This window comes from Bufo gargarizans, unplaced genomic scaffold, assembly GCF_014858855.1.
Source record: "Bufo gargarizans isolate SCDJY-AF-19 unplaced genomic scaffold, ASM1485885v1 original_scaffold_2172_pilon, whole genome shotgun sequence".
In the NCBI taxonomy this organism is placed as follows: domain Eukaryota; kingdom Metazoa; phylum Chordata; class Amphibia; order Anura; family Bufonidae; genus Bufo; species Bufo gargarizans.
Window position 1 is genome coordinate 116956 of NW_025334673.1, and position 122436 is coordinate 239391.

General features: G+C 47.1%; 2 pseudogenes; one reads left to right on the forward strand and one right to left on the reverse strand.

Moving 5' to 3' along the window:
- Positions 1 to 9795: 9795 nt before the first annotated feature.
- LOC122924047 lies at positions 9796 to 71242 on the reverse strand (annotated as a pseudogene).
- Positions 65058 to 119486, forward strand: LOC122924049 (annotated as a pseudogene).
- Positions 119487 to 122436: the final 2950 nt, after the last annotated feature.

Here is a 122436-nt window from a genome sequence, read left to right on the forward strand (position 1 = left end):
CAGGACAGCCACACGTTACTGTACACTGAGCTCACTTATCACATGTAACGGACCGTTTCAGCAGACGAGGGGTTAAAATCCGTTTAGGCGATATGCCCCTTTCCGAGAGACAGGCACAGCTACTGCAGAACACCAACCTCCCGAACTGGATACAAAATAGCACTCCAAACTGGAACCTCACAAATAGCTGTCAGCAGACGAACAGGAAAAGGATCCAATCAGCTTACACTCCTGGCAATCAGTCTCTAACAGCATACAGGGAATTCCCCCAATAACGAGACAAGGCTCTGTCTTGAGGGTCAGCAGTGATCTGACTGTACTTCAAGTACAGCCTCTTTTATTGATAAAAACCAAACATAGTACTGCCCACAGGGTTTTGAAATCCAACCAATCAGTAATTCACAACACACACAATGTAAATACAGCAACCAATCGTTCCCGCCCCCTAGAGGACCAGAAGGGAGACTGCGACACAGGACAGATACAACATATCCCCACAATGCATCATGGTTTCCTCCTCTCTACCTGGGAGACGACCGAAGACAATCCAATTATCTCTCAGGACAAAGGGGAGATCACCAATACACATGTGGAGACAACAGGACAGATACACCATTTAAACACACAATGGGACAATGGGACAATAGAACCACACCCAGCATATTCCTCCCAAGCTGACAAGTTACACTTATTATAAGTTGTTACAACTTTGTGAGGTTACATTGTCCATACATATAACTTACATCAATTTAAACAGTATAACTTGGGGGACAAACCTATCCAAAATTCCTTGGAATAGGTTCAGGGGTTTAAAAGTTACTATGGGCCATAATCCTGAGGCAAGAGGCTAGCAACCAGCCCCCTCCAAAACACCGTGGCGAGGTTGGTTTCGTCACATCACAGCTCTCTGATTCCCCAGCAGCGGGAGGGGCCTCACAGACACTGCAGGACAGCCACATATTCCTGTACACTGAGCTCACTTATCACAGCTCTGTGATTCCCCAGCAGGGGGAGGGGCCTCACACACACTGCAAGCCAGCCACATGTTCCTGTACACTGAGCTCACTTATCACAGCTCTCTGATGATTCCCCAGCAGGGGGAGGGGCCTCACACACACTGCAGGACAGCCACATGTTCCTGTACACTGAGCTCACTTATCACAGCTCTCTGATGATTCCCCAGCAGGGGGAAGGGCCTCACAGACACTGCAGGAAAGTCATATGTTACTGTACACTGAGCTCACTTCTCACAGCTCTCTGATACCCCAGCAGGGGGAGGGGCCTCACACACACTACAGGACAACCACATGCTCCTGTGCACTGAGCTCACTCATCACAGCTCTCTGATAATTCTCCAGCAGGGGGAGGGGCCTCACAGAAACTGCAGGACAGCCACATGTTCCTGTACACTAGGCTCACTTATCACGGCTCTATGATGATTACCCAGCAGGGGGAGGGGCCTCACAGACACTGCAGGGAAGCCACATTTTCCTATATACTGAGCTCACTAATCATAGCTCTCTGATGATTCCCCAGCAGTGGGAGGTGCCTCACAGAAACTGCAGGACAGCCACATGTTCCTGTACACTGAGCTCACTTATCACCGCTCTCTAAAGAGTCCCCAGCAGGGGGAGGCGCCTCACAGACACTGCAGGACAGCCATATGTTACTGTACACTGAGCTCATTTGTCATAGCTCTCTGATTCCCCAGCATGGGGGGGGGGGGGAGGGGCCTCACAGACACAGCAGGACAGCCACATGTTCCTGTACACTGAGCTCACTTATCACAGCTCTCTGATTCCCCAGCAGCGGGAGGGGCCCTACAGACACTACAGGACAGCCAAATGTTCCTGTACACTGAGCTCACTTATCACAGCTCTCTGATGATTTCCCAGCAGGATGAGGGGCCTCATACACACTGCAGGACAGCCACATGTTCCTGTTCACTTATCACAGCTCTCTGATTCCCCAGCAGGGGGGGGGCCTCAGAGACACTTCATGACAGCCACGTGTTCCTGTACACTGAGCTCACTTATCACAGCTCTCAGATTCCCCAGCAGGGGGAGGGGCCTCACAGACAGTGCAGGACAGCCACATGTTCCTGTACACTGAGCTCAATTATCACAGCTCTCTGATTCCCCAGCAGGGGGAGGGGCCTCACAGACACTGTATGACAGCCACATGTTCCTGTACACTGAGCTCACTTATCACAGCTTTCTGATGATTCCCCAGCAGGGGGAGGGGCCTCGCGCACACTGCAGGACAACCACATGTTCCTGTACACTAGGCTCACTTATCACAGCTCTATGATGATTACCCAGCAGTGGGAGGGGCCTCACAGACACTGCAGGGAAGCCACATTTTCCTATATACTGAGCTCACTAATCACAGCTCTCTAAAGAGTCCCCAGCAGGGGGAGGCGCTTCACAGACACTGCAGGACAGCCATATGTTACTGTACACTGAGCTCATTTGTCATAGCTCTCTGATTCCCCAGCAGGGGGAGGAGCCTCACACACACTGCAAGACAGCCACATGTTCCTGTACACTGAGCTCACTTATCACCGTTTTCTGATGATTCCCCAGCAGGGGAGGGGCCTCACAGACACTGCAGGACAGCCACATGTTCCTGTACACTGAGCTCACTTATCACAGCTCTCTGATGAGTCCCCAGCAGGGAGAGGGGTCTCACAGACACTGCAGGACAGCCACATGTTCCTGTACACTGAGCTCACTTATAACAGCTCTCTGATTGCCCAGCAGGGGGAGGGGTCTCACAGAAACTGCAGGACAGCCACATGTTCCTGTACACTGAGCTCAATTATCACAGCTCTCTGATTCCCCAGCAGGGGGAGGGGCCTAACAGAAACTACAGGACAGTCACATGTTCCTGTACACTAAGCTCACTTATCACAGCTCTCTGATTCCCCAGCAGGGGGAGGGGCCTCATAGACACTGCAGCACAGCCACATGTTCCTGTACACTGAGCTCACTTATCACAGCTCTCTAAAGAGTCCCCAGCAGGGGGAGGGGCCTCACACACACTGCAGGACAGCCACATGTTCCTGTACACTGAGCTCACTTATCACAGCTCTCTGATTCCCCAGCAGGGGGAGGGGTCTCACAGAAACTGCAGGACAGCCACATGTTCCTGTACACTGAGCTCAATTATCACAGCTCTCTGATTCCCCAGCAGGGGGAGGGGCCTAACAGAAACTACAGGACAGTCACATGTTCCTGTACACTAAGCTCACTTATCACAGCTCTCTGATTCCCCAGCAGGGGGAGGGGCCTCATAGACACTGCAGCACAGCCACATGTTCCTGTACACTGAGCTCACTGATCACAGCTCTCTAAAGAGTCCCCAGCAGGGGGAGGGGCCTCACACACACTGCAGGACAGCCACATGTTCCTGTACACTGAGCTCACTTATCACCGCTCTCTAAAGAGTCCCCAGCAGGGGGAGGCGCCTCACAGACACTGCAGGACAGCCATATGTTACTGTACACTGAGCTCATTTGTCATAGCTCTCTGATTCCCCAGCATGGGGGGGGGGGAGGGGCCTCACAGACACAGCAGGACAGCCACATGTTCCTGTACACTGAGCTCACTTATCACAGCTCTCTGATTCCCCAGCAGCGGGAGGGGCCCTACAGACACTACAGGACAGCCAAATGTTCCTGTACACTGAGCTCACTTATCACAGCTCTCTGATGATTTCCCAGCAGGATGAGGGGCCTCATACACACTGCAGGACAGCCACATGTTCCTGTTCACTAAGTTCACTTATCACAGCTCTCTGATTCCCCAGCAGGGGGGGGGCCTCAGAGACACTTCATGACAGCCACGTGTTCCTGTACACTGAGCTCACTTATCACAGCTCTCAGATTCCCCAGCAGGGGGAGGGGCCTCACAGACAGTGCAGGACAGCCACATGTTCCTGTACACTGAGCTCAATTATCACAGCTCTCTGATTCCCCAGCAGGGGGAGGGGCCTCACAGACACTGTATGACAGCCACATGTTCCTGTACACTGAGCTCACTTATCACAGCTTTCTGATAATTCCCCAGCAGGGGGAGGGGCCTCGCGCACACTGCAGGACAACCACATGTTCCTGTACACTAGGCTCACTTATCACAGCTCTATGATGATTACCCAGCAGTGGGAGGGGCCTCACAGACACTGCAGGGAAGCCACATTTTCCTATATACTGAGCTCACTAATCACAGCTCTCTAAAGAGTCCCCAGCAGGGGGAGGCGCTTCACAGACACTGCAGGACAGCCATATGTTACTGTACACTGAGCTCATTTGTCATAGCTCTCTGATTCCCCAGCAGGGGGAGGAGCCTCACACACACTGCAAGACAGCCACATGTTCCTGTACACTGAGCTCACTTATCACCGTTTTCTGATGATTCCCCAGCAGGGGAGGGGCCTCACAGACACTGCAGGACAGCCACATGTTCCTGTACACTGAGCTCACTTATCACAGCTCTCTGATGAGTCCCCAGCAGGGAGAGGGGTCTCACAGACACTGCAGGACAGCCACATGTTCCTGTACACTGAGCTCACTTATAACAGCTCTCTGATTGCCCAGCAGGGGGAGGGGTCTCACAGAAACTGCAGGACAGCCACATGTTCCTGTACACTGAGCTCAATTATCACAGCTCTCTGATTCCCCAGCAGGGGGAGGGGCCTAACAGAAACTACAGGACAGTCACATGTTCCTGTACACTAAGCTCACTTATCACAGCTCTCTGATTCCCCAGCAGGGGGAGGGGCCTCATAGACACTGCAGCACAGCCACATGTTCCTGTACACTGAGCTCACTTATCACAGCTCTCTAAAGAGTCCCCAGCAGGGGGAGGGGCCTCACACACACTGCAGGACAGCCACATGTTCCTGTACACTGAGCTCACTTATCACAGCTCTCTGATTCCCCAGCAGGGGGAGGGGTCTCACAGAAACTGCAGGACAGCCACATGTTCCTGTACACTGAGCTCAATTATCACAGCTCTCTGATTCCCCAGCAGGGGGAGGGGCCTAACAGAAACTACAGGACAGTCACATGTTCCTGTACACTAAGCTCACTTATCACAGCTCTCTGATTCCCCAGCAGGGGGAGGGGCCTCATAGACACTGCAGCACAGCCACATGTTCCTGTACACTGAGCTCACTGATCACAGCTCTCTAAAGAGTCCCCAGCAGGGGGAGGGGCCTCACACACACTGCAGGACAGCCACATGTTCCTGTACACTGAGCTCACTTATCACAGCTCTCTGATGATTCCCCAGCAGGGGGAGGGGCCTCACAGACACTGCAGGACAGCCATATGTTACTGTACACTGAGCTCATTTGTCATAGCTCTCTGATTCCCCAGCAGGGGGAGGAGCCTCACACACACTGCAAGACAGCCACATGTTCCTGTACACTGAGCTCACTTATCACAGCTCTCTGATGATTCCCCAGCAGGGGGAGGAGCCTCACACACACTGCAGGACAGCCACATGTTCATGTCCACTGAGCTCACTTATCACAGCTCTCTGATGATTCCCCAGCAGGGGGAGGGTCCTCATAGACACTGCAGGACAGCCAAATGTTACTGTACACTGAGCTCACTTATCACAGCTCTCTGATGAATCCCCAGCAGGAGGAGGGTCCTCACAGACACTGCAGGACAGCCAAATGTTACTGTACACTGAGCTCACTTATCACAGCTCTCTGATGAATCCCCAGCAGGGGGAGGGGCCTCACAGACACTACAGGACAGCCAAATGTTACTGTACACTGAGCTCACTTATCACAGCTCTCTGATGATTCCCCAGCAGGAAGGGGGACTCACAGACACTGTAGGACAGCCAGATGTTCCTGTACACTGAGCTCACTTATCATAGCTCTCTGATTCCCCAGCAGGGGGAGGGGCTTCACAGACACTGCAGGACAGCCACATGTTCCTATACACTGAGCTCACTTATCACAGCTCTCTGATTCCCCAGCAGGGGGAGGGGCCTCACACACACTGCAGGACAGCCACATGTTCCTGTACACTGAGCTCACTTATCACAGCTCTCTGATTCCCCAGCAGGGGGAGGGGCCTCACACACACTGCAGGACAGCCACATGTTCCTGTACACTGAGCTCACTTATCACAGCTCTCTGATGATTCCCCAGCAGGGGGAGGGGCCTCACACACACTGCAGGACAGCCACATGTTCATGTCCACTGAGCTCACTTGTTACCTCTCTCTGATTCCCCAGCAGGGAAAGGGGCCTCATAGACACTACCGGACAGCCACATATTCCTGTACATTGAGCTCTGGTGAAATCAGGCGCAGTGAGGAAGCTGGCAGCCTTCAAGCGTCTTTCCCTCACCACGCCTGCGCCAAATGCTGAACGGCGCCAAATTTCACCAGAGCACAGGGCTGGCAGACAGATTTGAGCGCTGCCTGGCCCTGTCAATCATGACTTGGTGGTAGGCAACAAAGATGGTAGAACGGAGCCTCTAGGAGCAGGAACAACGCCCCCCCTGCTCCTAGAGGCATATTATAAAAGTTAGATTTCTGGGGTAACGGGAGCACTGATAAAAGTAGGAATAGGCTAGTTAGGTTTAGCTGACATTAGCACACCGCTAATGTCAGCTAGCTTAATGGGGTTAAATCTGGTGACAGAAACCCTTTAAGTTTGTGTGAATGGGGCCTAAGCAGGGGCATAGCTATAGGGGGTGCAGAGGTAGCAGTCACTACCGGGCCTAGGAGCCTAAGGGGGCCCAAAGACCCTTGTGCCACATAAGACACTGGCATTACAGATGGTGAATACTGGTCAATTTACACCATTGGCTGGAGGGAAGGGGTTAGGTTAAGAATTTGGCATGAGGGGGTGCCCTTTCAATGTTTGCCTCAGGCAGCAGAAAGGCTACGTGCTCCCCTGCCAACAAGCACTGAGGGACGGGGCCCAAGCTAAACTCTTGCACCAGGGCCCATGAGATTTTAGCTACGCCCCTGGGCCTAAGCCTTTAGCAGCATGCTGTGAGTGGAGGAAGGCATCCATGCACAGCAATGCTCAAGTTATGCAGGCCATTGCACCTACAGATGACTTGGAGGGAATGCATCTTTTCCACTATAAGGCCACGGAAAGAAACCAAAACGCATTTGTTTAAACAGTTTTATTTAAGAATCCATTGACATCCAAACACAGAAGACATGACTGCAGCAAACACCTTCTGGTTATTACCTACAAACCTAAACAGTCCCAACACTATGAACAGGAGCATTTGTCATTTCACTCCAGAGCGTTTACCACCCGCCGCCACCAGCATCATATGCCGTTCACAAGGACTCATTGGCGTTAAACAGAAAAGAACCAGATGTTTGTCCCTATAGGGCCCTCAGGAGATTGTAACAAAAATCAAACCATGGTCGCCTGACCAAAACTCCTTTTAGGAGTCCTATCTATATGTTAAAACTTTAATCTTTATTATTTACTTTTAAAACTAAAATACTCGGAGAAACCAATACTATAAGGTAATTAAAAAATATCAGGTAGCAGTTTCGGGCTAAGTCAGTTAATTTATGTCTTTTTTGGGGGCGCTGTCATAGATACTCTGTGGCCATGTATCACCGCAGGTTACCAGGTGTGTTTTCAATGGTGAATTATTTGGTGTCCCTATAGGTCCTAAGTATAGGAGCTTCTATTGTACACATGTCACATGTCAATCACAGCAACACAACTCGATTGGTGGAACCCATAGATTGGGAGGGGATAGATAGTTTAGGCAGGCGAAACAGAGCGTGTCACGCTATTACCCCAACTCACCTGATGACAGGTTGCAGTATAGGGCAAGATCTACAACCAGTAGGGTCGCAATCATTGTCCAGCTCCATAAATATTGGGCAAATGTCTGGAGGCAAACTGCCTGATCTCCCAGCGTGTGAGATGTGTGAATGAATGGTGGATGGCTGTCGTATAGGGATATAGGAATACATCTCATCTATTTACAATAGAAACTCCTATACCTAGGACCTATAAGGACACCAAATAATTCACCATTGAAAACACACCTGGTAACCTGCGGTGATACATGGCCACAGAGTATCCATGAGGTAAACCACCTCTTACCTAGAATGTAGAGCGAGCGACAGCGCCCCCAAAGAAGACATAAACTAACTGATTAGCCCGAAACTGCTACCTGATATTTCTAAATGACCTTGTAGTATTGGTTTCTCCGAGTATTTTAGTTTAAAGTCAATAACAAAGGTTAAAGTTTTAACATATCGATAGGACCTCTAAAAGGAGTTTTTGGTCAGGACACAGAAAAGAACGCACACCTCATACAGCATTCACAGCAGTAGACATTTCAAGGAGAGGAAAAGTTATTATATTTGTACAGAAACGCATTTCAAACAGTTATATCTTTTAGGCGGGCAATGAAATAAGCTCCAGTCTTCCAAATGTAGAAGAACATTGGTGCGTTACTTGCTCCCACTGCTCTCTGCACGCGCTCACTATGGCCACTGGCTCGAGAGACACATCTCCAACGTTTAGAAAGAAAAAATCCCAAAATGCACCCCCAGGTCACTGCTCGCTCTCTGGATCTCACTCATACCCCAAGCCTCTCATGCCTTGGTACCAACAATCCCACAGTTCAAACAGCCTTCCGGTTCCAACTCACAGCCGTGCGTACTCAGGGTTTATTCACACATCCGTTTGTGTTTTGCGGATCCACTAAACATGGACACAGGCAATGTGCGTTTCGTATTTTGCGGACCGCACATTGCCAGCACTTAATAGAAAATGCCTATTCTTGTCCGCAATTGCAGACAAGAATAGGACATGTTCTATTTTATTTGGGATTGAAATTGCGGACCCGGAAGTGTGGGTCTGCATTTCCGGATCCGGGTCGCACATCGTGCGGCCCCATAGAAATGAATGGGTCTGCAATTCCGTTCCACAAAATCCGGAACGCAATTGCGGACGTGTGTATGAAGCCTCAAAGTGCTGGTACGACTTCCACGAATGAAAGTAGTGGCCAAAAATTGGATCACCCACCGTCTTCAGAACGGCTGTGTACAGCAGAAGATTTCTTGATGGGGATTATCAGGAATAGATTCCAGGGCAGGACATAAAACAGAAGTGGGCGCCAGGTCCCAGAGAGACAAATGTGCGGAGCAGAGATCAGTAGTTGAAGCAGTGAACACAATTTAGGAAGACTGTTCTACACAAGATGTGATTCTCATTTACATCAAAGAGAAAAACCATGAACTATGTCTATATATTTTCTAAGTTAGTCACCGGCCTATGCCAAACAAAATCAAGTCGTTTTCTTCAACGGGCAGGTAGGGTTCATGAGCTACTTAATCATGGGATCACACCATAAGGCTCCATTCACACGTCCGCAATGCCGTTCCGCATTTCTATGGGGCCACACAATGTGCAGCCCGAATCCGGAAATGCGGACCCAGGTCCACAATTCCGATCCCGAAAAAAATAGAACATGTCCTATTCTTGTCTGCAATTGCGGACAAGAATAGGCATTTTCTATTAAGTGCCGGCGATGTGCGGTCCGCAAAATGCGTAACGCACATTGCCTGTGTCCGTGTTTTGCGGATCCGCGGATCTGAAAAACATACACAGATGTGTGAATGGACCCTAATTCCTTCATAGAAGATATGCAGCTGAACCACCAGCAAGCTTGAAGAAAACCTCTAGAGAAAAAGTCTGCAAATTACACTTTACACTTGTAATTACTATAAAATTAGGAAATGTTGCCTTACCCACCCCCCTCACTAAGCCATACTATCTACATACCCCAACCAGAGGACGTGGACTCGAGCTAAAGCCCCCAATGAACCCAGTAGCCAGCATTAGGAGAACCCCAGCCTATAGCAGAGTTCGAGCCATGAGAATTACTACCTGAGCCAAAACTCTGTGGCCGGTCTCTTGGCTGATTCCCTTGCCACTGATTGATACCCTGTGGACCAGGCTGATTCTGCTGACTAGCAAGCATACCCATCATCCCCCAGCTGCTCTGTACGGCTGCCGGAGCAGCAGCCATCATTGTAGGGTAAATGCTGAATGGCCCAAAGTTCATGCCACCACCATCCCCCATGTCATTAGGCTGGTTGTGCGCAAGGCCTCCATTGTTTGGCCTGTTATTAGGATATCCCCAATTCCCAAAGATGGGTCCTGGGAATCTGCCACCGCTCTCCAAAGGGCTCTTTCTTTTGTGTTTAGCTGCCGATACGTGAACACTGAATCCTTTGATAATCACATCTTCTCCACACAAAGACTCGGCAACCTTGGGAAAAAAATAAAGACATTTACTCACCGAGGTGACATCTACAAATCCAATTCTAGCCCCAATGACTGGGAAAAACATTGGAATTACCGGGCTTCTAAACAACGGCACATTGGTTAACCCTTTCAGCACCGGGCCACTTTCCACCTTAAATCCCAGGCTGATTTTTGCAAATCTGACATGTGTCACTTTGTGTGGTAATAACTTTAGAACACTATTACTTATACAAGCCATTCAGAGAACGTTTTCTCGTGACACATTGTACTTCATGACTGGTAAATTTCAGTCAATATATTTCACCTTTATTTATAAAATAATCCCAAATTTTCCAAACATTTGGAAAATTCACTATTTTCTAAATTAGAATTTCTCTACTTTTAAGACATCTAGTAATGCCTCATAAAATGGTTACCAACCAACATTCCCCATATGTCGGCTTTGTGTTGGCATCATTTTGTAAATGTTCCTTTTATTTTTAGGACATTAGAAGACTTTCAACAAAGTTTCCAAAACCATTTTTTAAGCACCAATTCAGTTATAAAGTGATTTTTAGGGGCTTACGTAATGGAAACCCCCCATAAATGACCCCATTTTAGAAACTACACCCCTCAAATTATTCAAAACTGATGTTACAAACTTTGTTATCCCTTGAGGTGTTCCACAAGAATTAAAGGAAAATGGAAGTGAAATTTCTAAATTTCTCTTTTTTGGTAAATTTTTTATATTAATCGATTTTTGCTTGCACACAGCAAGGGTTAACAGCAAAATAAACATTTTGGAGGCAGATTTCACAAGATTGGTTATTAGGCACCATTTTGTATTTGAAGAGACCCTGACATACCCCTACAGTGGAAACCCTCAAACAGTGACCCCATTTTGGAAACTACACTCCTTAAAGATTATGTTACGGATGGTATTGAGCACTTTGACCCCCTAAGCCTTTTACGGAATTTGGAAACGCTTCGCTGTAAAAATGAAGTTTTGTTTCTTCCAATAAAATGTTGCTTTAGCCCCAAATTTTTATTTTTCAGAAGGGGTAACAGGAGAAAAAGCATCAACTAATTTGTTACCCATTTTCTCCTGAATCGGTAACACCCCATGTGTGGTGATAAACTGCTGTGGGGGCTCATGGCAGGACTCAGAACAGAAGGAGCGCCATATGGCTTTTGCAGCGCAGATTTTGATGGATTGGTTTACGGGTGCCATTGGTTTTTATTGTCTTACGTGGGGGCTCATTTTTTGCGGGATGAGGTGACGGTTTGATTGGTACCATTTTGGTCGCTTGGTATTAAACTTTGTGAGGCAAGGTGAAAAAACATGGCTGTTTTGGCATAGTTTGGCCACGCCGCAGGATACAACGGTCAGCGCTGACCGAGGCAGTGCAAGGGTTCATGCGCTGGCATCAGCGTTTTCACCGATGCTGGCTCATAAAGCAGGGGTCCGACTATCAGTTACTGCCGGACCACTGCGGCTGATCGGACGGGAGCAGCTCCTGCGCCCGCACAGAGCACCGTAGCCGTATGGTGCTGGGTTTTGTGACCCTGATACCAGTGCCGTCCATGTACGGTGCTGGTGTCCTACGGGTTAAAGGGCTTGTCCAGGTTCAGGGCTGTAGCCGGATATAAGCTCCCCTTCACTCCATTACCATGTAGGAGTGCAGCATTTCCTTGCTCCGATGCTCCACTTGTGCAGGGCACGATCTGTTTTACTGCCGGTGACAGATCAGGCTTCACATCAGTATGCTAGGCAGAGACTTCCACCTAGCAGTGAGCCTGGTGACGTCACCAACACAAATGGGTAGTGTATAGCAGTGTTCTGGGCATCAGTGGTACTGTCCTCTAAAACCCCCCAGAACAGCTATCTACACGGCCCATTTGTGCCAGTGACATCACCGGGTTCCCTGCTAGGCACAAGTCTCTGCCTAGCATACTGATGTGAAGCTCGGCACGTCACCAGCTGACAACAAGCTACACGATGCAAGGAAAGGGGAGCTTCTATCAGGTTCAGCTTTGGACGCAGCCACTCCTTTAATGACTTGTATTAGGAATGTAAGTGAGTGCTCTCATCTGGGGATTAAGGGCATAAACTCTTGGGCCCACTACTATCTTGAGAACGGGGCCCTACCTTACCCTGATAGGAGGCTGTGCACGCATGGATCTCCATTCACTTCTATGGAAGTTTCAAAAATAGCCAAGCATGGGTCCCCTTTTCAAGATTGTTGTGCTGGTCCCACTTCTGAGACCTGCCTCCATCAGACATTTAGGACATACCAGTGGATGTGCCACAAGTATAGATGGGACAACCCCTTTAAATCCAGACAGCCACATGGCAAAAAGGGGAAAGCTAAGAAAACTGGTGGTCCGTCATATCCACAATTGTCAGTGTGAGCACTTTTCAGAACCTACCCAATGCTCAGGCAAGAACTGGATCCATTAGTATTTTCTCCATAGATGTGCTATGGAAGGTCTGATCTGTGGAAGCCAGAGCTATATTGCCCACATACAGGGGGATATGTTTATGTGCTTATATAATAGGAAATGATACAATCCTCTAATATGCATGTATATAAAATTCTACATACATACCGCTCATATCAGACAGCTGACCCTATATGAAGAAGAATGGTACAGCCCATGTATCAGTCCTGTGTAATGTATCCATGGCCGTCATGCCACACCCTTCACCGTACAATGTATGACATTACTGACGCCATGTTTAGTCCTAACCAGCCCTCCTACGGATGCATTTTACAGGACTACAATGGACTGTGACAAAGGCACGGATATAAAAAGGTCCATGAACAGAATTTTAAATAGATGTACAGGTCCTTCTAAAAATATTAGCATATTGTGATAAAGTTCATTATTTTCTGTAATTACTGATAAACATTAGACTTTCATATATTTTAGATTCATTACACATAACTGAAGTAGTTCAAGCCTTTTATTGTTGTAATATTGATGATTTTGGCCACAGCTCATGAAAACACAAAATTCCTATCTAAAAAAATTTGCATATCATGAACAGGTTCTGTAAACGAGCTATTAACCTAATCATCTGAATCAGCTAATTACCTCTAAACACCTGCAAAAGATTCCTGAGGCTTTTAAAAACTCCCAGCCTTGTTCATTACTCAAAACCGCAATCATGGGTAAGACTGCCGACCTGACTGCTGTCCAGAAGGCCATCATTGACCCCCTCAAGCAAGAGGGTAAGACACAGAAAGACATGTCTGAAGGAATAGGCTGTTCCCAGAGCGCTGTACCAAGGCCCCTTAGTGGGAAGTCTGTGGGAAGGAAAAAGTGTGGCAGAAAACGCTGCACAACGAGAAGAGGTGACCGGACCCTGAGGAAGATTGTGGAGAAGGACCGATTCCAGACCTTGGGGGACCTGCGGAAGCAGTGGACTGAGCCTGGAGTAGAAACATCCAGAGCCCCCGTGTACAGGCGTGTGCAGGAAATGGGCTACAGGTGCCGCATTCCCCAGAAACAGCGGCAGAAGCGCCTGACCTGGGCTACAGAGAAGCAGCACTGGACTGTTGCAGGTCATTCGGAAATCAAGGTGCCAGAGTCTGGAGGAAGACTGGGGAGCGGGAAATGCCAAAATGCCTGAAGTCCAGTGTCCAGTCCCCACAGTCAGTGATGGTCTGGGGGCCATGTCAGCTGCTGGTGTTGGTCCACTGTGTTTTATCAAGGGCAGGGTCAATGCAGCCGCTATCAGGAGATTGTGGAGCACTTCATGCTTCCATCTGCTGAAAAGCTTTATGGAGATGAAGATGTCATTTTTCAGCACGACCTGGCACCTGCTCACAGCGCCAACACCACTGGTAAATGCTTTACTGACCATGGGATTACTGGGCTCAACTGGCCTGCCAACTCTCCTGACCTGAACCCCATAGAGAATCTGTGGGATATTGGGAAGAGAAAGTTGAGAGACGCAAGACCCAACACTCTGGATGAGCTTAAGGCCGCTATCGAAGCATCCTGGGCCTCCATAACACCTCAGCAGTGCCACAGGCTGATTGCCTCCATGCCACGCCGCATTGAAGCATCCTGGGCCTCCATAACACCTCAGCAGTGCCACAGGCTGATTGCCTCCATGCCACGCCACATTGAAGCATCCTGGGCCTCCATAACACCTCAGCAGTGCCACAGGCTGATTGCCTCCATGCCACGCCGCATTGAAGCATCCTGGGCCTCCATAACACCTCAGCAGTGCCACAGGCTGATTGCCTCCATGCCACGCCGCAGTGAAGCATCCTGGGCCTCCATAACACCTCAGCAGTGCCACAGGCTGATGGCCTCCATGCCACGCCGCATTGCAGCCTCCTGGGCCTCCATAACACCTCAGCAGTGCCACAGGCTGATGGCCTCCATGCCACGCCGCACTGAAGCCTCCTGGGCCTCCATAAAACCTCAGCAGTGCCACAGGCTGATTGCCTCCATGCCACGCCGCATTGAAGCCTCCTGGGCCTCCATAACACCTCAGCAGTGCCACAGGCTGATTGCCTCCATGCCACGCCGCATTGAAGCCTCCTGGGCCTCCATAACACCTCAGCAGTGCCACAGGCTGATTGCCTCCATGCCACGCCGCATTGAAGCATCCTGGGCCTCCATAACACCTCAGCAGTGCCACAGGCTGATGGCCTCCATGCCACGCCGCATTGAAGCATCCTGGGCCTCCATAACACCTCAGCAGTGCCACAGGCTGATTGCCTCCATGCCACGCCGCATTGCAGCCTCCTGGGCCTCCATAACACCTCAGCAGTGCCACAGGCTGATTGCCTCCATGCCATGCCGCACTGAAGCATCCTGGGCCTCCATAACACCTCAGCAGTGCCACAGGCTGATCGCCTCCATGCCACGCCGCATTGAAGCCTCCTGGGCCTCCATAACACCTCAGCAGTGCCACAGGCTGATTGCCTCCATGCCACGCCGCATTGCAGCCTCCTGGGCCTCCATAACACCTCAGCAGTGCCACAGGCTGATCGCCTCCATGCCACGCCGCATTGAAGCAGTCATTTCTGCAAAAGGATTCCCGACCAAGTATTGAGTGCAGAACTGAACATGATTATTTGAAGGTTGACTTTTTTTGTATTAAAAACACTTTTCTTTTATTGGTCGGATGAAATATGCTAATTTTTTTAGATAGGAAATTTGGGTTTTCATGAGCTGTGGCCAAAATCATCAATATTAAAACAATAAAAGGCTTGAACTACTTCAGTTGTGTGTAATGAATCTAAAATATATGAAAGTCTAATGTTTATCAGCACATTACAGAAAATAATGGACTTCATCACAATATGCTAATTTTTTTAGAAGGACCTGTATATTAGTAAATTGCTCCATAAAAAGGGAATACCTGGTTAAGAGAAAGTGAGCGCTTGCACTCAGCCTCCCAGACATCACTGCTTAGTTCTGCAGAAGATTTTATCTACTTAACCCCCTCAGCCCCGCTAGCTGAAACCCCCTTCATGACCAGGCCACTTTTTACACTTCTGCACTACACTACTTTCACCGTTTATCGCTCGGTCATGCAACTTACCACCCAAATGAATTTTACCTCCTTTTCTTCTCACTAATGGAGCTTTCGTTTGGTGGTATTTTATTGCTGCTGACATTTTTACTTTTTTTTGTTATTAATCAAAATGTAACGATTTTTTAGCAAAAAAATGACATTTTTCACTTTCAGCTGTAAAATTTTGCAAAAAAAACAACATCCATATATACATTTTTCACTAAATTTATAGTTCTACATGTCTTTGATAAAAAAAAAATGTTTGGGCAAAAAAAAAATGGTTTGGGTAAAAGTTATAGCGTTTACAAACTATGGTACAAAAATGTGAATTTCCGCTTTTTGAAGCAGCTCTGACTTTCTGAGCACCCGTCATGTTTCCTGAGGTTCTACAATGCCCAGACAGTAGAAACACCCCACAAATGACCCCATTTCGGAAAGTAGACACCCTAAGGTATTCGCTGATGGGCATAGTAAGTTCATAGAACTTTTTATTTTTTGTCACAAGTTAGCGGAAAATGATGATGCTTTTATTTTTTTATTTTTTTCTTACAAAGTCTCATATTCCACTAACTTGCGACAAAAAATAAAAAATTCTAGGAACACACCATGCCCCTCACAGAATACCTTGGGGTGTCTTCTTTCCAAAATGGGGTCACTTGTGGCGTAGTTATACTGCCCTGGCAATTTAGGGGCCCAAATGTGTGAGAAGTAGTTTGCAATCAAAATGTGTAAAAAATGGCCTGCGAAATCCGAAAGGTGCACTTTGGAATATGTGCCCCTTTGCCCACCTTGGCATCAAAAAAGTGTCACACATATGGTATCGCCGTACTCAGGAGAAGTTGGGCAATGTGTTTTGGGGTGTCATTTTACATATACCCATGCTGGGTGAGAGAAATATCTTGGCAAAAGACAACTTTTCCCATTTTTTTATACAAAGTTGGCATTTGACCAAGATATTTCTCTCACCCAGCATGGGTATATGTAAAATGACACCCCAAAACACATTCCCCAACTTCTCCTGAGTACGGCGATACCACATGTGTGACACTTTATTGCAGCCAAGGTGGGCAAAGGGGCACATATTCCAAAGTGCACCTTTCGGATTTTGCAGGCCATTTTTTACACATTTTGATTGCAAACTACTTCTCACACATTTGGGCCCCTAAATTGCCAGGGCAGTATAACTACCCCACAAGTGACCCCATTTTGGAAAGAAGACACCCCAAGGTATTCCGTGAGGGGCACTGCGAGTTCCTAGAATTTTTTTTTTTTTTGTCACAAGTTAGCGGAAAATGATGATTTTTTTTCTTTCTCTTTTTTCCTTACAAAGTTTCATATTCCACTAACTTGCGACAACACCATGGGTATATGTAAAATGGCACCCCAAAACACATTCCCCAACTTCTCCTGAGTACGGCGATACCACATGTGTGACACTTTTTTGCAGCCTAGATGCGCAAAGGGGCCCAAATTCCTTTTAGGAGGGCATTTTTAGACATTTGGATCCCAGACTTCTTCTCACACTTTAGGGCCCCTAAAAAGCCAGGGCAGTATAAATACCCCACATGTGACCCCATTTTGGAAAGAAGACACCCCAAGGTATCCAATGAGGGGCCTGGCAAGTTCATAGAAATATATTTTTTTCGCAAAAGTTAGCGGAAATTGATTTTTTTTTGTTTTTTCTCACAAAGTCTCACTTTCCGCTAACTTAGGACAAAAATTTCAATCATTCATGGACTCAATATGCCCCTCACCAAATACCTTGGGGTCAGTTGTGGGGTGTTTGTACTGCCCTGGCATTTGAGGGTCTCCGCAATCATTACATGTATGGCCAGCATTAGGAGTTTCTGCTATTCTCCTTATATTGAGCATACAGGTAATGAGATTTTTTTCTCCGTTCAGCCTCTGGGCTGAAAGAAAAAAATGAGCGGCACAGATTTCTTCATTCGCATCGATCAATGTGGATGAAAAAATCTCTGCCAAAAAAAAAAAATGGAGGGGAAAGGCATCTGCCAGGACATAGGAGCTCTGCCCAACATCCATACCCACTTAGCTCGTATGCCCTGGCAAACCCGATTTCTCCATTCACATCAATCGATGTGGATGAATAAATCACTGCCGGGATTTTTTATTTTTTTTATTTATATAGAAAGTGTTTGCCAAAGCATAGGAACGCCGCCTCCTCCTCAGCTCGTATGCCTCGGCAAACGTATCTGTCACTGCAGAGGAGAAAATCCCGTCTTGCAGCGCCGCATACACCGACTTGCGTGTAATCTGACAGCAGCGCAATGCTTCTGTCAGAATGCACATCGGTGCTGCAGCTAGTAGATCGGTTGGTCCACCTGGAAGGTAAAAAGACAAAAAAAAAAAAAAAGAAAAAACCAGGCCACAACGCAATAATTTTATTAACTTTGGAACAGAACATGTAACTTTAACTTTTTGAACTAAACATTAACGTGTTTGCTTACTGGTGTTTTTTTTTTTTGTTTTTTTACCTTTATAGAACAAACCTCTCCTTCCCCATGGGTCAATGTGCAAAGCGCAAATCGCCCAAAGATGTGGCGAAGTGCGTTATGCACTTTGTCCCAGGTGAAAGGAGAGGTTTGCAGCAGCTGTATGTGAATGGGCCCTAATAGCCCTGTGTGCCTATCCTGGTGAGATGATCCCTATGCTAGGTGTACCTGTGTACTTTCGGAAACACTCCCCTAAGCATAGGGCAGGGTGGTCAGGACAGTCAGGACAGAAATAGCGGGTGTCACGCCTTATTCCACTCCTGCTACAGACACGACATCTTTTTCGGGGTGACGGGTGGGTTGAGGTACCAGCAACGACATTGGGGAAATGTCGCTCGTGTAGACGGCTAACTACACTGGTGGATGGGGCCACGGAACCTCCTGGATACAGGAGGTTCTCGATGATCTCTTCCTGAAATTTGAGGAAGGATCCAGTTCTCCCAGCCTTACTGTAGAGAACAAAACTATTGTACAGAGCCAATTGAATTAAATATACAGACACCTTCTTATACCAGCGTCTGGTTCTGCGGGAAACTAAATACGGAGACAACATCTGGTCATTGAAGTCCACCCCTCCCATGTGGAGGTTATAGTCGTGGACTGAGAGGGGCTTTTCAATGACACGGGTTGCTCGCTCAATTTGTATTGTCGTGTCTGCGTGAATGGAGGAGAGCATGTAAACGTCACACTTGTCTCTCCATTTCACCGCGAGCAGTTCTTCGTTACACAGTGCGGCCCTCTGCCCCCTTGCAAGACAGGTGCTAACGAGCCGTTGGGGGAAGCCCGCGCGACTAGTTCGCGCGGTGCCACAGCAGCCAATCCGTTCTAGAAACAAATGCCTAAAGAGGGCCACACTTGTGTAAAAATTGTCCACATAAAGATGGTACCCCTTGCCGAATAAGGGTGACACCAAGTCCCAGACTGTCTTCCCACTGCTCCCCAGGTAGTCAGGGCAACCGACCGGCTCCAGGGTCTGATCTTTTCCCTCATAGACACGAAATTTGTGTGTATAGCCTGTGGCCCTTTCACAGAGCTTATACAATTTGACCCCATACCGGGCGCGCTTGCTTGGGATGTATTGTTTGAAGCCAAGGCGCCCGGTAAAATGTATAAGGGACTCGTCTACGCAGATGTTTTGCTCTGGGGTATAAATATCTGCAAATTTCAGGTTGAAATGGTCTATGAGGGGCCGATTTTTGTGGAGCCGGTCAAAAGCAGGGTGGCCTCTGGGACGGGAGGTGCTGTTATCACTAAAGTGCAGGAAACGCAGGATGGCCTCAAATCGTGTCCTGGACATAGCAGCAGAGAACATGGGCATGTGATGAATCGGGTTCGTGGACCAATATGACCGCAATTCATGCTTTTTTGTCAGGCCCATGTTGAGGAGGAGGCCCAGAAAAGTTTTAATTTCGGAAACTTGGACTGGTTTCCACCGGAAAGGCTGGGCATAAAAGCTTTCTGGGTTAGCGGTTATAAATTGTGTGGCATACCGGTTTGTCTCTGCCACAACTAAGTCTAAGAGCTCCGCAGTCAAGAACAGCTCAAACAATCCCAGGGCCGAACCGATCTGAGCTGTCTCAACCCGAACTCCAGACTGGGCGGTGAAAGGGGGAACTACAGGTGCGGCTGAAGTTGGGGACTGCCAATCAGGGTTTGCCAGCACCTCTGGGATTCTAGGGGCTCTACGGGCACGTCTTTGCGGTGGCTGCGATGGGGTCACTACTGCACGTGCCACCGTACCAGCTTCAACTGCCCTTCTGGTGCTCGCTACTTCACCATGTTCTACGGCAGTGCTGGTACTAGGTCCAGGATGGGCTGCTGGTGTATGCCTCACCACGTAATCCGACAGCACCAGCCCCTCTGCTGCTCTTGAAGCGGATCCTGCGCAACCTGCGGTCTAGCGACACGGGGCCGGGTACACCTGCTGCTATCAGGGACCTCAGCCTCCTCGTCCGAACTTTGGGTCAGAGAGCCACTGCTTTCTACAGGTTCGTATTCTGACCCGCTGGATTCATCAGATGAGGGTTCCCACTCCTCATCCTACTGGGTCAGAAGCCTGTAGGCCTCTTCAGAGGAATACCCCCTGTTAGACATGTGGGCAACTAAATTTAGGGGTATTCCCTGAGACTACCCAAGAAAAAAAAAGCAAGCCTGTCTTACAAATGGGAGGCTAGCGAAGTACCGGAGGCCGCTGCGGTTGATAAAAAATATCAAAACTGATTTTTTTATCGCCGCAGTGCGTGTAAAGTGAATGTGCAGCGATCAAAAAAAAATTTTTTTTTGTCACTGCGGTGGGGCGGGCGTGGGCGAACGCACGTGTGGGCGACCGATCAGGCCTGATCGGGCAAACACTGCGTTTTGGGTGGAGGGAGAACTAAAGTGACACTAGTACTATTATAGATCTGACCGTGATCAGTTTTGATCACTTCCAGATACTATAAAAGTACAAATGCTGATTAGCGATACGCTAATCAGCGAATAACGGACTGCGGTGCGGTGGGCTGGGCACTAACCGATCCCTAAACTACCTAACCAAGGGGCCTAAACTATACTCAAACCTAACGGTCAATACCAGTGAAAAAAAAAAGTGACAGTTTGCACTGATCACTTTTTTCCTTTCACTAGTGATTGACAGGGGCGATCAAAGGGGTGATCAAAGGGTTAATTGGGGTGATCTGGGGCTAGTATGTGGTGTAGTGGGTACTCACAGTGATGTGTGCTCCTCTTCTCCTCTGCTGGAACCAACCGACCAAAAGAAGGAGCAGAGGAGCACAGCAGCCATATAACCCCATCATATTTACTAATATGTGGGGTTAAATGGCTGCTGATTGGATTTTTTAAAAATCAGCAACCTGCCAGCCAATGATCGTGGCCGGCAGGCTGCTGACGAATTACTTGGCTACGAAATGCCGGCCCGCGATGCGCATGCGCGGGCCGGCTGTGACGTAATCTCGCGTCTCGCGGGATGACGCGCCGATGCGTCCAGGAGGAACAAATCAACCACCTCCCGGACGCATCGGTGCGTTAGGCGGTCGGGAGGTGGTTAAAGGGAGTGCCCCAAGTCTTCCACAGCCCTGACTCTGCATTCACTCTCCATGGGAGCCTCTGAAAACTTAAAGGGAGTGCCCCAGGTCTTCCACAGCTCTGACTCTGCATTCACTCTCCATGGGAGCCTCTGAAGACTTAAAGGGAGTGCCCCAAGTCCTCCACAGCCCTGACTCTGCATTCACTCTCCATGGGAGCCTCTGAAGACTTAAAGGGAGTGCCCCAAGTCTTCCACAGCCCTGACTCTGCATTCACTCTCCATGGGAGCCTCAGAAGACTTGAAGGGAGTGCCCCAAGTTTTCCACAGGCCTGACTCTGCATTCACTCTCCATGGGAGCCTCTAAAGACTTAAAGGGAGTGCCCCAAGTCTTCCACAGCCCTGACTCTGCATTCACTCTCCATGGGAGCCTCTGAAGACTTAAAGGGAGTGCCCCAAGTCTTCCACAGTCCTGACTCTGCATTCACTCTCCATGGGAGCCTCTGAAGACTTAAAGGGAGTGCCCCAAGTCTTCCACAGCCCTGACTCTGCATTCACTCTCCATGGGAGCCTCTGAAGACTTAAAGGGAGTGCCCGAAGTCTTCCACAGCCCTGACTCTGCTTTCACTCTCCATGGGAGCATCTGAAGACTTAAAGGGAGTGCCCCAAGTCTTCCACAACCCTGACTCTGCCTTCACTCTCCATGGGAGCCTCTGAAGACTTAAAGGGAGTGCCCCAAGTCTTCCACAACCATGACTATGTATTTACTCTCCATGGGAGCCTCTGAAGACTTAAAGGGAGTGCCCCAAGTCTTCCACAGCCCTGACTCTGCATTCACTCTCCATGGGAGCCTCTGAAGACTTAAAGGGAGTGCCCCAAGTCTTCCACAGCCCTGACTCTGCATTCACTCTCCATGGGAGACTCTGAAGACTTAGAGGGAGTGCCCCAAGTCTTCCACAGCCCTGACTCTGCATTCACTCTCCATGGGAGCCTCTGAAGACTTAAAGGGAGTGCCCCAAGTCTTCCACAGCCCTGACTCTGCATTCACTCTCCATGGAGGCCTCTGAAGACTTAAAGGGAGTGCCCCAAGTCTTCCACAGCCCTGACTCTGCATTCACTCTCTATGGGAGCCTCTGAAGACTTAAAGGGAGTGCCCCAAGTCTTCCACAGCCCTGACTCTGCATTCACTCTCCATGGGAGCCTCTGAAGACTTAAAGGGAGTGCCCCAAGTCTTCCACAGCCCTGACTCTGCATTCACTCTCTATGGGAGCCTCTGAAGACTTAAAGGCAGTGCTCCAGACTAAAAAAAATATCAAGGAGCCATTGGCTCCTAACCTGAAAAATTTAGTCGCCAAATGAAATTTTTAGTCGCCAAATTTAAAATACATATAATATAGCTGGGATGCTTAGGAGCATGGGGTTTTCTAAGCTACAGCCCATGCAGTTTAAGGAGTTGTACACTCATTTCCATGACCTGTCAGACTAGCCAGATTCATGTTGGTAATCCCTAGGTGCTGGGTCCCGGCTCATTCGCTTCCCGGCCTCCGCTTCTTGTCTTGGGTTTCCCCATGAAAACGTTTGACTGCAGTGGCATCAAGACGATCTCTGGCCACGGTGGAGATCTGCTCCCCTTGCATCACATGACCATTTAACATAATACACGGGAAGCAGTGGTCAGTCATTGGCTGTAACGCCGTCAAATAGGAGGTTTTCATGAAGGGACTCAAGACAAGCAACAAAGGCTGGGGAGCAGATGAGCCGGGACCCCGCACTGGGCATCAGGCAAGTATGGTCACCAACAAAGGTCCTGCCAGTCTCAGAGGTCCAGAAATTAGTGTATCCAAAGCTTTTAAGGAGTAATTTTTATATTTTTCTTTAAGGGGTTTTAAACCAGTATTTTTCTATATGTGACACAGAATGGGTTCAAATAAACTATCCCCACTGCACTCCTTAAAAGGCCAATCACTTGAGAGTCGCCACTGCAACCAGTGACCACATCAGTGGGCATCACGTGTTGACGGGACCAGTATGACGGTGGGGGAAGGGCAGCTTTTTTTTTTTTTTACATTAAGAAAAAATATAACAGATAAAAATATAATACTTCACGAGCTTTACTCTTTATTCTCAACCCCTCTGCTTGCCGGTCAGTGAATGAAAACCTCTTGTTTGCTGTTTCTTGAGGAAAGATTGCCATATTCTAGTGCTGCTCACTGTGTAACTGTGGCTGGACATGGACATTCAGTCTGTGAATGTCAACCTTAAAGGTTTCCATTCACTGCCAGCAAGGAGAGATGTAGGAAAGCTAGGGGACCTCCTCTGGCAGCTGAACTAGCCTGCGTTTAACCCCTTATAGGCTGCTTCAGTGCCATTTTCCCTCCTTTGGCACAGAAAGGAGCAGTTAAGGGCTCTCTGCCCATCACCCCCGTGTCAGTAAGGAGCCGTGCACGGACATCGCCGTCCTTTTCTAGAACGTGCGCAGTATAGGCGGGAATCTCTCCTTGTCAATCTGTGTGCCTTGGGACTGCTGAGCGAACCCCTAGGCCTGGGGAGTCCCACCGTTTTATCATTCTGCCAGCAGTAACACGGACTGACGGGAAGGTTGACATCCGATTGCTATTCCCTATGTGGAAGTGAATACTGGTCTTGTGAAATAAGGGGAATAGATTATATGATTTATGATCAGAAATGGTTACTAGTCTGTGCATTGATAGGATTGCGCTGGTTTCACACCGGAGTCTGTCTGCAGGAGCTCTGTACTGCCGGGGTCGCATAGCATCATAAATCAATATAATGCTATGTAACCCTTACAGTTCTGGAATGTATTGGATAACACTGACCGCATTAGGTCAGTGTTATCCAGTACATTCCAGACCTCTAAGGGTTACATAGCATCATAAATCAATATAATGCTATGCAACCCCGGCAGTGCTATGCAGACCAGGACAGCGAGTGTTAAAGCAGCACAGCCGGTGCTTATACTTGTTCTTACGGATCTCTGCCTTCTCCTTGTGACCCCATAAGGACCCAGTCCTATAAAACACACTAATAAATCTGCATACGGGTGACTCGCCTCGTGTTATCAGCCGTGGACTGTGCGGCCCTAGTTGAAATGTCTCCAGCAGCTCAGCGTCACAGCACAGACTCAACTCCAAAACTTGCCGGACTGCTGGAAGCGGGAGCACAAGCCACGCCCACCCTCTATGCCGGGTAATCTGAGGGGCGGAGCTTCACCCAGCAGACGTCTGCAGCGTGCGTCTGTCTGCTGGATGAAAGCCTTTTTTTTCTTAGAGGCAGAGCAGCGAGCGGAGGGTCTAGGCGCAAATGGCGACAAGACTACAAAGTCTTGTCGCCATTTAGCAGTTCTAAGTCGCATTGGCGACCATTTTGGTCGCCATCTGGAGCCCTGAAAGGGAGTGCCCCAAGTCTTCCACAGCCCTGACTCTGCATTCACTCTCCATGGGAGCCTCTGAAGACTTAAAGGGAGTGCCCCAAGTCTTCCACAGCCCTGATTCTGCAGTCACTCTCCATGGGAGCCTCATAAGACTACAGCAGGATGGGCAGGGTGTACGTGGGGAACTGGACCCCCATCAATCAGGTACTTCGTTATCCCTTATCCTGTGGGCAGGGGATAGCTTGAAAACTTGGCACAACCCCTTTAAAATTTATGAATGAACACGTTAAAAACCATTTACTCATGCAGAACAGATCACAGATACAATATATAACTTAGCTGCCTCTTACCTGGTCATCGGCAAAGGTCACAAAGGCAAAGGCTCTAAATGGCTTTGGGACAAACACATCCACAACCTCCCCGTACTGCGTGAAGAAATGGCGAAGCTCCTCCGCTGTCATATCCTCAGTGCACCGGCCAACATATACCTTATGGCTGCACACAGGTTCATCCAGGCTTTGCTGTAGAGAAGCCACAATGAGTGAGAGGCCTAGAAGTATGCATCCCAACGTCGTGACGAATAGTAATAAAGTAACATGGCAGCGTCACGTAAATGGGCACAGCAGAGCTTTTTTTCATTTCCAGAGAACCCTCATCATACAGCTAATAAGAGAATGCGTAAAAAAAATGTAAAATCAGGTTTTTAGATTTAACTTTTTTGGTGGCATATAATCTATTAAAAAAAATATTGGATTACACTTACCGGTAATCGTTTTTCTTTGCACCTATGACAGCCCCATTGGAGAGAACGCCTCCTCCTCTGGACAGGAAACAGGAACCAGAACTCCTTTAAAAAAAAATTTTTTGTGTAAATACTTCCCCCTTTTTTTCGGGGGGGCGGGGGAACTAACCGGGTGCTGTCTTAGGCTCAAAGAAAAACGATTACCGGTAAGTGTAATCCAATATTTCTCTTTTGCCTATGACAGCACCCTTGGAGAATAGGCAAGAATCCTATCTAGGGCAGGACTACAGCCTGCAGCACCTTACGGCCAAAGGAAAGACCTTCATTAGAGGGTAGCTGTAGTCTATAATGCTCTACAAATTTGCTCAATTGAAGCTGAAGCTCTCTCTGCCCATGATGTGGAGACTGATCTTGTAGAGTGAGCTCCAAATCCAGAGGCCAGAACTAGTCCCTTAGAAGAATAAGCTAAGACAATGGCCTGTCTGATCAACCTAGCAATGGTCTGAGAAGAGGCAGCAGATCCCTTCTTAGCTCCCCGAAACAAAAGCAGCAGACGAGAGGAGCCTCTCCAAGGCTGAGTAACATTCAGATATTGTAAAATACACCTCCTAACGTCTAGGCAATGGAACTCTGATTCCTTCTCATTCTTAGGGGAGGCACAGAAGGAAGGTAGCACTATCTCCTGAGAGCGGTGAAAAAGGAAGGAGACTTTTGGTAAAAAATAAGGATCAGGAGAAATTACTACCCAATCCTCCAAGATAACCAAATAGGGGGGGTCAGCAGAGAGTGCACTGATCGCACTAACCCTTCTAGCCGAGGTAATGGCAAGCAATAAGGCAAGCTTTAGAGAGAGCATCTTAGAGGAGATACTATCAAATCGGCTCAAAAGGGTCAGAAGAGAGGGCAGAGAGGACTAAGTTTAAATCCCAAGGAGGGGTCTTAACCTTAGAGACTGGTGATAACTTAGACACAGCTGTAACAAACATCTTGTTCCAGGGATGAACTGCTAGTCTAAACTCAAACAATCAAGAGCCAGGCAGTCAGATGTAGATTTTTTGCTTCTGGGTGAAGGACTGGACCCTGATACAGAAGCTCCTGACTGTCCGTCAGCACCCACGGGGTTGCTATTGACATCCTACGGTTCCAGGAGAACCAAACTCTTCTCGGCCAGAAGGGGGCTATAACTATTACAGTGGCCTCCTCCTCCCTGATCTTTTTGAGAACCCTTGGTAACATTTTTAGGGGGGGGGGGGGAAAGGCACAGAGAAGACCCTGTCTCCAAGATTGAGACAATGCATCCACCTCTTTGGGATGTGCTCCCGGAGATAGGGAATAGAAAACTTCTACCTTTCTGTTTGATCTGGTGGCAAAAAGATCTATCTCCGGAATCCCCCATAATGCTGAGACCTAATTGAAAACCCTCTGATCTAGGGACCACTCTCCCTGGCTCAGGTGGTGATGACTGAGGAAGTCTGCTTTTACATTGTCCAAGCCCCTGAGATGCACCACAGAAAGAGAAGATAGAGAAGCCTCTGCCAGCCTGAATATCTGATGGGTAAGCGACATGAGGCCCTGAGCTTTTGTACCTCCTTGCCGATTGATATATGCTACGGCAGTTGTGTTGTTCGAGTAGATCTTTACATTTCTGCCCACATCTATTAGAGAGAGAACCTCTGTAATGATAGCCAACTGCTTTGCTGGATCTGACCGGTAATCTGTGACCACAAACCTTCCCTCTGGAATGCTTGGAAAATTTAACCTTAGGCCTTCCCTTATCACTGAGTTTATCAGAAATTTCCTGCTACCGATCTGCAAACAGAGACAGACGACCTCCGATAGGGGGCCTGGCGTGCTTGGGACTGTTTCTTAGAGGCATCAGAGCCGGAAAAAAGAAACCCCTTATTCTTTCTAGTGACACCAGAAAACTGCTTACCTCTTTTCTTCCCTTTAAACCTTCTTTATTAAATCTAGGACGGAAAGATTTCTTAGGGGTTTGACTAGCGGAGGGAAACCCTTTTTTCCTGTCGGAAGCCTTTTAAAAAAAGTCATCAAGGACTGGGCCAAACAAAAACTCACCCTGACATGGGAGAACACAAAGCTTAGCCTTAAAGGAAGAATCCACATTCCACCCCTTTAACTAAATAGCTCTACGGGCAGAGTTAGATAAGGCCAAAGCTCTGGCGGAGAATCTTAAGGAATCTGCAGAGGCATCAGACAAGAAATCTAGGGCATTGTTTATAATGGGGAAGGAGTTAAGCAACTGCTCCCTAGGGGTAACCCGTTTAATGTGGGACTCTAACTCTCCCATCCACACCTTAAGGGACCCAGCGACAGAGGTAGCAGCAATAGCAGGTTTAAAGCTGCTGCAGAGGCCTCCCAATTTTTCTTTAAGTAAACCTCTGCCCTTCTGTCCATTGGGTCCTTAAGGAAAACCATATCCTCAAAGGGTAGAGATTTTTTTCTGGACATCTTAGGTACGGGTGCAGTACGCAGCCCTGCAGGGTGAGGCGAATGGTGAGGTCACAGGGATAGTTACTAACCGAGGGTGTTTTTGGTACTCACAGTTTTTATATACCCTGGGCAGGCATACAGCAGTGATGGAGAGGCTGGCACAGGAATCCTCTGGGGCACTCTCTATGTATAGGGACCAGGCCAGGTGGTAGGTGAGGTGCCCTGGGTGTTGCAGGTTTATTTTGCCGGTGGCAAGATCCCTTTAAGTTCGTGATGCCAGTGCCGGTAACTGTGGCACACCGATTTATTGTAGTAATAATTGAGGAACACAAGTTGCAGTAAACCAGAACTTCCTTTTACTGAAACTTCAACTATTTACAGTCTTTAGTTGGTTCCATATGTCAAAAGGTTGAATACAGGCAGGATTGATTTAAAACGGCAGGCAAAGTCTTTGCAAGATACTCAGAGGGCATAAACACTTACAGATCAGGCTGCACTTTTCCTCAGATCCTGTCTGGCTTACTCCAAGGCCCGTATGCCCTATTGCTGGCTTTATCCTTGGGTAAGGAAACCTTCCTCTGGTATATGTCTCCTTGCTGGAGTATATACTTCTGCCCTTCAGCTCTCTGTTTGGCTGGAAATAAACTTGGCTCTGCACTGCACCTTTAAAGGAACTTGGTTTCTCAGGAGGCAAACTCTTCTCCTGGTGGCAAGCTAGGAGCCTGGGCTGTCTAGCTGCATGTCAGAAGCTCCACTTCAGCTGCTGCCTAGCTAAAGTCCACACTCACTTCTGACTACACACCCCTCCCCTGATCTGGACCTGACTATATATACTAGGGGTTCCCTAGCTCCCTCTACTGTCTAGGAGAAGGAACTACGCCCCTAACAGGCCTGGTACAGGTGAAAACAGGAGAAATACACATAAAAGCATCATATAAAATACAATGACCCTGTCCCACAGGAGGAGGGGAACAATGTGGCCCAATTGACCCTTGTGTAGTGCCCACATTTACCTAGTGGGACACTACACGGGAGCATCCAGCTTTGGGGCCCTATCCCAGGGGACTGCCACGATTTTTCAAACACCCTCGGAGCCTGAACATAGAGTCCTGCACCGATTGCTGAGGTCATTGATCATCCAAACCGATAGTAGCTCTGACCCCTTTAACTAGGGAGTTAGTGTTCTCAGTATGAAAAACGAAATTTTTGTATAACTTACCAGTAAAATCTCTTTCTTGCTCTTCCTTGGGGGACACGGGAAACCTTGGGTATAGCTCAGCTCCTTAGGAGGCGTGACACTAAGTGAAAAACTGTTAAGCCCCTCCTCCAGCAGCTATACCCTCAGCCTGGAGAGAGAGACTACCAGTTGCGTGCCCAAGTAGTGAAACAAAGGCAAAACCAAAACAATGGGTGGGTGCTGTGTCCCCCAAAGAAGAGCGAGAAAGAGATTTTACTGGTAAGTTCTCCAAAAATCTATTTTTTGCCCAATTCCTTGGGGGACACAGGAAACCTTGGGACGTTCAAAAGCAGTCCAAGAGGGGAGGGACTACAGCCCAAGATGAAAAAAACACCGGAGGCATCAAGAAACCACCGCCTGCAAGACCAAGCGGCCCAAAGCAGCATCCGCCGATGCATAAGTGTTCACCCTGTAGAACTTGGTGAAAGTGTGCAAGGAAGACCAGGTGGCCGCCTTACACAATTGTTCTGCCGAAGCTCGATTCCTCTGAGCCCAAGAGGCACCGACCGCTCTGGTAGAATGAGCGGTAATACCAAAGGATGTCTCTTTACCCTTGGCGCGGTAAGCTTGAGCAATAGCCATCTTGATGAAGCGGGCAATAACCACCCTGGACGCCGCCAACCCCTTGCGCGGACCCTCCGGAACCACAAATAGAGAGTCCGTGCGGCGAAAGGGTCCGTGACTTCCAGGTAAATCCTCAGCTCCCTAACAACATCCAGGCGGTGAAGCTCCCGTTCCTGAGGATGAGAAGGGGACGGAAAAAGGGAAGGGAGGACGATGTCCTTATTGAGGTGAAAAGCGGATACCACCTTCGGAAGGAAGTCAGGAACCAGACGGAGAACCACCTTATCCTGGTGGAAGACCAAAAGGGGTTCCGTGCAAGAAAGTGCCGCCAACTCAGACACCCGCTGAAGGGACGTGATGGCTACAAGGAAAAAGACCTTGCAGGACAAAAGGCAAAGAGAAACCTTCTGCAGGGGCTCGAAGGGGGAAGACTGGAGAGCCGCAAGCACAACATTAAGGTTCCAAGGTGGAATGGGAGAGCGATACGGGGGAACAGAGTGAGCGACTCCCTGGAGAAAAGTCTTGACAGGACCGAGAGGAGCCAGAGGACGCTGGTAGAGGATGGAAAGCGCCGAGATCTGACCCTTTAACGTACTGAGACCCAGACCCAGGTCCAGACCAGACTGCAAGAAGGACAAGACCGTGGGGAGGGAAAAACGAAGAGGATGACCATCCAGGGCCTCGCAAAAACCCAGGTAGGCCGCCAGGTTCGGTAATAAATCCTGGACGAGGCCGGTTTTCACGCGCGGATCATGGTCAGAACTACATTTGCAGAAACCCCCCGGCGTGTTAAAACTGCGGTCTCAATAGCAATGCCGTTAAACGTAGTGATCCTAAATGCTGGTGGAAGATCGGCCCTTGAGAGAGGAGGTCTTCTCTTAGAGGCAGCGGCCAAGGCTCGTCTGCCAGAAGCAGCATCAGGTCGGCGTACCAAGGCCGGCGAGGCCAATCCGGGGCTATCGGAATCGCAGGTGTGCCCTCCGCCGCGATTTTCCGGAGAACCCGTGGCGAAAGAAGCGAACTGGGGGGGGGCAAAAACTCGAGTTCGTACCCGGAAGATACAACTTCGAGGGCCCAGGCGTCGGAGACGTGCACCCGCCAGATGTCCCTGAACAGGAGGAGTCGTCCCCCCACCCGGGTGGGTGGGGGCGTACCTTCAGGCAGGGTTCTGCTTGGCCGAGGGAGGGCGAGCAGGCTGGGACTTACGCCAGGAGGGCTGGGTCCGAAAAAAAGGCTTTTTATGCCTATCCTGGGTAGAATTAGAAGACGGACCGGACGCGGATCAAAGGGTGGAAGCCCTGCGGGAGGACCTAAAGCGAGAGAAACCAGGACGGCCCCGAGTGGCGCTCTTGGTCCTGGACTGGGGAAGATGGGTACTTTTCCCCCCCGTGGCTTCAATATGATTTCATCCAGGCGGGTCCCGAATAAGCGAGAGCCCGCGAAGGGAAGGCCAGTAAGTGACCGTTTGGAAGTGGAATCCATCATCCAAACCTTTAGCCTAAGTTCTCTTCTAGTCGAAACGGCCAGGGCAGATGAACGGGCCATGAGGGCACCCGCATCAAGGGATGCCTCACAAATGAATTTTCCTGCCTGAACAATGAGTTGGGCTAAAGCACGGAGGTCCTGAATGGAGACGTCTGACTTAAGTTCTTGATCCAGCTGAGAAGCCCATTCCGAAACCACTTTTCCGTCCCAGGCGGAAGCGAAGACCGGCCTGAGGGCGGAACCGGCAAATATGCCCTTAGTAATGGATTCCATGCGCCGGTCCTCAGCGGTTTGAAGAGAGGAGCCGTCCGCCACAGGAATGGCCGTGCTTTTAGACGAGCAGGCCACAGAAGGGTCAACCTTAGGCGGCGACGCCCAAGTGGAAATGCAGTCCGCCGGGAAGGGATAACAGATATCCAACTTCTTAGGGGGAGTAAAACGTGCATCAGGGCGAGACCAGGCCTTAGAGACTACCGACGAGAAGTCGGCATGGAGGGGAAATACTGCGGACGCCTGCTTGGGGCGGAGAAACAACACACCGGCCTTGTCAGAGCTGGGAGGATCATCGTGAATTTTAAAGGTGTCACGAACGTTGGTAATAAGATGGCCCACAGCTGAGGCCAGCTTGGACGGTAAGGCCGAATCCATATCCCAATCCAAATCCACTAATTCTCCCTCTGAGGGCATATCCTGTGAGGAGGAGGGGCCCGACTGGGAGCGTACCCTTGGGGGTGACAGCGAAGCATCCGAAGATGACACGCACTCCGGCCTGGACCGCTTCTGGGGGTGCCGGGCCCTGGAGGCGTTGCTGGGAGCAAGGGACTCAGACGGGTCGGCCGGGGTAGCGGACCCAGAGGGTACAGCAGGGGGGCGCATCCAGCTGCGTGGTAGGCAGTGCATCCGCAAGGCGGCTCACAACATTAGTGAGGCTGTCCACGGCCTGGGAAAGGGATTTAGCCCATTCAGGAGGATCCAAGAGGCAAGCAAGTGGCGGACCCTGCATTGGGACCTGGCATGCAGGGCAATGCAGGTCTGACTGCCCCCGTGGAAAAGGTGCATTACAGGCGGTACAGGCATGGTACCAGGGTGCAGAGGCCCCTGAGGGATCGGACATGTTGGCTAGAAGGTATGGTAGAGTGAATGGGAGGCGGGACAAGAGAGAGCGGGAAACGAAGCTCCGCCCCCACCAGTATTCCGATTCAAATATGTACGATCGTACGATCCAGAGAGAGGTAAGGGCGCCAGAGGAAGTAAGCCAGTCCGTAGTGAAATGGGGGTTAACGGCAGTAGCGCAAGAACCGACCGCACTTCACAAGCGCGTCTTCGCAATCTCTAAGCGGCTGACCCCGGGAGAAACAGAGAGGTCCAGGCGTCTCTGTTGTCCCTGTGAGAACAGAAAAAATAAAATAACAGAAAAACTAAAAGCAAAGACAGCTCTGCAGAGCAGAGAGTGTCTTGCCTCCTTGACACTAAGCAAAAAACTGGTAGTCTCTCTCTCCAGGCTGAGGGTATAGCTGTGGAGGAGGGGCTTAACAGTTTTCACTTAGTGTCACGCCTCCTAAGGAGCTGAGCTATCCCCAAGGTTTCCTGTGTCCCCCAAGGAATTGGGCGAGAAAAGAGGTTTCCCAGAGGCCTCGTCCTCCTTCCTCCAACCCAGATAGAATATCGCTGTCACTGGAGGGGGAATCTTTAGACGCAGCATCAGAAGTACAGGGGCGACATTTAATCAATCCGCTTACTGACTCTCTGATCTCATCCCTGATCATCTGCTTAATACTGCTCATCAGGATGGAGCTTCCTCCTCCATTAACTTGCTGACATATTCTTGACAAAGGAGTTTAAACCTGTGCAGAGGTTATCTTCTTTTTACAAACCACACCCCCCCTCTCTTTAGCTCTGGAAGACTCCTTAGACACCTCGGCACAAACATAACCCCATAAGCAATACTAAATTAAAATGTGCTGGGGAATGACCCCTCTTCCCCCACCGTGGTTCCGATGTATCATTGGTGGTGTCAGTGGTCTCAGCGCGCTGAACCTACTGCAGTCTTAACACAGCAACTCAGCCAGAATGGGAAACTGATGGCTCTTCAGTCCGCATGGCAGTGAGCTGGCTGGGCATTTTGTCCTCGGCACGTGCTGCCAGCTCCCTCCCCTTCCGGTCCACAGCGTCGACTTTCCCCCACTGCCGCACCCGGGAGTGCAACCACACGTGGGCCAGCGGCCGAACATGCAAACACGGCCGCAGAGGTTCGTAGAAGACCCAGAAGGTACAAACCTACCCAGGTCCAGGTAAGGAGAGGGACAGACTCTGTAGCCCAGACTTAGCAGCGGCTCCCCATGGAGACTTACGCAGCTGGAGGTAACCCTCCTCACCGCATTCATTGCCGGGGCCCCCGCAGCTCTATAGTATATAGGCGATCCGATTCCGTCCTGCCTCTTAGGACAGAAAACAGAACTGGAAGGGGAGGGGAGGGGAGGACCCCTCTTTTGAAAGGCGCTCTGGTTCCTGGTTCCTGTCCAGAGGAGGAGGCGGTCTCTCAAAGGGTGCTGTCATAGGCGAAAGAGAAAAATACATCTAAAATACTGCAGTTCCCACACTAGCCACTAAGGCCAACAACAGGTGCCACCTTGTGGGCTGTACAGATCACTTCAGTAATCATACCACTATCCTCACAGGCAGGATTACAATGACGTATCTACTCCTTGTGTGCCTATAAAATCCTCCCATAGAAGCCAAGGACTCCCCTACGGTTAACAGCACCTATGGCCTATACTGGCGGCTTGAAAAAGTTTAATTGCTGTCAGACCGCTCAGGCAAGATGGCTGCCTCCACAGTCCGGGTCGGAATATAGAAGGAAAAAGTCTACCATGAAACTAGATTAGAACCAAAGGACTTGTGTGTCACTGTCTGGTTTTAACGGGCAGTAAAGACTTCAGTGACATATCCCTTTAAAGAGGACCTTTCCTGGGTGTGTAGTAATTGAGATAAATATCTGTACCTGCGGGGTACCCCCCACTGATGCTGCCACCCTTTGGCCAACGTTCTGGCCCCCCACAAATTCTGCGCTCAGTATGCTAATACACAGCAATGAGGAGGAGACGGAGTCTCTCTGTGAGCGTCTCCTTCTCCCTGGCGGTAGCGCTGTCCAATCGCAGCGCAGAGCGTCACAGCCAGGGAGGAGGAGACGCCCACAGAGAAAGACTCCGCCTCCTCCTCATTGCTCTGCATTACCATACTGAGCGAGGAATTTGTGGGGGCCATAATGGGGCGCAGGAGCTCTATTTTAAAAAACCAGACAGGGTGGCAGCATCAGGTACAGATATTTATCTCAGTTACTACAAACCCAGGAAAGGTCCTCGTTAAAAGATAGCCGCTTTCTACAGATCAGATCCAAAGCCATTTACATCAATCTTCCCATAAGAACCGCTACAGCCATCAAATGCATAATGCCATACACGTCCCGCATTATGTTCCAGGGATTGTATAGAGTGGGCTGCAGTGCCGAGCCCACCCCATATGCAGACGTGACGGCTATATAATAAAGCAGGCACCTGGCCACATTGAGCCCCACGGTACAGCTGTAGTTCTCAAGGAGCCCCACAGGTGGCAGCGCTCCATAACAAATATAGCAAATCTCCCGAACCCTGCAGAGCGAGGAACAGGCGATCTGAAGATCACAGAGTATTTTACACTAAAGTTATCCCTCTTTCCCCATAATGAATTCGCCTTTCACATTCACGTTTTGGCTTCTGTCTGCGAGATCCGTTCAGGGCTCAGCGTCCAAAACGGATCAGTTTGCATTCTAATGTATTCTGAATGGAAAAGGATCCGCTGAGAATGCACCAGTTCAGTCTCCGTTCCGCTCTGGAGGCCGCAGCGTCTTGTGTCCGTCTGATGGACTGAGCCAAACGTCCTGGCACACAATGTAAGTCAATGGGGACGGATCCGTTTTCACTGACACAATCTGGCACAATAGAAAACGGATCCGTCCTCCATTGACTTACATTGTGTGCCAGGACGGATCCGTTTTCACTGACACAGTCTGGCACAATAGAAAACGGATCCGTCCTCCATTGACTTACATTGTGTGCCAGGACGGATCTGTTTTCACTGACACAATCGGGCACAATAGAAAACGGATCCGTCCTCCATTGACTTACATTGTGTGCCAGGACGGATCCGTTTTCACTGACACAATCGGGCACAATAGGAAACGGATCCGTCCTCCATTGACAAAAGAGAAATCCCAGACAGCCGATTTGCCGTTTTTCCTCAGTCCACCTTGCACAAACACGGCCTGGTCGGTGACTAGCGGTGTGACTGACAGCTGCAGGTCGTGCATCCCAAACTCACAGCAGCCTAGGATCACTATGATGCTGCGAGTTCAGCTCACATGACCTGTAGTCAGGAAAGGCCATGGTCACAGGACACACGCAGCCACGTGGCGTGTTACCGCGGGGCAGCATTGCACTTTTTACACTGCAGGTTGTGTTAGTTTTTGGGGCATATATAATGTCCTAGTGGAGAAGGGTCTTCACTACTGACCACTTCATCATAACAGATGTGAACACATACACCAAAGTCTGAACATGGCTTTACCGTGGAATTAGCCAGCCTACAACGGCACCATCTTCTATCTATCTTGTGACGCAGGGACATCACCTTCACTTGGGTTTCATATTCCGTAAACCTTATGAAGCCAAAACCTCTGGAACTGCCGGTGTGGGCATCTTTTTTAATCTGGCAAAACATTGAGAAAAAGCGTTAAGTGGCAAGAACCATGAAACCACAGCAGGCACTGGGGGACTTTAGCAACATCAATACCTGGGCCTTAATGAGTTCCCCGTAGGTGCTGAAGTAGTCCTTTAGATCCTGCTCTGTTGTTTTCCATGATAAGTTAAGCACAATGAGATCAGAGGTTTTTGGCGCAGCTCGCTTGGTTTTTACAGCAGAAGATGCATCAGTTTCTGCAACATAAAAACTAAAATGTAAAATGAATTAGAAACCTTCCTTAAAACTAGAGGGAGCGGCGGCTGCTGCAGAGCCCAACCAGGAGACTGCTAGGACTGCCTCTCACCGCACAGGGCAGGGGGTCGGGAAGTCTCCAGGTTAGAATCCAACTCAGGACTAAATGTCCTCCCCACAATTGCATAGGTTTCCTCCCACAGTCCAAAGACTCTCTAATAAGGAACTTATACTAGGAATCGTTTTACAAAGCACAACATCCTTGTAAGTAGAGGTAATGTCCCCCCATGCCCCTCTGCTTCCTCTCACACGTCCACCTGGTCAATACACATCAGACAGCCCCTGTAATAGGACAGCACGTAAGGGGTATGCTGCACAGTGGCATTTTCAGGTCAGCTGTAAAGTCGTACGGGCTTCTGTTGGAACACCTCACAAGAAATGTTGAAGTTCACAACATAACCTCTGTCAGAGCATCCTATGGAGGGATGGCACACTGCTCGGACATGGTTCAGGGGCCAAGCAATATGCCATCACTCCATGGGACGGGTGCTTTAACCCCCTCAGCCCCGCTAGCGGAAACCCCCTTAATGACCAGGCCACTTTTTACACTTCTGCACTGCACTACTTTCACCGTTTATCGCTCGGTCATGCAACTTACCACCCAAATGAATGTTACCTCCTTTTCTTCTCACTAATAGAGCTTTCATTTGGTGGTATTTCATTGCTGCTGACATTTTTACTTTTTTTTATATTAATCGAAAATTACAGAAATTTTTGCAAAAAAACAATTTTTCACTTTCGGTTGTAAAATGTTTCAATTAACCCCTTAAGGACACAGACTTTTTACACCTTAGGACCAGGCCATTTTTTGCAAATCTGACCAGTGTCACTTTAAGTGCTGATAACTTTAAAACACTTTGACTTATCCATGCCGTTCTGACATTGTTTTTTCGTCACATATTGTACTTCATGACACTAGTAAAATGAAGTCAAAAAAATATTTTTTTTTGCACCAAAAAATACCAAATTTATCAAAAATTTTGAAAAATTAGCAAATTTCAAAGTTTCAGTTTCTCTACTTCTGTAATACATAGTAATACCCCCAAAAATTGTGATGACTTTACATTCCCCATATGTCTACTTCATGTGTGAATTATTTTGGGAATGATATTTTATTTTTTGGGGATGTTATAAGGCTTAGAAGTTTAGGAGCAAATCTTGAAATTTTTCAGAAATTTACAAAAACTAAATTTTTAGGGACCATTTCAGGTCTGAAGTCGCTTTGCGAGGCTTACATAATAGAAAGCACCCAAAAATGACCCCATCTAAGAAACTACACCCCTCAAGGTATTCAAAAGTGATTTTACATATGTTGTTAACCCTTTAGGTGTTGCACAAGAGTTATTGGCAAATGGGGATGAAATTTGAGAATTTCATTTTTCTGTCTAATATTTCATTTTAACCCATTTTTTCCACTAACAAAGCAAGGGTTAACAGCCAAACAAGACTGTGTCTTTATTGCCCTGACTCTGCCGTTTACAGAAACACCCAATATATGGCGGTACACTACTGTACGGCCACACAGCGGGGTGTAGAGTGAAAGGTGCGCCGTATGGTTTTTGGAGGGCTGATTTTTATGGACCGGTTTATTTACACCATGTCCCATTTGAAGCCCCCTGATGCACCCCTGGAGTAGAAACTCCCTAAAAGTGACCCCATCTAAGAAACTACACCCCTCAAGGTATTCAAAACTGGTTTTACATACGTCGTTAACCCTTTAGGTGTTGCACAAGAGTTATTGGCAAATGGGGATGAAATTAGAAAATTTCTTTTTTTGCCTTATTTTCCATTTTAACCCATTTCTTCCACTAACAAAGCAAGGGTTAACAGCCAAACAAGACTGTGTCTTTATTGCCCTGACTCAGCCGTTTACAGAAACACCCAATATATGGCGGTACACTACTGTACGGCCACACAGCGGGGTGTAGAGTGAAAGGTGCGCCGTATGGTTTTTGGAGGGCTGATTTTTATGGACCGGTTTATTTACACCGTGTCCTGTTTCAACCCCCCTGATGCACCCCTGGAGTCGAAACTCCCTAAAAGTGACCCCATTTTGGAAACTACGGGATAAGGTGGCATTTTTTGGGGGAGTATTTTTAGGGCAAATATAATTTTTGGTTGCTCTATATTACATTTTTGTGAGGCAAGGTTACCAAAAATTGAAATTCTGATATTTCATCTCCATTTGCCATTAACTGTTGAGGAACACCTAAAGGGTTAATAAAGTTTGTATAATCATTTTTGAATACCTTGAGGGGTGTAGTTTCTTAGATGGGGTCAATTTTAGGTAGTTTTTACTCTAGGGGGGCATCAGGGGGGGCTTCAAAAGGGATATGGTGTCAATAAAAAAGGCCATCAAAATCGGCCTTCCAGAAACCATGTCGGGCCTTTCCTTTTGCGGCCTCCCTTTTACGGATACAGCAGTTTACGACCACAAATGTGGCGTTTCTGTAAACTGCAGTATCAGGGTAATAAATTTTAACTTTTGTTTGGTTGTTAACCCTTGTTTTGTTACCGGAAAAAACGGACTGAAATGGAAAAGTGCCAAAAATAGCGGTTTTGGCACCGTTTTTTTTTTTTTTTTTTTAACCGTGTTAATCTGGGTAGTTAGGTCATGGGATATTGTTATAGAGGAGATTCTTACGGACGCGGCAATATCTAATAAGTCTACTTTTTTTTAAGAATTATTTAGGTTTTTGACTATATTATCTTTTTTGATACAACATTTTTTTTGGGTATCTCTAAAGTCTAAGTGTCATTTTTTTATTTTCTTTTAGCCAATTATCTTATGTGGGGGCTCATTTTTTGCGGGATGAGCGGACGGTTTTATTGGCACTATTTTGGGGGCTATATGACTTTTTGATCGCTTGCTATTAAACTTTTTGTTATGTAAGGTGACAAAAAAAATATTTTTTTGCACCTTTTTTTTTTTTTTTTTTTTTACTGTGTTAATCTGGGGGGTTGGGTCATGGGGTATTTTTATAGAGGAGATTCTTACGGACGCGGCGATACCTAATAAGTCAACTTTTTTTTTTACAATTATTTATGTTTTAGACTATATTATCCTTTTTGATACCCTAAAAAAAATTTTGTATCTCTAAAGTCTAAGAGTCATTTTCTATATTTTTTTTTATCCAATTATCTTATGTGGGGGCTCATTTTTTGCGGGATGAGATGACGGTTTTATTGGCACTAATTTGGGGGCTATATGACTTTTTGATCGCTTGCTATTAAACTTTTTATTATGTAAGGTGACAAAAAAAACTTTTTTTGCACCTTTTTTTTTTTTTTTCTGTACCGTGTTAATCGGGGGGGTTAGGTCATGAGGTCGTTTTATAGAGGAGATTATTACCGACGCGGCGATACCTAATATGTCTACTTATAATAAATTATTTTAGTTTTTTTGGGTGTCTCAAGTCTGAGAAACATTTTTTTTTTATCCGATGTCAGTGCTTAATTGGGATATAAATTTAGTACTCCATGGAAGTGTGGTACTCCCTGAAGCAACCAATAATGCAGAGGCCCGGATGATCGGGGCACGTGTCACACTGAGTAGTGGTGTCCTTCCGTATCCCCCTCCTGCGACACACTCTGAACCTTTTTGGGGTTTGTCCCTTCTTTCCAGTATGGGGGACCACACCTGGAAAGTGTTGGCCAGGGACGATCCGGGCGCCTACAGTTCCCGGTCTGAAAAGATCAGGTCCTTGAGGACTGCCTCATAGAACTGAAGGAATGTCCCTGTGTTGCCAGCGCTCCGGGACAGCACAAAAGAGTTGTACAAGGCAACCTGCACCAACTAGACAATGCAACTTTTTTGTACCATGCCCGGGTTTTGCGCATGGCGTTATATGGCTTGAGGACTTGATCCGAGAGATCCACTCCTCCCATATACCGATTGTAGTCGACGATACAATCGGGCTTGAGGACCGTTGCCGCGGTACCTTGCACAGGGACAGGGGTGATGCCGTTACCATGAATTGTGGACAGCATAAGGACATCCCTCTTGTCCTTATACCTGACCAGCAACAGGTTTCCAGTGGTAAGGGCACGGGTCTCACCCCTGGGGATAGGTACCTGGAGGGGGTGGGCAGGGAGGCCGCGTTGATTTTTCCGCACGGTCCCACAAGCGGACGTGGATCTGGCGGCAAGGGACTGGAACAAGGGGATACTGGTATAAAAGTTATCCACGTACAAGTGGTAACCCTTATCCAGCAGTGGGTGCATAAGGTCCCACACAAGTTTCCCGGTAACACCCAGAGTGGGGGGACATTCTGGGGGTTGAATCCGGGAATCTCGCCCCTCGTATACACGAAATTTGTAAGTGTACCCTGAGGTACTCTCACAAATTTTGTATAGCTTCACGCCATACCTCGCCCGCTTGGAAGGCACATACTGGCGGAAAATGAGTCTCCCCTTGAACGCAATGAGAGACTCATCAACCGCGACCTCTCTTCCAGGTACATTGGCCTCCATGAATTTGGCCCCAAAGTGATCGATGACCGGCCGTATCTTATACAGACGGTCATGGGCAGGATCACCTTGGGGTGGACATGCTGCATTATCGGAATAATGCAGACATTTCCGGATGGCCTCAAACCGGGAGCGTGTCATAACCGTACTGTAAAGTGGGGTCTGATATAGGACGTCCCCACTCCAGTACAGCCTGGCACTGGGTTTCTTGACCAGGCCCATATGCAGCACGAGGCCCCAAAATGTCCTCATTTCGGCTGCACTGACCGGCGTCCAGCCACCGGGCCTGGCCAAAAAGGAGCCCGGGTGTTGAGCAACGAACTGTTGGGCGTACAGATTCGTCTGCTCCACCATCAGATTTACCAGTGGGTCACTGAAAAAATGACAAAAAAAGTCATATTCAGTGTAGCCCACTGTGGAAATCTGGATTCCTGATTGGCCTACGAAATCGGGAATCACGGGCTCGTATCGCTCTGGGCTACACCAGACAAGTTCACCGGCAGGGTGCTCCGGTGGATTTAACTGGTGGGCCGGGAAACCAGTACGAGCCCCAGAGCTGCTCGTACTAGTGTGGGCCACAGGGTCCCTAACATGGCGGTCCCCTTGCTCCGCCTGGCGGCGTCTCCGCCGCCTTGGGGGCTCATCATCATCGCTAGATGATGAGGAGGATGCGGATGACAACAGGAATGTGGGATCATCCTCATCCTCACTGGGACTCTCGGACTCGGAGGCAAGCTGGGCGTATGCCTCCTCGGCCGAGAACGTCCGGCGGGCCATAGGGGAGTGTGTGTCTGCGTGTATATGTGCGTGTGTGTAACTCTTTATTTGGTGTGCGTGTGTGAGGGGGCACGGGTGTTCACGAACTCACCCTAAAACGAACAGAAAAAAAATAAAATAAACTAACTAAAAAAAGGGCAAAAAATGTGGGGGAAAAAATTCAAAACCGCTGATCAACCGTCCGAAGTTGATCAGCGGTGGGGTGTGCGATGCGCTAACAGTGGCAGGGGGAGGGGGGCAAGTGGCAGCACCCCTGGGGGGTCTAGGGTCACACAGCTGTGCTGTGGACCCCAGACACCCTAACTGGGGTGATGCAATAAAAGTTCAAAAAAACTACCTTTCCCTTTTTTTTTCCCTGCCTAAACCAAACTTTCCCTAGCTGTCCCTATGTACCCGATGGGGTGCTGGGGGCAGAGATCGGGTCCTGGGGGGGCACAGATCGGGTGCAGGCAGCGGTGGCAGCAGACACGTGCAGGCAGCTCCTCTCTCCTCCGGCTCCGGAACACAAAAGGAGGAGGAGAGGAGCGCCTGCCTCTTTTGAATCTGCCGCCGGACCGCCCACAGACCAATCAGAAAGCGATCCTGAGTGGTGATGTCACCATCACCACTCAGGATCGCTGGATGGTGATTGGTGGAGTGAAATCACACCACCATCACCATCCTGTTCCGGGTTATCGGGTCTTCAGAGACCCAAATAACCCGGAAACGCAGAAAACCGCAGGTCTGAATTGACCTGCGGTTTTCTGCGATCGCATACATGGGGGGGTCACCGGACCCCCCGACGCATTTGCCCCAAGTGCCTGCTCAATGATTTGAGCAGGCACGGGGTTCCGATCGCCGCCGGCCGCGCGGCGGTGATTGAAAATGCACAGGGCGTACATGTACGCCCTGTGTCCTTAAGTACCAGGGCACAAGGGCGTACCTGTACGCCCTGTGTCCTTAAGGGGTTAAAACTACATTTCTATATACATTTCTATATACATTTTTCTCTAAATTTATTGTTCTACATGTCTTTGTTTAAAAAAATGCAATAAGTGTATATTTATTGGTTTGGGTAAAAGTTATAGCGTTTACAAACTATGGTGCAAAAATGTGAATTTCCGCTTTTTGAAGTAGCTCTGACTTTCTGAGCACCTGTCATGTTTCCTGAGGTTCTACAATGCCCAGACAGTAGAAACACCCCACAAATGACCCCATTTCGGAAAGTAGACACCCTAAGGTATTCGCTGATGGGCATAGTGAGTTCATAGAAGTTTTTATTTTTTGTCACAAGTTAGCGGAAAATTATTATTATTATTTTTTTTTTACAAAGTCTCATATTCCACTAACTTGTGACAAAAAATAAAATTTAACATGAATTAAACATACCCCTCATGGAATACCTTGGGGTGTCTTCTTTCCAAAATGGGGTCACATGTGGGGTATTTATACTTCCCTGGCACTTTAGGGTCCCTAAAGCGTAAGAAGTCAATGGGTCTGTGAAGTCAATGTCAATGGGTCTGTGAAAGAACACGGATGCACACAAGATTGGCATCCGTGTCCGTGATCCGTGGCCGTAGGTTACTTTCATACAGACGGATCCGAAGATCCGTCTGCATAAAAGCTTTTTCAGAGGTGAGTTTTCACTTCTGAAAACTCAGATCCGACAGTATAATCTAACACAGAGGCGTTCCCATGGTGATGGGGACGCTTCAGGTTAGAATATACTGAAAAACTGTGTACATGACTGCCCCCTGCTGCCTGGCAGACCCCCCCCCCCCCCCCCGTTTTTAACTCATTGGTGGCCAGTGCGGCCGCCCTCCCCTGTAGTTAACTCATTGGTGTCCAGTGGGCCCCCCCCCTCCCTCCCCTGTAGTTAACTCATTGGTGTCCAGTGATCCCCCCCTCCCTCCCCTGTAGTTAACTCATTGGTGTCCCGGTTGCCATGGTTACCGATTGGAGCCCCAGCGATTACACTGGGACTCCGATCGGTACTCTCCACTGCCACCAATGATAGGGGGGGCGATTTTAATTAGGAGGGGGAGGGAGGGGAGAGGGCCCACTGGCCACCAATGAGTTATCTACAGCGGAGGGAGGGGGGCCCACTGGACACCAATGAGTTAACTACAGGGGAGGGAGGGGGGCCCACTGGCCACCAATGAGTTAAAAACAGGGGGGAGGGGGGGTCTGCCCCCTGCTGCCTGGCAGCACCTGTCAGGCAGCAGGGGGCAGTCATGTACACAGTTTTTCAGTATATTCTAACCTGAAGCGTCCCCATCACCATGGGAACGCCTCTGTGTTAGAATATACTGTTGGATCTGAGTTTCACGATCTAGCTCATATCCGACAGTATATTCTAACATAGAGGCGTTCCCATGGTGATGGGGACGCTTCAAGTTAAAATATACCATCGGATTGGAGAAAACTCCAATCCGATGGTATAAAAGAACTCCAGACTTTACATTGAAAGTCAATGGGGACGGATCCGTTTGAAATGGCACCATATTGTGTCAACGTCAAACGGATCCGTCCCCATTGACTTGCATTGTAATTCAGGACGGATCCGTTTGGCTCCGCACGGCCAGGCGGACACCAAAACAACTTTTTTTTCATGTCCGTGGATCCTCCAAAAATCAAGGAAGACCCACGGACGAAAAAACGGTCACGGATCACGGACCTACGGACCCCGTTTTTGCGGACCATGAAAAAAAACTGCCGTGTGCATGAGGCCTAAGAGGGCATTTTTAGGCATTTGGATTCTCACGCTTTAGGGCCCCTAAAATGCCAGGGTAGTATAAATACCCCACAAGTGACCCCATTTTGGAAAGAAGACACCCCAAGGTATTCCGTGAGGGACATGGCGAGTTCCTAGATAAAAATATTTTTTTATTTTTTTTTGGGCACAAGTTAATGGAAAATGATTTTGTAAGAGAAAAAAACAAAAAAATTATTCTATGAACTCGCCATGCCCCTCAAAAGTGATCTTTTTATAGCGCCACAGCGATTTTACGGTGTTTTTGCAGTGATCAGAATAAAAAAATTCAGTCACTGCGGTGGGGCTGAACTGAAAAATTTAGGAGCCAAATCAAATTTTTAGTCACCGAATCAAAATGTTGGTATCGTGACAATGCTACGCCGATCAGATCGGCATAGGGTTGTTTTGATACCAAAATTTTGATTCGCTTTCGTCACCATAAAAAAAGTATTGTGATACTCAAGACCGCGCAAAAAAAAACAACACCAAAAAAAGCCGCGTGCATTTCGCATTTTATAAAACATTCGGCCCATAATAGAACAGTCCTATCCTATTTTTTGGGGTGACAAGGTGACTAAAAAATGGCGATTGCTCACCGCATAGGAGATATTTTTTAATAATTTAATAGTTTGGACTTTTCGGATGCAGCGCTATGTAATATGTTTATTTATTGTTTATATATTTTATATGTAAAATTGGGAAAGGGGGGATTTAACCTTAATATTTTAGGGTACTTTCACACTAGTGTTTTTCTTTTCCGGCATAGAGTTCCGTCCTAGGGGCTCAATATCAGAAAAGAACTGATCAGGCATATCCCCATGGATTCTGACTGGAGAGCGATCCGTTCAGGATGCATCAGGACGTCTTCAGTTCAGTCATTAGGACTGTTCAGGTAAAATATAAAAACGCAGTATGCTACGGTTTTATCTCCGGTGGAAAAAAACCTGAAGATTTGCCTGAATGCCGGAACCAGCATTTTTTCCCATAGGAATGTATTAGTGCCGGATCTGGCATTCAAAATACCGGAATGCACCCGCACTGAATCCGGACCCATTCACTTCTATGAGGCTGTGCACATGAGCGGTGATTTTCACACATCACTTGTGCGTTGCGTGAAAATCGCAGCATGCTCTATGTTGTGCGTTTTTCACGCAATGCAGGCCCCATAGAAGCTAATGGGGCTGCGTGAAAATCGCAAGCAAGTGCGGATGCGGTACGATTTTCACTCATGGTTGCTAGGAGACAGTCTATTCACTGTGTTATTTTCCCTTATAACAGGGTTATGAATACAGACTGCAAAGTAGAAGGTCAATATAATAAACATTGGCGCAGTGCGCCCCCCAACACCCCAGTATGATAACCATTGGTGGCGCAGTGTGCTCCCCCAATATAATTAACATTGGCGCAGTGCGCCCCCCCATCACCCCAGTATGATAAGCATTGGTGGCGCAGTGTGCCCCCCTCAATATAATAAACATTGGTGGCGCAGTGTGCCCCCTCAATATAATAAACATTGGTGGCGCAGTGTGCCCCCCTCAATATAATAAACATTGGTGGCGCAGTGTGCCCCCCTCAATATAATAAACATTGGTGGCACAGTGTGCCCCCCTCAATATAATAAACATTGGTGGCGCAGTGTGCCCCCTCAATATAATAAACATTGGTGGCGCAGTGTGCCCCCTCAATATAATAAACATTGGTGGCGCAGTGTGCCCCCTCAATATAATAACATTGGTGGCGCAGTGTGCCCCCCTCAATATAATAAACATTGGTGGCGCAGTGTGCCCCCCTCAATATAATAAACATTGGTGGCGCAATGCGCCCCCCCCTCAATATAATGAACATTTGTGGCGTAGTGGGCAGTGCCAATGAGGGTTAAAAAAAATAATAATAATTAACTCACCTCCTCCAATTGATCGTCTCCTGTTCTTTCTTCGGGACCTGTCAAAGGACCTGTGGTGACATCACTGTGCTCATCACATGATTCATCACCATGGTAATGGACCATGTGATGAGCTCAGTGACATCACCACAGGTCCTGAAGAAAGAACAGGAGACCGGCAGCTACGCAATCAACTGGAGGAGGTGAGTTAATTTAAAAAAAAATATGTAACCCTCATTGGCACTTCCCACTGAGCCACCAATGTTTCTTATACTGGGGGGGGGGCACACTGTGCCACCAATGTTTCTTATACTGGGGTGTGGGGGGCACACTGTGCCACCAATGTTTCTTATACTGGGGTGTGGGGGGCACACTGTGCCACCAATGTTTCTTATACTGGGGTGTGGGGGGCACACTGTGCTACCAATGTTTCTTATACTGGGGTGTTGGGGAGCACGCTGTGCCACCAATGTTTCTTATACTGGGGGGGCACACTGTGCCACCAATGTTTCTTATACTGGGGTGTGGGGGGCACACTGTGCCACCAATGTTTCTTATACTGGGGTGTGGGGGGCACACTGTGCTACCAATGTTTCTTATACTGGGGTGTTGGGGAGCACGCTGTGCCACCAATGTTTCTTATACTGGGGGGGGGCACACTGTGCCACCAATGTTTCTTATACTGGGGTGTGGGGGGCACACTGTGCCACCAATGTTTCTTATACTGGGGTGTTGGGGAGCACGCTGTGCCACCAATGTTTCTTATACTGGGGGGGGCACACTGTGCCACCAATGTTTCTTATACTGGGGTGTGGGGGGCACACTGTGCCACCAATGTTTCTTATACTGGGGTGTGGGGGGCACACTGTGCCACCAATGTTTCTTATACTGGGGTGTGGGGGGCACACTGTGCCACCAATGTTTCTTATACTGGGGTGTTGGGGGGCACACTGTGCCACCAATGTTTCTTATACTGGGGTGTTGGGGGGGGGGGCAGCACTGCGCCACCAATGTTTCTTATACTGGGGTGTTGGGGGGGGGGCACACTGTACAGGGAGTCTAAGAAAGAATCGAATGAGTCACTAACTAAGTCGGATCTTTAGATTCTTTTCACCTGCGACTCATTCGATTCTTTCATCCTGTACTTGTCAGTGACTCAGAGCTGCTAGTGTTTGCCTTGCCTCAGCTCTGATTGGTTGGTGGGGCGGGAAGGGGAGGGGCTGGCAGCAGCAGCTTCCACTCTAGGATCAGATTACACTCCTCCCGAGCCCCTCCCCTCCCTGCTGCCAGCGGCTCTGCTATTGTGTGCTGTGACTCACTGCCTCAGCTCTGATTGGTTGGTGGGCGGGGAGGGGAGGGGCTGGCAGCAGCAGCTTCCACTCTAAGAACATCGGCGGCGGCAGAGAACTATCAGCTCCTGTGCCCGTCGCTGTTCTACTGCAGAGCTGCCGCGGAGGGTCTAGTCGCAAATGGCGACAAGACTAAAAAGTCTTGTCGCCATTTGTGAATTCTAAGTCGCATTGGCGACCATTTTGGTCGCCATCTGGAGCCCTGAAGTGTGCGCACAAGATCAGGCCTGATCGGGTGAACACTGCGTTTTTTGTAGAGCCTATAGAACATGTCCTATTCTTCTCCGCAATTGCGGACAAGAAAAGGCATTTTCTATATAGTTCTGGCAATGTGCGGATCCGCAAAATGCAGAAAGCACATTGCTGGTGTCCGTGTTTTGTGGATCCGCAAAACACATACAGACGTCTGAATGGAGCCTGACAGGGGGGTGATCAGGAGTTAATTAGTGACGGGGGGTGTAGGGTGGCGCTTGGTGCTACTTACTGAGCTGCCTGTGTCCTCTGGTGGTCGATCCAAACAAAAGGGACACCAGATGACCAGGTAGCGGAATATCAGACGCGGTTATCAAAACAGCATCTGATATACCTTTCAAGGGTTAAAAAATAAATAAATCGCATCTACAGCCTGCCAGCACGTGATCGCCGCTGGCAGGCTGTAGACGCACTCGTTTACCTGACGTTTTCTGTGAACGCGCGCTCCTGCGTTCACAGGAAATCTCGCATCTCGCGCCGAAGATAAACAAACCGGCCGACTCCGGACCGCAATCCTGCGTTAGGCGGTTAACCAGTAATAGTCCAGCTTTCTGTCGCACCACCATCTTCCTGGGGGATTTCACGTGGTTGTAACTGGGGATGAGCACATTTCATATTTTGACATTCGTTTTTCGGTTCGGGTTGTGGTATTTACTGAATTGCGTTATGGATTCCGGTACCACGCACCCTAATGCAATCCCATAACGGAAAGCCTTTAGAGGCATTCCGTTATTCATTCCGTCATAATAGAAGTCTATGGCCTGTATAGCGGATCCGTCCGGTTTACGTTACGCTGGAGTCCTCTCCTGCATAAGGGCACTTTCACACTGGCGTTTTTCTTTTCCGGCGCTGAGTTCCGTCCTTGGGGCTCTATACCGGAAAAGAACTGATCAGTTTCATCCCCAGGCATTCTGAATGGAGAGCGATACGCTCAGGAAGCATCAGGACGTCTTCAGTTCAGCGCGCTACGGTTTTCTCTCCGGCGAAAAAAACTGAAGACTTGCCTGAACGCCAGATCCGGCATTTTTTCCCATAGGAATGTATTAGCGCCGGATCTGGCATTCAGAATACCGGAATGCCGGATCCGTTGTTCCGGCATGCACATGCGCAGATCAGTAAAAATGAGAAAAAATGTACAAGACGGATCTGTCGGTCCGCATGACAAGCGGAGAGACGGATCCGTCCTTGCAATGCATTTGTGAGACGGATCCGGATCCGTCTCACAAATGCTTTCAGTCAGCGGCAGATCGGCGGATCCGGTGGCCAGTTCCGACGACGGAACTGCCCGCCAGATCACACTGCCGCTAGTGTGAAAGTAGCCTAACATAAACCGGACGGATCCGTTATGCAGGCCATAGACTTTTATTATGACGGAATGAATAACGGAATGCCTCTAAAGGCTTTCCGCTATGGGATTGTATTAGGGCGCGTGGTACCGGAATCCATAACGCAATTCACATTATACCACAACCCGAAAACAAATGTCCAAATATGGAATTCGCTCATCCCTAGTTGTATCTGCAATGTCTCCCCCCGATCACTGCTTCCTCATAGACCTTGGTGGTGCAGTGGCATCATACTGATGACCTACTACCCTCAGGACAGGTTAATATCCTGCGACGGATCTCAATAGCGGAAAGGGAAAGCGCAGGTGTGAGACTAGCCTAAGCCAGTTTTCCTCCACACCAGTTTGGATTAATCTCCCCAGGGCCGTCTTTGCCGCAGGGCAAAAGGGGCAGCTGCCCTGGGCCCAGTTGCTCCTGGGGGCCCTCGCGACTCCCATCCACTGACTCTGACTGTCTATGCAGCAGTCTTCTTCACTAGAACAACTTGAACTTACAAGCGAAGCACTTCGGCGCCCGTCACGTGATAGAAGGGGGTGTCCCTCACCTCAGCCTGGTGAGTGGTGCCACGGCTGAGCAGCTAGCAGCAGGACTAAGTCCCCGCCTCCGGTCCGGAGCTAAAGGGGTTGGGTGGCGGTGGTGACCACTGCCAGAACCAGACCGGGGACTCACTCACATGATGTCACCGTCCTGACCTAATAGTAGTAGTACCAGTACCTTAAGGTAGTCAGCCAGCCAGACCTGCAGCCTGCCACTGCCGCGCCAGGAGGGGAGGACCGAGGTGAGGTAAAGCAACTGCTGCGCTTATATATATTGACTTTATTTGATATCTGAATGTGGTTTAATAATTAACCCCAGATCCGACCATTCATAAATTAGTGGGGGATAAGGGATTATTATAGAGACAGACGGCCCCAGGAGACATAAGGGGTTGTGTTGGGTAAGGGTTCTTCTCTCTGTCTGACTGTGGCCTGGGGCCACCACCGGCCACATTTACTAATCTTTACTCAGGGGGGGCCTGGGGGGCCCTCATGGTGTGGACTGGTCATTTTCACTAAGGAATATAGTTTAACCATTTATGTGCCAAAGAGAAATAAGAAGTCAGCTCCAATCAGATATCTGCACATAGACCAAGACGCTGGGTCCGTGCAGATGTCTGATGGAGCTGACTTAGTGACCAGTCCACACCATGAGGGCCCCCCTGAGTAAAGATTAGTAAATGTGGCCGGTGGTGGCCCCAGGCCACAGTTCAGCAGACAGAACCCAGCTCCTTTGTCTCCCGTCTCTAATAATCCCCCACTAATGGGGTTATTTAAATTACTGGGGGATTATTAGAGACGGGAGACAAAATAGTTGGGTTCTCTCTGTCTGCTGAACTGGGGCCTGGGGCCACCACCGGCCACATTTACTAATCTTTACTCAGGGGGGCCCTCATGGTGTGGACTGGACATTTTTTCTAAGGAATATAGTTTAACCATTTATGTGCAAAAGAGGAAGTCAGCTCCAATCAGATATCTGCACATAGACCAAGACGCTGGGTCTTGGAGATTGGAGCTGACTTAGTGACTTATTTTTTTCTCTTTTGCACATAAACGGTTAAACTATATTCCTTTGAAAAAATGACCAGTCCACACCATGAGGGCCCCCCCTGAGCAGCGGGTGACACCAGCCATAGCAACGCCGCTGCCTCTATCTGTTTTACAGCGCGTTCCCACCAATGCTTCCCTATGGGAATGGTTCTCACCTGAGCGTTTTACAGCGCGTTCCCACCAATGCTTCCCTATGGGAATGGTTCACACCTGAGCGTTTTACAGCGCGTTCCCACCAATGCTTCCCTATGGGAATGGTTCTCACCTGAGCGTTTTACAGCGCGTTCCCACCAATGCTTCCCTATGGGAATGGTTCTCACCTGAGCGTTTTACAGCGCGTTCCCACCAATGCTTCCCTATGGGAATGGTTCTCACCTGAGCGTTTTACAGCGCGTTCCCACCAATGCTTCCCTATGGGAATGGTTCTCACCTGAGCGTTTTACAGCGCGTTCCCACCAATGCTTCCCTATGGGAATGGTTCTCACCTGAGCGTTTTACAGCGCGTTCCCACCAATGCTTCCCTATGGGAATGGTTCTCACCTGAGCGTTTTACAGCGCGTTCCCACCAATGCTTCCCTATGGGAATGGTTCTCACCTGAGCGTTTTACAGCGCGTTCCCACCAATGCTTCCCTATGGGAATGGTTCTCACCTGAGCGTTTTACAGCGCGTTCCACCAATGCTTCCCTATGGGAATGGTTCTCACCTGAGCGTTTTACAGCGCGTTCCCACCAATGCTTCCCTATGGGAATGGTTCTCACCTGAGCGTTTTACAGCGCGTTCCCACCAATGCTTCCCTATGGGAATGGTTCTCACCTGAGCGTTTTACAGCGCGTTCCCACCAATGCTTCCCTATGGGAATGGTTCTCACCTGAGCGTTTTACAGCGCGTTCCCACCAATGCTTCCCTATGGGAATGGTTCTCACCTGAGCGTTTTACAGCGCGTTCCCACCAATGCTTCCCTATGGGAATGGTTCTCACCTGAGCGTTTTACAGCGCGTTCCCACCAATGCTTCCCTATGGGAATGGTTCTCACCTGAGCGTTTTACAGCGCGTTCCCACCAATGCTTCCCTATGGGAATGGTTCTCACCTGAGCGTTTTACAGCGCGTTCCCACCAATGCTTCCCTATGGGAATGGTTCTCACCTGAGCGTTTTACAGCGCGTTCCCACCAATGCTTCCCTATGGGAATGGTTCTCACCTGAGCGTTTTACAGCGCGTTCCCACCAATGCTTCCCTATGGGAATGGTTCTCACCTGAGCGTTTTACAGCGCGTTCCCACCAATGCTTCCCTATGGGAATGGTTCTCACCTGAGCGTTTTACAGCGCGTTCCCACCAATGCTTCCCTATGGGAATGGTTCTCACCTGAGCGTTTTACAGCGCGTTCCCACCAATGCTTCCCTATGGGAATGGTTCTCACCTGAGCGTTTTACAGCGCGTTCCCACCAATGCTTCCCTATGGGAATGGTTCTCACCTGAGCGTTTTACAGCGCGTTCCCACCAATGCTTCCCTATGGGAATGGTTCTCACCTGAGCGTTTTACAGCGCGTTCCCACCAATGCTTCCCTATGGGAATGGTTCTCACCTGAGCGTTTTACAGCGCGTTCCCACCAATGCTTCCCTATGGGAATGGTTCTCACCTGAGCGTTTTACAGCGCGTTCCCACCAATGCTTCCCTATGGGAATGGTTCTCACCTGAGCGTTTTACAGCGCGTTCCCACCAATGCTTCCCTATGGGAATGGTTCTCACCTGAGCGTTTTACAGCGCGTTCCCACCAATGCTTCCCTATGGGAATGGTTCTCACCTGAGCGTTTTACAGCGCGTTCCCACCAATGCTTCCCTATGGGAATGGTTCTCACCTGAGCGTTTTACAGCGCGTTCCCACCAATGCTTCCCTATGGGAATGGTTCTCACCTGAGCGTTTTACAGCGCGTTCCCACCAATGCTTCCCTATGGGAATGGTTCTCACCTGAGCGTTTTACAGCGCGTTCCCACCAATGCTTCCCTATGGGAATGGTTCTCACCTGAGCGTTTTACAGCGCGTTCCCACCAATGCTTCCCTATGGGAATGGTTCTCACCTGAGCGTTTTACAGCGCGTTCCCACCAATGCTTCCCTATGGGAATGGTTCTCACCTGAGCGTTTTACAGCGCGTTCCCACCAATGCTTCCCTATGGGAATGGTTCTCACCTGAGCGTTTTACAGCGCGTTCCCACCAATGCTTCCCTATGGGAATGGTTCTCACCTGAGCGTTTACAGCGCGTTCCCACCAATGCTTCCCTATGGGAATGGTTCTCACCTGAGCGTTTTACAGCGCGTTCCCACCAATGCTTCCCTATGGGAATGGTTCTCACCTGAGCGTTTTACAGCGCGTTCCCACCAATGCTTCCCTATGGGAATGGTTCTCACCTGAGCGTTTACAGCGCGTTCCCACCAATGCTTCCCTATGGGAATGGTTCTCACCTGAGCGTTTTACAGCGCGTTCCCACCAATGCTTCCCTATGGGAATGGTTCTCACCTGAGCGTTTTACAGCGCGTTCCCACCAATGCTTCCCTATGGGAATGGTTCTCACCTGAGCGTTTTACAGCGCGTTCCCACCAATGCTTCCCTATGGGAATGGTTCTCACCTGAGCGTTTTACAGCGCGTTCCCACCAATGCTTCCCTATGGGAATGGTTCTCACCTGAGCGTTTTACAGCGCGTTCCCACCAATGCTTCCCTATGGGAATGGTTCTCACCTGAGCGTTTTACAGCGCGTTCCCACCAATGCTTCCCTATGGGAATGGTTCTCACCTGAGCGTTTTACAGCGCGTTCCCACCAATGCTTCCCTATGGGAATGGTTCTCACCTGAGCGTTTTACAGCGCGTTCCCACCAATGCTTCCCTATGGGAATGGTTCTCACCTGAGCGTTTTACAGCGCGTTCCCACCAATGCTTCCCTATGGGAATGGTTCTCACCTGAGCGTTTTACAGCGCGTTCCCACCAATGCTTCCCTATGGGAATGGTTCTCACCTGAGCGTTTTACAGCGCGTTCCCACCAATGCTTCCCTATGGGAATGGTTCTCACCTGAGCGTTTTACAGCGCGTTCCCACCAATGCTTCCCTATGGGAATGGTTCTCACCTGAGCGTTTACAGCGCGTTCCCACCAATGCTTCCCTATGGGAATGGTTCTCACCTGAGCGTTTTACAGCGCGTTCCCACCAATGCTTCCCTATGGGAATGGTTCTCACCTGAGCGTTTTACAGCGCGTTCCCACCAATGCTTCCCTATGGGAATGGTTCTCACCTGAGCGTTTTACAGCGCGTTCCCACCAATGCTTCCCTATGGGAATGGTTCTCACCTGAGCGTTTTACAGCGCGTTCCCACCAATGCTTCCCTATGGGAATGGTTCTCACCTGAGCGTTTTACAGCGCGTTCCCACCAATGCTTCCCTATGGGAATGGTTCTCACCTGAGCGTTTTACAGCGCGTTCCCACCAATGCTTCCCTATGGGAATGGTTCTCACCTGAGCGTTTTACAGCGCGTTCCCACCAATGCTTCCCTATGGGAATGGTTCTCACCTGAGCGTTTTACAGCGCGTTCCCACCAATGCTTCCCTATGGGAATGGTTCTCACCTGAGCGTTTTACAGCGCGTTCCCACCAATGCTTCCCTATGGGAATGGTTCTCACCTGAGCGTTTTACAGCGCGTTCCCACCAATGCTTCCCTATGGGAATGGTTCTCACCTGAGCGTTTTACAGCGCGTTCCCACCAATGCTTCCTATGGGAATGGTTCACACCTGAGCGTTTTACAGCGCGTTCCCACCAATGCTTCCCTATGGGAATGGTTCTCACCTGAGCGTTTTACAGCGCGTTCCCACCAATGCTTCCCTATGGGAATGGTTTCACCTGAGCGTTTTACAGCGCGTTCCCACCAATGCTTCCCTATGGGAATGGTTCTCACCTGAGCGTTTTACAGCGCGTTCCCACCAATGCTTCCCTATGGGAATGGTTCTCACCTGAGCGTTTTACAGCGCGTTCCCACCAATGCTTCCCTATGGGAATGGTTCTCACCTGAGCGTTTTACAGCGCGTTCCCACCAATGCTTCCCTATGGGAATGGTTCTCACCTGAGCGTTTTACAGCGCGTTCCCACCAATGCTTCCCTATGGGAATGGTTCTCACCTGAGCGTTTTACAGCGCGTTCCCCCAATGCTTCCCTATGGGAATGGTTCTCACCTGAGCGTTTTACAGCGCGTTCCCACCAATGCTTCCCTATGGGAATGGTTCTCACCTGAGCGTTTTACAGCGCGTTCCCACCAATGCTTCCCTATGGGAATGGTTCTCACCTGAGCGTTTTACAGCGCGTTCCCACCAATGCTTCCCTATGGGAATGGTTCTCACCTGAGCGTTTTACAGCGCGTTCCCACCAATGCTTCCCTATGGGAATGGTTCTCACCTGAGCGTTTTACAGCGCGTTCCCACCAATGCTTCCCTATGGGAATGGTTCTCACCTGAGCGTTTTACAGCGCGTTCCCACCAATGCTTCCCTATGGGAATGGTTCTCACCTGAGCGTTTTACAGCGCGTTCCCACCAATGCTTCCCTATGGGAATGGTTCTCACCTGAGCGTTTTACAGCGCGTTCCCACCAATGCTTCCCTATGGGAATGGTTCTCACCTGAGCGTTTTACAGCGCGTTCCCACCAATGCTTCCCTATGGGAATGGTTCTCACCTGAGCGTTTTACAGCGCGTTCCCACCAATGCTTCCCTATGGGAATGGTTCTCACCTGAGCGTTTTACAGCGCGTTCCCACCAATGCTTCCCTATGGGAATGGTTCTCACCTGAGCGTTTTACAGCGCGTTCCCACCAATGCTTCCCTATGGGAATGGTTCTCACCTGAGCGTTTTACAGCGCGTTCCCACCAATGCTTCCCTATGGGAATGGTTCTCACCTGAGCGTTTTACAGCGCGTTCCCACCAATGCTTCCCTATGGGAATGGTTCTCACCTGAGCGTTTTACAGCGCGTTCCCACCAATGCTTCCCTATGGGAATGGTTCTCACCTGAGCGTTTTACAGCGCGTTCCCACCAATGCTTCCCTATGGGAATGGTTCTCACCTGAGCGTTTTACAGCGCGTTCCCACCAATGCTTCCCTATGGGAATGGTTCTCACCTGAGCGTTTTACAGCGCGTTCCCACCAATGCTTCCCTATGGGAATGGTTCTCACCTGAGCGTTTTACAGCGCGTTCCCACCAATGCTTCCCTATGGGAATGGTTCACACCTGAGCGTTTTACAGCGCGTTCCCACCAATGCTTCCCTATGGGAATGGTTCTCACCTGAGCGTTTTACAGCGCGTTCCCACCAATGCTTCCCTATGGGAATGGTTCACACCTGAGCGTTTTACAGCGCGTTCCCACCAATGCTTCCCTATGGGAATGGTTCACACCTGAGCATTTTACAGCGCGTTCCCACCAATGCTTCCCTATGGGAATGGTTCTCACCTGAGCGTTTTACAGCGCGTTCCCACCAATGCTTCCCTATGGGAATGGTTCTCACCTGAGCGTTTTACAGCGCGTTCCCACCAATGCTTCCCTATGGGAATGGTTCTCACCTGAGCGTTTTACAGCGCGTTCCCACCAATGCTTCCCTATGGGAATGGTTCTCACCTGAGCGTTTTACAGCGCGTTCCCACCAATGCTTCCCTATGGGAATGGTTCTCACCTGAGCGTTTTACAGCGCGTTCCCACCAATGCTTCCCTATGGGAATGGTTCTCACCTGAGCGTTTTACAGCGCGTTCCCACCAATGCTTCCCTATGGGAATGGTTCTCACCTGAGCGTTTTACAGCGCGTTCCCACCAATGCTTCCCTATGGGAATGGTTCACACCTGAGCGTTTTACAGCGCGTTCCCACCAATGCTTCCCTATGGGAATGGTTCACACCTGAGCGTTTTACAGCGCGTTCCCACCAATGCTTCCCTATGGGAATGGTTCTCACCTGAGCGTTTTACAGCGCGTTCCCACCAATGCTTCCCTATGGGAATGGTTCACACCTGAGCGTTTTACAGCGCGTTCCCACCAATGCTTCCCTATGGGAATGGTTCTCACCTGAGCGTTTACAGCGCGTTCCCACCAATGCTTCCCTATGGGAATGGTTCTCACCTGAGCGTTTTACAGCGCGTTCCCACCAATGCTTCCCTATGGGAATGGTTCTCACCTGAGCGTTTTACAGCGCGTTCCCACCAATGCTTCCCTATGGGAATGGTTCACACCTGAGCGTTTTACAGCGCGTTCCCACCAATGCTTCCCTATGGGAATGGTTCACACCTGAGCGTTTTACAGCGCGTTCCCACCAATGCTTCCCTATGGGAATGGTTCTCACCTGAGCGTTTTACAGCGCGTTCCCACCAATGCTTCCCTATGGGAATGGTTCTCACCTGAGCGTTTTACAGCGCGTTCCCACCAATGCTTCCCTATGGGAATGGTTCTCACCTGAGCGTTTTACAGCGCGTTCCCACCAATGCTTCCCTATGGGAATGGTTCTCACCTGAGCGTTTTACAGCGCGTTCCCACCAATGCTTCCCTATGGGAATGGTTCTCACCTGAGCGTTTTACAGCGCGTTCCCACCAATGCTTCCCTATGGGAATGGTTCTCACCTGAGCGTTTTACAGCGCGTTCCCACCAATGCTTCCCTATGGGAATGGTTCTCACCTGAGCGTTTTACAGCGCGTTCCCACCAATGCTTCCCTATGGGAATGGTTCTCACCTGAGCGTTTTACAGCGCGTTCCCACCAATGCTTCCCTATGGGAATGGTTCTCACCTGAGCGTTTTACAGCGCGTTCCCACCAATGCTTCCCTATGGGAATGGTTCTCACCTGAGCGTTTTACAGCGCGTTCCCACCAATGCTTCCCTATGGGAATGGTTCTCACCTGAGCGTTTTACAGCGCGTACGATCGCGCTGTAAAACGCCCGATGCCCCAAGAAGTACATGAGCTTCTTTGGGGCGTCTTGTCGCGCGTTCCCGTCCATAGACTTCAGCGGGAACACGCGACAATGGGCGTTCGCTTGTCTCTGTATGCGCGATTGCAAACGCCGGTACAATGGCACATACAGAGCGCTCCACCGCGAACGCTCAGGTCTGAACCCGCTGCAGTGCACGGCAGGCTCGCTTTTCTGAAGGAAGGTGAACTGTCTGAACTCTGAACGGCTGCTCAGTCAGTAGTGGCATGTGACACATGTGGCAATAATAGTGTGTCTGGTAAAGACCTGTGTCACGTCATGTGTGATGTGCATCCCAATGATGCCATACATACGTGTGCAGATACGGGTCCTGAACTCCTGTGAGGCTGCAGGGCAGGGGGTGGTGTGGACCACTCCTGAGACTGCATGTGCTTAGGACTCATTCACACGGCCGTTGTTTGGGTCCGCATCCGAGCCGATGTGGACCCATTCACTGTGTGTTGTGGTGGAGGCGTGATTGCATGCTAGGGTGTGTGAAGGCGGGATCCAGGGGGCCAGTGGCATAGGGATCGCCATAGCAACCATAGCAGTGGCTATGGGGCCCTACGCCACTGGGGGCCCACCCGTCCAGACCGCATCATTTTTATTTTATTTTTTATACATCACAGCACTCACAGGCAGCCAGGGCCGACCGCCCGCCCAGTGTAGTGGGCGGGGCGCGGGCGGTCCAACATGAGGTAGGCCGGCGGATGCGGTGGAGGGGGCCGGAACGGGGGCGTAGCGGAGGCGGAGCCAGGCTGGCACCGGCGCCGCCCGCAGTGCAGGAAAGGAATGAATTTCCCCGCCCCCTCCACCGCCTGAGTCCGCCTCCTGAGTCCTCCCACCCAGTCTCTCTAGTTAGTAGGAGGCGGACTCAGGCGGTGGAGGGGGCGGGGCCAGGCCGGGGGGGGGGGGGGGTTGTTACCTGTCCTGCTGTGGGGAGGAGGGACTGGGAGTGGGACTATGGAGGGAGACTGGTCCCGCCTAAAACCTACTACTGCTGTCACTGGATGGCACAGAGGGGTGATGGCACCTACTTCTCCAGGCTGCCTGTGAGGACCAGACATCAGCTGTCTACAGGAAAGGCAAGTGTCTGTCTGTAGAAATAGGTGTATAACTACTTGTAAGTTCATGTGTATGTAATGTGTGTGTGTGTGTATATATATATATACACAGTATATATGTCCATATATGTGGTGAGTGCGTATGTGAGTCTGTCCATGTATGTGGTGAGTGCCTGTATGAGTGAGTCCATGTATGTGGTGAGTGCGTGTATGAGTGCGTATGTGAGTCTGTCCATGTATGTGGTGAGTGCCTGTATGAGTGCATCCATGTATGTGGTGAATGCGTGTATGAGTGCGTCCATGTATGTGGTGAGTGTATGAGTGCGTCCATGTATGTGGTGTATGAGTGCGTCCATGTATATGGTGAGTGCGTGTATGAGTGAGTCCATGTATATGGTGAATGCGTGTATGAGTGAGTCCATGTATGTGGTGAGTGCCTGTATGAGTGAGTCCATGTATGTAGTGAGTGCCTGTATGAGTGCATCCATGTATGTGGTGAATGCGTGTATGAGTGCGTCCATGTATATGGTGAGTGTATGAGTGCATCCATGTATGTGGTGAATGCGTGTATGAGTGCGTCCATGTATATGGTGAATGCGTGTATGAGTGCGTCCATGTATGTGGTGAGTGCCTGTATGAGTGCGTCCATGTATGTGGTGAGTGCCTTTATGAGTGCGTCCATGTATGTGGTGAGTGCCTGTATGAGTGCATCCATGTATGTGGTGAATGCGTGTATGAGTGCGTCCATGTATATGGTGAATGCGTGTATGAGTGCGTCCATGTATGTGGTGAGTGCGTGTATGAGTGAGTCCATGTATATGGTGAATGCGTGTATGAGTGAGTCCATGTATGTGGTGAGTGCCTGTATGAGAGCGTCCATGTATGTAGTGAGTGCCTGTATGAGTGCATCCATGTATGTGGTGAATGCGTGTATGAGTGCGTCCATGTATATGGTGAGTGTATGAGTGCATCCATGTATGTGGTGAATGCGTGTATGAGTGCGTCCATGTATATGGTGAATGCGTGTATGAGTGCGTCCATGTATGTGGTGAGTGCGTGTATGAGTGAGTCCATGTATATGGTGAATGCGTGTATGAGTGAGTCCATGTATGTGGTGAGTGCCTGTATGAGAGCGTCCATGTATGTAGTGAGTGCGTGTATGAGTGCGTCCATGTATGTGGTGAGTGCGTGTATGAGTGAGTCCATGTATATGGTGAATGCGTGTATGAGTGAGTCCATGTATGTGGTGAGTGCCTGTATGAGAGCGTCCATGTATGTAGTGAGTGCGTGTATGAGTGCGTCCATGTATGTGGTGAGTGCCTGTATGAGTGCGTCCATGTATGTGGTGAATGCGTGTATGACTGCGTCCATGTATGTGGTGAGTGCGTATGTGAGTCTGTCCATGTATGTGGTGAGTGCGTGTATGAGTGAGTCCATGTATATGGTGAATGCGTGTATGAGTGAGTCCATGTATGTGGTGAGTGCCTGTATGAGAGCATCCATGTATGTAGTGAGTGCGTGTATGAGTGCGTCCATGTATGTGGTGAGTGCCTGTATGAGAGCATCCATGTATGTGGTGAGTGCCTGTATGAGTGAGTCCATGTATGTGGTGAGTGCCTGTATGAGTGCGTCCATGTATATGGTGAATGCGTGTATGAGTGAGTCCATGTATGTAGTGAGTGCCTGTATGAGAGCGTCCATGTATGTAGTGAATGCGTGTATGAGTGCGTCCATGTATATGGTGAGTGCCTGTATAAGAGCGTCCATATATGTGGTGAATGCGTGTATGAGTGCATCCATGTATATGGTGAATGCGTGTATGAGTGAGTCCATGTATGTGGTGAGTGCCTGTATGAGAGCGTCCATGTATGTAGTGAGTGCGTGTATGAGTGCGTCCATGTATGTGGTGAGTGCCTGTATACGTGCGTCCATGTATGTGGTGAGTGCCTGTATACGTGCGTCCATGTATGTGGTGAGTGCCTGTATGAGAGCGTCCATGTATGTGGTGAGTGCCTGTATACGTGCGTCCATGTATGTAGTGAGTGCCTGTATAAGAGCGTCCATATATGTGGTGAGTGCGTGTATGTGAGTCTGTCCATGTATGTGGTGAGTTCCTGTATGAGTGCATCCATGTATGTGGTGAGTGCGTGTATGAGTGAGTCCATGTATGTGGTGAGTGCCTGTATGAGTGCATCCATGTATGTGGTGAATGCGTGTATGAGTGCGTCCATGTATATGGTGAATGCGTGTATGAGTGAGTCCATGTATGTTGTGAGTGCCTTTATGAGTGCGTCCATGTATGTGGTGAGTGCCTGTATGAGTGCATCCATGTATGTGGTGAATGCGTGTATGAGTGCGTCCATGTATATGGTGAGTGTATGAGTGCGTCCATGTATGTGGTGTATGAGTGCGTCCATGTATATGGTGAATGCGTGTATGAGTGAGTCCATGTATGTGGTGAGTGCGTGTATGAGTGAGTCCATGTATGTGGTGAGTGCCTGTATGAGTGAGTCCATGTATGTAGTGAGTGCCTGTATGAGTGCATCCATGTATGTGGTGAATGCGTGTATGAGTGCGTCCATGTATATGGTGAGTGTATGAGTGCATCCATGTATGTGGTGAATGCGTGTATGAGTGCGTCCATGTATATGGTGAATGCGTGTATGAGTGCGTCCATGTATGTGGTGAGTGCGTGTATGAGTGAGTCCATGTATATGGTGAATGCGTGTATGAGTGAGTCCATGTATGTGGTGAGTGCCTGTATGAGAGCGTCCATGTATGTAGTGAGTGCCTGTATGAGTGCATCCATGTATGTGGTGAATGCGTGTATGAGTGCGTCCATGTATATGGTGAGTGTATGAGTGCATCCATGTATGTGGTGAATGCGTGTATGAGTGCGTCCATGTATATGGTGAATGCGTGTATGAGTGCGTCCATGTATGTGGTGAGTGCGTGTATGAGTGAGTCCATGTATATGGTGAATGCGTGTATGAGTGAGTCCATGTATGTGGTGAGTGCCTGTATGAGAGCGTCCATGTATGTAGTGAGTGCCTGTATAAGAGCGTCCATATATGTGGTGAGTGTGTATGTGAGTCTGTCCATGTATGTGGTGAGTGCCTGTATGAGTGCATCCATGTATGTGCCGAGTGCCTGTATGAGTGCGTCCATGTATGTGGTGAGTGTATGAGTGCGTCCATGTATGTGGTGAATGCGTGTATGAGTGCGTCCATGTATATGGTGAATGCGTGTATGAGTGCGTCCATGTATGTGGTGAGTGCCTGTATGAGTGCCTCCATGTATGTGGTGAATGCGTGTATGAGTGCGTCCATGTATATGGTGAATGCGTGTATGAGTGCGTCCATGTATATGGTGAATGCGTGTATGAGTGCGTCCATGTATGTGGTGAATGCGTGTATGAGTGCGTCCATGTATGTGGTGAGTGTATGAGTGCATCCATGTATGTGGTGAATGCGTGTATGAGTGCGTCCATGTATATGGTGAATGCGTGTATGAGTGAGTCCATGTATGTGGTGAGTGCGTGTATGAGTGAGTCCATGTATGTGGTGAGTACGTGTATGAGTGCGTCCATGTATGTGGTGCGTGTATGAGTGCCTCCATGTATGTGGTGCGTGTATGAGTGCCTCCATGTATGTGGTGCGTGTATGAGTGCCTCCATGTATGTGGTGCGTGTATGAGTGCCTCCATGTATGTGGTGCGTGTATGAGTGCCTCCATGTATGTGGTGAGTGTATGAGTGTGTCCATGTATGTAGTGAGTGCGTCCATGTATGTGGTGAATGCGTGTATGAGTGCATCCATGTATGTGGTGAGTGTATGAGTGTGTCCATGTATGTAGTGAGTGCGTCCATGTATGTGGTGAATGCGTGTATGAGTGCATCCATGTATGTGGTGAGTGCATCCATGTATGTGGTGAGTGCGTCCATGTATGTGGCGAGTGTGTGTATGAGTGCGTCCATGTATGTGGTGAGTGCGTCCATGTATGTGGCGAGTGTGTGTATGAGTGAGTCCATGTATGTAGTGAGTGCCTGTATGAGTGCATCCATGTATATGGTGAATGCGTGTATGAGTGCGTCCATGTATATGGTGAATGCGTGTATGAGTGCGTCCATGTATGTGGTGAATGCGTGTATGAGTGCGTCCATGTATGTGGTGAGTGTATGAGTGCATCCATGTATGTGGTGAATGCGTGTATGAGTGCGTCCATGTATATGGTGAATGCGTGTATGAGTGAGTCCATGTATGTGGTGAGTGCGTGTATGAGTGAGTCCATGTATGTGGTGAGTACGTGTATGAGTGCGTCCATGTATGTGGTGCGTGTATGAGTGCCTCCATGTATGTGGTGCGTGTATGAGTGCCTCCATGTATGTGGTGCGTGTATGAGTGCCTCCATGTATGTGGTGCGTGTATGAGTGCCTCCATGTATGTGGTGAGTGTATGAGTGTGTCCATGTATGTAGTGAGTGCGTCCATGTATGTGGTGAATGCGTGTATGAGTGCATCCATGTATGTGGTGAGTGTATGAGTGTGTCCATGTATGTAGTGAGTGCGTCCATGTATGTGGTGAATGCGTGTATGAGTGCATCCATGTATGTGGTGAGTGCCTGTATGAGTGCATCCATGTATGTGGTGAGTGCCTGTATGAGTGCATCCATGTATGTGGTGAGTGCCTGTATGAGTGCGTCCATGTATGTGGTGAGTGCATCCATGTATGTGGTGAGTGCGTCCATGTATGTGGCGAGTGTGTGTATGAGTGCGTCCATGTATGTGGTGAGTGCGTCCATGTATGTGGCGAGTGTGTGTATGAGTGCGTCCATGTATGTAGTGAGTGCCTGTATGAGTGCGTCCATGTATGTAGTGAGTGCGTGTATGAGTGCGTCCATGTATGTAGTGAGTGCGTGTATGAGTGCGTCCATGTATGTGGTGAGTGCGTCCATGTATGTGGTGAGTGCCTGTATGAGTGCGTCCATGTATGTGGTGAGTGCGTCCATGTATGTGGTGAGTGTATGAGTGCGTCCATGTATGTGGTGAGTGCCTGTATGAGTGCGTCCATGTATGTAGTGAGTGTGTGTATGAGTGCGTCCATGTATGTGGTGAGTGCGTCCATGTATGTGGCGAGTGTGTGTATGAGTGCGTCCATTAAGTTTGGGAGGGGCCCAGTACAAAAATTTGCTGTGGGGCCCAGTCAGTTCTAGCTACGCCCCTGCAGGGGGCCCAAGTAAATTCTTGCCTCCAATCAATATTAAAGACGGCCCTGAATCTCCCCCATTGTGTGCCCTAACAGCTTGTGCCCATCACTGGTGCCCCCCCCCCCCCATGAGCTCCGCAGCCAATTCCTACAGATGCCCCAGAGCGGGTGGTACAGTTAGTTTACCTCCTGCTTCCCATCGCTCCGCTCCAGGGCTGATCTTCCGGGGCAGGGTCTGTTCACCTCTGGTCACGTGGCCGCTGCACTGGCCTCCGCAGTGATGTCACCTAGCAGTGACATTGTCATTGGCTGCAGCAGTGCACATCAACCTGTCAGTTTGGAAGTTTACATGATGGAAAACCCCTTTAAGTTGGCCCTTCACGCTTTTGCAGAGCCTGCTGAGCGTCTAATGCGTTTGGGGGTTGTCAGGACTCCCCCTCGGTGGAGAAGAAGAATCAGGCGGTTGGAGTCCAACATGGTGATCTTACCTCAAGGACATAAACCAGCGCCTGAGATGACTGGCAGCGACTTACACCCGTCTCCCTTTAAGCTTGTGAGCCAAAAGCACCCCATTCAGGCACTGATTGTCCCCTTATAGGACATCCTTGTAGGAACCTTGGACTGGTGTGTCTTCCTGAGACGACCGCCCCTTTAACAGGAGGTCCCCCCATTAAAGGGGTCCATACAAATAACATGTTCAGGCAGCGCTCCCGCTCACACGGCTATAAAGTGCTGTTCTCACCCTGGACACCGGGATCTGGGCGGATCTAGGCCGCGGCGGATGGATCCGGAGGAGCGCAGAGCTACAGTGCTGGACGTCAGCAGCAGCGCGCTCAGCCAATGGGAGGAGCCGCCGCTACACACGTGACTGCTGACGTGATTGCCCAGCGCTCCGCACAGACGTGCCTGCCGGAGTGCACAGAGCTTCCGGAGAGCAGGTGGGGGCAACAGGGGCTCGTATGTGAGGGGGCAGCAGCTGGGGCACTCAGGGGCAGCAGGTGGGGCACTCAGGGGCAATAGTACAGATCCGGGACGCAGCAGGCAGTGTAATAGGAGCCGCCGACAGTGGACGCTAGCCCCGCCCCTCCCCTCCCCGCCCTCCAACCAATCACAGCACAGGGGGAGTCGCAGGGACTCAGAGACTCATTTGAGTCTTTGAGTTAAAAGAAGCGCGAGTCCCCGAGTCCCTGCCAGGCTCCATGTAAGTCCGTCCGGGGGGAGGGGGGCATTAATCTAGCATGTAGCAGAGCTGTGTGTGTACAGGCTGCATCATGCTACACTGCTACATGCACCCTGTACAACCCCCAGCATGTCCAGCTTATTATGTACTATCAGAGTTATAGTCCTCTCTATACCTCCTCTTATAATGTACTCTGATTATATAAGAACGGCTTGGACATGCTGGGAGTTGTAATCCCATCCTCTTACTTGTCCCCCTGTAATGTGTTCTGATGTTAAATATGCTGGGAGTTGTAGTCCTCTCCTGTTATGCCTCCTGCGGTAATGAGCTCTGCATTAAGGCCAGGATGATGGATAGGCGAGGGTAGTCATCCACCTAGGGCACCACTTGGCTACCCATAGAGGGAGGCGCAGATAACACTGTGGTCTGCATAGGGCTGAGCGATATACCGCTATCCACGATATACCGCCATAGTAAAACACGGCGATGTCACCGTTTCCGAATAACCGCGGTATGAAGATATGTAAATGTCATCTAGAACTGATCATGGAGGACACGGAACGTACAGACCAAAGGGTTGGACACCTTCTCATTCAAAGAGTTTCCTTCATCTTCATGACCGATGTAGATTCGCACTGAAGGCCTCAAAACTATGAATTATCACATGTGGAATTATCTACATCACAGAAAGTGTGAAACCACTGAAAATAGGTCATATTCTAGGGTCTCACAGGAGCCGCCTTCTGCTCTGATTACTGCTTTGCACACTCTTGGCATTCTCTTGATGAGCTTCGTAGTCACCTGAGATGGTCCTCACTTCACAGGTGTGCCCTGTCAGGTGTGATAAGTGGGATTTCTGGCCTTATAGATGGGGTTGGGACCATCAGTGGTGGAGAAGTCAGGTGGACGCACAGCTGATAGTCCTACTGAATAGACTGTTAGAATGTGTATTATGGCGAGAAAAAAGCAGCTAAGTAAAGACAAGCGAGCGGCCATCATTACTTTACCCACCTCCGGACCGCTGTACGCAGATCTGCGTCCGGGAGGTGGTTGCTTTACTCCTCCTGGACGCATATACGCGTCCTCCCGCGAGAGGCGAGATTTCCTGTGAACGCGCGCACACAGGAACGGAAGGTAAGCGAGTGGATCTCCAGCCTGCCAGCGGCGATCGTTCACGGCCAGCTGGAGATCCGAATTTATTAACCCCTAACAGGTATATTAGCTGCTGTTCTGATAACCGCGTCTGATATTCCGCTACCTGGTCCTCTGGTGTCCCTTTTGTTAGGATCAACCACCAGAGGACACAGGTAGGTCAGTAATAAGTAGCATCAAACACCACTACACTACACCCCCCCTGTCACTTATTAACCCCTTATGAACCCCTGATCACCCCATATAGACTCCCTGATCACCCCCTGTCATTGATCACCCCCCTGTAAGGCTCCATTCAGACGTCCGTATGTGTTTTGCGGATCCGATCCATGTATCCGTGGATCCGTAAAAATTATACGGACGTCTGAATGGAGCCTGACTGGGGGGTGATCAATGACAGGGGGGTGATCACCCCCCCCCCCCCCTGTAAGGCTCCATTTAGACATTTTTTTTGGCCCAAGTTAGCGGAAATTATTTGTTTTTGTTTTTGTTTTTTCTTACAAAGTCTCATATTCCACTAACTTGTGTCAAAAAATAAAATCTCACATGGATTCGCCGTACCCCTCACAGAATCCAAATGCGTAACATTTATTAGACATTTATATTCCAGACTTCTCACGCTTTAGGGCCCGTAAAAAGCCAGGGCAGTATAAATACCCCACATGTGACCCCATTTCGGAAAGAAGACCCCCCAAGGTATTCCGTGAGGGGCATATTGAGTCCATGAAAGATTGACATTTTTGTCCCAAGTTAGCGGAAAGTGAGACTTTGTGAGAAAAAAAAAAAATCAATTTCCGCTAACTTATGCAAAAAAAAATAAAAAATTTCTATGAACTCGCCAGGCCCCTCATGGAATACCTTGGGGTGTCTTCTTTCCAAAGTGGGGTCACATGTGGGGTATTTCTACTGCCCTGGCATTTTATGGGGCCCTAAAGTGTGAGAAGAAGTCTGGGATCCAAATGTCTAAAAATGCCCTCCTAAAAGGAATTTGGGCCCCTTTGCGCATCTAGGCTGCAAAAAAGTGTCACACATGTGGTATCGCCGTACTCAGGAGAAGTTGGGGAATGTGTTTTGGGGTGTCTTTTTACATATACCCATGCTGGGTGAGAAAAATATCTTGGTCAAATGCCAACTTTGTATAAAAAAATGGGAAAAGTTGTCTTTTGCCAAGATATTTCTCTCACCCAGCATGGGTATATGTAAAATGACCCCCCAAAACACATTCCCCAACTTCTCCTGAGTACGGCGATACCACATGTGTGACACTTTATTGCAGCCAAGGTGGGCAAAGGGGCACATATTCCAAAGTGCACCTTTCGGATTTCGCAGGCCATTTTTTACAGATTTTGATTGCAAAGTTCTTCTCACACATTTGGGCCCCTAGAATGCCAGGGCAGTATAACTACCCCACAAGTGACCCCATTTTGGAAAGAAGACACCCCAAGGTATTCCGTGAGGGGTACGGCGAGTTCCTAGAATTTTTTATTTTTTGTCGCAAGTTAGTGGAATATGAGACTTTGTAAGAAAAAAATAAATATAAAAAATCATCATCATTTTCCGCTAACTTGTGACAAAAAATAAGAAGTTCTATGAACTCACTATGCCCATCAGCGAATACCTTAGGGTGTCTACTTTCTGAAATGGGGTCATTTGTGGGGTGTTTCTACTGTCTGGGCATTGTAGAACCTCAGGAAACATGACAGGTGCTCAGAAAGTCAGAGCTGCTTCAAAAAGCGGAAATTCACATTTTTGTACCATAGTTTGTAAACGCTATGACTTTTACCCAAACCATTTTTTTTTTTTGCCCAAACATTTTTTTTTTATCAAAGACATGTAGAACTATAAATTTAGTGAAAAATGTATATATGGATGTCGTTTTTTTTTTTTTGCAAAATTTTACAGCTGAAAGTGAAAAATGTCATTTTTTTGCAAAAAAATCATTAAATTTCGATTAATAACAAAAAAGTAAAAATGCCAGCAGCAATGAAATACCACCAAATGAAAGCTCTATTAGTGAGAAGAAAAGGAGGTAAAATTCATTTGGGTGGTAAGTTGCATGACCGATTGATAAACGGTGAAAGTAGTGCAGTGCAGAAGTGTAAAAAGTGGCCGGGTCATTAAGGGGGTTTCAGCTAGCGGGGCTGAGGGGGTTAATACTGATGTGATCTAGAACTAATCATAGAGGACTTATACATATATTTATACTGATGTGATCTAGAACTCATCATGGAGGACATGTACATATCTTTATACTGATGTGATCTAGAACTGATCAGGGAGGACATGTACATATCTTTATACTGATGTGCTCTAGAACCGATCAGGGATGACATGTACATATATTTATACTGATGTGCTCTAGAACCCATCATGGAGGACATGTATATATCTTTATACTGATGTGATCTAGAACTGATCAGGGATGACATTTACATATCTTTATACTGATGTAATCTAGAACCAATCATGGAGGACATGTATATATCTTTATACTGATGTGCTCTAGAACTGATCAGGGATGACATGTATATATCTTTATACTGATTTGATCTAGAACCCATCATGGAGGACATGTATATATCTCTATACTGATGTGATCTAGAACTGATCAGGGATGACATTTACATATCTTTATACTGATGTGCTCTAGAACCCATCATGGAGGACATGTATATATCTTTATACTGATGTGATCTAGAACCCATCATGGAGGACATGTATATATCTTTATACTGATGTGATCTAGAACTGATCAGGGATGACATTTACATATCTTTATACTGATGTGCTCTAGAACCCATCATGGAGGACATGTATATATCTTTATACTGATGTGATCTAGAACTGATCAGGGATGACATTTACATATCTTTATACTGATGTGATCTAGAACTGATCAGGGATGACATTTACATATCTTTATACTGATGTGCTCTAGATCATGGAGGACATGTATATATCTTTATACTGATGTGATCTAGAACCCATCATGGAGGACATGTATATATCTCTATACTGATGTGATCTAGAACTGATCAGGGATGACATTTACATATCTTTATACTGATGTGCTCTAGATCATGGAGGACATGTATATATCTTTATACTGATGTGCTCTAGATCATGGAGGACATGTATATATCTTTATACTGATGTGATCTAGAACTGATCAGGGATGACATTTACATATCTTTATACTGATGTGCTCTAGATCAGGGATGACATGTACATATATTTATACTGATGTGCTCTAGAACCCATCATGGAGGACATGTATATATCTTTATACTGATGTGATCTAGAACCCATCATGGAGGACATGTATATATCTCTATACTGATGTGATCTAGAACTGATCAGGGATGACATTTACATATCTTTATACTGATGTGCTCTAGATCAGGGATGACATGTACATATATTTATACTGATGTGATCTAGAACTGATCAGGGATGACATTTACATATCTTTATACTGATATGATCTAGAACCCATCATGGAGGACATGTATATATCTTTATACTGATGTGATCTAGAACTGATCAGGGATGACATTTACATATCTTTATACTGATGTGATCTAGAACCCATCATGGAGGACATGTACATATCTTTATACTGATGTGCTCTAGAACCCATCATGGAGGACATGTATATATCTCTATACTGATGTGATCTAGAACTGATCAGGGATGACATGTACATATCTTTATACTGATGTGATCTAGAACCCATCATGGAGGACATGTATATATCTCTATACTGATGTGATCTAGAACTGATCAGGGATGACATTTACATATCTTTATACTGATGTGCTCTAGATCATGGAGGACATGTATATATCTTTATACCAGGGCTCGACAAATTTCCTTTGAATCTAGGAGCCAGCTAAAAAGGTTAGGAGCCAGGTTTTTTTTTAACCTCATAAGGCTGCATTCACACGTCCGTGGTGTGTTGCGGACCAGCGAATTGCAGGTCCGCAACACACCAGCCCGTCACCCCCATAGAAATGCCTATTCTTGTCCGCAAGCTACGGACAAGAATAGGACATGCTCTATCTTTTTGCGGAGTTGCAGACCGCAAATTCGGATGCGGACAGCACACTGTGTGCTGTCCGCATCCATTCCGTCCCCATAAAGAATGAATGGGTCTGCACCTGTTCCACAAAATTGCGGAACGGATGCGGACACATTTTGCGGACGTGTGAATGGAGCCTAAAGCTGTATGGGAGGGAAGGCGGCTATGGTGTCACACTATATAATAGGCAGCACAGCGGCAAGCACAGTTCATAAGGAGGTGCCACCATAGCCCCCCTTTATGAACTGTGCCAGTGCCACCTTAGCCCCTCCATACGGACTGTGCCTGCTGTCTGCCCCCAACTCTGAACTTTGGCATTTCAGTGCACACTGCTGCTAACTTACTGTGCACTTGCTGTCACTGTGTGGCATAGCGGCAGGCAGAGTAGATCTTCAAACAAACTGAATCCTGGAGGAGACGATAAGTCACTCTGTCTGCAGGATGACTGGTGTCTGGAGGGTGATGCTGGTTCGCAGTCAGGTCAGGTCACAGCAAGGCCAGCAGCAACAATAGTCCCGCAGCACAGCCGGCTCAAGTTCCTCTGCTGGGTGCACGGCTAGCTAGCAAATCAACCAGCACCCAGCGGACAGAAGCGCTCTAGGCTGCAAGCAGGGACTGTGACTGCCAGCGGAACATGGACTGTGTAAGGGGCCCATTAGAACACAGGGGAAGCGGTAAGGAAGGACCAGGACAGACTGTGCGAGTAGCGGTCCTCTTAACTGCAGTGAGCCTGAGGCAGTAGCGATCCTCTTTACTGTTGTCTGTGGCGGGAAGCGGGAGGGGCGGACCTACCAGACGCGGACTCGTGCGTGACACCGCGTCTACTGTGAACTTAGAGATACTGCGCCCGTCTGGCTGCTGGAGTGCTGGGCCTATTTTGCATTATATTTTCATGCCATGGCAAATACCCAAGGCGCCAGGACCAAATTCCTGGTCACCATGGCGACCTGGCGCCCGGGATTTGTCGAGCCCTGCTTTATACTGATGTGATCTAGAACCCATCATGGAGGACATGTATATATATTTATACTGATGTGATCTAGAACTGATCAGGGATGACATTTACATATATTTATACTGATGTGATCTAGAACCGATCATGGAGGACATGTATATATCTTTATACTGATGTAATCTAGAACCGATCATGGAGGACATGTAGATATATTTATACTGATGTGCTCTAGAACCCATCATGGAGGACATGTATATATCTCTATACTGATGTGATCAGGGATGACATTTACATATCTTTATACTGATGTGATATAGAACCCATCATGAAGGACATGTACATATATTTATACTAATGTGATCTAGAACTGATCATGGAGGACATGTATATATCTTTATACTAATGTGATCTAGAACCCATCATGGATGACATTTACATATCTTTATACTGATGTGATCTAGAACTAATCATAGAGGACTTATACATATCTTTATACTGATGTGATCTAGAACCCATCATGGAGGACATGTAGATATATTTATACTGATCTGATCGAGAACTGATCAGGGATGACATTTACATATCTCTATACTGATGTGATCTAGAACCCATCATGGAGGACATGTAGATATATTTATACTGATATGATCGAGAACTGATCAGGGATGACATTTACATATCTTTATACTGATGTGATATAGAACCCATCATGAAGGACATGTACATATATTTATACTAATGTGATCTAGAACTGATCATGGAGGACATGTATATATCTTTATACGGATGTGATCTAGAACCCATCATGGAGGACATGTATATATCTTTATACTGATGTGATCTAGAACCCATCATGGAGGACATGTATATATCTTTATACTGATGTGATCTAGAACCCATCATGGATGACATTTACATATCTTTATACTGATGTGATCTAGAACTAATCATAGAGGACTTATACATATCTTTATACTGATGTGATCTAGAACCCATCATGGAGGACATGTACATATCTTTATACTGATGTGATCTAGAACTGATCAGGGGTGACATGTACATATCTTTATACTGATGTGATCTAGAACTGATCAGGGATGACATGTACATATCTTTATACTGATGTGATCTAGAACCCATCATGGAGGACATGTATATATCTTTATACTGATGTGCTCTAGAACCCATCATGGAGGACATGTACATATCTTTATACTGATGTGATCTAGAAATGATCAGGGAGGACTTGTACATATCTTTATACTGATGTGATCTAGAACCCATCATGGAGGACATGTACATATCTTTATACTGATGTGATCTAGAACTGATCAGGGAGGACTTGTACATATATTTATACTGATGTGCTCTAGAACTCATCATGGAGGACATGTACATATCTTTATACTGATGTGATCTAGAACTGATCATGGAGGACTTGTACATATATTTATACTGATGTGATCTAGAATTGAACAGACATTAACCCTATTTTTTTCTGGGGGGGGGCTTTCCAGGCAAGCGTGATATATGGAGAGCTCCTCATCGCACACACATAGTTTGGCGCAGTCTTCCGTCATGACAACAGATGAAGTGACGCTGGTGAGTGACGTATCACATGGTTGATGTTATAATCTGAAATACTAAAAGCCCCTTTAGGTCTCCCGCACACATAACCTTTGGCGGTCCACAAACTGTAGATCCACAAAGTACAGATACCGGATATGCGCTATCCATCACTTTTTCGCTCCCTTCACTAGAACAAGCCTATTCTTGTCCACAAAACAGACAGGTATAGGACATATTCGATAATTTTCGGGACTGCCATATGGATGCTGACGGCACATTTTTGCAGACCCATAGAATTGAAATTGGTCGACGTGTCATCCGCAAAAAATGCGGATCAGACCCAGACCAAAACGACGGTGATGTGCGTGAGGCCTTCGGCACCTGGAGGTGACGCATCATTTCTATATTAGGTTATTATGTATAAAACTACTTCTAAATGTGATGGGAAAGGTGCGTCTCAATAATCCCGCTGCACCTCCTGCTGCTGCTAAGCAGAACTAGTCTGGCGGTATAAACTCTGCCATTTCTTTACCAAAACCTGAGAAGCTAAAGCCAAGTTATTTCTGACGTGTGTGCAGCCTGTCAGTCGGTATTCGTAGTCTTTTACAGTAACTTGGGTGTAAAACGGAGCCGTCATCACAAAATGCAGTGCAATCTGTATGCAGCAGGCTACAGAGCAGGAGGAGCTGGGCAGACGGATGCAGACTTCTGTGGACAAAGATTCAATACAACTTGTAATTTATAAATCTCTGCTTTCTCTTACTATAGCTGTACATGAGGGCTGTCTCATCAGTGATTGATAGTCATCTCTGTGTAAGTGTGTATACAGAGATAGCTGTCAGTCCCTGATATCTGTACACAGGGAGGTGTTATCAGTGATAGTATTCTCTGTGTAAGTGTGTATACAGAGATAGCTGTCAGTCCCTGATATCTGTACACAGGGGAGGTGTTATCAGTGATAGTAATCTCTGTGTAAGTGTGTATACAGAGATAGCTGTCAGTCCCTGATATCTGTACACAGGGGAGGTGTTATCAGTGATAGTAATCTCTGTGTAAGTGTGTATACATAAATAGCTGTCAACACCTCCCCTGTGTACAGATATCAGGGACTGACAGCTATTTATGTATACACACTTACACAGAGATTACTATCACTGATAACACCTCCCCTGTGTACAGATATCAGTGACTGACAGCTATCTCTGTATACACACTTACACAGAGAATACTATCACTGATAACACCTCCCCTGTGTACAGATACCAGGGACTATCAGTGATAGTATTCTCTGTGTAAGTGTGTATACAGAGATAGCTGTCAGTCACTGATATCTGTACACAGGGGAGGTGTTATCAGTGATAGTATTCTCTGTGTAAGTGTGTATACAGAGATAGCTGTCAGTCACTGATATCTGTACACAGGGGAGGTGTTATCAGTGATAGTAATCTCTGTGTAAGTGTGTATACAGAGATAGCTGTCAGTCACTGATATCTGTACACAGGGGAGGTGTTATCAGTGATAGTAATCTCTGTGTAAGTGTGTATACAGAGATAGCTGTCAGTCCCTGATATCTGTACATAGGGAGGTGTTATCAGTGATAGTATTCTCTGTGTAAGTGTGTATACAGAGATAGCTGTCGGTCCCTGATATCTGTACACAGGGGAGGTGTTATCAGTGATGGTATTCTCTGTGTAAGTGTGTATACAGAGATAGCTGTCAGTCACTGATAGCTGTACACAGGGGAGGTGTTATCAGTGATAGTATTCTCTGTGTAAGTGTGTATACAGAGATAGCTGTCAGTCCCTGATATCTGTACACAGGGGAGGTGTTATCAGTGATAGTAATCTCTGTGTAAGTGTGTATACAGAGATAGCTGTCAGTCCCTGATATCTGTACACAGGGGAGGTGTTATCAGTGATAGTATTCTCTGTGTAAGTGTGTATACAGAGATAGCTGTCAGTCACTGATATCTGTACACAGGGAGGTGTTATCAGTGATAGTATTCTCTGTGTAAGTGTGTATACAGAGATAGCTGTCAGTCACTGGTATCTGTACACAGGGAGGTGTTATCAGTGATAGTAATCTCTATGTAAGTGTGTATACAGAGATAGCTGTCAGTCCCTGATATCTGTACACAGGGAGGTGTTATCAGTGATAGTCATCTCTGTGTAAGTGTGTATACAGAGATAGCTGTCAGTCCCTGATATCTGTACACAGGGGAGGTGTTATCAGTGATAGTAATCTCTGTGTAAGTGTGTATACAGAGATAGCGGTCAGTCCCTGATATCTGTACACAGGGAGGTGTTATCAGTGATAGTCATCTCTGTGTAAGTGTGTATACAGAGATAGCTGTCAGTCCCTGATATCTGTACACAGGGGAGGTGTTATCAGTGATAGTAATCTCTGTGTAAGTGTGTATACAGAGATAGCTGTCAGTCCCTGATATCTGTACACAGGGAGGTGTTATCAGTGATAGTATTCTCTGTGTAAGTGTGTATACAGAGATAGCTGTCAGTCCCTGATATCTGTACACAGGGGAGGTGTTATCAGTGATATCATTCTCTGTGTAAGTGTGTATACAGAGATAGCTGTCAGTCACTGGTATCTGTACACAGGGGAGGTGTTATCAGTGATAGTAATCTCTGTGTAAGTGTTTATACAGAGATAGCTGTCAGTCACTGGTATCTGTACACAGGGAGGTGTTATCAGTGATAGTATTATCTGTGTAAGTGTGTATACAGAGATAGCTGTCAGTCACTGATATCTGTACATAGGGGAGGTGTTATCAGTGATAGTATTCTCTGTGTAAGTGTGTATACAGAGATACCTGTCAGTCACTGGTATCTGTACACAGGGGAGGATTTATCAGTGATAGTAATCTCTGTGTAAGTGTGTATACAGAGATACCTGTCAGTCACTGGTATCTGTACACAGGGGAGGTGTTATCAGTGATAGTAATCTCTGTGTAAGTGTGTATACAGAGACAGCTGTCAGTCACTGATATCTGTACACAGGGAGGTGTTATCAGTGATAGTAATCTCTGTGTAAGTGTGTATACAGAGATAGCTGTCAGTCACTGATATCTGTACACAGGGGAGGTGTTATCAGTGATAGTATTCTCTGTGTAAGTGTGTATACAGAGATAGCTGTCAGTCACTGGTATCTGTACACAGGGAGGTGTTATCAGTGATAGTAATCTCTGTGTAAGTGTGTATACAGAGATAGCTGTCAGTCCCTGATATCTGTACACAGGGAGGTGTTATCAGTGATAGTAATCTCTGTGTAAGTGTGTATACAGAGATAGCTGTCAGTCACTGATATCTGTACACAGGGAGGTGTTATCAGTGATAGTAATCTCTGTGTAAGTGTGTATACATAGATAGCTGTCAGTCCCTGATATCTGTACACAGGGAGGTGTTATCAGTGATAGTATTCTCTGTGTCAGTGTGTATACAGAGATAGCTGTCAGTCCCTGATATCTGTACACAGGGAGGTGTTATCAGTGATAGTAATCTCTGTGTAAGTGTGTATACAGAGATAGCTGTCAGTCCCTGATATCTGTACACAGGGAGGTGTTATCAGTGATAGTAATCTCTGTGTAAGTGTGTATACAGAGATAGCTGTCAGTCACTGATATCTGTACACAGGGAGGTGTTATCAGTGATAGTAATCTCTGTGTAAGTGTGTATACATAGATAGCTGTCAGTCCCTGATATCTGTACACAGGGAGGTGTTATCAGTGATAGTATTCTCTGTGTCAGTGTGTATACAGAGATAGCTGTCAGTCACTGATATCTGTACACAGGGGAGGTGTTATCAGTGATGGTATTCTCTGTGTAAGTGTGTATACAGAGATAGCTGTCAGTCCCTGATAGCTGTACACAGGGGAGGTGTTATCAGTGATAGTATTCTCTGTGTAAGTGTGTATACAGAGATAGCTGTCAGTCCCTGATAGCTGTACACAGGGAGGTGTTATCAGTGATAGCTATCTCTGTATACACACTTACACAGAGAATACTATCACTGATAACACCTCCCCTGTGTACAGATATCAGGGACTGACAGTATTCTCTGTGTAAGTGTGTATACAGAGATAGCTATCACTGATAACACCTCCCCTGTGTACAGATATCAGTGACTGACAGCTATCTCTGTATACACACTTACACAGAGATTACTGTCAGTCACTGATATCTGTACACAGGGGAGGTGTTATCAGTGATAGTATTCTCTGTGTAAGTGTGTATACAGAGATAGCTGTCAGTTCCTGATATCTGTACACAGGGAGGTGTTATCAGTGATAGTAATCTCTGTGTAAGTGTGTATACAGAGATAGTGTCATGGTCTTACCTTCCACTGTTCTCCTTCGTTTGACATGTGCTGGCGGCCATCTTGGTTTCTGGGTTTTTTGTAGCCTCCCACCCTGCGGCTTCTCCTTCCCACTGGGAGGAGCTGGATGCCTAGCTCATATATATAGGAGGTCTGTGGCTTCAGTTCCTTGCTTGGTCCTCCTGTGTTCACATGCTTCTAAGACTGCTGCTGCTTCTGGTTCCTGATCCTGGCCTCGTCTGACTACCCCGTTGGTTCCTGATCCTGGCTTCGTCTGACTACCCTGCTGGTTCCTGATCCTGGCTTCGTCTGACTACCCTGCTGGTTCCTGATCCAGGCTTCGTCTGACCACCCCCCTGGTTCCTGACCTCTGTCCACGCAAGACCCTGCTTCGGTTTAGCCATCCGTTTGGACTTTTGCTTACAGCTTGATTTTCAATAAAGCCTTCTTACTTCCACTTATCTCTTGTTGTACGTCTGGTTCATGGTTCCTTGACAGATAGCTGTCAGTCCCTGATATCTGTACACAGGGAGGTGTTATCAGTGATAGTATTCTCTGTGTAAGTGTGTATACAGAGATAGCTGTCAGTCACTGATATCTGTACACAGGGGAGGTGTTATCAGTGATATTAATCTCTGTGTAAGTGTGTATACAGAGATAGCTGTCAGTCCCTGATATCTGTACACAGGGAGGTGTTATCAGTGATGGTATGCTCTGTGTAAGTGTGTATACAGAGATAGCTGTCAGTCCCTGATATCTGTACACAGGGGAGGTGTTATCAGTGATAGTATTCTCTGTGTAAGTGTGTGTACAGAGATAGCTGTCAGTCACTGATATCTGTACACAGGGAGGTGTTATCAGTGATAGTATTCTCTGTGTAAGTGTGTATACAGAGATAGCTGTCAGTCCCTGATATCTGTACACAGGGAGGTGTTATCAGTGATAGCATTCTCTGTGTAAGTGTGTATACAGAGATAGCTGTCAGTCCCTGATATCTGTACACAGGGAGGTGTTATCAGTGATAGCATTCTCTGTGTAAGTGTGTATACAGAGATAGCTGTCAGTCACTGGTATCTGTACACAGGGGAGGTGTTATCAGTGATATTAATCTCTGTGTAAGTGTGTATACAGAGATAGCTGTCAGTCCCTGATATCTGTACACAGGGAGGTGTTATCAGTGATGGTATGCTCTGTGTAAGTGTGTATACAGAGATAGCTGTCAGTCCCTGATATCTGTACACAGGGAGGTGTTATCAGTGATAGCATTCTCTGTGTAAGTGTGTATACAGAGATAGCTGTCAGTCACTGATATCTGTACACAGGGGAGGTGTTATCAGTGATATTAATCTCTGTGTAAGTGTGTATACAGAGATAGCTGTCAGTCCCTGATATCTGTACACAGGGAGGTGTTATCAGTGATGGTATGCTCTGTGTAAGTGTGTATACAGAGATAGCTGTCAGTCCCTGATATCTGTACACAGGGGAGGTGTTATCAGTGATAGTATTTTCTGTGTAAGTGTGTGTACAGAGATAGCTGTCAGTCACTGATATCTGTACACAGGGAGGTGTTATCAGTGATAGTATTCTCTGTGTAAGTGTGTATACAGAGATAGCTGTCAGTTCCTGATATCTGTACACAGGGAGGTGTTATCAGTGATAGTAATCTCTGTGTAAGTGTGTATACAGAGATAGCTGTCAGTCACTGATATCTGTACACAGGGGAGGTGTTATCAGTGATAGTATTCTCTGTGTAAGTGTGTATACAGAGATAGCTGTCAGTCCCTGATATCTGTACACAGGGAGGTGTTATCAGTGATAGTAATCTCTGTGTAAGTGTGTATACAGAGATAGCGGTCAGTCCCTGATAGCTGTACACAGGGAGGTGTTATCAGTGAGTCATAGCATTCTCTGTGTAAGTGTGTATACAGAGATAGCTGTCAGTCCCTGATATCTGTACACAGGGAGGTGTTATCAGTGATAGTATTCTCTGTGTAAGTGTGTATACAGAGATAGCTGTCAGTCACTGATAGCTGTACACAGGGGAGGTGTTATCAGTGATAGTATTCTCTGTGTAAGTGTGTATACAGAGATAGCTGTCAGTCACTGATATCTGTACACAGGGGAGGTGTTATCAGTGATAGTAATCTCTGTGTAAGTGTGTATACAGAGATAGCTGTCAGTCACTGATATCTGTACACAGGGGAGGTGTTATCAGTGATGGTATTCTCTGTGTAAGTGTGTATACAGAGATAGCTGTCAGTCACTGATATCTGTACACAGGGAGGTGTTATCAGTGATAGTAATCTCTGTGTAAGTGTGTATACAGAGATAGCTGTCAGTCCCTGATAGCTGTACACAGGGAGGTGTTATCAGTGATAGTAATCTCTGTGTAAGTGTGTATACAGAGATAGCTGTCAGTCCCTGATATCTGTACACAGGGAGGTGTTATCAGTGATAGTATTCTCTGTGTAAGTGTGTATACAGAGATAGCGGCCAGTCCCTGATAGCTGTACACAGGGGAGGTGTTATCAGTGATAGTATTCTCTGTGTAAGTGTGTATACAGAGATAGCTGTCAGTCACTGATATCTGTACACAGGGAGGTGTTATCAGTGATAGCATTCTCTGTGTAAGTGTGTATACAGAGATAGCTGTCAGTCCCTGGTATCTGTACACAGGGAGGTGTTATCAGTGATGGTATTCTCTGTGTGAGTGTGTATACAGAGATATCTGTCAGTCCCTGATATCTGTACACAAGGAGGTGTTATCAGTGATAGTATTCTCTGTGTAAGTGTGTATACAGAGATAGCTGTCAGTCACTGATATCTGTACACAGGGAGGTGTTATCAGTGATAGCATTCTCTGTGTAAGTGTGTATACAGAGATAGCTGTCAGTCACTGATATCTGTACACAGGGAGGTGTTATCAGTGATAGCATTCTCTGTGTAAGTGTGTATACAGAGATAGCTGTCAGTCCCTGGTATCTGTACACAGGGAGGTGTTATCAGTGATGGTATTCTCTGTGTGAGTGTGTATACAGAGATAGCTGTCAGTCCCTGATATCTGTACACAGGGGAGGTGTTATCAGTGATAGTATTCTCTGTGTAAGTGTGTATACAGAGATAGCTGTCAGTCCCTGATATCTGTACACAGGGAGGTGTTATCAGTGATGGTATTCTCTGTGTAAGTGTGTATACAGAGATAGCTGTCAGTCCCTGATATCTGTACACAGGGGAGGTGTTATCAGTGATAGTAATCTCTGTGTAAGTGTGTATACAGAGATAGCTGTCAGTCACTGATATCTGTACACAGGGAGGTGTTATCAGTGATAGCATTCTCTGTGTAAGTGTGTATACAGAGATAGCTGTCAGTCCCTGGTATCTGTACACAGGGAGGTGTTATCAGTGATGGTATTCTCTGTGTGAGTGTGTATACAGAGATAGCTGTCAGTCCCTGATATCTGTACACAGGGGAGGTGTTATCAGTGATAGTATTCTCTGTGTAAGTGTGTATACAGAGATAGCTGTCAGTCCCTGATATCTGTACACAGGGGAGGTGTTATCAGTGATAGTAATCTCTGTGTAAGTGTGTATACAGAGATAGCTGTCAGTCACTGATATCTGTACACAGGGAGGTGTTATCAGTGATAGTATTCTCTGTGTAAGTGTGTATACAGAGATAGCTGTCAGTCACTGGTATCTGTACACAGGGAGGTGTTATCAGTGATAGTATTCTATGTGTAAGTGTGTATACAGAGATAGCTGTTAGTCCCTGATATCTGTACACAGGGAGGTGTTATCAGTGATAGTATTCTCTGTGTAAGTGTGTATACAGAGATAGCTGTCAGTCCCTGATATCTGTACACAGGGGAGGTGTTATCAGTGATGGTATTCTCTGTGTAAGTGTGTATACAGAGATAGCTGTCAGTCCCTGGTATCTGTACACAGGGGAGGTGTTATCAGTCATAGCATTCTCTGTGTAAGTGTGTATACAGAGATAGCTGTCAGTCACTGATATCTGTACACAGGGAGGTGTTATCAGTGATGGTATTCTCTGTGTAAGTGTGTATACAGAGATAGCTGTCAGTCACTGATATCTGTACACAGGGAGGTGTTATCAGTGATAGTATTCTCTGTGTAAGTGTGTATACAGAGATAGCTGTCAGTCACTGATATCTGTACACAGGGGAGGTGTTATCAGTGATAGTAATCTCTGTGTAAGTGTGTATACAGAGATAGCTGTCAGTCCCTGATAGCTGTACACAGGGAGGTGTTATCAGTGATAGTATTCTCTGTGTAAGTGTGTATACAGAGATAGCTGTCAGTCACTGATATCTGTACACAGGGGAGGTGTTATCAGTGATAGTATTCTCTGTGTAAGTGTGTATACAGAGATAGCTGTCAGTCACTGATATCTGTACACAGGGGAGGTGTTATCAGTGATAGTATTCTCTGTGTAAGTGTGTATACAGAGATAGCTGTCAGTCACTGATATCTGTACACAGGGAGGTGTTATCAGTGATAGTATTCTCTGTGTAAGTGTGTATACAGAGATAGCTGTCAGTCACTGATATCTGTACACAGGGGAGGTGTTATCAGTGATAGTATTCTCTGTGTAAGTGTGTATACAGAGATAGCTGTCAGTCACTGGTATCTGTACACAGGGAGGTGTTATCAGTGATAGTATTCTCTGTGTAAGTGTGTATACAGAGATATCTGTCAGTCCCTGATAGCTGTACACAGGGAGGTGTTATCAGTGATGGTATTCTCTGTGTAAGTGTGTATACAGAGATAGCTGTCAGTCACTGATAGCTGTACACAGGGAGGTGTTATCAGTGATAGTATTCTCTGTGTAAGTGTGTATACAGAGATAGCTGTCAGTCACTGATAGCTGTACACAGGGAGGTGTTATCAGTGATAGTAATCTCTGTGTAAGTGTGTATACAGAGATAGCTGTCAGTCACTGATAGCTGTACACAGGGAGGTGTTATCAGTGATAGTATTCTCTGTGTAAGTGTGTATACAGAGATAGCTGTCAGTCCCTGATATCTGTACACAGGGGAGGTGTTATCAGTGAGTCATAGCATTCTCTGTGTAAGTCTGTAAACCTACACTTCAGTCTTGGCATTATATGTTCATATGCAACATTTTCTTTATTTTTAAGGTAAGACCAAATGCTCTTCTGCTAAATCTGTTACAATCTGGTGGTGCCAAGAAGGAAACCTTTACAATGAAAGAGGTGGGTGCACAATCCCTGATGATGATGTATGATGCTGTGATATTCTGTATGCTGGTTATTGCTGTGTCTTTGTACTTGCTCTGTAGGTAATTCACCATCTTGGTCAGTACATTATGGCCAAGCAGTTGTATGACAAGAAGCAGCAGCACATTGTCCACTGCTCTAATGATCCTCTCGGAGAACTATTTGGGGTACAGAGCTTCTCTGTGAAAGAACCCAGGTAACTGATGGGCTTCTAACAATCAATGTTTGATGTCATTTTCCAGAAGGGATTTTTTCAGTCTGTAGAATAGAATTGACCCCAATATTATTTTGGGTGTCCCGTTATCTTCCTTTACCCCCTTCCACTTAAAGTGGTTATCCCAGGACAAATCTAAACATTGAAAACCAGACATCGTATAGGACATGACAACCTCTTTCTAACAAAGCCAGAGCCGGTCCTGGACCTCACATGGATCCAGAGATCTCCCCATTCATTGCTCTGCTAGATTTATCTCCAGCTGACAGCTCAAGGGCAGTGTCCTTTCTGCTGCAGCTCAGGGGGCGTGTCCGTGCTCTGCGTATCACAGCTCAGGAGGCAGAGGAAGGATGACACTGAGCATGTGCGACCTTCTCAGTGAGCAGGACAAAGAAATAAGAATAACAGCCGGTGGTGCTATACAAATGCATTGTATTGAGTAACTCGGGGCTATGCTACATTGTTTATTACCTGCAATTACAATAGTATTCAGATTAGGGCTGTTTCAGGTATCCAGATATGGATATTGACATGTGCTGATACTAGCAATATCGGATCAGTGGCGGTCCTGCACCTGGCACCCCCTCTGATGAGCTGTTTTGGGTGGCTGCGGCACTGGATTAAACTAAACAGTGTATGAATGTAGAATAAGACAGCTGTGCAGTGGGCATGCTGGGTACTGCAGTGCAGCTCCTATTCAAGTGCAGAGCTCCTGAAATACAGTGTGCAGACCCTTCTGCTTCCGCTCCGCTAATCGCTGGAGGTGCCGGACCCCACCCATCTGATACTGATGACTATCCTGAGGATACCTCATCAGTAGCCTGGACAACCCCTTTAAGTAATTGCACATCTATGTCATGATGTAATAGGTGGGCACTAGAGCTTAGTCATCCTCTTAGTACAGTACAAACAGCCTGAATAATGGGGGCCACCTGATTATTGGGGGCTCATTGGCCTTAGCTCGTATTTCGGCTGCTATATTGGGGTAAATGTACCCATGCACATTACACTAAAGTGGATAAAAATGGATGATTTCCACAAAACAATCCGGTGAGATTTAGGTTGTGGAGGTTTCCTGTAAATGATGGAATAAATCTGGAACGTGCGGTCGGTGTTTCCTATGTTTTCCGTGTATATATTCGGACAGAGGATGAAACGCTGCACAGGTATCTGGGGTGGGATGCACGGACATGTTTATGGTATTACTGCAAATGGAGCTCGGAACCCTGTCGGAAAGTCCATCTAGATGTAAATTATCATCTCTCTGTTTCAGGAGACTGTATGCAATGATTTTCAGAAATCTGCTAACTACTGATCCAGAAGGTAACATTTTGTAGAAATAACCGTTTTAGCGCCGTGTGGCCCCAATCTTATGGGATTTCTAATGTCTGACAAGTGAGGGATGCAGTGAGAGAGTAACACCTGAAATGATTGTCTGCGATGCCAGTGTTACTATCCCCTGCGATGCTGGTGGGTGCGCCTAATCTGGGACAAGGCTCAGGCCTCATCACACATGTGGTGCCTCCTCCGGCAGTCCATGTTCCTAAACAGAAATCTTACATCTCTGGCTTCACTGACGCCTGAAAACTGGTGTAAATGAAGATAAAACCGTTACGGTTACTGTCCATGCCCCGTCCCACCCTTACCAAGCCCCCCCTCCCTGCCTGAAAACTGGTGTAAATGAAGATAAAACCGTTACGGTTACTGTCCATGCCCCGTCCCACCCTTACCAAGCCCCCCCTCCCTTCCTGAAAAGTGGTGTAAATGAAGATAAAACCGTTACGGTTACTGTCCATGCCCCGTCCCACCCTTACCAAGACCCCCCTCCCTTCCTGGAAACTGGTGTAAATGAAGATAAAACCGTTACGGTTGCTGTCCATGCCCCGTCCCACCCTTGCCAAGCCCCCCCTCCCTTCCTGAAAAGTGGTGTAAATGAAGATAAAATCATTACGGTTGCTGTCCATGCCCCTTCCCACCCTTGCCAAGCCCCCCCTCCCTTTCTGGAAACTGGTGTAAATGAAGATAAAACCGTTACGGTTGCTGCCCATGCCCCGTCCCACCCTTGCCAAGCCCCCCCTCCCTTTCTGGAAAGTGGTGTAAATGAAGATAAAACCGTTACGGTTGCTGTCCATGCCCCGTCCCACCCTTACCAAGCCCCCCCTCCCTTCCTGAAAAGTGGTGTAAATGAAGATAAAACCGTTGCGGTTGCTGCCCATGCCCCGTCCCACCCTTACCAAGCCCCCCCTCCCTTCCTGGAAACTGGTGTAAATGAAGATAAAACCGTTACGGTTACTGTCCATGCCCCGTCCCACCCTTACCAAGCCCCCTCCCTTTCTGGAAACTGGTGTAAATGAAGATAAAACCGTTACGGTTGCTGCCCATGCCCCGTCCCACCCTTGCCAAGCCCCCCCCTCCCTTTCTGGAAACTGGTGTAAATGAAGATAAAACCGTTACGGTTGCTGCCCATGCCCCGTCCCACCCTTGCCAAGCCCCCCCTCCCTTCCTGAAAACTGGTGTAAATGAAGATAAAACCGTTACGGTTGCTGCCCATGCCCCGTCCCACCCTTACCAAGCCCCCCCCTCCCTTTCTGAAAACTGGTGTAAATGAAGATAAAACCGTTACGGTTACTGTCCATGCCCCTTCCCACCCTTGCCAAGCCCCCCCTCCCTTTCTGAAAACTGGTGTAAATGAAGATAAAACCGTTACGGTTGCTGCCCATGCCCCGTCCCACCCTTACCAAGCCCCCCCCTCCCTTTCTGAAAACTGGTGTAAATGAAGATAAAACCGTTACGGTTGCTGTCCATGCCCCGTCCCCCCCTTGCCAAGCCCCCCCCTCCCTTTCTGGAAACTGGTGTAAATGAAGATAAAACCGTTACGGTTGCTGTCCATGCCCCGTCCCACCCTTGCCAAGCCCCCCCTCCCTTCCTGAAAACTGGTGTAAATGAAGATAAAACCGTTACGGTTGCTGTCCATGCCCCGTCCCACCCTTGCCAAGCCCCCCCCTCCCTTTCTGGAAACTGGTGTAAATGAAGATAAAACCGTTACGGTTGCTGCCCATGCCCCGTCCCACCCTTGCCAAGCCCCCCCCTCCCTTTCTGGAAAGTGGTGTAAATGAAGATAAAACCGTTACGGTTGCTGTCCATGCCCCGTCCCACCCTTACCAAGCCCCCCCTCCCTTCCTGAAAACTGGTGTAAATGAAGATAAAACCGTTACGGTTGCTGCCCATGCCCCGTCCCACCCTTGCCAAGCCCCCCTCCCTTTCTGGAAAGTGGTGAGGGTGGCCTACAAAGTGAGAGATGTAACAATAAAAAAATAATGCAAACACATAAGAAGCCCCCATAAGAAGTACCCCCCCCCCCCCCCCAGAAGTGGGGGAAATGCCCCTGCGTCTTATGGGGTGAGTACTAATGAGCTCTTCCATTATGGAAGTCTAAAGCCTAACGCGGCAGTAAGAGCTCCCCGGACCCCGGTGTAGTATAAAGCGTCACTGCTATTACTATAGGTACTAAACCTGAATGTCAGCAGACGGGGGAAGGTACTGCTTATCTTTACAAACCAGATTACACTGAGCGTCCCCACTTCAGCAGGAGTTGGGGTACTAGACGGTGAGGAGGACGCGGGAGACGGCACTAACTGCCACCCTCTCACTAGGTATACAAGATACTTAGGGCTGCAACGATTAATCGATGTAATCGATTATATTCGATAACTGGATTCGTTGTCGACGAATCCAGTTATCGAATAATCGCCGATTCGTTGCTATGCGGGCGGGCGGTCGCTGCATCTTTATGTTACCTTTTTACAATGACGCTCCTGTAACAGCCAGGCAGAGCGGACGGCGGCGTAACGTCACTCACTCACGTGACGCACCTGCTCCGCCTCCTTCATTCATGAAGTGGGCGGGGCAGGCGCGTCACGTGATTGAGTGACGTTACGCCGCCGTCCGCTCTGCCTGGCTGTTACAGGAGCGTCATTGTAAAAAGGTAACATAAAGATGCAAGCATCGGGGCCGGGGCTGTTAGGGGGAAGGGGGAGGGGGGATCTGTCTATGGCACTGCTATGGGAAGGGGGGTCTGTGTATAGCACTGCTATGGGGAGGGGGAGGATCTGTCTATGGCACTGCTATGGGAAGGGGGGTCTGTGTATAGCACTGCTATGGGGAGGGGGGAGGATCTGTCTATGGCACTGCTATGGGGAGGGGGGAGGATCTGTCTATGGCACTGCTATGGGGAGGGGGGTCTGTGTATAGCACTGCTATGGGGAGGGGGGTCTGTGTATAGCACTGCTATGGGGAGGGGGGAGGATCTGTCTATGGCACTGCTATGGGGAGGGGGGTCTGTGTATAGCACTGCTATGGGGAGGAGGGGGGGGTCTGTGTATAGCACTGCTATGGGGAGGGGGGAGGATCTGTCTATGGCACTGCTATGGGGAGGGGGGGTCTGTCTATGGCACTGCTATGGGGAGGGGGGGTCTGTGTATGGCACTGCTATGGGGAGGGGGGTCTGTGTATATCACTGCTATGGGGAGGGGGGAGGATCTGTCTATGGCACTGCTATGGGGAGGGGGGTCTGTGTATAGCACTGCTATGGGGAGGAGGGGGGGGTCTGTGTATAGCACTGCTATGGGGAGGGGGGAGGATCTGTCTATGGCACTGCTATGGGGAGGGGGGGTCTGTGTATAGCACTGCTATGGGGAGGGGGGTCTGTGTATAGCACTGCTATGGGGAGGGGGGAGAATCTGTCTATGGCACTGCTATGGGGAGGGGGGTCTGTGTATAGCACTGCTATGGGAAGGGGGATCTGTGCACTGTTATGAGGAAAGGGATCTGTGCACTGTTATGCCCATAACAGTGCACATATCCCCCTCTCCATAACTACGCCGTCCACAGATCCCCCTCTCCATAACTACGCCGTCCACAGATCCCCCTCTCCATAACTACGCCGTCCACAGATCCCCCTCTCCATAACTACGCCGTCCACAGATCCCCCTCTCCATAACTACGCCGTCCACAGATCCCCCTCTCCATAACTACGCCGTCCACAGATCCCCCTCTCCATAACTACGCCGTCCACAGATCCCCCTCTCCATAACTACGCCGTCCACAGATCCCCCATAATAGTGTCGTCCACAGATCCCCCATAATAGTGTCGTCCACAGATCCCCCATAATAGTGTCGTCCACAGATCCCCCATAATAGTGTCGTCCACAGATCCCCCATAATAGTGTCGTCCACAGATCCCCCATAATAGTGTCGTCCACAGATCCCCCATAATAGTGTCGTCCACAGATCCCCCATAATAGTGTCGTCCACAGATCCCCCATAATAGTGTCGTCCACAGATCCCCCATAATAGTGTCGTCCACAGATCCCCCATAATAGTGTCGTCCACAGATCCCCCATAATAGTGTCGTCCACAGATCCCCCATAATAGTGTCGTCCACAGATCCCCCATAATAGTGTCGTCCACAGATCCCCCATAATAGTGTCGTCCACAGATCCCCCATAATAGTGTCGTCCACAGATCCCCCATAATAGTGTCGTCCACAGATCCCCCATAATAGTGTCGTCCACAGATCCCCCATAATAGTGTCGTCCACAGACCCCCCATAATAGTGTCGTCCACAGACCCCCCATAATAGTGTCGTCCACAGACCCCCCATAATAGTGTCGTCCACAGACCCCCCATAATAGTGTCGTCCACAGACCCCCCATAATAGTGTCGTCCACAGATCCCCCATAATAGTGTCGTCCACAGATCCCCCATAATAGTGTCGTCCACAGATCCCCCATAATAGTGTCGTCCACAATTTGTTTTAATATGGCCTTTGAACATAATTTTTCAAGTAAGATCATATAAACCTCTCTGTTTTGTAATTTTGTCGTTTTTCCCGATTAATCGATTAATCGTAGAAATTAATCGGCAACTAATCCAGTGTCGCTGGCTATTACTAGCGCTATGCTGCTGGCAGTTTGGCAGTGTAAAGCAGTAGGGACCTAAAGGCCTTTCCCCACTGTCAAGGAAGTGCAAGTTGCACCCATACACACAGCGGATCGGCTGGAGGCTGACAGGCTAGAAGCACTACACACTATAGTGATCACTGATAGATGACGTGTATGAATGATCGCACTATTGGTGATCACTGATAGATGACGTGTATGAATGATCACACTATTGGTGATCACTGATAGATGACGTGTATGAATGATCACACTATTAGTGATCACTGATAGATGACATGTATGAATGATCACACTATTGGTGATCACTGATAGATGACGTGTATGAATGATCGCACTATTGGTGATCACTGATAGATGACGTGTATGAATGATCGCACTATTGAAATCTCCGCTAACCACCGCTTGTTCACTGGGAAGGAGGAGACTGACATTAGAAACTACAACTGCCCCCGACATGTATGAATGATCGCACTATTGGTGATCACTGATGGATGACGTGTATGAATGATCGCACTATTGGTGATCACTGATAGATGACGTGTATGAATGATCGCACTATTGGTGATCACTGATAGATGACGTGTATGAATGATCGCACTATTGAAATCTCCGCTAACCACCGCTTGTTCACTGGGAAGGAGGAGACTGACATTAGAAACTACAACTGCCCCCGACATGTTTCGCCAGTATTCTGGCTTCTTCAGGGGAAATGGGCAGCAATGGGTGTAGCCACAGCACTGGGGGTAAATGCTGAAATTACTGATTGGCAGGACGATCGCCCGCTCATAGTGTTATTCTGCATCGGCGCTGGCCTATTACCTGTAACTAGAAGCACCCACAGGGCAGGCCGCCATACTCCGGTGCCAGTCGCCTCCTGAATGCGTCATCAGGACGGGGCGCAAACACTTAGGCCAGATCAGACCCGAGTATTAGCAGTGCGCTGCGCCGGAATGTGCACACACTGCACCCCAGGCCGGACCACGGTGCACCGGTGGACGCTGCGCCGGAATGTGCACACACTGCACCCCAGGCCGGACCACGGTGCACCGGTGGACGCTGCGCCTACACATTAAGTGGATAGTGTGATCATTCATACACGTCATCTATCAGTGATCACCAATAGTGCGATCATTCATACACGTCATCTATCAGTGATCACCAATAGTGCGATCATTCATACACGTCATCTATCAGTGATCACTAATAGTGTGATCATTCATACACGTCATCTATCAGTGATCACTAATAGTGTGATCATTCATACACGTCATCTATCAGTGATCACTAATAGTGTGATCATTCATACACGTCATCTATCAGTGATCACTAATAGTGTGATCATTCATACACGTCATCTATCAGTGATCACTAATAGTGTGATCATTCATACACGTCATCTATCAGTGATCACTATAGTGTGTAGTGCTTCTAGCCTGTCAGCCTCCAGCCGATCCGCTGTGTGTATGGGTGCAACTTGCACTTCCTTGACAGTGGGGAAAGGCCTTTAGGTCCCTACTGCTTTACACTGCCAAACTGCCAGCAGCATAGCGCTAGTAATAGCCAGGTACACTGTAGTATCTTGTATACCTAGTGAGAGGGTGGCAGTTAGTGCCCTCTCCCGCGTCCTCCTCACTGTCTAGTACCCCAACTCCTGCTGAAGTGGGGACGCTCAGTGTAATCTGGTTTGTAGGAACAATTAGTAAGGATAAGCAGTACCTTCCCCCGTCTGCTGACATTCAGGTTTAGTACCTATAGTAATAGCAGTGACGCTTTATACTACACCGGGGTCCGGGGAGCTCTTACTGCCGCGTTAGGCTTTAATTAATATATTGGTTAAAATACCTTACCCAGGTTAGGTCCTAAATATGACTCCATTATAGAAGATGCGGGAGGCTGATCTCTGGTAATATGGAGATGCTGGAGGCTGATCTCTGGTATATTACCAGAGATCAGCCTCCAGCATCTCCATATTACCAGAGATCAGCCTCCAGCATCTCCATATTACCAGAGATCAGCCTCCAGCATCTCCATATTACCAGAGATCAGCCTCCAGCATCTCTATATTACCAGAGATCAGCCCCCAGCATCTCCATATTATCAGAGATCAGCCTCCAGCATCTCCATATTACCAGAGATCAGCCCCCAGCATCTCCATATTACCAGAGATCAGCCCCCAGCATCTCCATATTACCAGAGATCAGCCTCCAGCATCTCCATATTACCAGAGATCAGCCTCAAGCATCTCCATATTACCAGAGATCAGCCCCCAGCATCTCCATATTACCAGAGATAAGCCCCCAGCATCTCCATATTACCAGAGATCAGCCACCAGCCCCAGCATCTCCATATTACCAGAGATCAGCCTCCAGCATCTCCATATTACCAGAGATCAGCCCCCAGCATCTCCATATTACCAGAGATCAGCCTCCAGCATCTCCATATTACCAGAGATCAGCCTCCAGCATCTCCATATTACCAGAGATCAGCCTCCAGCATCTCCATATTACCAGAGATCTGCCTCCAGCATCTCCATATTACCAGAGATCAGCCTCCAGCATCTCCATATTACCAGAGATCAGCCTCCAGCATCTCCATATTACCAGAGATCAGCCCCCAGCATCTCCATATTACCAGAGATCAGCCCCCAGCATCTCCATATTACCAGAGATCAGCCCCCAGCATCTCCATATTACCAGAGATCAGCCCCCAGCATCTCCATATTACCAGAGATCAGCCTCCAGCATCTCCATATTACCAGAGATCAGCCTCCAGCATCTCCATATTACCAGAGATCAGCCACCAGGCCCAGCATCTCCATATTACCAGAGATCAGCCTCCAGCATCTCCATATTACCAGAGATCAGCCTCCAGCATCTCCATATTACCAGAGATCAGCCTCCAGCATCTCCATATTACCAGAGATCAGCCCCCAGCATCTCCATATTACCAGAGATCAGCCTCCAGCATCTCCATATTACCAGAGATCAGCCTCCAGCATCTCCATATTACCAGAGATCAGCCTCCAGCATCTCTATATTACCAGAGATCAGCCCCCAGCATCTCCATATTACCAGAGATCAGCCTCCAGCATCTCCATATTACCAGAGATCAGCCTCCAGCATCTCCATATTACCAGAGATCAGCCTCCAGCATCTCCATATTACCAGAGATCAGCCTCCAGCATCTCTATATTACCAGAGATCAGCCTCCAGCATCTCTATATTACCAGAGATCAGCCCCCAGCATCTCCATATTACCAGAGATCAGCCTCCAGCATCTCCATATTACCAGAGATCAGCCTCCAGCATCTCCATATTACCAGAGATCAGCCCCCAGCATCTCCATATTATGGATGCTGTAGGCTGATCTCTGGTAATATAGAGATGCTGGGGGCTGATCTCTGGTAATATGGAGATGCTGGGGCTGGTGGCTGATCTCTGGTAATATGGAGATGCTGGAGGCTGATCTCTGGTAATATGGAGATGCTGGGGGCTGATCTCTGGTAATATGGAGATGCTGGAGGCTGATCTCTGGTAATTTGGAGATGCTGGAGGCTGATCTCTGGTAATTTGGAGATGCTGGAGGCTGATCTCTGGTAATATGGAGATGCTGGAGGCTGATCTCTGGTAATATGGAAATGCTGGAGGCTGATCTCTGGTAATATGGAGATGCTTGAGGCTGATCTCTGGTAATATGGAGATGCTGGGGGCTGATCTCTGGTAATATGGAGATGCTGGGGGCTGATCTCTGGTAATATGGAGATGCTGGTGGCTGATCTCTGGTAATATGGAGACGCTGTAGGCTGATCTCTGGTAATATAGAGATGCTGGGGGCTGATCTCTGGTAATATGGAGATGCTGGAGGCTGATCTCTGGTAATATGGAGATGCTGGAGGCTGATCTCTGGTAATATGGAGATGCTGGGGGCTGATCTCTGGTAATATGGAGATGCTGGAGGCTGATCTCTGGTAATATGGAGATGCTGGAGGCTGATTTCTTGTAATATGGAGATGCTGGAGGCTGATCTCTGGTAATATGGAGATGCTGGAGGCTGATCTCTGGTAATATGCAGATGCTGGAGGCTGATCTCTGGTAATATGGAGATGCTTGAGGCTGATCTCTGATAATATAGAGATGCTGGAGGCTGATCTCTGGTAATATGGAGATGCTGGAGGCTGATCTCTGGTAATATGGAGATGCTGGAGGCTGATTTCTGGTAATATGGAGATGCTGGAGGCTGATCTCTGGTAATATGGAGATGCTGGAGGCCGATTTCTGGTAATATGGAGATGCTGGAGGCTGATCTCTGGTAATATGGAGATGCTGGAGGCTGATCTCTGGTAATATGGAGATGCTGGGGGCTGATCTCTGGTAATATGGAGATGCTGGGGGCTGATCTCTGGTAATATGGAGATGCTGGAGGCTGATCTCTGGTAATATGGAGATGCTGGAGGCTGATCTCTGGTAATATGGAGATGCTGGAGGCTGATCTCTGGTAATATGGAGATGCTGGGGGCTGATCTCTGGTAATATGGAGATGCTGGGGGCTGATCTCTGGTATATGGAGATGCTGGAGGCTGATCTCTGGTAATATGGAGATGCTGGGGGCTGATCTCTGGTAATATGGAGATGCTGGGGGCTGATCTCTGGTAATATGGAGATGCTGGAGGCTGATCTCTGGTAATATGGAGATGCTGGAGGCTGATCTCTGGTATATGGAGATGCTAGAGGCTGATCTCTGGTAATATGGAGATGCTGGGGCTGATCTCTGGTAATATGGAGATGCTGGAGGCTGATCTCTGGTAATATGGAGATGCTGGAGGCTGATCTCTGGTAATATGGAGATGCTGGAGGCTGATCTCTGGTAATATGGAGATGCTGGAGGCTGATCTCTGGTAATATGAGAGATGCTGGAGGCTGATCTCTGGTAATATGGAGATGCTGGAGGCTGATCTCTGGTAATATGGAGATGCTGGGGGCTGATCTCTGGTAATATGGAGATGCTGGAGGCTGATCTCTGGTAATATGGAGATGTTGGAGGCTGATCTCTGGTAATATGCAGATGCTGGAGGCTGATCTCTGGTAATATGGAGATGCTTGAGGCTGATCTCTGGTAATATAGAGATGCTGGAGGCTGATCTCTGGTAATATGGAGATGCTGGAGGCTGATCTCTGGTAATATGGAGATGCTGGAGGCTGATTTCTGGTAATATGGAGATGCTGGAGGCTGATCTCTGGTAATATGGAGATGCTGGAGGCTGATCTCTGGTAATTTGGAGATGCTGGGGCTGGTGGCTGATCTCTGGTAATTTGGAGATGCTGGGGCTGGTGGCTGATTTCTGGTAATATGGAGATGCTGGAGGCTGATCTCTGGTAATATGGAGATGCTGGGTGCTGATCTCTGGTAATATGGAGATGCTGGGGGCTTATCTCTGGTAATATGGAGATGCTGGAGGCTGATCTCTGGTAATATGGAGATGCTGGGGGCTGATCTCTGGTAATATGGAGATGCTGGAGGCTGTTCTCTGGTAATATGGAGATGCTGGAGGCTGATCTCTGGTAATATGGAGATGCTGGAGGCTGATCTCTGGTAATATAGAGATGCTGGAGGCTGATCTCTGGTAATATGGAGATGCTGGAGGCTGATCTCTGGTAATATGGAGATGCTGGAGGCTGTTCTCTGGTAATATGGAGATGCTGGAGGCTGATCTCTGGTAATATGGAGATGCTGGAGGCTGATCTCTGGTAATATGGAGATGGTGGGGGCTGATTTCTGGTAATATGGAGATGCTGGAGGCTGATCTCTGGTAATATGGAGATGCTGGAGGCTGATCTCTGGTAATATGGAGATGCTGGTGGCTGATCTCTGGTAATATGGAGATGCTGGGGGCTGATCTCTGGTAATATGGAGATGCTGGAGGCTGATCTCTGGTAATATGGAGATGCTGGAGGCTGTTCTCTGGTAATATGGAGATGCTGGAGGCTGATCTCTGGTAATATGGAGATGATGGGGGCTGATCTCTGGTAATATGGAGATGCTGGGGGCTGATCTCTGGTAATATGGAGATGCTGGAGGCTGATCTCTGGTAAAATGGAGTTGCTGGAGGCTGTTCTCTGGTAATATGGAGAGGCTGGAGGCTGATCTCTGGTAATATGGAGAGGCTGGAGGCTGATCTCTGATAATATGGAGATGCTGGGTGCTGATCTCTGGTAATATGGAGATGCTGGGTGCTGATCTCTGGTAATATGGAGATGCTGGGTGCTGATCTCTGGTAATATGGAGATGCTGGAGGCTGATCTCTGCTAATATGGAGATGCTGGGGGCTGATCTCTGGTAATATGGAGATGCTGGGGGCTGATCTCTGGTAATATGGAGATGCTGGGGGCTGATCTCTGGTAATATGGAGATGCTGGGGGCTGATCTCTGGTAATATGGAGATGCTGGAGGCTGATCTCTGGTAATATGGAGATGCTGGAGGCTGATCTCTGGTAATATGGAGATGCTGGGGGCTGATCTCTGGTAATATGGAGATGCTGGAGGCTGATCTCTGGTAATATGGAGATGCTGGAGGCTGATCTCTGGTAATATGGAGATGCTGGAGGCTGATCTCTGGTAATATGGAGATGCTGGAGGCTGATCTCTGGTAATATGGAGATGCTGGAGGCTGATCTCTGGTAATATGGAGATGCTGGAGGCTGATCTCTGGTAATATGGAGATGCTTGGAGGCTGATCTCTGGTAATATGGAGATGCTGGAGGCTGATCTCTGGTAATATGGAGATGCTGGAGGCTGATCTCTGGTAATATGGAGATGCTGGTGGCTGATCCCTGGTAATATGGAGACGCTGGGGGCTGATCTCTGGTAATATGGAGATGCTGGGGCTGATCCCTGGTAATATGGAGATGCTGGGGGGCTGATCTCTGGTAATATGGAGATGCTGGAGGCTGATCTCTGGTAATATGGAGATGCTGGAGGCTGATCTCTGGTAATATGGAGATGCTGGAGGCTGATCTCTGGTAATATGGAGACGCTGGGGGCTGATCCCTGGTAATATGGAGACGCTGGGGGCTGATCTCTGGTAATATGGAGATGCTGGAGGCTGATCTCTGGTAATATGGAGATGCTGGAGGCTGATCCCTGGTAATATGGAGATTGCTGGGGGCTGATCTCTGGTAATATGGAGATGCTGGGGGCTGATCTCTGGTAATATGGAGATGCTGGGGGCTGTTCTCTGGTAATATGGAGATGCTGGAGGCTGATCTCTGGTAATATGGAGATTGCTGGGGGCTGATCTCTGGTAATATGGAGATGCTGGAGGCTGATCTCTGGTAATATGGAGATGCTGGAGGCTGATCTCTGGTAATATGGAGATGCTGGGGGCTGATCTCTGGTAATATGGAGATGCTGGAGGCTGATCTCTGGTAATATGGAGATTCTGGAGGCTTGATCTCTGGTAATATAGAGATGCTGAGGCTGTTCTCTGGTAATATGGAGATGCTGGGGGCTGATTTCTGGTAATATGGAGATGCTGGAGGCTGATCTCTGGTAATATGGAGATGCTGGGGGCTGATCTCTGGTAATATGGAGATGCTGGGGGGCTGATCTCTGGTAATATGGAATGCTGGGGGGCTGGTCTCTGGTAATATGGAGATGCTGGGGGCTGATCGCTGGTAATATGGAGATGCTGGAGGCTGTTCTCTGGTAATATGGAGATGCTGGGGGCTGATCTCTGGTAATATGGAGATGATGGAGGCTGATCTCTGGTAATATGGAGATGCTGGAGGCTGATCTCTGGTAATATGGAGATGCTGGAGGCTGATCTCTGGTAATATGGAGATGCTGGAGGCTGATCTCTGGTAATATGGAGATGCTGGGGCTGATCTCTGGTAATATGGAGATGCTGGAGCTGATCTCTGGTAATATGGAGATGCTGGAGGCTGATCTCTGGTAATATGGAGATGCTGGGTGCTGATCTCTGGTAATATGGAGATGCTGGAGGCTGATCTCTGCTAATATGGAGAGATGCTGGAGGCTGATCTCTGGTAATATGGAGATGCTGGGGGCTGATCTCTGGTAATATGGAGATGCTGGAGGCTGATCTCTGGTAATATGGAGATGCTGGAGGCTGATCTCTGGTAATATGGAGATGCTGGGGGCTGATCTCTGGTAATATGGAGATGCTGGAGGCTGATCTCTGGTAATATGGAGACGCTGGGGGCTGATCTCCTGGTAATATGGAGATGCTGGGGGCTGATCTCTGGTAATATGGAGATGCTGGGGGCTGATCTCTGGTAATATGGAGATGCTGGGGGCTGATCTCTGGTAATATGGAGATGCTGGGGGCTGATCTCTGGTAATATGGAGATGCTGGGGGCTGATCTCTGGTAATATGGAGATGCTGGGGGCTGATCTCTGGTAATATGGAGATGCTGGAGGGCTGATCTCTGGTAATATGGAGATGCTGGAGGCTGATCTCTGGTAATATGGAGATGCTGGGGGCTGATCTCTGGTAATATGGAGATGCTGGAGGCTGATCTCTGGTAATATGGAGATGCTGGAGGCTGATCTCTGGTAATATGGAGATGCTGGAGGCTGATCTCTGGTAATATGGAGATGCTGGAGGCTGATCTCTGGTAATATGGAGATGCTGGAGGCTGATCTCTGGTAATATGGAGATGCTGGAGGCTGATCTCTGGTAATATGGAGATGCTGGGGGCTGATCTCTGGTAATATGGAGATGCTGGAGGCTGATCTCTGGTAATATGGAGATGGTGGAGGCTGATCTCTGGAAATATGGAGATGTTGGAGGCTGATCTCTGGTAATATGGAGATGCTGGAGGCTGATCTGAGGCAATGGGGCTCTTATGTGAGGTCTGATATTGGGGGTCTGATCTGAGGTCTTGTTTGTGTCTTATTAACGTTGGGGGTCTGGTTACTGGTCGGACCTGAGTTCTAATGAAAAACATTTTTTTCTTATTGTCCTCCTCTAAAACCTTGGGCGAAAAATACGGTAATTAGCGACTTCTTAATGCCACTTTTTAGGTGCAAGGGAGAGGATAAATCTTCCCCTTTGTGTTAGAGAAGAATCCAGTTTTGTTATTTCTGGACTTCGTTGGGGCGACCTGTACAGTGGCTGCTGTGAATTATTTTTTATTGCTTCTGTGCTAGAAATGTGATTAATTCCTGGAAATCGGAGGACAAGGTTAGCGCACTAAAGGGGTTTAGTTAAAGGGGTTGTCTGAGATCATAAAAAATCTGGGACAACATCCTAAAATAAAAAATGCTGATATCCTCTCTCTTTGCTGTGTGGTGCTGGTCCGGTCCTCTTACTGCAGTGGTGATGTGTCAGTACAGCGCCGCTGCAGCCAATCACTGGCCGCAGCACGTCACCGCTGCATTAGTAAGCAAGCAGTGGCAGGAGGACCGGACCGGCACCACAGGCAACGGAGCTGAGGTGGGAGTGTAATGTTTTTTATTTTAGGTTTTTAATTAGACTTGAGAACCCCTTTAATTTGCATTTATCTTTAAAATGTATCACTGTAAGTAATCAACTTTTTAAAGTGGTTATCCAGGAAATAACGATGACCTATCCTCGGGAGGGGTCGTCATTACCGGATTGACGGGCGTCTGAGTCCCAGCACCCCAGCCGGTCCAGTGAATAACACAAGTCATTTTGAAGAGGAAGCAGTGCTTGCACAAACACAGCTGCCCCTTTGATTGGCTGATCGGCAGGGGCGCCAGGAGTCCGAGCTCTACCGATCTGATATTGATGACCTATCCGTCAGTTTTAAGCCCCCGCACAATCGCTTTACTTCACCATGATCAGTCCTGCCATGCAGTAGGTCTGGCCTAATTGGGTTGATCATGGGGACTAGAGATGAGCAAATGTCTCTTTTTAAAATTTTGTTCACACTTCATTTGGTGGTAAAAGGTGAATTGCGTTATGGATTACATTACCACGGGCCACAACGCAATTCTATGACGGAATGCATAACGGAATGCCTTTAGAGGCATAATAGAAGTCTATGGGCTGCCAAACGGATCCGTCCCATTTCCGTTATGCAGGGGAGTCCTTTAAAGGCATCCCGTTATGCATTCCGTCATAGAATGGCGTTATGGTCCGTGGTAACGACGTGCTCTATAAAAATGTCACATCATCTACCACCTCAGGTGAATGGCACCGTACATCACTAAAAGGGGAATACCAAGCGATAAAAAAAACATATGTACCCCAAAATATTACCAACACAACTGTCACCTCATCCCGTAGTTTACAGATTGGGGTCACTTTTTGGAGTTTCTACTCTGGGGCTGCATCAGGGGGTCTTCAAATGTGACAGGGCAAGTTAAAATTATTCCAGTGAAATGTTCCTTCCCTCCTGCGCCCTGCCGTGTGCCCGTACAGCAGTTTACGACCACATATGGGGTGTTTCTGTAAACTGCAGAATCAGGGTAATAAATATTGAGTTTTCTTTGGCTGTTAACCCTTGCTGTGTTACAGAGAAAAATAGATTAAAATGGAAAATCTTCTCCACCTCCATTTAACTTTCATTCTTGTGGAACACCTAAAGGGTTAACAAAGTTTATAAAATCAGTGTTGAATAACCTGAAGGGTGTAGTTTCCAAAATGGTCATTTTTGGGGGGTTTCTACTATGTAAGCCACACAAAGTGACTTCATAACTGAACTGGTCCTTAAAAAGTGGGTTTTGGAAATTTTAAGAATTGCATGTAAACTTCTAAGCCTTGTAACATCCTAAAAAATAAAATGATGTTTGATAAAAGATGGCAACACGGAGTAGACATCTGGGAGATGCACAGTAACAACTGTTTTATGAGGTATCACAATCTGCTTTAAAAGCAGAGACATTCCAATTTCAGCAATGATCCATTTTTCCAAATTTTCTGTAAATTTGGGAATTTTTAATAAATAAAGGTGAAACGTATTGACTCCGTTAGGTACCACTAACACGAAGTACAATGTGTCACGAGAAAACACTCAGAATGGCTTATATAAGTAATAGCGGTCCAGAGTTATCACCACATAAAGTGAAACATGTCAGATTTGCTAAATGTGGCTTGGTCCTGAAGGTACAAACGAGCTTGGTCCTGAAGGGGTTAAACGTATGGGTACGGCACCAGTGGCGGTGCACTACAGAGGTGCGTTATTTCAACAATTGCCTGCTGAGTATTTTTTTGTATATTTTTTTTACTTTGCTTAGAAGAAAGTTCTTCAAATGGTCAACCATCAGAACCTCAGAGAGAGGGCCAGAAGTCAGACGGCATCTCTTTAACCCTAGATGAGAGCCTTTCATGGTCGGTGATAAGTGACTCTACAGACACCTCTTCTAATGCAGTAAGTAAGGCTCCTAGATGACACCATTCTGACCACAGAGAGGAACAACGTCCAGTCAGGCCACATGAGTGTAATGGACGGAATATACTATTACTGGAGAAAAGATTTCATTCTCACTCCCAATAATGGTCTTCCATACATCTTCATTATTGGTGACTGCTCCTGATGAAGGGGGATTAATTTACCCCCGAAACGCCTTGAGCCCGACCTGTGTTACCGATGGAAGTCCCAGCTGTGGACGCTACGAGCCATCCAGGCGAGGGAGGTTGGATTTGTGGGGGTCTTGAGTTTTATCCCACAAAACACCTCCCCGGTGAAGTGAGTCTTTGATCACCATTTGTATCATATTGTGTTCATTCTATTATTTTCAGTGACACTTCCTACGGACTGTAGGTAGGTTTATAATAAGTGGTACATATAGCTCTATCCATGCTTTTATTGCCCTCCGCTAGTCCTACCGTCAGTGGATTGGCGCCTTTACTGTGGTTATCTTCTCCCTTTTCCTCTCCTATCACAGTCAGGTATGTAGTAGTGCACTCCACATATACAACCACTGCCGGCAGCCTATCCGCTCTATGCTATAGTCACCATCCTTCCTTCCTTTGGTGCCCTGCCGTTATTCTTTCACCTTTTGGAGACACATCCAAGAGGTTCCTTGACTGACACTCTGTTTTGGGAATTTTTTCCTCACCCCTGTTCCAGGGACCATAACATGTTTACTCTTCCCGCTCGCTCAGCCGTATGAGGGCTTGTTTTTTGCAGGACAAGTTGCACTTTCTAATTTCATCATACATGATGTGGTGGGAAGCTGGAAAGGAATTCCAAATGGGGGGAACCTGGAGTAAAAAAACACAATTCCCCAACAGATACCAGATGTGAAGAGTTTTTCTTGAGTATTAATACAAATAAAATCTTGAAAAAAATTACTTTTTTTCTATTTGTGGCCACATTCTGACCCTATAGCTGCAGTTATGTATTTTGCGGGGCAGTCCGGATTGTATCCGCAATTGTAGGAGATGAATACAAATTGTTCCCACTAATGTATTACCTTGTATCCTCTGGAATACTTTCCTTCTCTGAGTGCGAACGGCTCTTGGAAACGGTGACAAATGTCACTTAGGCTACTTTCACACTGGCGTTTTCTGCGGATCCATCATGGACCTGCAAAAAACGCTTCCGCTTTGCTAATACAACCGCCTGCATCCGTCATGTAATGACCTTCACTTCATGTCAATGGAGGACGGATCCGTTCCCTTTGACTTACATTGTGCGCCAGGACGGATCCGTTTCTAGTGTGCCAGACTGTGTCAGAGAAAACTGATCCGTCCCCAGTGACTTACATTGTGCGCCAGGACGGATCCGTTTCTAGTGTGCCAGACTGTGTCAGAGAAAACTGATCCGTCCCCAGTGACTTACATTGTGCGCCAGGACGGATCCGTTTCTAGTGTGCCAGAATGCATCAGAGAAAACGGATCCGTCCCCAGTGACTTACATTGTGGCCCAGGACGGATCCGTTTTCTATTGTGCCAGACTGTGTCAGAGAAAACGGATCCGTCCCCATTGACTTACATTGTGTGCCAGGACGGATCCGTTTTCTAGTGTGCCAGACTGCGTCAGAGAAAACGGATCCGTCCCCATTGACTTACATTGTGTGCCAGGACGGATCCGTTTTCTATTGTGCCAGACTGCGTCAGAGAAAACGGATCCGTCCCCAGTGACTTACATTGTGGGCCAGGACGGATCCGTTTTCTGTTGTGCCAGACTGTGTCAGAGAAAACGGATCCGTCCCCAGTGACTTACATTGTGTGCCAGGACGGATCCGTTTTCTAGTGTGCCAGACTGCGTCAGAGAAAACGGATCCGTCCCCAGTGACTTACATTGTGTGCCAGGACGGATCCGTTTTCTAGTGTGCCAGACTGCGTCAGAGAAAACGGATCCGTCCCCAGTGACTTACATTGTGGGCCAGGACGGATCCGTTTTCTATTGTGCCAGACTGTGTCAGAGAAAACTGATCCGTCCCCAGTGACTTACATTGTGGGCCAGGACGGATGCGTTTTCTAGTGTGCCAGACTGTGTCAGAGAAAACGGATCCGTCCCCAGTGACTTACATTGTGCGCCAGGACGGATCCGTTTTCTATTGTGCCAGACTGCATCAGAGAAAACGGATCCGTCCCCATTGACTTACATTGTGCGCCAGGACGGATCCGTTTTCTATTGTGCCAGAATGCATCAGAGAAAACGGATCCGTCCCCAGTGACTTACATTGTGCGCCAGGACGGATGCGTTTCTAGTGTGCCAGACTGTGTCAGAGAAAACGGATCCGTCCCCAGTGACTTACATTGTGGGCCAGGACGGATCCGTTTTAGAGCGCTGAGCACATGACGGATCTCACAAACAGGAAGCCAAAACGCCAGTGTGAGAGTAGCCTTATCAGGCATGTCCTAACTGCGGCCCTCCAGCTGTTGCAAAACTACAACTCCCAGCATGCCCTTATTGCTGTAAGCTATCCAGGCATGCTGGGAGTTGTAGTTTTGCAACAGCTGGAGGGCCGCAGTTTGGACATGCCCGTCCTAGATGGATATGTTTCCGTTATACAATGGTTAAGACTTATTGGCAGAAACCAGAGAATCCTTTAGGTGTTGAAGCGACTGCAGAAATGTTAGAACTGAAGCACCACCTTAGAGCCACTTCTAAAGTGTATTAACCCTTTTGCTACCAGTGCTGTACGAGTACGGAGGTGGAGCGATAGGCAAACATGGCGTGCAGCGGGCGTCATGGCCGGCAGGACTCTGCTGTTTCAATTGAAGGCTTTAGATGCCGTGATCAAGTGAGATTGCGGCATCTAAATGCGCAACCGGCATCGCCTGTGGCCAATGGGGAGGCTGGTAATTGATTTGAATGGGCTCAGTCTAAAGAGGCTGAGAACATTCAGAGTGCAATTCCTGTTTTGGCCACCAGGTGACAGGCCAACATAAGAAATGAGCAATTCTCAATAATGACTCCAGTTTAAAAATACAGGATTGTTCAAAAACTAGATGTTGTCGGCTCATATATGGGCTTCAAAATCAGTCCAAATTTTTTAGAACTGTTAAATATATAAAAGAAATAAAAAAATAAAAAAAGTTGAAATCACCCCCCCCCCCCCTTTCCGTATAATAGAAATATAAATATCTGATACCAAGGATATATCTAAGGTATTTCACGAGTACTATCAGGACTTGTATAATATAAGGAAGGGGGACTCTAGAGAAGTACACAAGGACCGTCAGGACAAGACAGCTTCATTCTTGCAAAAACGTAACTTGCCAGACACAGGCAAGGAGGCGCTAGTGGCTCCAGTGACCTTGGAGGAGGTTAAGAAAGCCCTAAAGTCGACCCCTAAAGGCAAGAGTCCCGGACCGGATGGCTTGACTGTTGCCTACTATAAAAAGTTTTTCACTATATTGGGCCCGCATCTGGTCTTTGTTCAATTCCTTGCTGAATGGGACTGCTCTCCCCAAACAGTCGATAGAGGCTCACATCACTGTCCTGCCTAAGCCTGGGAAGGACTTAAATCTCCCATCTAATTATCGTCCAATTTCCTTGCTCAACGCGGACATCAAGCTATGGGCAAAGATTTTGGCATATCGCATAGCAACTTGGTTGGGGGACCTGGTCTCACCGGAACAGTCCGGGTTTGTAGGGGGGAGGGAGTGCAGGGACAGCACATTTCGGGTAATACAGGCACAGCAGTATGCTTTGAACCATGGTCAGAAGCTTACCCTGTTGAGTACGGATGCCGAAAAGGCATTCGACAGAGTCGATTGGCACTTTATGGAAGCTACCTTACACAAATTTGGGTTTCCCTCTCAATTTGTGGCCGCTGTGCTGTCCCTGTACTCCTGCCCCACGGCAAGAATTCGCATAAATGGCGTTCTCACGCCTCATTTCGAAATAAGGAATGGGACCCGACAAGGTTGTCCACTCTCCCCTACCCTCTTCATTCTCTGTTTGGAGACCCTATTGCAGGCCATTAGGCAGGATAAGGACATACAAGGACTAAGTATTGGGTCCCAGCCACACACTATAGCCGCATTCGCGGACGATATGCTCTTTTTACTCTCAGACCCGAAAGTAGCATTTCCTGCTTTGTTGAGGCAACTAGATGACTTCGGTTTTGTATCCAATTTTAAAATAAATTTGGCCAAATGTGTGGGTCTGGGAATTAACACCCCTCAGACGACAATCGCCCACCTCAAAAAGAGTTATCCCTTCCAATGGGAAAGTGATCACATCAAATACTTAGGGGTACAAATCACCAGAGACCCGGATAAACTTTCTCCCAGAACTATCCCCAACTTTTAGCTGATATTAGAATCCAACTGAAAGAGTTGAAAATCCCTTTCCTGACTTGGTTGGGGAGGAAGAACGTCCTCAAAACTTACATACTCCCCAAATTGCTGTATTTAATGCAGGCATTACCAGTGCATCTCCCCCACCACTTCTTAACACAGATCAGGAAAACATTTTCAGCATTTATATGGAATCAGGCTCGACCTAGACTCGCCTACCGGAGACTGATTCTCCCTAGATCCAAGGGAGGTCTTAGCTTACCCGATATAAGTATATAATATATAAATATCTAAATAACAAAAACTATAAACCTCATAGTTATCACCGTGACCTAAAACGCCCGTACTATTAAAATATAAAAATATTTTTCCAACACGACCAATGGCGGAACGAAAAAGGAAGATGGGGAAGAAAAATGAAAAGGCCAAAACGAAAAGGGTTAAGAGCGGGGGAGATGCGTGGAGCCATCTAGTGGCCACTTATCCCGGGCCCCAGCATTTTGGATAGAGCATAGTTCTTTGTGTTCCCCTGCCAGGATGTCATGCTGCCCCAGGTGTCATATACCTTCTATATAAAAAGAATCTTCATATAAAAGAGAGGATTAAAAAAAACATAAAAATGATCTTCTCCTTCGGGCGGACATAATCGCCTCTAAGTTCTTTTATCCAGTATCTTAATCTGATCTGTGCGAGCAGTGAAACAAAGGGACAGTTGTATATGCAAAAATATATAATCGTTTTTATAAAAGAATATAAAATCAATACAATTGCAAAACAAATGATGAAGTTACAAATTAATACCCCAAATGTACCACACGGTGGTGCTAACACACCCCTATCTGACCAGCACAGTGTGACTTAGTGATTTATGACGACCAGTGTCGAACCTTCAACCCCCTCAGCCCCGCTAGCTGAAACCCCCTGAATGACCAGGCCACTTTTTACACTTCTGCACTGCACTACTTTCACCGTTTATTGCTCGGTCATACAACTTTCCACCCAAATAAATTTTACCTCCTTTTCTTCTCACTAATAGAGCTTTCATTTGTTGGTATTTCATTGCTGCTGACAATTTTACTTTTTTTGTTATTAATAGAAATTTAACGATTTTTTTGCAAAAAAATGACATTTTTCACTTTCAGTTGTAAAATTTTGCAAAAAAAACGACATCCATATATTAATTTTTCGCTAAATTTATTGTTCTACATGTCTTTGATAAAAAAAAAATGTTTGGGTAAAAAAAAAAATGGTTTGGGTAAAAGTTATAGCATTTACAAACTACGGTACAAAAATGTGAATTTCCACTTTTTGAAGCAGCTCTGACTTTCTGAGCACCTGTCATGTTTCCTGAGGTTCTACAATGCCCAGACAGTAGAAACACCCCACAAATGACCCCATTTCGGAAAGAAGACACCCTAAGGTATTCGCTGATGGGCATAGTGAGTTCATAGAAGTTTTTTTTTTTTTGTCACAAGTTAGCGGAAAATGATGATTTATTTTTATTTTTTACAAAGTCTCATATTCCACTAACTTGTGACAAAAAATAAAAACTTCCATGAACTCACTATGCCCATCACAAAATACCTTGGGGTGTCTTCTTTCCAAAATGGGGTCACTTGTGGGGTAGTTATACTGCCCTGGCATTTTAGGGGCCCAGATGCGTAAGAAGAAGTTTGAAATCAAAATCTGTAAAAAATGACCGGTGAAATCCGAAAGGTGCTCTTTGGAATGTGGGCCCCTTTGCCCACCTTGGCTGCAAAAAAGTGTCACACATCTGGTATCGCCGTACTCAGGAGAAGTTGGGCAATGTGTTTTGGGGTATCATTTTACATATACCCATGCTGGGTGAGAGAAATATCTTGGCAAAAGACAACTTTTCCAATTTTTTTATACAAAGTTGGCATTTGACCAAGATATTTATCTCACCCAGCATGGGTATATGTAAAATGATAGAAAAAGTATAAGGCTGGCACTCAAGTATGTGATATCAATTGAGATGACAATTTATTAGACATGAAATTAAAAATCAATATGATGTACACAATAAAATACAATCAATTAAAATCTGTGGAAATATAAATGGAATGTAAAAAACGCAGGATGAATATACACTGAAGATTACCACAATCACAATCAATGGATCTTTGCAAATTCTCTAGAGGGTTCAAAAATATAAAGAAATCCTTTTGGGCAACTTCTCTATAATATAAAATTGTGTCCTCCTTGAAATAGTCCTCTGATTAGGATATCAAGTATTCCGGAATCGGCACTATGGCCGAGTGATGATGTCATTACAGGAGGAAGATATACAGTTCCAACTGGTGTTTATACACCGCAAGATAAGTATAAAGCTGCAGGTGAGGAGTAAAGCGGGACCGTTTTTCTTACCCTATGATTCGGGGCCGGTAGCTGGAAAGTCTCTTTCCAGTTTTGACTACTTGCGGCAGCAGTGCGTTTTTCATGCGGTATTTCTAGAACATATGCGTTTTTTCTTATATTCTATCCTTCTTATTATAATAAGATTATACAATGAAGGAAATCCTTCCACAACATTGCTATGACTCTAAAAAATATATATATATATGTATATATTGTCAACTGTATTTAATTATAAAAACGATGTTCCTGCAGTCTTATATATAACCACAATATAAATATGTTAAAATATAAAACATATAAAAGAAGGATAATAAGACAATATCTGAAAACAATAATGACGGATAATGTCACATGGGAAAGGGTACACAGTTCCTGGATTGCTCACATGTGTAAAGTTCGATTCCCTAGAGTCCAATAGAGATTGTACTGTTCATAACTTTGATAGTTGGTTCATGTAGTAGAGGGTATGTGTGCCTCCCTCCAAGGGGGGGGGGGTCACAGCGCCGATAAACGGCCAGACATGTGATCCCCCATTGGACGAGAGGCACACAACCCAAGATCTACAGGAAACCGAAAATCTCGAGTTCGGCATTTAGGCCTGCTGGAATCAGGCTCCCAAAATCGTATATACGTCGGGATTCTGCCCGAGACATTCGTTCTACATGTTTCCCCCCTCTCCAATGTGTATCTATTTTTTCCAGGGCCATAAATATCAGTCCCCTAGGGTCTTGATTGTGGGCTTCTTTAAAGTGCTTTGAAAGTGAGTGTTTCAAATATCCCTTTCTGATATTAGAAACATGTTCAGATATCCTCACCTTCAAAGTTCTTTGTTCTTCCAATATATTGCCTGGAACAGGGGCACTGGACAAGATATATCACGCTAGTTGAATTACAAGTCAGGAAATGTTTAATCTCCCATCAAAAACTGTTTTGTTTCGAGTCAATATTAAGTACAAACCGGATTCCCAAAAAGTTGGGACACTATACCAATCGTGAATAAAAACTGAATGCAATGATGTGGAGGCGCCAACTTCTAATATTTTATTCATAATAGAACATAAATCACGGAACAAAAGTTTAAACTGAGAAAATGGACCATTTTAAAGGGAAAAATATGTTGAATCAGAATTTCATGGTGTCAACAAATCCCCCAAAAGTTGGGACAAGGCCATTTTCACCACTGTGTGGCATCTCCCCTTCTTCTTACAACACTCAGACGTCTGGGGACCGAGGAGACCAGTTTCTCAAGTTTAGAAATAGGAATGCTCTCCCATTCTTGTCTAATACAGGCCTCTAACTGTTCCATCGTGTTGGGCCTTCTTTGTTGCACCTTCCTCTTTATGATGCGTCAAATGTTCTCTATAGGTGAATGATCTGGACTGCAGACTGGCCATTTCAGTACCCGGATCCTTCTCCTACGCAGCCATGATGTTGTGATTGATGCAGAATGTGGTCTGGCATTATCTTGTTGAAAGATGCAGGGTCTTCCCTGAAAGAGATGACGTCTGGATGGAAGCAGATGTTGTTCTAGAACCTGAAGATATGTTTCTGCATTGATGGTGCCTTTCCAGACATGCAAGCTGCCCATGCCACACGCACTCATGCAACCCCATACTATCAGAGATGCAGGCTTCAGAACTGAGCATTGATAACAACTTGGGTTGTCCTTGTCCTCTTTGGTCCGGATGACATGACGTCCCAGATTTCCAAAAAGAACTTTGAATCGTGACTCGTCTGACCACAGAACCGTCTTCCATTTTGCCACACTCCATTGTAAATGATCCCTGGCCCAGTGAAAACGCCTGAGCTTGTGGATCTTGCTTAGAAATGGCTTCTTCTTTGCCCTGTAGAGTTTCAGCTGGCAGCGGCGGATGGCGCGGTGGATTGTGGTCACTGACAATGGTTTCTGGAAGTATTCCTGAGCCCATTCTGTGATTTCCTTTACAGTAGCATTCCTGTTTGTGGTGCAGTGTCGTGTAAGGGCCCGGAGATCACGGGCATCCAGTATGGTTTTACGGCCTTGACCCTTACGCACAGAGATTGTTCCAGATTCTCGGAAGCTTCGGATGATGTGATGCACAGTTGATGATGATAGATGCAAAGTCTTTGCAATTTTTCGCTGGGTAACACCTTTCTGATATTGCTCCACTATCTTTCTGCACAACATTGTGGGAATTGGTGATCCTCTACCCATCTTGGCTTCTGAGAGACACTGCCACTCTGAGAAGCTCTTTTTATACCCAATCATGTTGCCAATTGACCTAATTAGTGTTAATTGGTCTTCCAGCTCTTCGTTATGCTGAAAATTTACTTTTTCCAGCCTCTTATTGCTACTTGTCCCAACTTTTTTGGAATTTGTTGACACCGTGAAAATTTGAATCAACGTATTTTTCCTTTAAAATGATACATTTACTCGGATTAAACGTTTGATCTGTCATCTACGTTCTATTACAAATAAAATATTGACATTTGCCATCTCCACATCATTGCATTCAGTTTTTATTCACAATTTGTTTAGTGTCCCAACTTTTTTGGAATCCGGTTTGTACTTTTTGGGGCTTTTGTGACTTTACAGCCGGCACAATGGCCGCATCTATAAAACCCCTTTAGGCTCATCCAACTTCCAGTATTTGGGGATTTTCTCAATTAGTTTTTCACTGACGGGGCTATTTTTATTCCCAGATTTGGTGCCCTTGTAAAGGTGATCTGTGGTCTCACTGGAATAAGTGAGCCCAGAATTTTATCTTGCAATAGGTGAGGCCAATGTTTTCTAATTATCTCTTTAATTCTCCTATATTGGACAGTATAAGGGAGGATTATACGAAATTGTGATTCTTGTTGTAATTCTTGGGGAGCTTTATCTATTAGTAGGCTATTTCTAGGTATTTTCCTCACGTTCTCCAGAGCGTCCTCCAATATTGCCCTTGGGTATTGCTTCGAAATGAATTTATTCCTCATATCCAGTGCCTCTAGTTCAAACTGGGAGTCCTCGGTACAGTTCCGTTTCAGTCGTCGGAACTGTCCGAAAGGAACATTTAATAACCAATTTGGTAGATGACAACTGGAATGCAGGATAAAAGCATTTCTAGCTGAGGGTTTTTGATATGTCTGACATACATATTTGTTATCCCTCTTAGTTATTAACAAATCCAGGAACTCTGTACCCCCTGGTCCAATCTTAGTAGTGAACACTAGATTAAAAACATTATCATTCAATGTTGCTACAAACAAACGTAAAGCTTCTTCTTTTCCTTTCCAAATTAAAATCGCGTCGTCTATATAACGCTGCCAGAGCACCAGGTCGCCCCCACGATGCGGCTCTATCGCAGCCTGCTCCCATTGAGCTAGGAACAGGTTTGCGTAGCTGGGGGCGAACCTGGTGCCCATGGCAGTCCCTCTAGTCTGTAAATAAAAATCCTTCTCAAAATAAAAATAGTTGTGCTATAAAATATGTCTAATTCCTTCTAGTATATATTCTATTTGATCCAGCTTCATTTCGCTATCTTCCTGTAATTGTCTACTAATTGCATCTATCCCTTGTTCGTAGTTTATAGCCGTATACAACGACTGGATATCGAGTGTAGCCATGATCCAATCTGATTCATCAGTAAGTCCTTCTAATATATCAATTATTTGAGTTGTATCTTTTAGATAGGACGATGTTGTTTTCACCAGAGGTTGTAGCCAAGTATCTATATATCTCGAAAGATTAGATGTCGGGGATCCTATGCCTGATACTATGGGGCGGCCCGGAGGGCTCTCCATATCCTTATGTACCTTAGGAAGGCAGTAAAAGACTGGGAGCCGTCCGGGCGTCCCCATAATGAACTTGTATTCTTGATTGGATAGGATTCCCATCTGTGACCCCTTATCACAATATTTACATAGATTCTCACAGAATTTCAAAGTTGGATCACATTCCAATTTTTTATATGTTGAAACATCGGAGAGTTGTCTTAGACATTCATCTGTGTATTTAGTTGTCTCTAAGATTACGATTGCTCCGCCTTTATCTGCGGGGCGGATCGTTATATCTTCCTTTTTCTGCAATTCTTTTATAGCCGCTATCTCTTTATTTGATTTTTTCTGTGGAATGTTTTTTCTTTAATTCTTCTAAGATCTATTTCCACATTCTTCTGAAAGCTGCTCATTTCCGGGCCTATCTCATTCCGAGGGAATTTTTTGGACTTATTTTTTAACGTAGTATGCCTAAAACCATTTGTTTCTTGACAGCTCATCATTATTGGATTTTTAATGAAATATTTTTTCAAACACATATTTTTAATAAACTTCTGGATCCCTATATAGGTATTACATTCATCCAACTGGGCACTAGGAGCAAATTTTAACCCTTTATTTAGCAAGGAAATTTGGGATGGTGTTTTATTAAATTAGTATGTTTATTGCTCTTCTTTGAAATTATTTCCGATTCGGTTTAATCAAGGCTCTTGCATATTCGCTCTTGCCACAAGTTGAATATACTATCCTTGGGTAATTTCTCTATTTTAATTTTCATTTGGGTAATATTTTCTGTTAGGGATCCCAGAATTTGTGTTCTTCTCTTAATGATGAGTTCTATGAGAATGCGGGACTGTGTGTGGAGAAGGTTTTCCCATTCCAGGTTAAACTCTTCTCCATACAGGTCCTGGGCAGGTGTTTTATTTAATTTGAGGCCCTTAGGGATTTTGTTCTGTGCCAAATACTGGCGTAATGATCTAATCTCCCAATGTTGTCTAAGCTGTTTTAACACAAGATTTTCTAATTCCCTAAATAGCTCATTAGTCGAGCTACTCTCAGTAGTAGACATCTCCGATGATTCAAATATAAAGGAATCTACTTTAAGCTTTTTCAATTCAATATGATTCCACATATCCATATTGGAGGAGGGAGGAGCTAAATCCACAAATGGGTGATAGTGGATAGCTCACCTCCTCTCCCAAACGGAACTGGTGCTCTAGCCTAAAAACTGATCACCCAATCAGTCAAAGGATAGTGTAATAGAAAAAGTATAAGGCTGGCACTCAAGTATGTGATATCAATTGAGATGACAATTTATTAGACATGAAATTAAAAATCAATATGATGTACAAAATAAAATACAATCAATTAAACGAGGACGCCAAACAGCGTGAGAAGAAGCTGGCGCAGCGTGGTGAGTAGCGGCAAGAGAAAGAGACTTTCCAGCTACCGGCCCCGAATCATAGGGTAAGAAAAACGGTCCCGCTTTACTCCTCACCTGCAGCTTTATACTTATCTTGCGGTGTATAAACACCAGTTGGAACTGTATATCTTCCTCCTGTATTGACATCATCACTCGGCCATAGTGCCGATTCCAGAATACTTATACTTGATATCCTAATCAGAGGACTATTTCAAGGAGGACACAATTTTATATTATAGAGAAGTCGCCCAAAAGGATTTCTTTATATTTTTGAACCCTCTAGAGAATTTGCAAAGATCCATTGATTGTGATTGTGGTAATCTTCAGTGTATATTCATCCTGCGTTTTTTACATTCCATTTATATTTCCACAGATTTTAATTGATTGCATTTTATTGTGTACATCATATTGATTTTTAATTTCATGTCTAATAAATTGTCATCTCAATTGATATCACATACTTGAGTGCCAGCCTTATACTTTTTCTATTACACTATCCTTTGACTGATTGGGTGATCAGTTTTTAGGCTAGAGCACCAGTTCCGTTTGGGAGAGTAGGTGAGCTATCCACTATTGTGTCACTATATGTAAAATGACACCCCAAAACACATTTCCCAACTTCTCCTGAGTACGGCGATACCAGATGTGTGACACTTTTTTGCAGCCTAGGTGGGCGAAGGGGCCCACATTCCAAAGAGCACCTTTAGGATTTCACCGGCCATTTTTTACAGATTTTGATTTCAAACTACTTTGCACACATTAGGGCCCCTAAATTGCCAGGGCAGTATAACTACGCCACAAGTCACCCCATTTTGGAAAGAAGACACCCCAAGGTATTCCGTGAGGGGCATGGCGAGTTCCTAGAATTTTTTATTTTTTGTCACAAGTTAGTGGAATATGAGACTTTGTAAGAAAAAAAAAAAAAAATCATCATTTTCCGCTAACTTGTGACAAAAAATAAAAAATTCTAGGAACTCGCCATGCCCCTCACGGAATACCTTGGGGTGTCTTCTTTTCAAAATGGGGTCACTTGTGGGGTAGTTATACTGCCCTGGCATTCTAGGGGCCCTATTGTGTGGTAAGTAGTTTGAAATCAAAATGTGTAAAAAATGACCTGTGAAATCCTAAAGGTGCACTTTGTAATGTGGGCCCCTTTGCCCACCTAGGCGGCAAAAAAGTGTCACACATCAGGTATCGTCGTACTCAGGAGAAGTTGGGGAATGTGTTTTGGGGTGTTATTTTACATATACCCATGCTGGGTGAGAGAAATATCTTGGCAAAAGACAACTTTTCCCATTTTTTTATACAAAGTTGGCATTTGACCAAGATATTTCTCTCACCCAGCATGGGTATATGTAAAATGACACCCCAAAACACATTCCCCAACTTCTCCTGAGTACGGCGATACGACAAGTGTGACAATTTTTTGCAGCCTATATGCGCAAAGCGGCCCAAATTCCTTTTAGGAGGGCATTTTTAGACATTTGGATCCCAGACTTCTTCTCACGCTTTCGGGCCCCTAAAATGCCAGTGCAGTATAAATACCCCACATGTGACCCCATTTTGGAAAGAAGACACCCCAAGGTATTCCGTGAGGGGCATGGCGAGTTCCTAGAATATTTTTCTTTTTGCACAAGTTAGCGGAAAATGATTTTATTTTTATTTTTTTTCTCTTACAAAATCATTTTCCGCTAACTTGTGTCAAAAAAAATAAAATTCTAGAAACTCGCCATGCCCTTCACGGAATACCTTGGGGTGTCTTCTTCCCAAAATGGGGTCACATGTGGGGTATTTATACTGCCCTGGCATTTTAGGGGCCCTAAAGCGTGAGAAGTCTGGAATATAAATGTCTAAAAAATGTTACGCATTTACGTGAGAGGTATGGTGAGGTCATGTGAGATTTTATTTTTTGACACAAGTTAATAGAATATGAGACTTAGTAAGAAAGAAAAAAAAAAGAAAAAAAAAAATTTCCGCTATCTTGGGCCAAAAAAAATGTCTGAATGGAGCCTTACAGGGGGGGTGATCAATGACAGGGGGGTGATCAGGGAGTCTATATGGGTGATCACCCCCCTGTCATTGATCACCCCCCTGTAAGGCTCCATTCAGACGTCCGTATGTGTTTTGCGGATCCGATCCATGTATCCGTGGATCCGTAAAAATCTACGGACGTCTGAATGGAGCCTTACAGGGGGGTGATCAATGACAGGGGGGTGATCAATGACACGGGGGTGATCAGGAAGTCTATATGGGTGATCACCCCCTTGTCATTGATCACCCCCCTGTAAGGCTCCATTCAGACGTCCGTATGTGTTTTGCGGATCCGATCCATGTATCTGTGTATCCGTAAAAATCATACGGACGTCTGAATGGAGCCTTACAGGGGGGTGATCAATGACAGGGGGGTGATCAGGGAGTCTATATGGGTGATCACCCCCCTGTCATTGATCACCCCCCTGTAAGGCTCCATTCAGACGTCCGTATGTGTTTTGCGGATCCGATCCATGTATCTGTGGATCCGTAAAAATCATATGGACGTCTGAATGGAGCCTTACAGGGGGGTGATCAATGACAGGGAAGTGATCAGGAAGTCTATATGGGTGATCACCCCCTTGTCTTTGATCACCCCCCTGTAAGGCTCCATTCAGACGTCCGTATGTGTTTTGCGGATCCGATCCATGTATCAGTGGATCCGTGAAAATCATACGGACGTCTGAATGGAGCCTTACAGGGGGGTGATCAATGACAGGGGGGTGATCAGGGAGTCTATATGGGTGATCACCCCCTTGTCATTGATCACCCCCCTGTAAGGCTCCATTCAGACGTCCGTATGTGTTTTGCGGATCCGATCCATGTATCCATGGATCCGTAAAAATCATACGGACGTCTGAATGGAGCCTTACAGGGGGGTGATCAATGACAGGGGGGTGATCAATGACGGGGGGGGGGTGATCAGGGAGTCTATATGAAGTGATCAGGGGTTAATAAGTGACAGGGGGGTGTAGTGTAGTGTAGGTGGTGTTTGGTGCTACTTTACACAGCTACCTGTGTCCTCTGGTGGTTGATCCAAACAAAAGGGACACCAGAGGACCAGGTAGCAGGTATATTAGACGCTGTTATCAAAACAGCGTCTAATATACCTGTTAGGGGTTAAAAAAATCGCATCTCCAGCCTGCCAGCGAACGATCGCCGCTGGTAGGCTGGAGATCCACTCGCTTACCTTCCGATACTGTGAACGCGCGCGCCTGTGTGCGCGCGTTCACAGGAAATCTCGGCTATCGCGAGATGACGCGTATATGCGTCGTTGAGCGCACAGCTGCCGCCTCCGGACCGCAGATCTGCGTTAGGCGGTCCGGAGGCGGTTAACAAACAGACTCATATACCAAGAGAAACTTAGGATCTTCTGTTATCAAACAGGCTATAACAATAAAACACGGATTATACAGGAATATGATAAATATTCAGCTCGGCAATCAGACTATGGACAATAACTCTCCAAGGGTTTAGTCCTCTCTTCAAACAATGTCAGATCTTCCAGTAACAATCTGCATCTTTGCTAAGAGTATAGTCAGCATTATGGAGGCACCTAACACTATATATTCCCACAGTATGGGGACTCTTGGCTATATACCGAGAGAAATATCTTATTAATATCACGAGCAGTAAACAAAATATGCGTTACCGGGTCAAAGGTAGACAGAGTTCAGATGGGACCAGTTCTCAGGAACTTTCCTAGTAATCCCAAAATAATAATCCAAGTTTCTTCTGGTAAAGTTTTCTTTTTGATGGATGGATGGATGGATCTATGTATCTCTCTTGCTGCTCCGCACACGAGTAATTATTCCCCTCTTATCTAAGAATCATCCCCTTTTAGATTAGGGATTTCCAATCAGGTAAGGTGGGTGTATTCGCATGCTAATACAACCATGATGTCATATTAAGTCCTAATATGGCATAGAACAAATAATGAAATAATATAATATTGTCCATCTGCCTCCAGATGGCACTGTGGTACTGCAGATGAACATCACCAACTTTTAAGCATTTAAAACTAAATATCTAATGATACGTTCACAGGACCTTCTTGACCTTTTAATATACATCATTGAGGAAGGCGATTCCTGACACTTTAATTACCTATATCCTGGACTTGTTGGAGTTGTGTGTCTTCTCCTATCTTTTTGAAATATGTGTTAACTTGATGAAAATTTTATATAATGGCTTTGATGCTTGGCATTGAACTTGTACATTTCACTTATCTATATCCATGAATAACTATTGTTTTGAAATAACATTTACTCTTCTCAGAAATCCAATTAACATAAACTTGCTTCAATGTTCTGTACCTTCTACAATACCTTCTAAATAATAAATACATGGTATAACATATATATAAATCGATACATTGTTACACATGGATAACACATTATATGAATTATTGATTAAAATATGTTGTAATCTAAATATGCCATACAGAGCTGTATATAATATAATTATGAATATATAAATTGAACCTCATACAGCAGGTGTGCCTCAAGGATAGGAATCCTTATCACGTCATGGCTTATCCATGAAACAACCTTGTTCCCTTCAGACAGACATGTCTGGGGAAGCTAGTTTACTCCCATAGATAATCCCATATCTTCAGTAATAACTTTTAAATACAATGTCCGTTCATGTTCACAATTATTTTTATATAAACTGAATTTGCCATGAACTTGTCTTGGCTTCCTCAGCCACATAATAGAACTTTGGTTCAAGCTGATTTTATTCTTAAAGTCAATGAGATGAGCATTCATTTTGGTTATAATGTCATTAGATAATATTGTATACGTATGAAAATGCACAACACTGGTGAGGACAGCACAGAACTGATGACGGGTGCCCTTGACTGGCATCGTAGGAAGTCTTAATCCTGTTGGATCTTTTTTTTCCTGTTCCCTTTAGGACCATGAGGCAGGTTCTGTCTCTGATCAGTTCAGTGTTGAGTTTGAGGTGGAGTCTGTATATTCCGAAGATTATAGTCCTAGTGGAGGAGAAGAAAGTCTGTCAGATGACCTGGATGATGAGGTAAGACTGTTAGAAGCATGGATGTCACTGGCACCATGCAGAATCTAGATTTGCACTGGTGCCTGGAGGGAACTATTGGCTACAGTTTAGTGTGACCTCACTCTAGTGTTGCTTTACAATCTGCCTTCTATCAATACTTTACCTTCTCATTGTCTTCTCGGGCCTCAGGTTTACCAGGTGACTATGTACCAAGATGAAGAATCAGGAGACTCTTTGGACGAGGAGATGGACATTTCTGAAGCTGTAAGTATGACCTTGCTGAGCTTACACAGAAGAAAGATGGAATCTGATATTAACCCCTTAAGGGCTCTGCCTATTTCACCGTAAGGACTTGGCCATTTTTTGCAAATCTGACCAGTGTCACTTTAAGTGCTGATAACTTTAAAATACTTTTACTTACCCAGGCCGTTCTGAGATTGTTTTTTCGTCACATATTGTACTTCATGACACTGCTAAAATTGGGTCAAAAAAGTTTTGCAAATTTCAAAGTTTCAGTTTCTCTACTTCTGTAATACCCCCAAAAATTGTGATGACTTTACATTCCCCATATGTCTACTTCATGTTTGTATCATTTTTTTGAATGATATTTTTTTTTGGGGGGGATGTTACATAGCTGATAGGACCTCCTCCTCATAGAGGGAAGGCTGTCAGTCACTGATAGGACCTCCTCCTCATAGAGGGAAGCTGTCATCACTGATAGGACCTCCTCCTCATAGAGGGAAGGCTGTCAGTCACTGATAGGACCTCCTCCTCATAGAGGGAAGGCTGTCAGTCACTGATAGGACCTCCTCCTCATAGAGGGAAGGCTGTCAGTCACTGATAGGACCTCCTCCTCATAGAGGGAAGGCTGTCAGTCACTGATAGGACCTCCTCCTCATAGAGGGAAGGCTGTCAGTCACTGATAGGACCTCCTCCTCATAGAGGGAAGGCTGTCAGTCACTGATAGGACCTCCTCCTCATAGAGGGAAGGCTGTCAGTCACTGATAGGACCTCCTCCTCATAGAGGGAAGGCTGTCAGTCACTGATAGGACCTCCTCCTCATAGAGGGAAGGCTGTCAGTCACTGATAGGACCTCCTCCTCATAGAGGGAAGGCTGTCAGTCACTGATAGGACCTCCTCCTCATAGAGGGAAGGCTGTCAGTCACTGATAGGACCTCCTCCTCATAGGGGAAGGCTGTCAGTCACTGATAGGACCTCCTCCTCATAGAGGGAAGGCTGTCAGTCACTGATAGGACCTCCTCCTCATAGAGGGAAGGCTGTCAGTCACTGATAGGACCTCCTCCTCATAGAGGGAAGGCTGTCAGTCACTGATAGGACCTCCTCCTCATAGAGGGAAGGCTGTCAGTCACTGATAGGACCTCCTCCTCATAGAGGGAAGGCTGTCAGTCACTGATAGGACCTCCTCCTCATGAGGGAAGGCTGTCAGTCACTGATAGGACCTCCTCCTCATAGAGGGAAGGCTGTCAGTCACTGATAGGACCTCCTCCTCATAGAGGGAAGGCTGTCAGTCACTGATAGGACCTCCTCCTCATAGAGGGAAGGCTGTCAGTCACTGATAGGACCTCCTCCTCATAGAGGGAAGGCTGTCAGTCACTGATAGGACCTCCTCCTCATAGAGGGAAGGCTGTCAGTCACTGATAGGACCTCCTCCTCATAGAGGGAAGGCTGTCAGTCACTGATAGGACCTCCTCCTCATAGAGGGAAGGCTGTCAGTCACTGATAGGACCTCCTCCTCATAGAGGGAAGGCTGTCAGTCACTGATAGGACCTCCTCCTCATAGAGGGAAGGCTGTCAGTCACTGATAGGACCTCCATCTCATAGAGGGAAGGCTGTCAGTCACTGTTAGGACCTCCATCCCACAAGTGGTACCTTGGAACTGAACCTGAGTTCGGGAAGTTTTTTTTTTTTTTTTTATAGTAGAAGTCAATTTATGAAGTTATTGCTCTTGCTGCGTACAGTATTGAAATGAAGTTTTATGTGAATAGACTTTGGATGTTTCAGCTGAAGTTGATTCGCTCATCCCTAGTCATCAGTATAAAAATGTCTGAAAATCCCTTTAATGTTTTTTGAAATCTCATTACAGGATTACTGGAAGTGTTCACAGTGTGATGAGATGAATCCTCCTATTCCAAGATACTGTAAAAGATGTAGGTCTCTTCGTAAAGACTGTCTCCCAGACCAAAGTGAAGAGAAGAATTTCCCCTTGAAAAGAAAAGATATGGAAGTTTCCCTGGAAGATGTGGGCATTGATGTCCTAGATGGCAAAAAGCCCAAACTGACAGATATGCAAGATTCAGTTCTCGCAAGAAAAGATGATGAGGGAATCCAGAGCTTTTCTCAGCCCTCCACATCTTGTAGTCAGGAGGAGTACAGAGATGGTGACCAAGCTCACCAGGAAAGTTTAGAAGGAGCCTTCCACTTCTAGTGTTGGACCTTGCGTAATCTGCCAGACTAGGCTGAAGAATGGCTGCATTGTCCATGGCAGAACAGGGCATCTCATGGCATGTTATACATGCGCGAAAAAGCTTCAGAAGAGGAACAAGCCTTGCCCTGTATGCAGACAACCAATTCAAATGATCGTATTAACCTATGTCAGCTAGAAGGCAGGACAGATGAATAAACACAGCATGAAGATGCAAGACCAAAACATTGGACTCTAGAATATATGACTGGTAGAGGAGGGACTGTTAGAGCCTAAATAAGCTTCCGTTATACGGAAATAACTTACTACATTACTTTATTTAAGCACTTGCACATAAATGAACAGTTTATGCAGGTTATTTTTAAGTGGACCGCTTACTTTAAATTTAAAGGGAACCTGTCACCTGGATTTTGGGTATAGAGCTGAGGACATGGGTTGCTAGATCGCCGCTAGCACATCCGTAATACCCAGTCCCTATAGCTCTATGTGCTTTTCATGTGTCAAAAACCGATTGAATAGATATGTAAATGAACCTTAGATGAGTCCTGTCTCCTCCATGCTTCAGAGATGAGTCCAGCGTTCTCGGACTCTGAGCCCAGCCACGCTCACTGTGAAGGAGTCCAGCACCGTCCGAATCTCCTCCTTGCTCCCCAATGTCACAAACCTAGAGCGCCGTAATCTTGCGATGTGCGAGCTAGCGCATGCGCAGTTCATTCCCTGAGGCTGATGCCAGCACAGGGAAGCAACACTATGCCGACACTGCGCATGCGCTAGCTCACGCATTGCGAGATTACGGCGCACTAGCTTTGTGATGTCGGGGAGGAAGGAGGAGATTTGGAGTATGCAGAGCGGTGCTGGGCTCCTTCACAGTGCGCGTGGCTGGGCTTCGGAAACGTTAGTAACAGCTCCTGGGGCGTCTTACTTGCCTCATTTACATAGATATAATCTTCTTTTTTGTTTTACACAATAAAAGCACACAGAGCTACGGGGAATGGATATTGCGGATGTGCTAGCAGCCCATGTCCTCAGCTCTGTACCCAAAATCCAGGTGACAGGATCCCTTTAAGGAGTCAATTCCATCAGTGTGGCAGTCAGACAGTAAAGACCTCCATAGAAAGTTCTAGGTGTGGTAAGCCCTAGCCTACAGTGTATTAGATGGGCATTTGAAGTTCCCTAGCAGGGACCTGTCACACGAGGCCAGTATAAAATCTGTTAAAAGGTTATCCCCCTTATGGCATGCCGTGCCTTCTCCTAAATCTTATGTACTCCTGGCTTTCGTGCTGCTAGGAATCCGTATTTAGATTGCGTCCTAGCAGTATGTGCGCTGTTGACTCCAATAGGATCCTGCAACAATCATCCTTGGACCAAATACTCATTTGTCTAGTCATCAGTAACGTGACTGTTGGAATTATTTGGGTACTGCCAAGGTATTTCTAATAGAAAGAAGCTCCAAATCCGTGAGTAGGGGCAGGAGGACCTAAACAGCAGGAAGTCGTTTGGGTTTTAGTTATCACTTAGAACAGGATTAAAGGCCCCTTTACACGGCTGAAGAAAGCGGTATTTACATGCAGAGACCCCCACCCACCCCACAATTTGAGGAGTGATTGCTGATGCCATTTAGGTTCTAACAGTCCCTTCTCTACCCTTCATAGATTCCCATACAGAGTCGTTGTTTGCCCGCAGCGGAGTGCTGTTTAGACGGCAAGATGTGCTGCCGGCAAATGATCTTATTAGCAGATGAATAGCGTTTGGCTTATTCGTGGGGTAATGATGGCGCCTTTACACCTGCAGTTCATGGCTAACGGACATCCCTACGAATGCTAGCTAGCAGTTATGTGCCTGATGCTAAGCTAGAGTAACAGGTCCTTTAGGCCCCTTGTGGACGAGCGTTTGTCACACTACTACGAGTCCGCAGCTCCCAGCACGGACCGGGTCACATAGCATTCTATTCATTTATGGTGCTATGTAACCCTTACAATTCTGGAATGTATTAGATGACACTGACATAATGCTGTCAGTGTTCTACAATACTTTCCAGAACTGTAAGGGTTACATAGCATCCTAAATCAATAGAATGCTATGTGACCCCCGGCAGCGCGGGAGCTGCGGACAAACGCTCGTCTGCAAGGGGGCCTGTTCTTTAAATGGATTTTCAGAGAAAACACGTTGATGCCCATCTTTCCATTGGTGCCGGACTGGTGGTCAGCTGATCAGCAGATGCGGCTGCTGCCTTCCAGAGCGCCACTTGATTCGAGGCTGAGTCGTAGTACCGGTCACAGCCAGATGTACCGACGTCTGAATGTCTGTCCAGTTAGGGGGATACCCTCACACCCCATACAGTCGGCTGTTCACATCTTACTCTGGTTAAACCATGTGATGCCAGGTAGGTGACCTTCAGATGCTCATGTGGCACAACTGTAAGTAGGTTGTGCCTGGTCATCCTGAAAGGTTGCTTTTTCTGAAAAAACACAATTTCATAGTAGACGGCTAGTTATGGAGAAATAACTGGCTTCAAATGCAAAGTAAGGTAAAATATACATCCATTACCTAGCTTCTAGGATTGGTAACGCTTTGCTAAACATGTCCTTCCTCAGCTATCCAGTGACGCTAAAGGCTTGTGTCACATTAAAGGTGTTGTCCAGGATCAGAAAAAGATGGCCACGTTCTTTCAGAAAGGGCACCGCAGGTTCAGCCCCATTCAGTTCAGTGGAGCTGTGCTACAATAGCAGACATTTCAGACTTGGAGCTCACATATAACATCTTGTAGCTGGGGAAAGTGAGACTTCTTAGGACACAGCCAAGGAAATTGTCCAATCTGAGCTCTAATCAGGTCAGGATACATTGCAAATGGACTTGGCCGCTTACTGTCCTATTTGCACGCCCCTGTAGGGTGATATAATTATATTGCTACTTCTAAGAGGTTTTTTCTTTATACTATACAGACAATATTATTTGGGGGAAAAACAATGTAATGTTCTCCTGTGTTACTGAAATCGGAGATAATTCGGAAAAGTTTCTCCCGTGAAGTAGTTTTCTTGTGTGTTTTCTGTTTGTGGTGGAGCGTGTATTGAATTACCAAAGTTTTGATTGAAGTTTTCCATATTCAGGTTTACATAAAATACCAATTT